This window comes from Ranitomeya imitator, chromosome 7, assembly GCF_032444005.1.
Source record: "Ranitomeya imitator isolate aRanImi1 chromosome 7, aRanImi1.pri, whole genome shotgun sequence".
Lineage (NCBI taxonomy): Eukaryota > Metazoa > Chordata > Amphibia > Anura > Dendrobatidae > Ranitomeya > Ranitomeya imitator.
In genome coordinates this window covers 182,434,804-182,578,982 of record NC_091288.1, presented here as the reverse complement: position 1 = coordinate 182,578,982, position 144,179 = coordinate 182,434,804, and the positions used below count along the sequence as shown (strand labels likewise).

The 144,179-nt window shown below is 43.6% G+C and overlaps 2 protein-coding genes across 5 annotated transcripts; both read right to left on the bottom strand.

The window, feature by feature from the left end:
- Nucleotides 1-26,920: 26,920 nt before the first annotated feature.
- SDR42E2 (short chain dehydrogenase/reductase family 42E, member 2) lies at nucleotides 26,921-51,737 on the bottom strand. 3 transcript variants are annotated; one of them, XM_069734170.1, is made up of 12 exons: nucleotides 51,555-51,737; nucleotides 43,071-43,429; nucleotides 42,890-42,985; nucleotides 38,531-38,588; nucleotides 38,019-38,137; nucleotides 36,574-36,649; nucleotides 33,817-33,899; nucleotides 32,973-33,110; nucleotides 32,821-32,889; nucleotides 31,881-31,944; nucleotides 29,650-29,723; nucleotides 26,921-27,212 (listed from the first exon to the last, which is right to left on the bottom strand). In XM_069734170.1, exons 2-12 carry the CDS (start codon nucleotides 43,392-43,394, stop codon nucleotides 27,003-27,005), a joined length of 1,311 nt encoding a protein of 436 aa, XP_069590271.1. In that variant the 5' UTR covers nucleotides 43,395-43,429; nucleotides 51,555-51,737; the 3' UTR covers nucleotides 26,921-27,002. The 3 variants fall into 3 exon arrangements, with proteins under 3 accessions (XP_069590271.1, XP_069590272.1, XP_069590273.1); XM_069734171.1 differs by having other exon boundaries at nucleotides 51,541-51,700; XM_069734172.1 differs by lacking the exon at nucleotides 51,555-51,737 and adding an exon at nucleotides 51,331-51,441.
- Nucleotides 51,738-60,733: 8,996 nt separating this feature from the next.
- VWA3A (von Willebrand factor A domain containing 3A) lies at nucleotides 60,734-140,497 on the bottom strand. Of its 2 annotated transcripts, XM_069734169.1 has the most exons (34): nucleotides 140,454-140,490; nucleotides 135,510-135,584; nucleotides 126,676-126,772; nucleotides 125,092-125,216; nucleotides 123,870-123,947; nucleotides 122,733-122,787; nucleotides 118,438-118,536; nucleotides 116,347-116,453; nucleotides 115,972-116,097; nucleotides 108,546-108,645; nucleotides 108,381-108,446; nucleotides 107,799-107,930; nucleotides 106,907-107,045; nucleotides 106,067-106,170; nucleotides 104,865-104,945; nucleotides 103,859-103,953; nucleotides 101,543-101,662; nucleotides 98,206-98,280; nucleotides 97,783-97,927; nucleotides 97,416-97,587; nucleotides 96,322-96,392; nucleotides 95,851-96,006; nucleotides 94,723-94,813; nucleotides 93,461-93,568; nucleotides 89,604-89,701; nucleotides 84,742-84,894; nucleotides 81,213-81,321; nucleotides 80,865-81,009; nucleotides 79,708-79,852; nucleotides 78,211-78,356; nucleotides 77,376-77,502; nucleotides 76,980-77,077; nucleotides 76,664-76,731; nucleotides 60,734-61,057 (listed from the first exon to the last, which is right to left on the bottom strand). In XM_069734169.1, exons 2-34 carry the CDS (start codon nucleotides 135,572-135,574, stop codon nucleotides 61,035-61,037), a joined length of 3,519 nt encoding a protein of 1,172 aa, XP_069590270.1. In that variant the 5' UTR covers nucleotides 135,575-135,584; nucleotides 140,454-140,490; the 3' UTR covers nucleotides 60,734-61,034. The 2 variants fall into 2 exon arrangements, 1 of the variants encoding a protein (XP_069590270.1); XR_011314708.1 differs by lacking the exons at nucleotides 60,734-61,057; nucleotides 76,664-76,731 and having other exon boundaries at nucleotides 77,376-77,507; nucleotides 140,454-140,497.
- Nucleotides 140,498-144,179: the final 3,682 nt, after the last annotated feature.

Here is a 144,179-nt window from a genome sequence, read left to right as displayed (position 1 = left end):
GTGCTTCACAGAAGTTTAGAATGCAGAGTCGTGAAAATAAAAAATATTTTTTTTTTTCACAAAAAAGATTTTGTAGCCCCCAAGTTTTTATTTTCACAAGGGTAACAAGAGAAATTGGACCCCAGAAGTTGTTGTCCAATTTATCCCGAGTACGCTGATGCCCCATATGTGGGGGTAACCCACTGTTTGGGCGCACGGCAGAGCTCAGAAGGGAGGGAGCACCATTTGACTTTTTGAGCGCAAAATTGGCTGTCGTGTTTGGAGACGCCCTGATGTACCTAAACAGTGGAAACCCCCCAATTCTAGCTCCAACCCTAACCCCAACACACCCCTAACCCTAATCCCAACCTCATCCATAATCCTAATCACTAACCCTAACCATAATCACAACCCTTACCCCAAAACAACCCTAATGTCAACCCTAACCATAACCCTAATCAAAACCCTAAATCCAACACACCCCTAATCCTAATCTCAACCCTAACCTCAAACCTAACCCTAATCCCAATACACCCCTAATCACAACCCTAACCTTAACCCTAATCCCAAACCTAACCCTAATCCCAAGCGTAACCCTAATGCCAACCCTAACCCTAATACCAACCCTAATCCAAACCCTAACCCTAATCCCAGCTCTAACCCTAACTTTAGCCCCAACCCTAGCCCTAACTTTAGCCCCAACCCTAACCCTAGCCCTAAGGCTACTTTCACACTTGCGTCGTTTGGCATTCCGTCGCAATCCGTCGTTTTGGACAAGAAACGGATCCTGCAAATGTGCCCGCAGGATGCGTTTTGCCCATAGACTTGTATTGCCGACAGATCGTGACGGATGGCCACACGTCGCGTCCGTCGTGCACTGGATCAGTTGTGTTTTGGCGGAGCGTCGGCACAAAAAAAGTTCAATGAAACGTTTTTTTGTACGTCGCATCCGCCAAAAACTACAGCTGCTGCCCACGTTGTGCACAATTTTCACAACGTGCGTCGGTATGTCGGGCCGACGCATTGCGACGGCCCCGTACCGACTTAAATGTGAAAGAAGCCTAACCCTAAGTTTAGCCCCAACCCTAACCCTAAATTTAGCCCCAACCCTAAATTTAGCCCCAACCCTAGCCCTAACCCTACCCCTACCCCTAACCCTACCCCTAACCCTACCCCTAACCCTACCCCTAACCCTACCCCTAACCCTACCCCTACCCCTAACCCTACCCCTAACCCTACCCCTAACCCTACCCCTAACCCTAACCCTACCTCTAACCCTACCCCTAATTTTAGCCCCAACTGCTGTTCTCCTGCCGGCCGGCAGATGGAGGCAGATGGCGGGCGCACTGGGCATGCGTCCGCCATGTTCTGCTGCCGGCGGCCAGGAGGAGCAGCAAGAGGATCCAGGGACCTAGGTGAGTATGCTAGGGTCCCCGAATCCCCCTATTTCTCTGTCCTCTGATGTGCGATCACATCAGAGGACAGAGAATTACACTTTACTTTTTTTTCTTTTTTTTTTTTTTTTTGCGGTCGCCGGTAAACAGTTAATTACCGGCGATCGCAAAACAGGGGTCGGTAATACCGACCCCGATCATGCTCTTTGGGGTCTCGGCTACCCCCGGCAGCCGAGACCCCAAAGATTCTCCCGGTGCCGGCCGGCGGGCGCACTGCGCATGCGCCCGCCATTTTGAAGATGGCGGCGCCCACCGGGAGACACGAGGAGCATCGGGGGAGCTAGGTGAGTATTGGGGGGCCACCTGGGACCCCTTTTCTCTGTCCTCCGATGTGCGATCACATCGGAGGACAGAGAAATTAAAAAGAGATCGCGTTTTTTTTTTTTTTTTTTTTTTTTTGCGATCGCCGGTAAATGGTTAATTACCGGCGATCGCAAATGCGGGGTGGGTTAAAACCCCCCCGAATCATGTTCTCTGGGGTCTCGGCTACCCTCGGCAGCCGAGACCCCGGAGAAAATCGGCCTCTGGGGGGCGCTATGGACTTTTTCCACAGCGCCGTTAATTAACGGCGCTATGGTTTAAGTACCCTTAGCGGCCGCCGTTAAAAGGCGTATCGGCGGTCGCTAAGGGGTTAAAAGACAGCCTTATTAACAGGTTTAAGACCGCTCCATTTACCCCCGTTCCTGACCAGGCACGCTTTCAGGGTTTTTCATATATGCGATTTAAAGAGCTGTACATTTTTTTTCTTGTTCGGATATTCAAATATTTTTTGCATTTTTTTTTGTGATACATGGGATGCAATTTTTATGTTATCTTCATACACTTATCTTTTAATTTTTTTTGCTGAAATTGTTGGGAAAATAAAGGAAATATGCATCTATTCTTCATATTTACTTTTTTTTTAATAACCACAAATAAGCACTGAATAATTTTATATATCTATAGATATACATATATATCAATATATAGATAGATAGATATATTAAAAAAAAAAAAAAAAAAAAATATATATATATATATACATATATATATATATATATATATATATGTGTATATATATATATATATATATATATATATATATATATATATACATACATATATAAATATTTTATTTCCTTTACACCCCCATAAAAGGTCATAGAAACTTTGGGGGGGCATTTCAACATTTAAATACTTAAACAAAAAAATCTGATTTTTCCTGTGACTGGGGCTGATATGTTACCCCAGTTACACTGGAATTGCAGCCTCCTGTCTGTGTAGCAGAGCTTATGGGGTCTCCAAGGACCGAGCAGCTACTGCTCCCTCCCTACACCTGGCGATCCCATGACCACTGGGTTCAGAGAAGGAAGTGCAGCGCCCCAGAGTCCTGGTCGTTGCAGTAATGTTATTCTTCCACCAGGGAGAGTGATGTTACGTCTGAAGGCAATGAAGGAGATCTTCTGTCCAAGTATCACAACCACAAAACACACTTCACACTCCAGTCCGCCAGGGGGAGCTAAGCTTCTATCCAGAGGCGTAGCTAGAGCTTTTGCCGCCCGGGGCTGTTCCCGAGTTTGGCGCCCCCCCCCCCCCGGCTCAATACACACAAAGGTTACCAAAAACGGTTTTCCTGTTTTGTAGAACTGAAACTGGGCCTAATGGTGTCACCCCCACATGCCACACCTGTGACTTAATACCACCACACCATGACCAGGCCACATAGTGACCGAATAATACTACATACAAGGGACAAATACCACAACACCATTTCCAGACCACATATTACCACCACATAGTGACTGAATACTACAATACTGATCAGTAATAAAAAAAAAACCACAATACTATCACCATAAGTGCCAGTATTCACAGGAGATCTGTACTTAGTATGCATTGTCTGTGTAGAGGTAATACAGAGATCACTGGTGACATTATACACAGGACCTCTATATAGTATACAGTGTATAGTGTCAGTGTATAGGTAACACTGACTCACCAGTGACGTCTCTAGGTGAAGTCCTTCATCTTTCATCCAGCACAGACCGCCATCATTCCTTCCAGCCAGGACTCGTTTCTGCAGGAAATAACAGTTATCTCGAGCTCCGCTTGCAGAACACATTACTTAATTTTTCACAACTTCTACATTACATCACATGAAGAAAAAAAGGTGATATAGTGTCACTCTGCACAGTAACAGGACCGCCCCCCATTTAAAACAGTATACTCAAAAAATAAAATAAATACATCACTGCAGTAATAATATCCCTTAATTAGCCCCTATGGTAATAATATTCCCCACCCTGGCCCCGTTTCTCATTCCTGGCTCCAGCCATATGTTCTCGCATCCTGCCCTCATGAGTATCCATTCTACCCCATATGATCTCCACATCCTGCCCCACCAGCCTCCATCGTATCCGTCCTGCCCCATGATCCAATCCTGCCCCGTGTCTCCAATCATGCCCCGTATCTACATTCTGCCCATGCCTCAAGTCCTGCCCCCAGTGTGTCCAGCATATTACCCCCATGTTGTCCAGCAATCTGCCCCAGTGTGTCCAGCATATTACCCCCATGTTGTCCAGCAATCTGCCCCAGTGTGTCCAGCATATTACCCCCAGTGTGTCCAGCAATCTGCCCCAGTATGTCCAGCACTGCCCCCAGTGTGTCCAGCAATCTGCCCCAGTGTCCAGCCTTTCCCCAGTGTGTCCAGCAGTCTGCCCCAGTGTGTCCAGCATATTACCCCCGGTGTCCAGCATTGCCCCAGTGTGTCCAGCATATTACCCCCAGTGTGTCCAGCAATCTGCCCCAGTGTCCAGCATTGCCCCAGTGTGTCCAGAAGTCTGCCCCAGGGTCTCCAGCATTGCCTCAATGTCTCCAGAAATCTGCCCCAGGGTCTCCAGTATTGCCCCAGTGTGTCCAGCAATCTGCCCCATGGTCTCCTGTATTGCCCCAGTGTGTCCAGCATTCTGCCCCATGGTCTCCAGTATTGCCCCGGTGTATCCAGCAATCTGCCCCATGGTCTCCTGTATTGCCCCAGTGTGTCCAGTATTCTGCCCCATGGTCTCCAGTATTGCCCCGGTGTGTCCAGCAATCTGCCCCATGGTCTCCAGTATTGCCCCAGTATGTCCAGAAGTCTGCCCAGGGTCTCCAGCATTGCCTCAATGTGTCCTGAAATCTGCCCCATGGTCTCCAGTATTCAGTGTGTCCAGCAATCTGCCCCATAGTCTCCTGTATTGCCCCAGTGTGTCCAGCATTCTGCCCCATGGTCTCCAGTATTTCCCCAGTGTGTCCAGCATTCTGCCCCATGGTCTCCAGTATTGCCCCAGTGTGTCCAGCAATCTGCCCCATGGTCTCCTGTATTGCCCCAGTGTGTCCAGCAATCTGCCCCATGGTCTCCTGTATTGCCCCAGTGTGTCCAGCATTCTGCCACATTGTCTCCTGTATTGCCCCAGTGTGTCCAGCAATCTGCCCCATGGTCTCCTGTATTGCCCCAGTGTGTCCAGCATTCTGCCACATGGTCTCCTGTATTGCCCCAGTGTGTCCAGCATTCTGCCCCATGGTCTCCAGTATTGCCCCAGTGTGTCCAGCAATCTGCCCCATGGTCTCCAGTATTGCCCCAGTGTGTCCAGCAATCTGCCCCATGGTCTCCTGTATTGCCCCAGTGTGTCCAGCAATCTGCCCCATGGTCTCCAGTATTGCCCCAGTGTGTCCAGCAATCTGCCCCATGGTCTCCTGTATTGCCCCAGTGTGTCCAGCAATCTGCCCCATGGTCTCCAGTATTGCCCCAATGTGTCCAGCAATCTGCCCCATAGTCTCCTGTATTGCCCCAGTGTGTCCAGCAATCTGCCCCATGGTCTCATGTATTGCCCCAGTGTGTCCAGCAATCTGCCCCATGGTCTCCTGTATTGCCCCAGTGTGTCCAGCAATCTGCCCCATAGTCTCCTGTACTGCCCCAGTGTGTCCAGCATTCTGCCCCATGGTCTCCAGTACTGCCCCAGTGTGTCCAGCAATCTGCCCCATGGTCTCCAGTATTGCCCCAGTGTGTCCAGCATTGCCCCAGCCCCAGACAGTCAGACATAAAGAAAAAAAAAAAAAGTAAAATCCTCACCTCTCCCGTTCCCAGCGCAGGTCCGGTGCAGTCAGCGTCTCTCCGGCTCTGCGACGCTCAGGACAGAGAGGCAGAGCGGCGCGCACAGTAGTGACGTCATCGCGCCCTCTGCCCTGAGACGTCGCAGAGTCAGAGGACGCTGTAGCTGCCGGCGCCGCAGGAACCAGGAGAGGTGAGTATAGAGCGGGGGGCGGGGTCCGGTGGTGGGGGGAGCTGGCCCTGGTCGTGGCGGCGGACGGCGCCGCCCGAAGATTTAAAGGGGCGTCTTTTTTTTTTTTTTTTTTTTTTTTTTCTTCTGCAGCGCCGGCCGCCCCCCGCATTGTGCCGCCCGGGGCGGACCGCCCCCCCCGCACCCCCCTTCCTACGCCACTGCTTCTATCTACTAGGGCACTCCTCACACTTGGGTAAAACTGGTGGGTTGGTTAGGAAGTTAGACAGTCGGTCCTGACCGAGTTTGGCAGAGGCTGGTTGGAGTGAGTTCCAGCCAGCTCCAGACTGCAGCCTGCGGAAGGCAAGGGTACACAGAGCTGCGCCTGCATCCCATGCGGCAGCATCCCAAGAAGGAGACATTGAAAGGAATTGTGTTGCAGTGAGTGAGAAACGAAGTCATAGCAAAAGGAGAGGAATATCAGCGGGAGACCAGCTAGAAGCAGGCTGCCTCCTTCTGAAGCGCAGTACCGGTAGCCAGAACACCGAGGGAGTAAGGATCTCTATGCATTACTTCAGAGACTGGCAGAACAGTTAATTCCACGTTAGCTGCCCAACCATCTACCCAGGAGGCAAGGTGGCAACTTGTGGAGGCCGGGACCTCTCTAGGGTCCCTATAAAAAGCCTCAGGCCACCATTCATACGGGTTTGTCCTATCCGTCAGGGGGACAGAGAGAAGAGACTTAACATCTACAATAGTTGTGAGGACCTCACCGAGTTGCTCAGCAGGGAGGAACTACAACGCCCAGGCGCTAGAGGAAGGCTATTGAATTCCACCTGGATAAGGGGACTCTGGATTTGCCTTCAGACCGGCCGGACTCTGCCTACCCTGTGGTCCCTACCCTGGACTGTGGATGCTGAAGCCTTCAGCATAGGTAAAGAGACTGCAACCTTGTGTCCTCGTTATTCACTGCGCCTCTCACCATCCACCATCCCCCATCTACACTCTGGGAAGCCCTGGGGAAACACTTCACCTGTGGGAAGGTATACCATCTGTTGTGAGTTCTGCTTTTGGGCTCCCTCCGGTGGTTGTAGGTGGTAATGCAGTTGTCTCTGGGCTGCAGTCCTGGACAGGTGTATCTGCTGATTGCAATTCTGACTGGGGTATTTAGGTTTGCAGGACTCATTAGTCCTTGCCAGTTGTCAATGTTTCTTGGGAAGTGTTGGATCTCTGTCTGGCTTCTCCTGCTTAGCTGCCAATTCAGCAAAGATAAGTGTCTGTTTCTTTTTCTTTGACACACAAGCTGTGTGCTTGTTTTTTGTTTGTATTCCTGCTCTGAGTGTAGGAGTCTCTGGAGTTGCAGATATACGTTCCACGTCTTTAGTTAGATGGAGGAATTTTTTGCATAATCTGCTGTGGATATTTTTGGAAGGGTTTTAATACTGACCGCACAGCACGCAGTCCTATCCTTTTCTATTTTAGCTAGAGTGGCCTCTTGTGCTAAATCCTGTTTTCTGCCTGTGTCTTTCCTCTCCTACTCACAGCCAATATTTGTGGGGGGCTGCCTATCCTTTGGGGTTCTGCTCTGAGGCAAGGTAGTATTCCTATTTCTATCTATAGGGGTATCTAGTCCTCCGGCTGTGACGAGGTGTCTAGGGTTTGTTAGGTACACCCCACGGCTACTTCTAGTTGCGGTGTTAAGATCAGGATTTGCGGTCAGTATAGTTACCACCTACTCCAGTGAAAGTTTTCATGCTGCTCCAAGGTCACCGGATCATAACAACCATCTAGCTGCCATAACATCGCCCCAGCGGACCCCTAAGCAGCGTCGGTCACCCTGACCGAATACCACAGGTGGCGTCACGAACATTATCCTATAAACTTTTGTCCTTTTATTGGACGCCCCTCAAAGGGCCATGGACCGGGTCAAGCCACCGTGACATCCCCACTCAGAACAGCAGAAGGGCCTGGCTCCGAGTACCCCAGTGTCGTAACGTGGGGGCGCTCCAGAAGCACTATCAGCACTTCCTATATCTTCTATACACAGTGATTGTTTAGCACGGTGTATACAGTGATCAGGAAGGCAGAGAGGATAATAATAATAATAATTCTTATTTATATAGCGCCAACATATTCCGCAGCACTTTACAATTAAGCGGGGACATGTACAGACAATAAATTCAATACAAGTTAAGACAATTTAAACAGTGACATTAGGGGTGAGGTCCCTGCTCGCAAGCTTACAATCTACAAGGAAATGGGGGACACAATAGGTGAAAAGTGCTTGTTATTTCAGGTCTGGCAATTATAATAAATAGGGATTTTCATACAAAGCTGCATGATCCGGTCATCAGCCCGTGTGTTTAAGTGCAATAGTCAAGTATCAAGTGCAGTTATCATGTGTATGGACGGTGTGGAGACAGATGAATAGTAGGGTGCAGATTCACATGCAGATAATATTTGGAAGGAGGGAACAGGACAAAGTTAGTTTACTGAGTAGTTGATGTGGTAGGCTTGTTTGAAGAGATAATAATAATAATCTTTATTTTTATATAGCGCTAACATATTCCGCAGCGCTTTACAGTTTTGCACACATTATCATCACTGTCCCCGATTGGGCTCACAATCTAGAATTCCTATCAGTATGTCTTTGGAATGTGGGAGGAAACCGGAGTGCCCGGAGGAAACCCACGCAAACACGGAGAGAACATACAAACTCTTTGCAGATGTTGTCCTGGGTGGGATTGGAACCCAGGACCCCAGCGCTGCAAGGCTGTAGTGCTAACCACTGCGCCACCGTGCTTCCCTTAATGGGTTTTTAAAGCGCGCTTGAATAGGTCGGGGCTAGGTATCAGTCTGATCGTCTGGGGTAGGGTTGAGCGAAACGGGTCGAAATTGTTCAAAAGTCGCCGACTTTTGGCAAGGTCGGGTTTCATGAAACCCGACCCGACCCCAGTGTGGGGTCGGCCATGAAGTCGGCGATCTTTTGAATCTGGAATCGGAATTCCGATCCCGATTCCCGATATGTTTAAGATATCGGGAATTGGTATCGGAATTCAGATTAAAGTGTAAAATATAGAATTAAAATAAAAAATATTGCAATACTTACCCTCTGACGCGCCCTGGTACTAACCGGCAGCCTTCCTCCTTCGAATCCGCGCTTCTAGGACCTTGCCGTGACGTCGCGGTGACGTCGCGGCTTGTGATTGGCCGCGCGGCCGCCCATGTGACCGCTCGCGCGGCCAATCACAAGCCGCGACGTCACCGAAGGTCCTGGAAGGGCTGATTCTTAGGAAGGAAGGCTGTCGGAAGGAAGCAGGGCGCTTCCGAGGGTGAGTATATACCTAATAGGAATATACTCACCCTCGGAAGCGCCCTGCTTCCTTCCGACAGCCTTCTTTCCTAAGAATCAGCCCTTCCAGGACCTTCGGTGATGTCGCGGGTGACGTCGCGGCTTGTGATTGGCCGCGCGAGCGGTCACATGGGCGGCCGCGCGGCCAATCACAAGCCGCGACGTCACCCGCGACGTCACCGAAGGTCCTGGAAGGCTGATTCTAAGGAAGGAAGGTTCCCGGTTAGTACCAGGGCGCGTCAGAGGGTAAGTATAAGGATATTTTTTATTTTAATTCTATATTTTACACTTAAATATGGATCCCGGGGCCTGAAGGAGAGTTTCCGCTCCTTCAGACCCTGGGAACCATGGAAACCCAATGCACTGCATTGGGTTTCGAGTTTCGGCCGACTCCGACCCCGACTTTTTTATAGGATCGGCCGATTTCACTCGACCCGACATTTCCAAAAGTCGGGTTTCGTGAAACCCGACCCGATCCTATAAAAGTGAAGGTCGCTCAACCCTAGTCTGGGGAAGTGCATTCCAGAGAGCTGGCGCAGCACGAGAGAAGTCTTGGAGACGGAGGTGCGAGGTTCAGATTACGGGGGATGTTAGTCTTAGGTCATTTGTAGAACAGAGGGCACGTGTAGGGCGATAGACAGAGATGAGAGAGGAGATATAAGGCGGAGCAGAACTGTGGGGAGCTTTGTGGGTGAGAGAGATGAGTTTATACTGGACCCTGTAGCGAATGGGTAGCCAGTGTAATGACTGGCACAAGATGGAGGCATCAGTGAAGTGGCTGGACAGAAATATGACCCTGGCTGCCGCATTCAAGATGGATTGGAGAGGAGAAAGTTTGGAAAGAGGGAGACCGATTAGAAGAGAGTTGCAGTAGTCCAAACGAGAATGAATAAGAGCGACAGTAAGAGTCTCAGCAGTTTCAAAGGTGAGAAAAGGTTGGATTCTGGAGATGTTTTTAAGTTGCAGGTGACAAGAGCGAGTGAGTGATCGGATATAGGGAGTAAAGGAAAGTTCGGTGTCGAATATCACCCCAAGACAGCGGGCATGCTGCTTGGGAGTTATGGTTGAACCCTCCAGGGTAATTTCGATGTTGGGTCGAGTGAGGTTCGTAGAAGGGAGAAACACAAGTAGTTCAGTTTTGGAGAGACTTAGTTTCAGATAGAGGGAGGACATGATGTTAGAGACAGCAGACAGACAATCCTTGGTATTTTGAATTAGGGTAGGGGTGATGTCGGGGGAAGAAGTGTATAATTGGGTGTCGTCAGCATAGAGATGGTACTGGAACCCAAATCTGCTGATTGTTTGTCCAATAGGGGCCGTGTATAGAAAGAAGAGGAGGGGGCCCAGGACTGAGCCTTGCAGAACCCCGATAGTAAGGGGATGAGGAGAGGAAGAGGAGCCGGCAAAAGATACAGTGAAGGAGCGGTCAGAGAGGTAGGAGAAGAACCAGCAGAGGGCTGTGTCCTTGAGGCATATGGAGCGAAGCATAGTGAGAAGGAGCTGGTGATCCACAGTGTCAAATGCGGCAGAGAGATCCAGGAGGATCAGCAGAGAGCAATGACCTTTGGATTAAGCTGTTAATAGATCAGAGACTTTAGTGAGGGCAGTTTCAGTGGAGTGTACAGAGCGGAAACCAGATTGTAAGGGGTCGAGAAGAGAGTTATCCGAGAGATAGCGGATTAGACGGGAGTGGACCAAGCGTTCCAGGAGTTTAGAGATGAGGGAAAGGTTAGAGACAGGTCTGTAGTTAGCAGTGCAGTTCTGGTCCAGGGATGGATTTTTAAGTAAAGGGGTTATGATGGCATGTTTAAATGAGGAGGGAAAGATACCCGAAGAAAGAGAGAGGTTAAATATTTTAGTCAGGTGAGTGGTGACCACTGGTGAGAGAGACTGCAGGAGAGGTGAAGGAATGGGGTCACTGTTGCAGGTTGTAGGCCAAGCAGAAGCGAGGAGCTTGGAAACTTATTCTTCTGAAATTCTCAAAGATGTCTAATGAGCTTGAGTAATCAGCCGTCTCTGCCTTCTCTATGGGAAGCCAGGCAGTGTCTGGCACCCAGCTCCTGATCGCATGCAGCTGCTCTATTATACGATGACATTGTAGAACATCCCTGCAGAGCAGAACACGGACCACCAGGATGTTTGTTTTATGTAAACGGTGTTAATAAATAGCTTTTTTAACCTCGTCAGGACTTGTCCATTTTGGGCCTTTATGACAAAGTAATTTTTTTTATTTTTCATTTTTTTCATTGTCACATTTCAGGAGCCATCAAAATTTTTATTTTTTTCAGGATTGTTTTTCCAGGATGGTTTGTACTTGTCAGTGGCAGAATTTTGTGGTACATATAATTTATCACCAAACACCCTTTATGGGGAGAAATAGTAGTTCTGCAGTTTTTTTTTATGTGTTTTATATGTTTCACCATTCACAATCAAATACGGTGTTATCTTTATTCTGTTGGTCGGCGATGCCAAATTATTCTGTTGATTATGGCGATGCCAAATTTATATACCATAGTTTTATTTCTTTTACTACTTTTGTACAATAATCATTTCGGTTATGGAACCAGTGGTGAGGCCATTTCTTCAAAGTGTCCCAGAAGCCGTTTTTGGAAAATGACACCGCCAGGCCACATTATGCTGTGAGCAGTCTGCGTAGCCGAAACTTGTTACCATGCTTTCTGGCATTTACAGGCTTGTCTCCCAATAAGATGAAAAGGGAGCTGCCAGCAGTGGATCTTGATTAATTGCCCAAGTGCATTCAGAGCAGAGGAACATTGCTCAGACAACCATTGATAACCTCATTGATAGCACCTGTAAACCCAGCGTCTCTACCTTTAGGAGTAATCCAGGGACAGGGATAGGCCCTTAGTTCTAGGGACCTGGTCACCGCCCACAGTCCCAAGGTACTGCGTGACAACTGCGCTGATAGAGTAGTGAGCAGCATCACGGTATGTTAACACCGCAGGAAGCTGGCTGTTGAGTTATTCCCACAATATTAAATTATCCTCTATCACTTCAGCAATTTCCAGCATAGACAATGAATGAAGCGTAGGTCGAGCATGTGCACCTCTAGTCCTTTCAGCTGCAGTGTCCAGTTCCTGGGTTCCAGAGCCAGGTTCATGGGAATACAGGGTTCGAATTGGTCAGATCCCTAGGTATTGGTCAGTTATCTCCTATTATCTGGTTAGGAGATAAATTAATACTTTAAGATATGGATTTTCCCTACACAGGCATCCCACCATTCTCCATGAGCCTCCAGTGCACCCCCACAAAAGCATCTTAAAGCTCCCTATTATTTATACCTCCTATACAAAGTCCCCACGTGCCTCCAGTGGAGGACACCCAACATTGTGATGCTGACTAGGAGCAGGACATTGTGGGCCTGGATGGATGGTGGGATCCCCTTCTTACATTGCTTACATATATGTGTACACAGACACACACACACACACACACACACACACACACACACACACACACACACACACACACACACACACACACACACACACACACACATATATACAGAGCACATACATATACTTGAATACAGAGCACATACATAGACATACAGTGTGAAAAATAAGTATTGCCAATTTTGCAAGTTTTCCAAGTTGTCATTTTTATCGCAGGTACACTTCACCTGTGAGAGACAGAATATAAAAAAAAAAAAAAAAAACAGAAAATCTGACTCTCACAGACCTGTTAGTTTTTCTTTAAGAAGTCCTCCTACTCTGCACTCATTAGCTGTATTAATTGCACCTGTTTGAGCTCATTACCTGTATAAAAGACACCTGTCCACACACTCAATCAATCACACACCAACCTCTCCACCATGGCCAAGACTAAAGAGCTGTCCAAGGACACCAGAGACAAAATTGTAGACCTACATAAGGCTGGGATGGGCTACAGGATAATAGGCAAGCAGCTTGGTAAGAAAGCAACAACTGTTGGCACAATAATTAGAAAATTGAAGGAACACAAGATGACTGTAAGGATTATTCTGAGAAAGGTCATGAATCAGCCTATAGCTAAACAGGAGGACCTGGTCAATGACCTGAAGAAAGCTGGAACCACAGTCCAGAGTCCAGATGATCCAGAGTGGGCATGTGAGGAGGTCATGTGGTCAGATTAGACCACAACTCCACTTGCCATGTTTGGAAGAAAATGAAGGATGAGTTCAACCCAAGAATACTGTCCCACCTGTGAAGCACGGTGGAAGAAACATCATACTTTGGGGGTGCTTTTATGCAAGGGAGACTGCACCGTATTGAAGGGAGGATGGATGGGGTTATTTATCGCAAGATTTTCGCCAACAACCTCCTTCCCTCACTAAGAGCATTAAACATGGGTTGTGGCTGGGTCTTCCAGCATGACAATGACCCAAAACACACAGCCAGGGCAACTAAGGAGTGGTTCTGTAAGAAGCATTTCAAGGTCCTGAAGTGGCCTAGCCAGTCTCCAGACCTGAACCCAATAGAAAATCTTTGGAGGAAGCGGAAACTCAATGCTGCCCAGCGACAGCCCCGAAACCTGAAAGATTTGGAGGAGATCTGTATGGAGGAGGGGGCCAAAATCCCTGCTGCAGTGTGTGTGCAGCGCCCCAGAGATCTGGTCGTTGCAGTATGACACTCTGCCGCTAAGGGGAGTGATGGTACTTCTGATGGCACTGAAGGAATTCTACTGACCAGGTATCACCAGCACACATTACACTTCACACTCCGGCCACTAGGGGAAGAAAAAGGCTTTATTTATTGGGCCACTCCTCACACTGGTAAAACTAGGGGTTGGATAGGAAGTTGGCCAGAAGCTGACTGGGTTGGATTCCGGCAACATCCCGTGGCAGGGGGTGTTGCAGGGAGAAGAAACAGGGGGGTCCCTGTCAGGCTTGGGAACCTGGCAAGTGCCTAGCGAACAGAGCAGAACGTTATGGAACTGCGCCTGCACACCCTGCGGCGGTATCCTAAGAAAGTGACACGAAGGGAAGGATATTGTGGAACAGTGAGAAACAAGATCAAGAAACAAAAAGAGTGGTAGTCACCTGCGCTGTCTACAAAAACGAACAATAAAATGAAAAATAGATGAATAAATGAATAAGAGAGCACTTACTTAATGAGTAATCATTGGTTATGCAGTGGATGTTGCAATGGGTCCTTAAAGTACTACCAGAATCTTAGGGTAATGAGGAGAGAAAAAAAAAAAAAAAAAAAGGGGGGTAAATGTTTGTATTGGTGAATATAGTGAGACTAAATAGATTTATAATATATACTCACTCAGATATTAAATGGAAATGTGCAATGAAGAGACGTGATCCCTGTGTATCTGCAATTGATGCGGGTATTGTGATGACCACAGTTGCTTAATCTTCAGAGGTTTATAGTAGATGCCCCTGCTTAGATAAATGTACAACCTTTATAGGTAATGGTGGTTTTAAATAAATGTGGTCTAGTTTTCCCAGTACACAATAAACTTACTGCTGGTGGGAGTAGTGCAGGATTCCGTTAGGTTAAGGTAGTAAGATGACCATCAGGTGCTGGCTGACAAGGATTACTGTGATTAGAATTGATTGCCCATATGTTGAGATGAGGAGAAATGCTCCCCTAGTATGTTGGAGCACTAATATGCCACAATTGCTATGTGCACATAAAATATGCTATACTCACTGTGGTGCTGAGTGCGGAGGGAAGCGGTTCCGGAAAGTCTGAGCCACCGCTAGGTGTACCACTATGACAGAGCGGTGGGTTAAGGAGAGAGTGGCGGCAGAAGCCGTGCGACCGCGAAACCTTGCGTGCCCCGGCCGGATGCAGCGCTGAGGTAGCGGTCGGAGAGGGTGGGCAGAGCTGCTGGTGACGTCACCACGCTATGGGGCTAAAGAGGACAGGTGTGCTAGTATAGCTAGTCAGCAAACCAATGCATTTCAAGGGCTCTGGCCCTCTTCATCAGGGTTAATGCTGACCGCATGTCTTCCTGCTTCTTTTATAGCAAAATGCCCTCCCCTCCTATGTGTAATTGCTGCCAGTGCTGATTTCAATTAGTGAATCGTATCTTTAATTGGATGATTGTTTGTGCACCAATGCAGAAAGTTGTTGATCTGTAATTAGGTATTGAGCTGTGGAACTCAATTGAATTGTCTGTTGGTTGGGAATTAAAGTGTATAAACAGGTGAATTAAGAACTGGAAAAGTATTTAACCCCTTCCCGACCCATGACGCCACGTAGGCGTCATGAAAGTCGGTGCCATTCCGACCCATGACGCCTATGTGGCGTCATGGAAAGATCGCGTCCCTGCAGATCGGGTGAAAGGGTTAACTCCCATTTCACCCGATCTGCAGGGACAGGGGGAGTGGTAGTTTAGCCCAGGGGGGGGTGGCTTCACCCCCCCGTGGCTACGATCGCTCTGATTGGCTGTTGAAAGTGAAACTGCCAATCAGAGCGATTTGTAATATTTCACCTATTATAACGGGTGAAATATCACAATCCAGCCATGGCCGATGCTGAAATATCATCGGCCATGGCTGGAAATACTAATGTGCCCCCACCCCACCCCACCGATCGCCCCCGCAGCCCCCCGATCTGGCCGGTACACTGCTCCGGCTCCCCTCCGTCCAGTGCTCCACTCCCCCCCGTGCTCTTGTCCGCTCCCCCCGTGCTCCAATCACCCCCCCGTGCTCCAATCACCCCCCCTGCACTCCGATCCACCCCCCCGGTGCTCCGTTCCACCCCCCCGTGCTCCGTTCCAGCCCCCCCGTGCTCCGTTCCACCCCTCCCGCGCTCCGATTCCCCCCCCCGTGCTCCGATCCCCCCTCCCCCGTGCTCCGATCCCCCCCCCGTGCTCCGATCTCCCCCCTGTGGTCCCCCCCACCCCATCATACTTACCGATCCAACCGGGGTCCCGTCCGTCTTCTCCCTGGGCGCCGCCATCTTCCAAAATGGCGGGCGCATGTGCAGTGCGCCCGCCGAATCTGCCGGCCGGCAGATTCGTTCCAAAGTGCATTTTGATCCCTGAGATATAATCTATCTCAGTGATCAAAATAAAAAAAATAATAAATGACCCCCCCCCCCCCCTTTGTCACCCCCATAGGTAGGGACAATAAAAAAATAAATAAATTGTTTTTTTCCACTAATGTTAGAATAGGGTTAGGGGTAGGGTTAGGGGTAGGGTTAGGGCTAGGGGTAGGGTTAGGGGTAGGGTTAGGGTTAGGGGTAGGGCTAGGGTTACGGGTAGGGTTAGGGCTAGGGTTAGGGCTAGGGGTAGGGTTAGGGGTAGGGTTAGGGTTAGGGCTAGGGCTAGGGTTAGGGCTAGGGGTAGGGTTAGGGTTAGGGTTAGGGTTTCGGTATGTGCACACGTATTCTGGTCCTCTGCGGATTTTTCCGCTGCGGATTGCTAAACCGCTGCGGATTTATGGCGGATTTACTGCGTTTTTTTCTGCGCATTTCACTGCGGTTTTACAACTGCGATTTTCTATTGGAGCAGTTGTAAAACCGCTGCGGAATCCGCACAAAAGAAGTGACATGCTGCGGAATGTAAACCGCTGCGTTTCCGTGCAGTTTTTCCGCAGCATGGGCACAGCGATTTTTGTTTCCCGTAGGTTTACATTGAACTGTAAACTCATGGGAAACTGCTGCGGATCCGCAGCGTTTTCCGCAGCGTGTGCACATACCTTTAGAATTAGGCTATGTGCACACGGTGCGGATTTGGCTGCGGATTCGCAGCAGTGTTCAATCAGGTTTACAGTACCATGTAAACATATGAAAAACCAAATCCGCTGTGCCCATGGTGCGGAAAATACCGCGCGGAAACGCTGCGTTGTATTTTCCGCAGCATGTCAATTCTTTGTGCGGATTCCGCAGCGTTTTACACCTGTTCCTCAATAGGAATCCGCAGGTGAAATCCGCACAAAAAAACACTGGAAATTCGCGGAAAATCCGCAGGTAAAACGCAGTGCCTTTTACCCGCGGATTTTTCAAAAATGGTGCGGAAATATCTCACACGAATCCGCAACGTTGGCACATAGCCTTAGGGTTAGGGTTGGAATTAGGGTTGTGGTTAGGGTTAGGGGTGTGTAGGGGTTAGGGTTGTGGTTAGGGGTGTGATTAGGGTTATGGCTACAGTTGGGATTAGAGTTAGTGGTGTGTTGGGGTTAGTGTTGGAGGTAGAATTGAGGGGTTACCACTGTTTAGGCACATCAGGGGTCTCCAAACGCAACATGGCGCCACCATTGATTCCAGCCAATCTCGTATTCAAAAAGTCAAATGGTGATCCCTCACTTCCGAGCCCCGACGTGTGCCCAAACAGTGGTTTACCCCCACATATGGGGTACCAGCATACTCAGGACAAACTGCGCAACAATTACTGGGGTCCAATTTCTCCTGTTACCCTTGTGAATCAAAAAAAATGCTTGCTAAAACATAATTTTTGAGGAAAGAAAAATGATTTTTTATTTTCACGGCTCTGCGTTGTAAACGTCTGTGAAGCACTTGGGGGTTCAAAGTGCTCACCACATATCTAGATAAGTTCCTTGGGGGGTCTAGTTTCTAAAATGGGGTCACTTGTGGGGGTTTCTACTGTTTAGGCACACCAGGGGCTCTGCAAACGCAACGTGACACCCGTAGACCATTCCATCAAAGTCTGCATTTCAAAAGTCACTACTTCCCTTCTGAGCCCCGACGTGTGCCCAAACAGTGGTTTACCCCCACTCATGGGGTATCAGCGTATTCAGGAGAAACTGGACAACAACTGTTGGGGTCCAATTTCTCCTGTAACCCTTGGGAAAATAAAAAATTCTGGGCTAAATAATTATTTTTGAGGAAAGAAAACGTATTTATTATTTTCACGGCTCTGCATTATAAACTTCTATGAAGCGCTTGGGGGTTCAAAGTGCTCACCACACATCTAGATAAGTTCCTTTCGGGGTCTAGTTTCCAAAATGGGGTCACTTGTGGGGGGTTTCTACTGTTAAGCCACATCAGGGGCTCTGCAAACGCAACGTGACGCCCACAGAGCATTCCATCAAAGTCTGCATTTCAAAACGTCACTACTTCACTTCCGAGCCTCGGCATGTGCCCAAACAGTGGTTTACTCCCACATATGGGGTATCAGTGTACTCAGGAGAAACTGGACAACAACTTTTGGGGTCCAATTTCTTCTGTAACCCTTGGGAAAATAAAAAATTCTGGGCTAAATAATTATTTTTGAGGAAAGAAAACGTATTTATTATTTTCACGGCTCTGCATTATAAACTTCTATGAAGCACTTGGGGGTTCAAAGTGCTCACCATACATCTAGATAAGTTCCTTTGGGGGTCTAGTTTCCAAAATGGGGTCACTTGTGGGGGGTTTCTACTGTTAAGCCACATCAGGGGCTCTGCAAACGCAACGTGACGCCCACAGAGCATTCCATCAAAGTCTGCATTTCAAAACGTCACTACTTCACTTCCGAGCCCCGGCATGTGCCCAAACAGTGATTTACCCCCACATATGGGGTATCAGCGTACTCAGGAGAAACTGGACAACAACTTTTGGGGTCAAATTTCTCCTGTTACCCTTGGGAAAATAAAAAATTGCAGGCTAAAAGATCATTTTTGAGAAAATAATTTTTTTTTTTTATTTTCATGGCTCTGCGTTATATACTTCTGTGAAGCACTTGGGGGTTCAAAGTCCTCACCACACATCTAGATTAGTTCCTTTGGGGGTCTAGTTTCCAAAATGGTGTCATTTCTGGGGGATCTCCAATGTTTAGGCACACAGGGGCTCTCCAAACGTGACATGGTGTCCGCTAATGATTGGAGCTAATTTTCCATTTAAAAAGCCAAATGGCGTGCCATCCCTTCCGAGCCCTGCCGTGCGCCCAAACAGTGGTTTACCCCCACATATGGGGTATCAGCATACTCAGGACAAACTGGACAACAATATTTGGGGTCCTATTTCTCCTATTATCCTTGGCAAAATAGGAAATTCCAGGCTAAAAAATCATTTTTGAGGAAAGAAAAATTATTTTTTATTTTCATGGCTCTGCGTTATAAACTTCTGTGCTCAATATGCATCTAGATAAGTTCCTTGGGGGGTCTAGTTTCCAAAATGGGGTCACTTGTGGGGGAGCTCCAATGTTTAGGCACACAGGGGCTCTCCAAACGCGACATGGTGTCCGCTAACAATTGGAGCTAATTTTCCATTCAAAAAGTCAAATGGCGCGCCTTCCCTTCCGAGCCCTGCCGAGTGCCCAAACAGTGGTTTACCCCCACATATGAGGTATCGGCGTACTCGGGAGAAATTGCCCAACAAATTTTATGATCCATTTTATCCTACTGCCCATGTGAAAATGAAAAAATTGAGGCGAAAATATTTTTTTTGTGAAAAAAAAGTACTTTTTCATTTTTACAGATCAATTTGTGATGCACCTGAGGGTTTAAAGTGCTCACTAGGCATCTAAATAAGTTCCTTGGGGGGTCTAGTTTCCAAAATGGGGTCACTTGTGGGGGAGCGCCAATGTTTAGGCACACAGGAGCTATCCAAACGCGACATGGTGTCCGCTAACGATGGAAATAATTTTTCATTCAAAAAGTCAAATGGCGCTCCTTCCCTTCCAAGCCTTTCCATGTGCCCAAACAGTGGTTTACCCCCACATGTGAGGTATTGGTGTACTCAGGAGAAATTGCCCAACACATTTTAGGATCCATTTTATCCTGTTGCCCATGTGAAAATGAAAAAATTGAGGCTAAAAGAATTTTTTTGTGAAAAAAAAGTACTTTTTCATTTTTACGGATCAATTTGTGAAGCACCTGGGGGTTCAAAGTGCTTACTATGCATCTAGATAAGTTCCTTGGGATGTCTAGTTTCCAAAATGGGGTCACTTGTGGGGGAGCTCCAATTTTTAGGCACACGGGGGCTTTCCAAACGTGACATGGTGTCCGCTAAAGAGTGGAGCCAATTTTTGATTCAAAAAGTCAAATGGCGCTCCTTCCCTTCCAAGCCCTGCCGTGCGCCCAAACAGTGGTTTACCCCAACATATGAGGTATCAGTGTACTCAGGACAAATTGGACAACAACTTTCGTGGTTCAGTTTCTCCTTTTACCATTGGGAAAATAAAAAAATTGTTGCTAAAAGATAATTTTTGTGACTAAAAAGTTAAATGTTCATTTTTTCCTTCCATGTTGCTTCTGCTGCTGTGAAGCACCTGAAGGGTTAATAAACTTCTTGAATGTGGTTTTGAGTACCTTGAGGGGTGCAGTTTTTAGAATGGTGTCACTTTTGGGTATTTTCAGCCATATAGACCCCTCAAACTGACTTCAAATGTGAGGTGGTCCCTAAAAAAAATGGTTTTGTAAATTTCGTTTTAAAAATGACAAATCGCTGGTGAAATTTTAACCCTTATAACTTCCTAACAAAAAAAAATTTTGTTTCCAAAATTGTGCTGATGTAAAGTAAACATGTGGGAAATGTTATTTATTAACTATTTTGTGTCACATATCTCTCTGGTTTAACAGAATAAAAATTCAAAATGTGAAAATTGCAAAATTTTCAAAATTTTCGCCAAATTTCCGTTTTTATCACAAATAAACGCAGAATTTATTGACCTAAATTTACCACTAACATGAAGCCCAATATGTCACGAAAAAACAATCTCAGAACCGCTAGGATCCGTTGAAGCGTTCCTGAGTTATTACCTCATAAAGGGACACTGGTCAGAATTGCAAAAAACGGCAAGGTCTTTAAGGTCAAAATAGGCTGGGTCATGAAGGGGTTAAAAGGGGAAAAAAAAAATCTTTATTGATTATAGTAAAAAGCTTAAAAAGTATATCTGTATATACTGCATTTAAAAATGAAAATACTAATAAAATCTTGTCTCTTAATTAGACTGACTGAACATATAACCACATCAGTATGTGTGGAGTTATAAATGTACACAAATATTAAGAATACGTAAAATGTGTTATTTTATGTATGAAATATAAAATATTAGAGCTCTATAACCCTTGTTAGACACTTGCCTCTATGTATAGTCACCCATTAATAATGTTAGCCTGGGGTATTCGTCGAGCTCCATCGTTTTAGCCTGTGTACAAAACGGATGATGTTATTATTGACCCAGCTACTGTTGCCAGCCTCATGAGGGTCAGAATTTGGCCAAATGACACGTCAAAAAAAGGCATAAAGTTCAATTTCCTGATTTAGCCCTTTGGGTGCCAGGCTGTCAAGGGAGAAGATCCATTTAGATTCAATTCTTGACATGGTTTTGATGTAGTGGCCACCCCTTGGGTTCTTAGGTACAGTTTGGATACCGTAAAAGGAGATCCCCTCACATGATTTATTGTGTTTCTCATAGAAGTGTCGGGATAAGGGATGACCTTTAAAACCCTTTTTGATATTGTTTAGATGTTCCTTTATGCGGACCTTTAGGGGTCTTTTCGTGCGCCCGACATAAATTTTCTCGCATGGGCAACTAAGGATATAGATGACCCCTACAGAATCACATGTGATTGAGGACTTAATGGGATATTCATGAGTGTTATTTGCGTCTGTAAAAGACATGTATATTTTTCTGCCACATTTTGTGTGCTTGCAGCAGAAACATTTGCCACATGATTTGAACCCCATAGTTTTAGTAGTTGATGCCCTGTTTGTATTTGTGAGATTGCTTAATACTGGTTTAGTGGTGGGAGCAAGCAGAAGGCCCAAGTTTTGGGCTTTTGTATATACGAATCTTGGATTTTGCGGTAAAAGATCCCCAATATGTTTATCGCCCTGTAATATAGGCCAATGTTTCCGGATTATATTATTGAACTTTTTACTTCCAAACAATCATCCAATTAAAGATACGATTCACTAATTGAAATCAGCACTGGCAGCAATTACACATAGGAGGGGAGGGCATTTTGCTATAAAAGAAGCAGGAAGACATGCGGTCAGCATTAACCCTGATGAAGAGGGCCTGAGCCCTTGAAATGCATTGGTTTGCTGACTAGCTATACTAGCACACCTGTCCTCTTTAGCCCCATAGCGTGGTGACGTCACCAGCAGCTCTGCCCACCCTCTCCGACCGCTACCTCAGCGCTGCATCCGGCCGGGGCACGCAAGGTTTCGCGGTCGCACGGCTTCTGCCGCCACTCTCTCCTTAACCCACCGCTCTGTCATAGTGGTACACCTAGCGGTGGCTCAGACTTTCCGGAACCGCTTCCCTCCGCACTCAGCACCACAGTGAGTATAGCATATTTTATGTGCACATAGCAATTGTGGCATATTAGTGCTCCAACATACTAGGGGAGCATTTCTCCTCATCTCAACATATGGGCAATCAATTCTAATCACAGTAATCCTTGTCAGCCAGCATCTGATGGTCATCTTACTACCTTAACCTAACGGAATCCTGCACTACTCCCACCAGCAGTAAGTTTATTGTGTACTGGGAAAACTAGACCACATTTATTTAAAACCACCATTACCTATAAAGGTTGTACATTTATCTAAGCAGGGGCATCTACTATAAACCTCTGAAGATTAAGCAACTGTGGTCATCACAATACCCGCATCAATTGCAGATACACAGGGATCACGTCTCTTCATTGCACATTTCCATTTAATATCTGAGTGAGTATATATTATAAATCTATTTAGTCTCACTATATTCACCAATACAAACATTTACCCCCCTTTTTTTTTTCTCTCCTCATTACCCTAAGATTCTGGTAGTACTTTAAGGACCCATTGCAACATCCACTGCATAACCAATGATTACTCATTAAGTAAGTGCTCTCTTATTCATTTATTCATCTATTTTTTCATTTTATTGTTCGTTTTTGTAGACAGCGCAGGTGAATACCACTCTTTTTCATTTTATATATTTTACAGGTCTACACAGAACCTGTCACAATCACCAGCAGCACGCTACATTCAGCAATTTTGTTTCCCCACTAGGGACTATCAGGAGCGCCAGTACTTTTTACTTTCTTTTTAAGATCAAGAAACAAGATCAAGCACAAAGGAGAGCCAGTAGGAGTCGTGCCGTGAGACCGAGGCAACATCCTACTGAGGCGCGTAGCCGGTGGCCGGAACACCGCGGGAGTAACTGACTCTAGGCCTTACTTCGAACTCCGCAGGACAGTTAATTATAGGTTGGCTGTCTACCTTAAATTTCCTACGAAGACATAGGGGGCAACGCGTGGAGAGGGGCGTCTCTAGGGTCCCGGAAGAGCTCAGAGCCTTCCCGTCATACGGGTGCGTCCTAGCCATAACATACCTGGGGGATGAGAAACTAGTAACATCTGGAACAAGCGAGAGAATCAGAAAGAACGAACGAATGAGAACAGCAGTTGTGAGGACTATTCCGAATGCTCAGCAGGGTAGCACTACAACACACAGGCGCTAGTGGTAGGCACTGATTTCCACCTGCAAAGGGAACTCTGGATGTGCCCATCGGACCGGCCAGTCTCAGAAAGCCCTGTTAAGCGTGCTCTGGATTGAGGATCCTGAAGTCTTCAGTAAAGAGGTAAAGAGACTGCAACCTTGTGTCCTCGTTATTGACTGCACCTGACACCATCACCATCCACCTTACTGGGAAGCCCTGGGGACATACTTCACCTGTGGGAAGGTATACCATCCAGCTGCCATTCCATCACCCCAGCGGACCCCACAGCAGCGTCAGTCACCCTGACCGAACACCACAGGTGGCGTCACGAATCCCTGATAGACTGTACCACCTTTATTGGACGCCCCTTAGCAGGGTCGCGGACCGGGTCCAGCCACCGTGACAGCCTCAGAACCGAACCAGAGAGGCCCGGTACCGAGAACTCGTGGCCCTGTGTCTCCATGTGCAAATCTGGTCAGGAACTACAGGAAACGTCTGACCTCTGTAACTGCAAACAAAGGTTTCTGTACCAAATACTATCTTCTGTTTTTCTATTGTATCAAATACTTATTTCATGCAATAAATGCAAATTAGTTATGTAAAAATGTGATTTTTCTGGATTTTTTTTAGATTTTGTCTCTCACGGTAGAAGTGTACCTTCGATCAAAATTACAGACCTCTCCATTCTTAGTTGATGGGAAAACGTGCAAAATCGGCAGTGTATCAAATACTGATTTTCCCCTCTGCATGTGTACACACAGAACAAATGCACACATGTATACACAGAGCACATACATACAGATATGCATGTGCAGAGCAGATACATACATTTATACATATTGTATACACAGAACACCTTCATACACACACATGCATACAAAGAGCACATACATATATATATATACACACATATATACATACCAGGAGTCCATACATTTTGATGTACTCACTAAGATATGCCACCAGGAACTCAAACATTCTGATGTCTCAACTAATATATACCTACCATGAGCCCAGACATTCTGATATATTCACTAATATATACTCATCAGGAGCCTAGACATTCTAGGCTTAACCACAAAACACACACACACATATGCAGACAACAGACTTACACCTCCTCTTCATTTCTTCCGCTTCATGCAAAGTACTGGACCTGTGGTGACAACAAGGTCACATGACTGGTCCCACGATCATGATGTCACCAAAGGTCCTAAAGCAACGTCCACATTCTATTATCAGTGTCGCTCTTGCTATAGACATTGGAGGCCTAAAAGGAAATAGGGAACCTGGGCAATTGCTAGTTTACCTCCCCCTAACGCTGGCCCTGTCCATACAAGTCTCTGAGCTGCACAGAGACATATTACAGCATACATACATAAGGTTTTTTGATACACAGTGCATTAGATGCCATTTTTCACAGTTGTCTTCAGGCCCATTCAGAGGAGTCAATAATCGGTCAACATTTTTTCCTAATTATTGGCTCATGTAAACATGATGGCGATCACTTGACAAATTAACAAAACATTGTCTCGTCGGGTGACCAGAAAGTTAATGTTGGCATACACTCATCATTCTTAGCAGCACAGTGCCCCATAGTAATGATGTAATATATGACAGACTACTGCAAATAAAGTGATAAAGGCATAGTTACCTAGAGGAGGAACCCAGGGACCCACCACACCCAACGCGCGTTTCGCACTGAAATGCTTCGTCCATTTTAGACTATTTGCAGTAGTCTGTATTTCCATCATCTGTCTGGGTTTACCTTAGATTTTCTGTCTATTTGTTATACATGCCTATTTCTTTTTATAGGGCTCGTATTTATTCAGGTGCATTTTACTTAGTTACATATGTCCATTAATTTATACCCAGCCTGTTATTGTTATTGTACTACTGTTTTTTTTTAGGTTGGTTCCTGCATGGGTCCCACTGTTTTTGTCCTGCATCAGTGGTTACTGTCGCATTATTTATTCATTGTACGTTTTTAATGATTGTTTCAATAAAGATTATATATGTTTTTTACTTTTCGGTTTTTGTGTGAAGGTCCTTTGTCGGTAGTATTATGTGATTTCCTTCATGACCCTGTTAGGAATATTATTTGGTGTTTCTTCACTCATTATAAGGCCAGAATTGGCTTTTCCAAATGAAGTTTAGAAAACCCTTTATTATATGTTTTACTAGGGTACTAATAGATGGGGTCCCCCTCAACATGCCAAACTTTTGCCCTGTGGTGAATAGTTACAAAAGCATCTCTTGCTCCAGAGGACCTGTCCTGTCCTGCGTCATACAGGCAACCCCCTGATTTGAATGGGCGCTGTGTAATGCTTAATATCGCCCCGTGGTGGCGCTGCAGGAGAATGGAACACTTATTGACACTTGTCCTTTCAGATTAACCCTGCTGTTGTCTTCGGTTAAAAACGACCGACCTTGAACTTCAATATTCTTTAAAATATTCAAGATGCGGCTCTGAAACCCGTGGCCGACCGACCCATCCTCATTTAAGTCAATCAACCACAAGTTTCAGAACCGCATCTTGAACACCCCCAAAAATACCAAAGTTCAAAATCGGTCTCCCCAGACTGAAGACAACAGCAGGGTTAAAGCCATCATGGGAGAAACTTTGCGATCAGTTTTAATAAGCAGGTACCATCGAAAGTAGAGAGCCCCTTTAATTTAGCACCACATGCAAGCAGCTTATAAGACAATTGTCAGGCCACATTCACACGTTCCTTTTTATCCTGCGGGTTCTCCCGCAGCGGATTTGATAAATCTGCAGGGCAAACCCGCTGCGGTTATCCCTGCAGATTTATCGCGGTTTGTCCTGCGGGTTCCGCTGCGGGATTTTACCCCTACTATTGATGCTGCATATGCAGCAATATGCAGCATCAATAGTAATGTTAAAAATAATAAAATAATGATATACTCACCCTCTGACGTCCCGATCTCCTCGGCGCTGCAGGCGGCGGTCCGGTTCCAAAGATGCTGTGCGACCAGGACCTTTGTGACGTCACGGTCATGTGACCGCGATGTCACCGCAGGTCCTGGTCGCATAGCAAACCTGAGACCGGATGGCCGCATGCAGCGCTGAGACTTCAGAGGTGAGTATATCATTATTTTTTATTTTAATTCTTTTTTTTTTACTCAAATATGGTTCCCGGGGCCTGGAGGAGAGTCTCCTCTCCTCCACCCCGGGTATAACCCGCACATTATCCGCTTACTTCCCGCAACGTGGGCACAGCCCCATGCGGGAAGTAAGCGGATCAATGCATTTCTATGGGTGCAGAATCGCTGCGATTCTGCACAAAGAAGTGACATGCTCCTTCTTTTTTTCCGCAGCAATTCCGCGTGTTTTTTTCCGTGATTTTCCGCAATGTGGGCACAGCGGTTTTTGTTTTCCATAGGGTAACATTGTACTGTACCCTGCATGGAAAACTGCTGCGGACCCGCAGCGGCAAAATCGCGGCGGTTCCGCGGTAAAAACCGCATAGTGTGAACATAGCCTTAATGGGATGTAAAGCAAATTGAAAAAATAATGTCCAAAAAATAAAAAAATAAAATTGAGGTGAAGCCATTTTATATTGTATTGGTTAATGGTAACCCCATTATTTGGATAATAATACAATTGGAGATGCAGGCTATCTATAGAAACAACGGTGCATACAGACAAATAAAGAAAACCAATACAAAAATAACAATTTTAGTAAAATTAAATTTCTCTTGGGATGGGATGGGCCTGGTTTTGATGTAGAAATCCACAGAGTCAGCGAAGGAGAATTTCTTTGGGTTGTAACCGAGCTCTTTGCGAGCTTTATCTATTCGGAAGGTGTGCACCACTGCAATTTTCATCACCTTGAAAACAAAGACTTAGATTAGTTGTTAGTTCATATAACGTTGATAAGTTGTTAATTTCTTGTTTCTGAAGACCCTTAGAACGCTGTATTGTTCTGCCCCTGTTATTTCTCCTGAAAAGGTTTCCATTCCCTTTTCAGAGAAGTTCCCTGGTCCGTTTGACTTTCTGGTGACCGTGTCGGGCTTTGCTAGTAGCCTGGCGTGATCCATGTGTTGTATTTCCAAAGACCTTATGAGGGCTCTCTACAGACACAGCTGGTGTTGGTATTGCGCTAAGACTTGTAGTAACTCTCTTAGTTTGCTGTGCACATTTTCAGTTCACATTCATCAGCACATCTCCTGCTTGTCTGTGGTTTCCATTCCCCTAGTTACTTGTCTGCAGTTTTCAGTAATCTTGCTACTCAACGTCTCCAGCACTCCACCTGCCTTACTACAATTTCCTGACATCTTCTGACTGCCTGCACTTCGCTTGCCTGCCTGTGGTTTCCTGACATCCTCCGCCTGCCTGTGGTTTCCTGACATCCTCTCCCTGCCTGAAGTTTCCTGACGTCCTCCGCCTGCCTGAAGTTTCCTGACGTCCTCCGCCTGCCTGAAGTTTCCTGATGTCCTCCGCCTGTCTGAGGTTTCCTGACGTCCTCCTCCTGCCTGAGGCTTCCTGATTTCCTCCGCCTGCCTGAGGTTTCCTGACGTCTTCCGCCTGCCTGTGGTTTCCTGACTTCCTCAGCCTGCATGCGGTTATCTGACATCCTCAGCCTGTCTGAGGTCTTCCGCACTACCTCTACCTGTCCGCGGTCTCCTGTTCCTTGGCTGTACATATCCTGTGTGCGCCTTCTATCTGCTGCGCTGATGCCCATAGTCCATGTGTCCACCCAGACCTTTGGCTTGGAGGATTCACCTCACTTGATGAGTCTAACAGTAGTGTTCCCTGAAAGTCTGCAAGTGGTCGGATAATATCAGACACCCCCCCAACAGGTAACACCCAGTTGTCAATTGATTTATACATTTCTAGGAAGAATAACAGCAATGGCAATATAAAGAGTCCCAAGAAAAGATGCTCCACAATTACTATTTTATTATGAATACAGACATCTCAGGAGAGATAAAGGGTCATCTTTTAGAAATCAGCAACTTTTTTTTTTCATTATTTAAACCCTGGAGCCATTCATATATTTTTAAATGTCCCCTTCCATATGTCACTGCATGAGGAATTGTTTAAGTTTGTTTTTTTTACATTTTTTTTTTAATGGCACCATTTTGGGGTACATGTAATTTATTCTTTTTCTTTTAATACATCTTCTGTAGCCATAAAAAAATTGTGCTTTTTTGGTATGACAGTTACTTTTAAAGGGGTCGTCCAGTTTTTTTGGCGGGGTAAGGGCTTATTTTTTTTGCGTACCGAGCTACCATTTTAATTGATTATATTTCGGTGTACATATGATATTTTGAACTCCTTTTATTCCATTTTATCGCAATGTTGCAGTGACAAAAAAACAAAACAAAACACGTACGGTAATTCTGGCGTTTTGATTTTTTTTCTCGTTACACTGTTTACAAATCTGATGAATTTATTTTATATATTGAATTGATAGATCGAGCATTTCTGAACCCAGTGATACCAAATATGTATATTTGTTATTGTTTTATTTTTAATGCGGCAAAAGGGAGGATTTGAACTTTTGTGTTTTTTTTAGTTTTGTAATATTTGTTAAAACTTTTTTTTTTTACTCTATTTAATAGTCCCCTTAGGAGAATTGAAGCTGCGACCATGTGAGCACCTGTGCTATACATAACGGGTCCAGCACTGCTATGTAGAGCAAAACTCATGATCTCCTATGAATGCCGGCCACAAGCTGGCGTTCACAGGAGGATCGTATTGATAGGCCTGGCTGTCATGATAACCCATCGGCGCCCTGCGATCATGTGACAGGGTTCCCAATGGACGGGTTCAATGACTTGTCAGCACATGTTAAATGTCGTCAGTGATTAACAGAAGCATTTACAGCAGTGGGTGGATCGTGGATCCATTCTCGGCTGTTAGAGGCACTTGATAGCTGATTAAATCAGCCATCAAGTGTAATGAAAGATGCGGGCTCAGCATGTGAGCCCGCATCAAAGGCAAGTACAGTGTCGATGACGTAAATATACGTCATCGGTTGTGAAGGGGTTAAAAAAATTTTTTTTAAAAGGTTTAACGTAAAAAATATGCAAATTTGGAACCAACACACTTTGCTTTTCAATTTTAAATATTTCAAAAAAAGAAAAAGCACAATTTTACATTTTTGTCTCCTTTTCCACGACCATTTTTAGAATGCGGTGGAATACATGGAAGTATTGAGATACTGAGGACAGTGAGATGTCGGAATCACCTGGAGTCCAATCTGACGGCTATGATTTTGAGCATGTAAGACAAAAGAGGACTATAAAACTAATATGTTACCTCGTGCCGGGTCAGCAGCGGGTTTAAGGATACGAATGGTCTTAATATGAGATGCAAATATTCCAAAATGAAAGCTGCAGGAAAAAATAAGACGCTTTATTATGTCGGCCATATTAGCCTTTACCTATGATATGGATGAGTAATAGTTTACACACAAGGGGTTAATATAATTGTGCCGTATTATAGTAGATGAAACGTGTCTCAGCAGGAAAAACGCTGCATAAAAAAAACACGTTTTTGACGTGATTTTACCCATTTATTAGTTATACGTCTCAAAATACGATAACCGAATAAAAATGATTTTTATATTTTTTATTCTGCTAAAATAGCAAAACATTAAAATCAAAACTATAAAAACTTAGTATCATGGGAAAAATCGCTGCAGAATAAAACGGAATTGTCTATTTACTGAATGGTGAACATTGTTTAGAAAAAAAAACCCAGAATAAAACAGTGTTAAAGTTTTCAAATCTAAAAAGTGAAAAGAAAAAGTATTTGGATTTTTAAAATCATCCTATCAGCGACACGAAGACTGAATAAATTAGAAATTGTACACAAATGACTTAAGTTTAGAGATGGGCGGACACCTGGATGTTCGGGTCCCGCGGGTTCGGCCGAACAGTTCCAAAAAGTTCGGGTTCAGGTACCAGAACAGTACCCGAAACCCATTCACTTGAATAGAGGGCCTGAACATCCAGTCTTTGCTGCGCTGTCATGTGCATGACAGTGCGGCAAACACCGCTTCTGATCGGCAGTGAAATCATTCCCGCCGGTCAGAGAGCTGCGGTTCTCACACTGTCAAAAGACAGCGTGAGCACTGTGCTGTGATCGGAGGTATAAAGCTTACCTCAGGTCACTGGTGGCAGCTGATGAGACACCAATTAGATGCGCCAATTCTGGCACTTGGCCCGGCTCGTCCCACTTGCCCTGTAGCGGTGGCAAGTGGAGTTCATATTTGTGGGGTTGATGTCACCTTTGTATTGTCTGGTGACATCAAGCCCACAGCTTAGTAATGGAGAGGCGTCTATAAGGCACCTATCCATTACTAATCCTTTAGTGATATGGTAAATAAACACACAGCCAGAATAAAGTCTTTTATTAGAAATAAAACAAAACACAGTTTTACTTTTTCATTTCAAAATAACAAAACACAGTTATACTCACCTAACGCCTGATTCCACCGAAGCCCTCGTCTTCTGTAATAAAACAAAAAAAAAAAAAAACAATATCCCTCACCTCTCCATCGTTCTGTCCCACGCCGTAATCCATGTCTGGGGGATAAACAGTTTTCAACCTGGACGGTGCCAAGATGCGACCGTCCAGGCTGAGAGCCACTGATGAATGAGCTGCTGCGAGCGCAGCCTCAGTGACCGGCGGTAATGTCATCAAGGTTACCTCTGGTCACTGAGGCTGCATTCTCAGCCTGGCTGAACTGTGGTAAGTTTGGTGAGATCTCCGCTAGCAGCGTGAGAAAAACTCTGTTCTTGATAAGTAGCCTTGTTGAAGCTGACAGCTGAGGGTTGCAGCCCCCAGCTGTGAAATTTGCCTGGCTGGCTATACAGAGAAACCCACGCCGTTCTAGGGAAGGGGAGAAAGTAGAAAAAGAAGGAAAGAAAAAAATAAGGATGGGGCACCACAGTAGTGTGCTTCAAATGTTTTCTTAAGAAAAGAATGTAGAGAAATTCTAAGAATATTTTTACATTCCGCCCACAGAGGCCATATCAGCCCAATTTTTTTTATATAAATTTTTTCTATTAAAGAATCTAAATGAAGAATAGTTCCAATGCTTTGGAGATATCTTTACTAATACAATTTCAGAGATCTTGGTCCTTTGATTTAGTGCTAATTTTTATGGTCTTTACTAAGAAGGCGGAGCTCTCAGGATCCTCTGGGGCGTGTCTGTAAGCTGCTCTGCATTATTGCCCTGTGAGCCACACCCCCCTTGATAAAAATTACCATTAAATATAAAGGCCTATATCTCTGGATGTCTATGGCCAATTTAGAAAAAAAAAAAGCACAAAATAATCAGGGGAGCAGCGAGAATCAAATAGGAGCGAACACTGGACACTTTTGACCTGGGGACAAATCATCTTTAAAGGACTCACTATAACAACCTGCACTGATGAAAACCAATTCTATTATTGCCTCACCAGTCATATTAATCCTCCATGTATAAATTAATTAGACCTCAAGCAGAGTCTTCAAAAAAATGCTCAATAAACTATGCGTACCTGCAGCATACACCAGAGAGGTGGGTATAATTATCCAAGGATCTGGAAAACCAAGTTTTTCAAACTGAAAAAGAAATTAAAAAAACATCATTGTTTGTAAAATTTATTTTAATGTCTGGGTAAAGAACAGAAATTAGTTTTGGAGCTCCATATCAAACAGAACTTTAAAATCTATCAAGATATTTTATTAAAATTGATATAGATCCTGTAGAAAAAAACGATCTCAGAATCTCTTCATCATTCACAATTTAAAACTGCATTTTGCGTACATACCAGTCTAATATGTCCAGGAACTATCCTCATTCTCACCATGTGTAACTTTTTAAGTGGGTGGTTCCTCTCTTCTGCATTCTGTCAGCACTATAAGTTCTTGAACTTGCCTACCTCAAACTGAAACCCCATCTTTATTTTGTGCCTGTAAGCAGACTGACAGACAGGAGAGCAGGAGCAGAGAGAGACCAAGACCCAATGATACTTCTTGTAATTGACAATGACGACTCTTGTTAGAGATGGATTATTTTTTAAATCAGGTAGTGAGCAGCCAATTGGACGGAAGTGAGATACCTGGGGGCCGGCACTTTAGAGAATTTTTTTTTTTTTTAGGGGGGAGGGTGGAGGGTTAAATAAAGTGATTTGCATATTGCCAATATAGCTCATTATCTACCAAATTAGATCAACTTGTCTGAACTTACAGGGATCAATTAAATCGCAATTCAGGGTGATTCCAAACATTGATTAATGTTCGAGTCCCCACGGCTGCATGTTTCGCGGCTGTTCGACAGCCGTAACACATATAGGGATTCCCTGTCGAACAGCCGCACAAACATATTATTTGAGCACGCCGAAGTCACTCGGTCAGCACCCGAGCATGCTCAGATAACACCTTATCCATGCACGTTCGCTCATCACTACTAATGATCCATCTCCAGCCGTTACTTACCATTGGATGGAGATACCACTCATGAAAGCTGACATGCTCCCCATCGTGGATGAAATAGGCTTTTCCACTCTGAAATACATAAATTAAAGAAACGGTAAGTTTGGCTTTGCCCCAATTTTTCACTATTATGCCTAAATGTGACCTTAGCTTACAGCTATATATCCTTTACTGGCAGTCAAAGCCTCAGCAGCAAGTATATGAGCCTCAATCAGATTGTATAAATGGATCCAGTTCATCCTGGTTCGGTCATTCCAGAATTTAAAACATAGTAATCTCTTCTCTGCATTTGCCTGGATTAAGATGAAAAAAAAAAAAATAGTAATTATCTGTTCTAACATGATATTTTCCATCAGTCTAAAGCTGGTCATAAACAATAGACAAAAGGTTTTGGGCTCATTGACGACCAGTTGAGGTAAAGGATACGTCTAAGTTCATAAAAAATCAGACCTTAGGTACTAATACTTCTAAAATAAGATATACTTACCTAGTTCATCCCCGTCGCTCCAGCGCTTCATACCCGATTCTTCCCGCTGTATATAGCGCAAGTAAAATGGGGCCTGTGATTGGCTGCAGCAGTCACATGGGGTATACAGACAGTGATGTCTTCAGGGAATAGTAACAGAAGACCAGCAGGGAGAATAAGTAACAAAGCGCTGGATCGGAGGGGATGAAATTGGCGAGTATATGGTCATAAGGGGATGAAATGGGCGAGTATATGGTCATAAGGGGATGAAATGGGCGAGTATATGGTCATGACGGGATGAAATGGGCGAGTATATGGTCATTTATTATTTTAGCCTCTGGGCTTTTCTTTAAATACTCTGGACAACCCCTTTAAGGAATCCTAGAATATATCAAACTATGTCACCTATTGATACCAGCCTACCGTGCCATACACTGGGCTCATAATCATGTACAGTCTAAACTCCATCCTTTGCTAGACCTCGTAGTACATGTCCAATTACCATATATGATACTTAATCCCAGATGACTTACGACCAGTCTTGGCAAATGTGTCTTCTCATCTGGCCCATAAATTCCTGGAGGCCGCAACACGCATGTCAGAAGTTTACCACCTCCTTAAAGAACACAGAAAAATTGAGAAAAATCAGGAAAGTTTCAAGGTCAGGTGAGGCCGACAGTGACGGTGAGGGTGAGGCAATATAAGTATTAGTCAAAAAAGTTTGGCAATGTCGCAGATCTGATCCAGAAATGGTGAGGAGGAAAGATGTCTGCCGAAAGAGATTCTAAGTGACTAACTGTTATGTTTTACTGGAGCCGAAGTTTCTTCTTTTGTCATATGAAGTTGTGCCACTTCTGGGCATAATTCTTCCTCCAGTAGGAGGCACTAAAAAGACACTTTTCTCCCTCTTGGAGGTGGGACAATTTGCATACTTTAATCCCAGGAAACATTGCCCTACCTATAAGTGTGTCTGCTCCCCATGGTGCTCTCCACAAGGAGAAACGATACCCCCTAGACTTTTCGGCCTACAACACAGTAGGCTTTTTCAATCCGCCAGTTGTGCCAGTAGCAGAATACTTGCATCAGTGCCGCGGCTTCTGCCTGGATATCAGGTGAACCGAGATCTTACGGTAACATGTCCCCGGCTAAATTTATCCCAGTCTCACCTGGGCACCTCGTATCATGTTGCACTTTACATTAATTTGTTGTACAGTGGCATTTCTAACCTTATCGCTGCTCCGAGCTGCTTAAGTGCTGAACTGACTCCCTGGCTATGGAAATGTCTGGGGTCTGTCATGAATTATTCCAGCTCGGTGTATCGGGTGACCGTTAGAAGGTCTTGGGCTGACAAAACACTTAGAGGCAATCGTGCCGACAGCAAATAACTCAATTTATAACGTCACTTTCTACTCAATTGAGGAAGGCAGTCAGAAATCTATGATTACTGATCGGCTGAGTGATATCGAAGGATTTATTAGCATATTGTATAAGCAACCAAAGAAAAGTGAAAAGCTAAATTGTCTGGATCATCAGGTATCTGACCTAAGGTAGAGTTGATCTCCTGCCTTTAAAAAATTCTACCTCCTTGGTGGTCAAAAGATTCCTAGGAGAGCTGATCAAAAAGGTTTGAGGACCCCGTGATCCAACGACCATATGGCTAGTCCACGGTTGCCCAACCAGAACAATGCAAACCTGGTACCTGTGACCTCCCCGATGCATCTTCTGACTAATAAGCAGCCACTACATTGTGTGTTGCTCCTAGCCAAAACATAAAGACTTTACAGCAGCCTACTGATCAGAAGTGGTGCTGGAAGTCTGTGACCACTGGACCAGGGTCCTGCAAAACGTTTTGCTCAACTCTATTGCCGAGACCTCATTTTCTGCCTATTTTGTTTGATTGATGACCTGTATGAGGTCCTGTATGGTGTTTTCAGTCCTTTATAGAAATAATTGTTCATTGTCACATCGAGCCCGGGAGTATTAATTCCTACAGATGATATTGACAATGCATGTTGCTCTCTGATGGCTACATGATCCTTTCAGTGGACTAAACCCTACAAAATACGTTGAAAAGCATTCACTATCGCAACACAGAATAAAGTAAGGCTAGCGATACACATTGGATGGCTGTTGGATGAAAGATTGTTTGGCTGACTGCCATCTCAGCCGACTCTTCCGTACTGGGGAGTGTTCGTTCGGCTGAGTGTTCCTGTGTTCTCTATGAGAGGGTCGCCAACTGACACGTTGACTAGTGGCTTATCTCAAGGAGGACAAAGCATCGACAGTCTCAAATCAGACATGTCTAATCGACATTCTCCCGAGCATCATTTGGCCAGCGCTGTGATGATCCGGTGACCTTGGAGCAGCATGAAAACTTACACTGGAGTAGGTGGTAACTATACTGATCGCAAATCCTGATCTTAACACCGCAACTAGAAGTAGCCGTGGGGTGTACCTAACAAACCCTAGACACCTCGTCACAGCCGGAGGACTAAATACTCCTATAGATGGAAATAGGAATACTACCTTGCCTCAGAGCAGAACCCCAAAGGATAGGCAGCCCCCCACAAATATTGGCTGTGAGTAGGAGAGGAAAGACACAAACAGAAAGAAATACAGGATTTAGCACAAGAGGCGACTCTAGCTAAAATAGGAAAGGATAGGACAGAGTTCTGTGCGGTCAGTATTAAAACCCTTCCAAAAATATCCACAGCAGATTATACAAAAAATTCCTCCATCTAACTAAAGACGTGGAACGTATATCTGCAACTCCAGAGACTCCTACACTCAGAGCAGGAATACAATAAAAAAACAAGCAAACAGCTTGTGTGCCATAGAAAAAGAAACAGACACTTATCTTTGCTGAATTGGCAGCTAAGCAGGAGAAGCCAGACAGAGATCCAACACTTCCCAAGAAACATTGACAACTGGCAAGGACTAATGAGTCCTGCAAACCTAAATACCCCAGTCAGAATTGCAATCAGCAGATACACCTGTCCAGGACTGCAGCCCAGTGACAACTGCATTATCACCTACAACCACCGGAGGGAGCTCAAAAGCAGAATTCACAACACAGCGCCCCATATACATTAGACCATCGGCCAAACCTGTCAAAATCGACAGGTTCGGACGAAAGAAGTCAAATGTGCATGGCCATCTTAAGTTATAGTAATTTATAAACCCTTTACTTAAATAAAGAGTCTGAACTAATATCTAGGACCCTGTTCAAGATGCACCTATCTAGTAAAAGGTATTTAGTTCTGTTTCGGCTTACAAGGTAGAAAGTTTACCTTTAAGTGGTGACTCATTAGCTGCCAGGATCATTTGATCAGCAATGGTTTTCGTCTTGGAATAATAGTCCAGTTGCTGAAAAATTAAGAACAAGCAATATAGTTATCAGAGGAAAGTTATAGATATTATTTTACCTTATATTTTTTGAAAATATTTCCATGTAACACAAGGAGTTTGGTCTGGTAAAATTGGTACATAAAATAGATATCATTGTGACTTTTTATGACTAACAGTATTCCAATAAGATAAAGAGTTCCCTGATACCTGCGCGGTCCTGTGATAGGAGGTACGGTTGTAATAAATCAGTTCATTACATTTTTTGCCTCCTAAAAATTCCCCCATCACCTGTCATTGGTATTAATGAAAAAATGGAAGTAACTGAAGCAACTCAACCACCCCAAAAGTACAGCTGAGGAGCAGAGTGCATAAAAGCCACCGACGTTCTGCTGACTCCATAAAGGCAGAGTCCAAACTTCCTTTGGCGTAAACATCAGCACAAAAACTGTACTGGATGCTTCCTAACATGGGTTTCCATGTCCGATCAGTTGCATACAAGTCTTACATCACCGACCAAGCGACAGATGAAGTGGTGTAAAGGCGCCACCAGTGGATTCGGAACTGTGGTAACATGTTATGCCTGTTGTGTGATAATGTTTCTCTATCTGGCATCTGATGGACGAGTCTGGGTTTGGTGAATTCCTAGGAGAACGTTCCTCAACCAACTGCATGGTGCCAGATGAAAAGTTGGGATAATGCTATGAGCTTGTTTTACAGGTGTTGGCCTAGTTCCCTTATGTTCCCGTGAATGGAAGACATTTTGGACAATTCCAACTTTGTGAAAACAGCCTGGGGAAAACTCTTTACGTTTCCAGCATGACTGTGCCCCAGTGCACAAAGTAAGGTAAGGGGGAGTTTGTTGTTTGCTACACAGCCTTGACCCATCCAACATCCTTGGGATGAACGAGAACAGAGATTGTGAGCCCAACATCGATAGTAGCTTGAAATCTTGAAGAAAATGTTCCTAAAATGGTGGAAGCTGTTACAGCTGCAAAGAATGGACCAATGTCATATTAAGCTGGACAAGGGTTGTATAAATCCAGTCCCTTTTCATCCTAGGATAGCCTTACATTTCTTTCCCGAAAAATGTGAACTGTTTTGGCAAATTGGTGACTATTGACATCCATGCGCCTGTGCATAGCCAAATTTCCTAGTGGCAACATAATCTTATCTCACTAGTGCTGCTTACAAAAGGAATAGAGCAACAACCACAAATTGGGGTATGCCGGAAAAGCAAGTAGTTTACTGGTGATACAAGAAAAAAAGTTACAAACACCCCAAAAAAAACATCTTCCATAAATTACTCATAGACTTTGTCCACTTTTTTTCTGCTCTAATTTTAAATAAAAAAAAGGTTAAACTCAAACTCCTATCATGCAGATATTACCTTTTCCGGAGGATAATAGGTTGTTGTTTCTTCATCACCTTCTTCGATGTAGTTTCCACCAAAGACCACATTTACAGTACTAGTGTATATGAGCCTGGGGATGTTTCTGTCTATGCAAACTGGAAGGAAAGATTGGAATATTATAAGTACATTGATATGTGAAATACCTGCTTAATATTTTTGTAATTTACTTGGGGCTAGGATAAGGAGTAAGTAGAGTAGGTGGCCAGTTTAGGCACCATTGTGGTGAGAGGTAGAGTAGGAGGACGTTGTAGGAACAAGCTGACCCTACTTCAGATACAGAGCCCGGTAGCGTTGTTGGATAATATGGAATTAGAGGGTATGTATTGAAAAGAAAATAGGGATTGAGGGGAATGGGTGCATCAGGGGGAACATTTTGATGAACTTCAGAAACCAAAGATTATGGATTGGTTCTTTAAATACCTTTTTTGAGCATCAAAAAACATGTCCCTCACCTGCCGCCATGATAATGACTTATAACAGTAACTTACCATCAATTACAACTTGTGTTCCTCCAATGTTTATGGATTCGATTTGTTTCTTATGCAGCTAAAATGCAGAAAAAATATAAAAAATTTGAAAAGTTTTCAAATATTTGTGAAACTTATATTTTTTTAAAAATGTTTCCCTTGTAGGGTTTCAGCTGTCTGGTAGCCTCTTGGATACGCACATGAACAGGGGTTTTATATAAAAACAGGATAAGGTTTATTGTCCATCAAAAAACTTTATGCCTTCAAAATGTAAACAGCCTTCGTCAGCACAAATGAAGAACATAAACAGTCCTTTCTTCAGGTACAATGAACAAAGTAAATATGGCAGCTTCACTAATCTCCGTTGTCCAGGCACAATAAGCCCGAGTAGTATTAAACACGTTCACCAAACAAACACCTCTGTTCAGCTCCAACTCTGCTGAGCAAACCCAGCTGCTGTTATTAGGCCTGGATCTGGATTGTGGGAAGGACCTTTCCCATCCAGACTCTTTTGGTTGCTCCTAAATCCTGGACCCAAAATCCAGTCAAATTAAAAGTCTTTAGTTTGTGTTACTGGAAGAGACTTTACATCACCAAGGCCAACCACCTCAGTGACACACGTCCGTCATGCAGGACCTTACTTCTTGCTTTCTTACACCCTATATATCATAGGAACGCTTGTTCATGGTATGCAGCCAGTGAAAATGCACCCAATGACTCTAGGGGTTTATAGGTGCAATCATTTAAAAAAAATGCAATTTCTTCACCTTTAAAAACTAATAAAATTCTAAAGCTAAAGAAAATTAGACACCTGACCATAAAGTGCAGCACTAAGCCAAGTGATCAAGTTTTCCATGAATCAGTTTCAAGCAAGGTTCATACGACCATAGTATTGGTCCACGTGCTATCCCTGAAAAAAAAAACGGACCATGTTAAGTGGGGCAGTGCAGATGATCAAATTGTTTTCATGGACCGAAACTGAGTGTGAAAAAAATGGTGGCATGGACTAGTAGTTTCTTGCGTGTGTCAGATGAAACGTGTCCATTCGAGTCTATGGGTGCAGAAAAAAAAACAAAAATCAGATTCCATAGAAGCCAACATATAGCATTCGATTTTTAGGGATAAGTTGCAATTCTTTAACGTAGGAAACTGTATTTAGTCTTGTAAATTTTTAATAACTCTATAAAAATGGATTGTATATAGATTCTATACAGGTGACAAGTGAGGCAAAAAATTGTTCACGCTCTCTGGATTTATTTATTTTTTTACGCTCGTGTGCACTTAGCCTCAGTGTGAATCCACAACGGACCGGGAAAATTAAAAGAGCTGAGGACTGAGAACAAGGCATAATCATCAAATCTAGACTAACTGGGCCAATGCTTCAGAATTTTACTGAAATTCTATGTGACTGCAGACTTGTGAATCCTTACAGCGTACAGTGTGCGCAGTCAGGATTGTCCGGTGCTGACGCTGGGAGCTGGCAGGTGTGTGGCTGCAATTACTCATTCTGCATGCACGCGGTCATCTGCCGACTAGACATGCGCGGCAAAGTGAACTGAGCAAAGCAGGATACGTCTAGTTGGAATCTGTTCAGAAGTATGCAAATCACATACTTGTGTTCACATGACCGCCTGCTCACAGCGCTGGAGGATCCTGACAGTGTGCACGATGCGCGCTGTGAGGATTCACAAGTCTGCAATCATACACACTACTCCAAGCCTGGACAACCTCTTCAGTTGAGCTATACAAGGTGCTATAACAAAGAAGTCATGTAGCTAATATCATAATAAGCAAATGCAAAGAAATCAACTTTAATGGCTGAATCTGCTCTTTTAACTATCCAGACTTCAATTAATTTTTACACCTTATATACAGCCATGAATTTAAATAGTTTCTTAAGAAGATGATATTCCTGGGGGATATAAAAATAAAAGCTCTATATACTAAATAAAAGTTAACATAATTAGCTAAAAACACACAAAATAGAGTATAAGGAAATGCAAAATGATGATCACTTTAACAGTAGGAAAGAGAAAAGTGTTTAAGGGAATGTGCCAAATACACGATCCTACAGGCGCACAGAGGAGTGCGGTATTTACATTTTCCACCTTTCACCTTTTCTGTAATATTTTTTGGAGGAAAAAAAAGAAACGGTCAACTATGCTTGTCTGTATGTAAAAATAACAAATCCACAATACAAGAAACGTATGAAAATAATTTTTTGGTATTATGTCTTGCCCATTTTATGCTACGCCTCCATATAAGTCTGAATACAGTTTTTTGCAATTCAGATGTTCACGTCCAGCAGAACGCACCCTATAAATGTGAGCCTCTCTGAAAGTACAGCGTCGAGAAAACTGGAAAAAAAACTATTTTTTTAAAGTAGTTATTCATATTCCATCAATGATGCTACACAGAGACCTAAAAATAAAAAAACTAAGTTTATAACAATTCAACTCTAATTCATGATTTCTCCAGTGGCCAGGATACGTGAAAAATATTACCCATTGGTTGTCCAGAATTGTCTGTCTAATGTTAAAAACATTTTTTTTTATAATTTAGCAGCAGTAAAAAAATTGAATGGATTTCTTCACTTTTTGGACCTGCAGCGCCCCAGGGTCCTGGTCGTTGCAGTAATGTCATTCTTCCACCAGGGGAGTGATGTTACGTAGTAGGCAATAAAGGAGATCACCTTACCAGGTATCAAAAGCCACACAACACACTTCACACTCCAGGCAGCCAGGGGGAGCCATGCTTCTATCTATTAGGGCACTCCTCACAATTAGGTAAAACTGGTAGTCTGGACAGAACGTTAGAGACAGAAGCTGGCTGGAGTGAGAGGGAGCCAGACGCAGACTGAGGTCTGCAGAGGACGAGGGTAGACGGAGCTGCGCCTGCCCCACGTGCGGCCGCATCCTAAGAAAGAGACATCAGAAGGGAATTGTTTTGTAGTGAGTGAGAAACGAAGTCATAGCACAAGGAGAGGAAACCAGAAGGAGTTCTGCCCTGCAACAGGCTGCCTCCTTCTGAGTCGCAGAATCCGGTAGCCAGAATATCGAGGGAGTAAGGATCTCTATGCTTTACTTCAGAGACTGGCAGGACAGTTAATTCTACGTTGGCTGCCTGACCCTACACCCAGGAGGCATGGTGGCAACTTGTGGGGGCTGGGGCATGATAGAGTCCCTGTAAAAAGCCTCAGGCCACCAGTCATAAGGGTTTGTCCTATCCTATCCATCAGGGGGACAGAGAGAACGACATAACATCCACAACAGTTGTGAGGACCTCATCGAGAAGCTCAGCAGGGAGGGACTACAACACTCAGGCGCTAGAGGAAGGCTACTGATTTCCACCTGGATAAGGGGACTCTGGATTTGCCTTCAGACCGGCCGGACTCTGCCTGCCCTGTGATCCAGTGCTCTGGAGTGTGAACACTGAAGCCTCCAGTAAAGGTAAAGAGACTGCAACCTTGGGTCCTTGTTCTTCACTGCGCCTTACACCATTCGTCATCCATCATCTATACACTGGGAAGCCCTAGGGACATACTTCGCCTGTGGGAAGGTATACCATCTAGCTGCCATAACATCACCCCAGCGGACCCCTAAGCAGCGTCGGTCACCCTGACCGAATACCACAGGTGGCGTCACGAACATTATCCCTTTAAAGACCTTTCCCCCCTTTTAAAATGGACGTCCCGAGGGCCACGGACCGGGTCAGCCACCGTGACATCCCCCTTGAGAACCAAAGGGCCCGGTACCGAGTTTCCCTAGCCCTTGGGGGCGATCCAGACCCTTATAACAGGAGCAAAAAGTTTGGTAGATTATTTAATCTCCAAAAGTGACGAAACAGCTATCCATCTTTTCTGTGTGATGTTGGCACAAAGGGGCTTGACTATGATCAACTCTCCAACTCTTGGCGAAGCAACAGGGTTAACCTTAACCCCAGCCTGCCTAGTTTTCGTTATCACATTATTCTGGTGCAATCTACCAAGGGGCATAAATTGACCTCGGCATTCTGAACCCACAGAAGACACTCAGTCCTCTACATGGTTTCCTGCAAGTGTCCTATTACAGCGGAACACAACGGGCACAGGTACAGGTAGAAAAAATGAAGCAGAGAGAGATTGGCACAGCATTATGTTGGGGAACTAATGAAACTAATGTTTTTTATGGGTTTAGAAAGATATGGTACTGTGATTACGAGAGGTTCCACCATAATTTTGGAAAGACTGCGTCCAAAAATTTCAAAAATATTTGTTTTACCAAATCGGTGGCATTTTACTTTGAGCGAAGAACTCCTCTAATATCTACATGGTGCCAAGCAAAGTCCCATCTAACTTTTTAGGTGTAAAAACATCGAATTAGAAAAGTATCTTTTACCCACTTGTTGATATCCCGACATTCCGAAGGAAGCTGCATGGAAAACACAGTCGACTCCTTCACAAGCGTCGTAAAGTGCGTCATAATCTCGGATGTCACCCTGCAATGCAAACAATGTTTAATGGCTACGGGACGAAGGAGGCTTCTTCCATCCTTAAGGTTCCGAATTAGACTTTTGGATTCACCTGTATGAACGTTGCACGAATTGGAATGTCCTGGTCCGGCTTGTGTATATCAAATAAAATAACAGTATAGCCCAATTTTATAAGAGCTAGTCCAAGGTTATGACCCAAATATCCTGCTCCACCAGTGACCAGAACTTTAGTTATCTCCCATGGGCCTGGGTGTACCTTTGGCATACAGGAAACCCTGCTTTGATGGGGCACCACACCATTGGTTCGGACTGTCCTTAGGGGCAGAGTATTTTTTAGACATTCCGAGCACATTTCTTCATTTTCAATACGGTTCCTTAGGTCTTCAAGTTCACAGACATACTTGGTTTCTCTCATGATGGAATGTTTTATCCGGATATAAGCAGTTTAACCTGAGGATAAAATAATACAAAAAGAATAACTTAGATTTTTTAAACAATTTTCAAGTTTGGTTCATTAATATAATTGAAGGCAAATTGCAGTTTACCAAATCGGAATGAGCAATATGGATCTAGACCGAGAAAGCTGGTGACCCCAACCTTAACCTTTAAACAGTTCCTTTTAGATATTGATATAATTTTCACGTGAATAAATATACATAAAATATCTAATGGTATCACTAAAGTGGCCACAACTCTGGGAAACTAGATTTTCAATGTTGTTTTGACATTTACCTACTTGCACTGAACAGTACCTCTGACCATGGTAGCCGAATTAGCCAACGGAGGAGTTCATGGGGACAAGATACCTGTGGGAAAGATAGAGCCCAGCTCACCCGCATGCACTGCTTGAAGATCCAGAGCAAAGGAAGCGTCCGCGCCTTGGACGTGAAGGATTGGAAAGAACGAGGAACCCAGCTTCGCGACAATCCAAAAACTCTTCTTTATTGGTGAAGAAATCATGATTAAGGGTTTCACTACCTAAAACTAGTTGTTGTATCTACTACCATGGCATTTTACTTCACCAACTCTAGTGTTTTCTATTCACACCAATAAAGAAGATTTTCGTGGAGCTGGATTTTTCTTTCGTTACAAGATACCTGTATCTATCTTCTTCACATTCGTACCTAATCTGAGAGCAGCATAATGTATAGACAGAGACCATGATTCCAACAATGTGTCACTTACTGGGCTGCTCATTGTTTTATCAACAGGAGATTATCACTAGAGGACTAATAAACCTGCTGCCATGTAGTCCACCAGATGCATGAGCTCTGTATAACCCCGCCTCCACCAGTGATTGGTTGATTTCTGTGTACACGGTGTATACGCAGAATGCTACCAATCAGTGATGTGGGCGGGGTTATACAGAGCTCAGCATTCAGAGGACTGCTATATCATCAGCAGAGAAAACAGTGATTTACCAGCCCCAGTTACAGAGGAAATCCAATTTTGTACTTCCTGCAAAGTTGTTTTCTCTGATGAAGGCCCCTTCAGATTGTTTGGGACATCTGGAAAAATAATTTCCTGGAGAAGAAAATGTGAGCGCTACCACGAGTCCTGTGTTACGCCAACAGTAGAGCACCCTGAGACCATTCTTGTGTGAGGGCCTTTCATCCAAGAGACCGGGCTCATAAGAATGCCGCCATGAATAAAGAATGGGAGCTAAACCTCCTCCATGAGGAACTTCTCCCTTCGATCCAGGAGTAATTTATACTCTTTCCAGCACGATGAAGACCATGTCACAAGGCTAAAGTGATAACTAAGTGTCTCAGTGAAAAAAACATTGACATTCTGAGTCCACGACCAGGAAACCCACCCAGCATTTCAATCCTATTGAGAACTTGTAGTCAATCTTTAAAAACTGGGGGGGGGGGACAAATAAAAACATAAAAAGTGTGATAAACTCCAAGCACTGATTAGTCAAGAATGTGTCATCATCAGTCGGGATTTGGTCCAGAAACTGAGCTAAGTGGTTAGCACTTCTGCTTCGCCACAACGGGGGTCCTGGGCTCAAATCAAAGGGACATTTTCGAGGAGTTTACATGTCCTTCCCGTGATTGTGTCGGTTCGCCCTGGTTTCTTCCCTCACTCCAAAGACATACTGATACGGAACTAAGATTGTGAGCCCCAATGGGGATGATAATATCCGTAACTCGCTGTTGAAATTAGTGTCACTGTATAAATGAGTAAAATAGAATAATATATAAAGAGATTATCCTGCATACTAATTGCCATAGTATTGAAAAATAAAACCCAACACGGGAATTATTAACCCCTTCACGCCACAGCCATTTTTCGTTTTTGCATTTCGTTTTTCACTCCCCTTCTTCCCAGAGCCTTAACTTTTATAGTTTCCCAACCGTATGGCCATGTGTGGGATTGTTTTTTTTTGCGGGACGAGTTGTACTTTTGAATGACTCCATTATTTTTACCATTTCAGGTACTTGGAAACGGGAAAAAAATTCCAAGTGCGGTGAAATTGCAAAAAAAAGTGCAATTCCTCAACTTTTTTTAAATTTTTTTTGTTTGTTTTTTTACAATGTTCACCAATTGCTAAAACTGACTGGCCATTATGATTCTCCGGGTCATTACGAGTCCATAGACACCAGACATGTCTGGATTCTTCTTTATTTAATGGTAAAAAAAAATCTAAACTTTGTTAAAAAAAAAAAAAAGTGTAATTTTCCGATACCCGTAGAGTCTCCATTTTTCGTGATTTCGGGTTGGGTGTGGGCTTATTTTTTGCGTGCCGAGCTGACGTTTTTAATGATACTATTTTGGTGTGGATACAATCCTTTGATCACCGTTATTGCATTTTAATACAATGCTGCGGCGACCAGAAAAACATAATTCTAGCATTTTTACTTTTTTTTTCCGCTATAACATTTATCAATCAGATTAATTATTTTCATAGCTTGATAGATCATGCATTCTGAACGTGGAGATACCGAATATGTCTATTTTTTTAAAAATGTTATTTTCAATGGGGCGAAAGGGGGGTGATTTGAACTTTTATATTTTTAAAATATTTTTTAAAACATTTTTTGTTTACATTTTGCATGCTTCAATAGTCTACTTGAGAGACTAGAAGCTGCAGTTGTCCGATCGCCTCTGCTGGAGACCTCTGGTTGTTATGCCGACTCATCGGTGATCCGCGATCATGTGATGGGGTCATCAATGGGTGGGATTAGTGATGCGCTTCCGGCGCGATCACATTAAATGCCGCTGGCATTTAACGGGTTAACAGCCACGGGTGGATCACGATTCCACCTGTGGCTGTTCCGGGCACATGTCAGTTATTCAAAACAACTGACAGGTGCCGGGAAAGATGTGGACTCAGCGGCGGAGGGACACAACATTCACAGTACATGTACAGCGCATGTCGTGAAGGGATTAAAGAGGTGGTCCACTACTTTTTCATTGATGACCTATCCTTAGAATAGGTGGCCGGCCGGAAATACTCACTTGCAGGGCTGGCCGTCTTCTGATAATGGGCGAGGCTTGGTACTACACATCCGCCTCCTATTCAAATCAACAGGAGGCGGATGTGTATTACCTGGCCATGGCCTCTATGAGAAGATGGCCACCTCCTGTGGTAAGTGAGTATTTCCGGCTGCCGGCCTCTGCCAGCACCAATAACTGTTTATCAGCGGAGGTGCCGGGTGTTGGACCCCAACCGATCAGACATTGATGAGCTATCCTAAGGATAGGTTATCAATGAAAAAGTAGTGGACAACTTCTTGAAGTCTTTACATAAACTTCATGTATTTGTCATTAATAGTATAAAAACTTAAGTTGAACTTCATTAGCCATAGAAACATCCAACTAAGATCTAAAAACACTGAAGCAGCAAACTTTGTGAAAACCAAAATTTATGCAAATCAAAAAACTTTAGGCCACAATAGTAGAAGTAGAAGTAATTCTCCAAGCATGGGGGGTTTTATGGAAGGGAAAACCTCAGGAAATGTGGAGGACATAGCTTTGCCATATTGGCAAGTGAAGAGAGAAATATGAAATAGTTCCATCCCCTAACGCGTGTCCTAGAGTCCTCATCATGGACGCGACCAGTCAACAGATACATCCTGGTTAGCGATGGTGCTGCCGAATACATTAGTGGAAGCACGCCGATGACCTGGACACGTGAGATCATGGCTGCATTCTGATCTTCATTGTTCGCATCCCCTCTAATATTCCGTTACTATGCACCGTGTGATGACCGTACATAATAATAGATATAAATACAGATTCAGCAAATGGTGTGATGAAGTAGCGTCACCGGTCACCTAAAGTCTGGACTTGTGGTACCTATCAGATTATTCCGCTATCAGTGATGAGAAGGAGCCTCACAGTCTGTACTCCGCACATCAAACCCATCTTGTAAGAACGACTCAACGCCAAACATGGCACTCGCTCAAGGAAATTAAATCCCATTGATCTCGTGAGCTTTGGATGGTGCAGTACCTAAAAATGCACTAGTATATCCAACAGAAGACAAAACAGATACACCATAGAGCATAACAAAAGCCTAGAGAGAAAACACCCTCGGTGACAAATTCTGAAATTGCAGTAATAGAGTCTGAGATCTTAGTTGAATTTTTACAGTATTTGCATCTTACATAATTTTTAAGTTTAGGACCTTTTAAACATTTTTTTCCTGCCTATTATTTTTCACAAATTTTGCCAAACACAAATTAAAGTTTAATTAGAAAATAAAAAAAAATAATATTTTACACCTGTACCCATATATTTTCTAAACGTAGACTTGCAAATTTCTGGCAGAATGTGAAAATGCAAACTAGCATATTAAACTTATTGCCGCCATTATACAATTTTGCTTGAAGGCATAAAATAAAAATCAAGATTGTGGATAAATATCAGATCCAAGCGGTGCCGGAGAGTTCACAGCAGCTCCTAACAAATAAAAGTTTTAGATGCAGAGTTTATTAATTTCTTTAATGTCAATGTCTGCATGCATATATTACATAATCAGCAGGAATTTCAGCAGTTCTGGTGCTAGTAAACTTCTGAGACACAAATGCCGGCCGACAGGAGAGATGTCGATCGCGCATGTCCGATTTTGCGCTGGTGATCACTTTGTTCTCCGAGATAAGATGTCGGTCGACGGCTTTCTCATAGAGAGCACTGGATCACTCAGTTGAGCGAGTGCTCCTATGTGTCACGACTCAGATGTCGGGTGACCCGGGACCAAGGGACTCCTTACCTGTCCCTACCACTAGGGGGCACCCTAGCTCACCCTATTCCCAGAGATACTTCTGAAAGTGAAGATGCCGGGGCCACCAACCTTGCCTTATCTGCTGAATCCGCCCTCCGTCTGTTCCCTTCCCCCACCCAGGGAAGAGGGGAGCTGCAGTGCACAGCAGTACACCAAGCAGAAGAACAAGGCAACACGAACAAGGAGTAACTGAAAATACCATGCATACAAATATACACTCACATATAACAGAGGAATGCACCGGGGAGTGGAGGACGGGGAAAAACCAAAGTAAGAGGAGGGAAGGGAATTGTCACAGTGACAAACCACACAACAGTCACAGATAATGAATAAAGGAAATAAAGAATTAGAAATGTTAAAGGGAACCTGTCAAGTGATTCATGCTGCCAGACCACAAGCAGCATATATGGCAGCCAGCTGCTGGATTGGAACCAGGTATATTATTCTCAAACTTTTCGGCTTTTCAGATAGAATACACCATGAAACTGCCCAGCGCTGTTCGAGGTGATTTAGGGAGAGACCTGTCAGTCACAGAAGTGATGCTGGGAACAGCCGGTCCGGAGGTAGTGCTGGACTAGTCTCGTCTCCGGCTATGGTCCCTGCCCAGATCTTCAAAGTATATTTTCTCTGAAATGTCAGCCCGATTAAGAGAGTATTCCTGGCGGCAATCGTGCAGAGAGGCTGCGGTTCTTGCTACTCGTAGTTTGGTCAACATTGAGGAGCCGGCAGGTTCACTTTAAACTGTAACATGCCCAATAGTTGAAAAGATATTACTAGTGATGAGCAAATGTGCTGGGATAAGGTGTTATCTGAACATGCTCCGGTGCTAACCGACTGTCTTCGGTACATGTCTCACAGCTGTTCGACAGCCACAACACATGCAGGGATTGCTTGTGAAACAGCCATAAGACATGCAGCCGCGGGGACTCAAACATATTATTTGAGCACGCCGAAGACACTCCGTTAGCCCCCGAGCATGCTCAGATAACAACTTATCAGTTTCGACAAATCCCATATATTAGCAACATCTAAATGCTGAACACATGGTCCTGAGGCCCTGTTCACACTGCATTTTCGCAGTGTGCTCTACCCTTATAACCGGTACTCGGACGAACCAGCGGCACAGCCTTATTCCACATGCAGGGTTCGAATATATTCAGTTTGTTCCTGTGAAAAACTTACAAGCAGGGTTAATTTGCAGAGTGTTGGTGCCATTGCACTCTATAGCTCCGTCGGGGGTTTGTCCGAAACGCCCTGCAGAAATGGGATGTGAACAGGGCCATAATTATAGCCAAGTAGGTGCTATGGGCAAAGACTAATTGTTTAGTGAGAAACTTGTCCGATATCTCCTGATGTACCGGCTGCATAATTCACGCTGTTTTTCAATTATTATGGAATAAAGGATTTACAGTTTAGGCGGACGACTTATCTTCGAAAATCGTTAGAATTGCAAAGTGTTGGTAAAACCAAGCAACTTTGCAATTTATTTATTAAAAATCCTCTCCGTTCTCAAGAACTGCTTATTGCCTAGGTTACCGGCCACCTCTGGCCCCGTCTCGTAGGCAAGGAGCTTGGATGCTTTATGCTTCATTTTTGTTATTGAAGCCCGAGATTGTGCTTGATGAGCTAAAAAAAAAAAATGACTAAACGTGCCACAAAAAAAGGGCACTGGGATGTGGTCAGACGTAACCCTCCCCAACAGGTGAAAGGCCCCCGCAGACCGATCTCCGTCCCTCCGAGCCACAACGAGGGTCAGGGACTAGACGAAGCCAAGTGAGACCCAATCTTGATCCAACATTTGCCTGGGCTTCCACCCAGACGAAAACTAGGAGCCATCGATGGTCGTTTCCCCTCCCGAGAAAGGAGAGTCGGGGTAAGAGGAGAGCGGAGTCTGATGGCCACTCACTTCTCCCCCTAGACCCTACAGACGGGCACTCACAGGGAAACCACATCCTGACAAATCCAAGTGCCAGACACTGAAAGGATGACAGTTTTCTTTGATAGGATTACTCGGGGAATAACCAGAAAAATATCAGTCGATTCGACCTTTAATCTGGCCTACTCCTTGCAGAGGCTGCCCTATAAAAAAGCCACCTATCCACCAGATACCCATCTACTGCTCCCATTCACTGCCTGGGGGGTCTCAGCAGGTGGCCCCCAGTGATCATACATTTATCATCTATCCTGAACATAGATGTTGTTGTTAATGGGTTAATCATCTTAAAATCAGGATCAACCATAATGAATGAATGATTTAACCATTAACTTACCAGACTGAAATCAGTGATCAATAATATTGTAAAAAAAAAATCTAGTAAAAAAAAAAATGTGGCAAACAATTAATGTCACATAATTGGCCATATTTCCCTAGTTTCAGACATTAACAACGTCAGAAAGCTCCAAGTTGGTATGAAAATGTTTCTTTCATCTTTAGTTTATGACCCTAAAACATTTCCATATATTTGTGTTCCCAATGTTAGCAGCGAAATACAACACCTGTAGTTTTAGGTGCAGATGTGAGATTCCCTTTAGGACAGGTGCAGATGAGCATGCTTTCGGTCTCAGTGCAATCTGACAAAACATCGGATCCTTTAACCGCGCCGGTAGGAGGAAAAAAAAAAATCACTGCATCCCCGAGTTTGATCCCATATTCGGATCACAATCGGCCACGGAAGTCAATGGGTCTGTGGAAAACATTGGACTGCACTTCGGTGACATCTGAGTGCAGTCCGGTTTCCACAGACTGACGATGAGGAGTACACAAATTTCTGTATGTTCCCCATTCTGAGGAAATCGGATCACATAAATCATCACATTCTGTAACATAATGGACCCGGATGAGAAAACAAATTATGCTGGTGTGACCCCGGCCTAATCAGACCTATATTAGGGTTATGTCTGATCACAGTGGAAACCACCTGCTCTATATATTATTATTAATGTGTAAGCGGTTTAGGAAACTTGTCTTAGTTCACACTGAACAATAATGCAGCTTCGGCTCATTTTACTAAACCTTAACTAGGAAAACATACAAACGTTGGGCGTTACTATCGGCGTCAGCACCACAAAATGCAGTGAATGTCTTGAAATATAGAAAAACAAAGGAAAGGAACCTTACAATGGTCCAATGACCTGTATCCATCCTGCCAGAAATGTGACCAGCACAGGCGGACGTGCATCTGATCTGGCAACCGAGGCTGGAAAATAATCGCTAAGTCACCCCAAGAGCGGACCCCCCAAGCCTAATCTTAGGTAAATATTTATAAGAGATGTGATAAATATGACACAAATACAATAAACGTTCTAGATCTTATTATTAGATGATTACTGGAGGACACCTACCCGACCGACGCTCCTTCACCATCCACCTGACAGATAGCTCAAACTTTTCTCCGGTCCAACCAGCGGAGTTTAACTCCGTGCGTGGCATACGTTCCCGGGTGTAGAAGGACCTGATCCAGTCACATCTCTGCCTTCTTTATTTGTCATCTTCAGCTGAACTAACAGCATTACCGGGCAGCTGACAGCGAGCGCAGCCTGGCATCCTGCATGATACCATAGCCGCAGGCCCCCCCTAGAGGCTTCACACGGCAAGCAGCGGCCCCAGGTGTCTGCCAGGGTGTTCTGGGGCTTGTAGTTCTTCTAAAACTGTACGTGCAAATCATATAGTGAGGAGCTTAGACTTTCTGCAGGTGAAATGTTTACATTTATTTTTGGAAATTAGAGTACATGTGCGCTAATTGGAAATTCTCGGATTTAATTTTTTGGTCCTTGTGCCCGTTTTTACCATCAATGTTTTGCCATATGCAAAAAAGTCCAAGGTTTGCTCTCGGGAGCGCTCGGACGACTCACGAATGGCAACTGAGCGCTAAACGTTTCTTTTTTTTTTTCTTTTAGTAAAATGGGCGAGATCCACAAATCAGATAGAAAATGGACGTCTCTTAATTTTTTAAATTTTGTGAATAATTGGTCCACAAAAATACAGACATGGACTACAATGGGTGTGCTTTCCGTGAAAAATACATGAAAACATGGACGTCTGAATGAGTCCTTAGAGGGGGTTTTCTGGTTTTGGAATACCCATGTCTCTTAACTGCAGTTTAAAAAAACAAAAAAGCGCCTTTCTCACCCTTCTAGGGTCCGGCTCTAAGTCTCCGCCGCTGCTCCTGGTGTCACGTTGACAGTGATGCACCCAGTAGGTGAGATCAGCGGTCGGCCAAAGTTGACATCGCGAATTGCTCAGAGCTGCAGACAATAACATAGATCAAGAGCAGCAAAAGACTCAGTGTTGGACCAGGGGAGGGTGAGTAAAGTTTTTTTTTTACAAACTACAGTCAGGGAACAAACGGGATTTAATAATGTATTCTAGTGCGTCTTTGGGGCATGTTGGGAGACAATTACCTACTCGGGTCCCTAAACCCAGGCCCTCCTACTTGCTCAAAGCATTCGCTGCACCTATGGGGTAAATTCAGACTGGCGAACCTGATACTGTTGAGCAGCTGAAGATTGACTACATAGAAAGCCATCATTTTTGGGCAAAACATGTCTAGTTTACACAGGACGATGTGCTGCCGAGAAGGATGTTTTTTCAGCCAATTTAAAATAATTTCTCTCGAAAAATGAGCATTATGTTGGTTTGTTGGTAATCAATGACGCTCATTTCCAATAATCAGCCAGTGCAAATGCAGCCTAAGGCCAGTCTCACACGTCCAGATAATTCTGGTACCGGAAAAATTGGTACCGGAATTATCTGTGTCCGTGTCTCCGTGAGCTCCCGTGGTACATCAGTGTGGCACACGTGCGGCACACGCGTGCCGCCCGTGTGCCGACTGGGTACCACACGGAGCGTGCAGGAGACAGCGCTAGAGATAAGCGCTGTCCCCTGCATCTAGTGCTGAAGCGGCCATTCATATCTTCTCTCCAGCAGCGTTCGCTGGAAAGAAGATATGAAAAATCCTTTTTTTTTTTTTTTGTCCTCGTGTTTAAAATAAAGATCCCTTAGCGGTCACGTGGGGCCGCCGATTACAGTCATGAATATGCGGCTCCACCTCCCATAGGGGTGGAGCCGCATATTCATTACTGTAATAAGCGACCCCACGTGACCGCTCATACAGTAGAAGGTGCGGCGAGGACAGGACGCTGCGAGGGAGCCGGGTGAGTATTTTAGTAACAGCGGGGGGGGGGGGGGGGGGAACGGCGCACAGGGGGTGGGAGGGGGGTGGCGACAGGGATCTTTATTTTAAACATGAGGACAAAAAAAAAAAAAAAGATTTTTCATATCTTCTTTCCAGCGAACGCTGCTGGAAAGAAGATATGAATGGCGGCTTCAGCACCACGTGGGGGGGACAGCGCTTACAGTAGCGCTGTCTCCTGCACGGCACACGGACTGCACACGGACAGCGTCCGTGTGCAGTACGTGTTTTACATGGACCCATTGACTTTAATGGGTCCTTGTAATCCGTGCGCTCCCACGAACACTGACATGTCTCCGTGTTTTGCACACGGACACACGGTCCGTGAAAACACGCTGACATGTGCAGAGACACATTGATTTCAATGTGTCTACGTGTGTCAGTGGCTCCGATACGTGAGGAAACTGTCACCTCACGTACCGGAGCCACTGACGTGTGAAACCGGCCTCTTAGGCTTCTCACTGATTTGAAACAACCCAATTTAGATGAATGGAAGTGATTTTCAGTTGCGGAAACTTCTGCGAAAGAAAATCTGTGGCGTGGGCTTCATCCTAAAGATTTCCATACTGTGGACTCTTGTTGCATCTATTTTAGACAGTCAGTGGCACTTTCAGAGTGTCGGGAGCATAACTAAGCTCAGAGTCCTTTTTTTTTTTGCTACTCTTGTCTCCTTCTTTCACCTTTTTTGTTTTGGCCACATTAGTTATAATATAAGATCAAAATCTCAATTTACAGACACTGTGTTTTGGGGTTGTTGCCCCTTATCAGTACAAAGTATGAAATCTGATTTGGCTAAGTGAGAGGCTCTGGACTGGGGACTAAGGGGTAACATTTCTCCTTGTGAGGAGATACAAAACAAGCCTGTCATGTCAGAGTGAGGAGACTTATAAGACAAATCAGATGTCATACTTTGCACTGATGAGGGGGCAACACCTCAAAACACTGTGTCTGCAAATTAAGATTCTGGTTTGGCTTTTATCCTATGTCATATTGCAAAGCTTGTTAGAATCAATATTGACTGTTAGGATTGCTGCTTCCAATAGATGGTGCTAGAGTTCTAGTCCTCTTCCTCTCTGAATTTGCATGACCCAAGGGGGCATGCATGGCTTATAAGTCTTCTTACTCTGACTTGTCAGGCTTGGTTTGTCACTTTCCACAATGAGAAATGTTACCCTGTATACCTAAAAACATTTACTGCCATTTTTTCCTGACCACCTGTCTCATCAGTTATCATCATCTTCTTCATTAATAAGAAACCCTCTCTAAGCAAATTAAATATTTTATTAAAGGGGTTGTCCAGTTAAACGGAGTAGTTCTATCCTCAGGATAGGTAATAACCCCCTAATTTGGTGCGTGATCCACTGGGAGCTTTACAAATCGGTAGATATGGGAATTTTCACCAATGAAGTGGAACTTTTCTACCCTTAACATAATGTTGCGGCAGGTAAGACAAATGTCCGACCACAGCTCCATTCATTCTATGGGGCAGCTGGAAAAAGCTGAACGCGGCAGCCCAATAGGGAATAAGTGGAGAATTGGTGCCGCATGCGCACTGGGGTTCCTTTAAAACAGGGATTAAGGTATCCCATTCTGCTGATTGGTGCGGGACACAGCATTCGGTAACTGTAGAGCCATCTATGATATTAGTCCTATCAAACTGCAGGCCAAACAGAGGCATGTCATTGATTTGGGGGCAGAAAAGGCATTGTACAATGGCAGAAGCAATGCATGTTGGCAAGTGTGGAATCAGAAGCTCCAGCGCCTATAGTGCTGACAGAATGCTATTGAAGAGCATCATCCCGAGTGGATGGGAAGTTACAGAGTATGAGAATCGGGACAGGTATTGGACATATTTGATTGGTATGTGCTGTTTTTAACTTGTGGGTTAACAGTGCTTTTCAACAGTTTTTGTGTGACCGGATAGAGATGCTTTAAGCACCGCTGTTACCGCCACTGATTGCTATGACTATCGTTAAGTAAAAGCAATTTTTTGCAATTCAAGAAGGGGTCTGAAGGGTTTCTTCATATTAGTTACAGTAGGGAATTATAAAGATTCTACAGCGCATTGTTCGTCCTGATTATGGATTCCCACAGTTATTATTCACAATTTAGAAATATATTGAATATGAGGCTTGTGCAAGGATAACACAATGCACAAACAAGACCATATATTTATTAGTATACAAATATATAAAATATTCATGAGACCGAGAATACGGATCATTTTACTCACTGTCTCTGCAGTATTCAGGTAAATTGAGCATTTTTCTAAAATTTTACTAATAAGTAAAAGTAAATTTATGATACATTATATTCAATAATATTTTACAAACATAAAAGCCATTGAATGCATAATGCACATATTTTTGAGGAATGGATTTTATTCAGAAAATACACATGCACTTTATTGTGTGTGCGCGTGTGACGTGTGTGTGTGTGCGTGTGACGTGCGTATATGTGGTGTGTGTGTGTGGTGTCTGTGCGTGTGGTGTGTGTGCGTGGTATGTGTGTGTTTGGTGTGTGTGCAGTGTGTGTGTGTGGTGTGTGTGCGGTGTGTGTGTCTACAAACACCGTCCTCAACATTGAAGCTGAAACACCAAAAAGGACAAGTTGTAAGGTTTCGCAAATCGAGTAAGTAGCAGGTGTTGCCAAGATCTTAAAATTATCACATTTTTAAGCCCCGAGCTCCAATCTGTAGCATGTGGTTGGGGCATAAAACAAAGACTGAAACAGATTTTTTCTTTAGCCAATTTAAACCTCAAAATATCTCCTGGTACTATTGTGAGATGCCTCCTGTTCATAGACGTTTTGGTTATCGCCACCTGTTGCAAACTGAGAGGAACACAATCCTTGAGCTTAGAGATCTTAGATTATCGTTTCGGCAGATCGCAACTCACGTTGGCCAAGATGACAGCACGGTTCAAGAGGTTGGGAAAACAACGATGGACAGGAATGACAATAAAAGGTGACAACAGAGGAAAACCTCTGCACGGACAGATCATCAGATTAGAAGAATGGCGTGTAGTGATCCATTCTGTACAGCAGGTGAAATTAGACTTTACAAAAAAAGAGCCCAAGGTGTCAAAACCGCGTCTATCCAAACCATCAGAAGGCTTTTGCACCAAATGGGCTACGAGCCTGACGTCCAGCTACAGGCTTGTCATTGACCTCATGCCACCGCTCTCAAAGGCTATTGTAATGCGGAGCAAGATGGCAATGGAGGCTGGAATGGAGGTCTATCCTCTTCAGCAATGAGTAGCACTTTTGTCTTGGATGCAATGTCAGTAGGAGATTGGTCTGGAGACCATGTCTGCAATACCATGAAGTGGTCTTCACGAAGGAACATCTCACCGGTACTGCTTCCTGGATTATGGAGAGGGTGGCATAATTTACAGAGCCAGATTCCTCTAGTCTTCATTCCATGTACAGTAACAGCTTGGCATAACATTGATTTGATTGGAAAACAATTGGTACGGCCATTGTCTATAGCGACCAGGAGCCTTTTTCAACACGACAACACCAGGCCGTATGTTGCTCGTGCTACAGTAAGTAGACTGAGTGGCCTAAACGTGCTACCATGGCCTATCACGTCTCCAAACTTTTCTCACGTCGAGCACATCTGGGATGTAATTGGTCGGCAATCGCAAATAAAACTGCCAGCACCAGATCTAGAAAATTTGCTCAGCGTGGCAGAACATTCTTCGGACAACCATTAATAACCTCATTGATAATGGCCAAGACCAGAAATGTGGGGATTTCGGTGTGTGGAGCTCATCCTAAATACTGAATAAATCAAGATGTTTTGAAAATTTTGTTTCCAGTGTATCATTTCCAGATCATTAACATGTTTAGCAATCCTGTTGATATTTTGGAATGTATATACGGTTTAGGTAGGTCCAGAAAACAGGCTGAAAAATTAGAATGTTTTCAAAAATAGAAGTGTTAATAATTGCCTTTTTCTCCTCAGATGTTGGCCAGCCAAACATGAGCAGTTCGGAGGAATACGTCCAGTTGGTTGAAGGGAAAATTATTACCGGGGATAATAAATGTAAACTTGCACACAGATTTTGAAAGAACTCAGTAGGGAGGTTGTTCCAAAGATCTTAGAGAACTGACCACCGATCTTTTGTGGATGTAGGCTTGCGCAAATCCTTCTGCCTCTCCATATGATCTCAGACACACTCCTTGCTCTTTTTTACACTGAGGATGGTTCTTAATCATATTGGTTGCATGTTTGAGGTCATTGTTCTGTTGTAGAACAAGTTGGGAGCCAAACAGATGCCTCCCTGATGACATTGCATGATGGATAAGAATCTACCTCTATTTTCTATGCATTGAGGACACCAAGAAAAGGGCAACGTGGTGGACGATGGTCGTAGTCGACGTTCAACGAAACTTCAATGGTGGACAAAGACAACGTCAACCAAACATAAAGCTGACGTAATTAAGAACTATATTCAGGGTAAAGAAGAAGTCTTGGAAATAATGATTTTGCCCTCAACATCATCGCGTCTGTCTGGGATTACATAGAGACACAGAATGATTTGCCCAAGTCCACATCCACAGAAGATCTGTGGTCAGTTCTCCAAGATTATTGATCAACCTCCCTGCCGAGTTCCTTGCAAGTATGTAGAATAATTGATCCCCACTATCATCATGGGCGACTTCAACATACCCATTGACACTTCCCTCTCAGCTGCCACTAAACTTCTATCTCTCACTTCCTCCTTCAGCCTCACTCAATGGTCTTCTGCAGCCACTCACAAAGACGGTCACACACTGGACCTCATCTTCACCCGCCTCTGCTCTCTATCTAACCTCTCTAACTCACCTCTTCCACTCTCTGACCACAACTTTCTCACATTCTCATCTCTCTCCACTCCATGTCTACAATCCCCACCCCACAAACTTTCACACCCTCGCAGAAATATTAAACATCTTGACCTACATTCATTCTCTGAATCCCTCCTCCCCCTCACAGGCATAAGTTCCATACACAATGCGGATGACGCTGCTGCTCTATATAATACCACAATAGCTGTAGCTTTGGAATTTGCTGCCCCACTTACACATACCAAAGCTCGCAAAATCAACAGAAAGCCCTGGCACACCAGCCTGACCAAAGAACTTAGGCGAGCTTCCAGAGCTGCTGAGCGCAGATGGAAAAGATCCCACTCTAACGAGCACTTCATCGCATTCAAACAGTCCCTCACTACTTTCAAGACCACACTTGCCACAGCTAAACAAACCTACTTCTCATCTCTCATATCCTCCCTCTCTCACAACCCTAAACAGTTATTCAACACCTTCAATTCTCTCCTCCGTCCCCCAGCACCTCCTCCCTCCCCACTTATCTCTGCTGAAGACTTTGCCTCATTTTTCAAGCAGAAGATTGATAGCATTAGAGACAGTTTTGGTCAACAACCCCCAGAGCTCTTCCTCCCGATTTCACAGCCCTCCACCTCCAAAACCAACTTCTCCACCATTACAGAAGATCAACTCTCCACTCTACTCTCAAGATCACATCTCACCACCTGTGCACTTGACCCACTCCCATCCCACCTCATCCCAAACCTCACCACAATCTTCATCCCAACCCTAACCCATCTCTTCAACTTATCTCTAACAACTGGTGTTTTCCCCTCAAGCTTTAAACATGCCTCCATCACACCTATCCTCAAAAAGCCCTCTCTTGACCCATCCTCTGTATCTAGCTATCGCCCTATATCACTTCTCCCCTATGCCTCCAAACTACTGGAACAACACGTTTACCTTGAACTGTCCTCCCATCTCTCTTCCTGCTCCCTCTTTGACCGCCTACAATCTGGCTTCCGGTCACACCATTCCACCGAAACTGCCCTAACTAAAGTCACCAATGACCTCTTAACCGCCAAGAGCAAGCGACACTACTCTGTCCTCCTCCTCCTCGACCTGTCGGCTGCCTTTGACACAGTGGACCATTCCCTATTATTACAAACCCTCTCATCCCTTGGCATCGCAGACTTGGCCCTATCCTGGATCTCATCATACCTAACAGACCGGACATTCAGCGTCTCCCACTCACACACCACCTCCTCACCTCGCCCTCTATCTGTCGGAGTCCCACAAGGTTCAGTCCTTGGGCCCTTGCTCTTCTCCATTTACACCTTTGGCCTGGGACAGCTCATAGAATCTCATGGCTTTCAGTATCACCTCTATGCTGACGACACACAGATCTACATCTCTGGACCAGATATCACCTCCCTTCTAACCAGAATCCCTCAATGTCTGTCCACTATTTCATCCTTCTTCTCCGCTAGATTTTTGAAACTTAACATGGACAAAACAGAATTCATCATCTTTCCCCCATCTCACGCGACCCCCCCAACGAACCTATCAATTACAGTAAATGGCTGCCCACTCTCCCCAGTCCCACAAGCTCGCTGCCTCGGGGTAATCCTTGACGCTGATCTCTCCTTCAAACCACATATCCAAGCCCTTTCCACTTCCTGCCGACTGCAACTCAAAAATATTTCACGAATCCGTTCATTCCTCAACCATGAATCTGCAAAAACCCTAGTCCATGCCCTCATCATCTCTCGCCTTGACTACTGCAACCTCCTGCTCTGTGGCCTCCCCGCTAACACTCTCGCACCCCTCCAATCTATTCTAAACTCTGCTGCCCGACTAATCCACCTGTCCCCCCGCTATTCCCCGGCCTCTCCCCTCTGTCAATCCCTTCACTGGCTCCCCATTGCCCAGAGACTCCACTACAAAACCCTAACCATGACGTACAAAGCCATCCACAACCTGTCTCCTCCATACATCTGTGACCTCGTCTCCCGGTACTTACCTACCCGCAACCTCCGATCCTCACAAGATCTCCTACTCTACTCCCCTCTTATCTCCTCTTCCCACAATCGTATACAAGATTTCTCTCGCGTATCACCCCTACTCTGGAACCCTCTACCACAACACATCAGACTCTCGCCTACCATCGAAACCTTCAAAAAGAACCTGAAGACCCACCTCTTCAGACAAGCCTACAACCTGCAGCTACCACCGATCGACCAAACCGCTGCATGACCATCTCCACCCTCACCTACTGTATTCTCACCCATCCCTTGTAGATTGTGAGCCCTCGCGGGCAGGGTCCTCATTCCTCCTGTACCAGTTATGACTTGTATTGTTTAAGATTATTGTACTTGTTTTCATTATGTATACCCCTCCTCACATGTAAAGCGCCATGGAATAAATGGCGCTATAACAATAAATAATAATAATAATAATAATAATAATTGATGCTTACAATCTGTTTTGAAGGCAAAGGATCGTCACACCAAATATTGATTTGATTTCTCTTTGGTTCATTCACTTTATTTTTTATCAGTTAACAAAATACAAACTACTAACACTTCTATTGTTGAAAGCAGTCTTACTTTGCAGCATTTTCTCTACACCTGCCTAAAATTTTTACAGTACTGTATATATATAAAACAAACAGTATATTGTTTTATTAAGTTAATTTATACGTTTAATATTCAGATTTCTTATTTTCTATGTTGTCTGATTGCTTTTTTTCTTGCTGCGATCCTGGTCCTTTCACATAAAATAAATGAAAACGGTTCTTGAACATCCTCATACGACACGATCAATGGACACATGTATTCTCCCCTGTAACAGAAAATGTACATGCGATGACTTTACTACATCTACATAAACCTATGGTTAATTCTTAAGTGAGCTCTACCTTGTTGACCTTAAGAAAAAAATACAGAATGGAAGAAGAAATATAATAATAATAATAATAAGAAGAAGAAGTTAACTACGATCGGATTACAATATAGTGCTTTGTGCCAAAGCACTATAAATACTGGTAGTTTAACTCTAATAGTAACTAAGGGGTGAGTAGAGAGACCAGATCTGCACAAAGGAGGACCCGCAAGGGTATTCTAGCACCAAACTGACCCTAGACTATAAAGAAGGTAGGTGGCGCGACCACAAATTGCTGTATGCCACTTCTACACTGTGCAAGCGAATATGGTCATACTCTGACCATGACAAGGAAATCGCGAAAAGTTGGGATCAGTTGGATGTTTTGGGACTTGCTTCTCTTGTTACCTTGAGGGTCACAATGTGATCCCATTCACTATGCTGTGATCTTTAAGGGATTTTTGGCCATACTACAAAAAAAGCCACATTGGCTCATGCCGGCAATGTGAATCAGAGAACTTTTTTTGATTGCTGCTGCTTGTTTCTTTGGCTAGCATCTCTAGAAATATGTATATGGGTAGTTTCGTACTTTTTTTTTATTTTAAGTAAAAATGCCATAATGCTTTTTTTTTATAATCTTCCCTTCTGGCACTTTTGTAGTTTAAATGAATGGTACAAAAAAAATCAGTAAAAAAAATAATACACACCTGAAAATCATGCTGATTTTTACAAGCCAGAAAATGGTCCAAAAAAGACGGTACATCTATAATATAACGCTGGGAGCGTCACTCTGTCCGAAGCCTCTATAGACTGCGCAAGCGCAAGCGCCGGCGCAGTCTGGGCCTCACAGAGCGACGCTCCCGGGAGATCGCGGTGTGCGTTCACACTGAACACACACCGCGATCTCCACCGCAGAAGCAGGGACCGCCAGGAGGGTGAGTATCGGCCTATATTCACCTGTCCCCGTTCCATCGCTGAGCGGCGCCATCTTCCCGGTCTTCGGTCTGTGGCCTTCAGTTCAGAGGGCGCGATGACGCGCTTAATGCGCGCAGGCGCTGCCCTTTGACTGAACAGTCACGGCCAGGAGACCGGGAAGATGGCGGCGCTTAGCGATGGAACGCCGTACAGGTGAGTATAGTAAGTGCTGGGGGGCCTGAGCTGGCGGCGATACCGGCACCTGACCCCCACAGCGCGCCGGTGTCCCCGCCTGCTCAGGCCCCCCAGCACTCGGCGCCGAGCGGGTCAGAGGCAGTATGGGGACGCAGGATGGAGCAGCACATAAGGATGGGGACGCAGGATGGAGCAGCACATAAGGATGGGGACGCAGGATGGAGCAGGACATAAGGATGGGGACGCAGGATGGAGCAGCACATAAGGATGGGGACGCAGGATGGAGCAGCACATAAGGATGGGGACGCAGGATGGAGCAGCACATAACAGTATGGGGACGCAGGATGGAGCAGGACATAAGGATGGGGACGCAGGATGGAGCAGGACATAAGGATGGGGACGCAGGATGGAGCAGGACATAAGGATGGGGACGCAGGATGGAGCAGGACATAAGGATGGGGACGCAGGATGGAGCAGCACATAAGGATGGGGACGCAGGATGGAGCAGCACATAAGGATGGGGACGCAGGATGGAGCAGCACATAACAGTATGGGGACGCAGGATGGAGCAGGACATAAGGATGGGGACGCAGGATGGAGCAGGACATAAGGATGGGGACGCAGGATGGAGCAGCACATAAGGATGGGGACGCGGGATGGAGCAGCACATAAGGATGGGGACGCAGGATGGAGCAGCACATAAGGATGGGGACGCAGGATGGAGCAGCACATAACAGTATGGGGACGCAGGATGGAGCAGGACATAAGGATGGGGACGCAGGATGGAGCAGGACATAAGGATGGGGACGCAGGATGGAGCAGGACATAAGGATGGGGACGCAGGATGGAGCAGCACATAAGGATGGGGACGCAGGATGGAGCAGCACATAAGGATGGGGACGCAGGATGGAGCAGCACATAAGGATGGGGACGCAGGATGGAGCAGGACATAAGGATGGGGACGCAGGATGGAGCAGCACATAAGGATGGGGACGCAGGATGGAGCAGCACATAAGGATGGGGACGCAGGATGGAGCAGCACATAACAGTATGGGGACGCAGGATGGAGCAGGACATAAGGATGGGGACGCAGGATGGAGCAGGACATAAGGATGGGGACGCAGGATGGAGCAGGACATAAGGATGGGGACGCAGGATGGAGCAGGACATAAGGATGGGGACGCAGGATGGAGCAGGACATAAGGATGGGGACGCAGGATGGAGCAGCACATAAGGATGGGGACGCAGGATGGAGCAGCACATAAGGATGGGGACGCAGGATGGAGCAGCACATAACAGTATGGGGACGCAGGATAGAGCAGGACATAAGGATGGGGACGCAGGATGGAGCAGGACATAAGGATGGGGACGCAGGATGGAGCAGCACATAAGGATGGGGACGCAGGATGGAGCAGCACATAAGGATGGGGACGCAGGATGGAGCAGCACATAAGGATGGGGACGCAGGATGGAGCAGCACATAACAGTATGGGGATGCAGGATGGAGCAGGACATAAGGATGGGGACGCAGGATGGAGCAGCACATAAGGATGGGGACGCAGGATGGAGCAGGACATAAGGATGGGGACGCAGGATGGAGCAGGACATAAGCATGGGGACGCAGGATGGAGCAGGACATAAGGATGGGGACGCAGGATGGAGCAGCACATAAGGATGGGGACGCAGGATGGAGCAGCACATAAGGATGGGGACGCAGGATGGAGCAGCACATAAGGATGGGGACGCAGGATGGAGCAGGACATAAGGATGGGGACGCAGGATGGAGCAGGACATAAGGATGGGGACGCAGGATGGAGCAGCACATAAGGATGGGGACGCAGGATGGAGCAGCACATAAGGATGGGGACGCAGGATGGAGCAGCACATAACAGTATGGGGACGCAGGATGGAGCAGCACATAAGGATGGGGACGCAGGATGGAGCAGCACATAAGAATGGGGACGCAGGATGGAGCAGCACATAACAGTATGGGGACGCAGGATGCAGCAGCACATAAGGATGGGGACGCAGGATGCAGCAGCACATAAGGATGGGGACGCAGGATGCAGCAGCACATAAGGATGGGGACGCAGGATGCAGCAGCGCATGACAGGATGGGGACGCAGGATGCAGCAGCACATAAGGATGGGGACGCAGGATGCAGCAGCGCATGACAGGATGGGGACGCATGATGGAGCAGCGCATGACAGGATGGGGACGCAGGATGGAGTAGCGCATGAGAGGATGGGGACGCAGGATGGGAGCAGCGCATCACAGGATGGGAGCAGCGCATCACAGGATGGGGACGCAGGATGGGAGCAGCGCATGACAGGATGGGGACGCAGGATGGGAGCAGCGCATGACAGGATATGGAACGCAGGATGGAGCAGTGCATGACAGGATGGGGACGCAGGATGGAGCAGCACATGACAGGATGGGGACGCAGGATGGAGCAGCGCATGACAGGATGGGGACGCAGGATGGAGCAGCACATGACAGGATGGGGACGCAGGATGGAGCATAACATACCATGATGGAGACAATATACCAATATAAATGCTCGCCACCCGGGCGTAGAACGGGTTCAATAGCTAGTATTATATATTCAGAAATGAGTGCTGATACAATTTCTACATGTCGACGATAAAAATCGTACTTTTTTAAAGACATGGTTTAGCCAGCAGACAATAACATTTGATGGATTTACTGCTAAGTAGTTACACGGGGTCATAATACTACAGTTACCTTTCACTCGTGCTCACTTTATTGACAAGCTAGTCATTCCTTTACTATTAGCATGTGATTTTACATAGGCGATTGCCCTACTAAATGGAAAACTGTATTTACTTTCCATTATTTTCCCACTCCTGGGAAATACAGCACTATCTCTGGTTTACTAACCACTTCTGAAGCCACGGCTAAAAGGAGCCGCCACTTAATTCAATATGGGGCAATGGGATGACATGCTGCTTTCTTTACGACTGCTTTAAAAGTTATGAACAATAATAATATCTATGAGGTTTTCAAGAGTGAAAAAATGGTGCAAATATTTTTAATGCCCAAAATAGACAATCAATGTGTGATACCTTTATAGGTAAATTAGAACAATTATATGTTCAAGGCTCCTGTCACGAGTGTGTCACTACATATTGTGAATCGCAGAGCTTCCATTTAGCCTGTGTGTTTGTGTCCCATTTTAAATGGATTTGGTTTCTTTTGGTGCTGAAGAGGCTAACGACCCTTTCTATGCTGGTCAGAAACTTGCAGCTCCATTTTCAGCTGCTTCTGATCTGGTCATTACCTCTCCCTACAAAACCTGGCCAGACCATCTCTGCCTTACCAGTAAAAGCTCTGCCTCCTTGCTCCTTGGAGACACTGTGCTGAATAGGAGTTCGCTGTTGCTACAGGAGATTAATCTTCCTGTGCGGCGTGCTAAACCTAAGTGGTTGGAGTGGAGTTGTTGTAGTAGTGTTCTGTTATACATGTGTGTATATCTCCTGGTCCCTGTTCCTTTTTAGTTTATTCCTCCCTATCCCTATCCTCCTCCCTATTGTTGTTTAGTGCTTTTGTATGATAGAGCTTTTCTGTTATCCCTGTTTTGTGGTTGTGTCTTGCTTACATTATACACTGCTCAAAAAAATAAAGGCCCACCTCAGAAGTGGCATGATGCTATTAGTCTTGTACAAAAATCCTCTAGATGTGTTAATCACCTAGAGCAGATTAAAAAACTGCACCTCAGATGGTATCTCTATGCGGTGAGAATAGCTCACTTTACCCCAAATTATTCCCCCCTTTGCTGGAGAGGTTGCAAGCAAAAAGGTTCCTTGAGCCATATGTGGTGGGACTGTCCAGTAATTTTCCCATTTTGGCTTAGGGCTTTTGATCTGTGCTCACACATTCTAGGCCAGAGAATACCCCCAGGACCCAGTCTGGCGGTTTTACATCTTGGTCTGGGCAATTATCCGGTCGAGATTGGGACGGTTCTTTCATATGTTCTGATATCCGCAACACTTTGTGTTGCTACAAATTTGAAGTCCCCGAACCCTCCCTGTATTCAAGAGCTTATTAACAAAGTAAATTCTCACTTTCAAAACGAATACTTACTAGCTTCTTCCCTTAAACAGAAGGAAAAAGGAGTTTGTTCTTGGGCCCTCTGGCTGGATTCTTCCTTAGCAGCGCCTCTATTGGCCATAACAGATAATGCCCTTCCTTACGGAGTCTAGAATTGCTTGATACTAGACTTTTACTTCCTACTTCCTCAGTATCATTATTTGTTTTAGGTCTGTTGCTTGTGTCACTCCACACCTTCCCCCCCACCCTCTACCCTTGGTTTTGTTTGTATTTCCCATTATAACAAAATGAGAGTTTGGACTCAAGTTGTTGCAGGTCAAACTGTTTAGCTCACATTTCTGTGGTTTTAATTTGATATGTGTTGTTGTACTCTGTTATGTTATTTGTGTGTGGCCTCCACGTGCCTGTGTGACCTCCCTACAATGCATGGGCATGATCCTCATGAGGTGGCGGATGGTCTCCTGAGGGATCTCCTCCCAGACCTGGACTAAAACATCCGCCAGCTCCTGGACAGTCTGTGGTGCAACGTGATGTTGTTGGATGGAGCAAGACATGATGTCCCAGATGTGTTCAATCGGATTCAGGTTTGGGGAATGGGTGGGCCAGTCCATAGCTTCAATGCCTTCATCTTGCAGGAACTGCTGACACACTCCAGCCACATGAGGTCTGGCATTGTCCTGCATTAGGAGGAACCCAGGGCCAACCACACCAGCATATGGTCTCACAAGTGGTCTGAGGATCTTATCGCGGTACCTAATGGCAGCCAGGCTACCTCTGGCGAGCACATGGAGTGATGTTCAGCCCTCCAAAGAAATGCCACCCCACACCATTACTGACTCACTGCCAAACCGGTCATGCTGAAGTATGCTGCAGGCATCAGATCGCTCTCCCCGGCGTCTCCAGACTCTGTCACGTCTGTCACATGTGCTCAGTGTGAACCTGCTTTTATCTGTGAAGAGCACAGGGCACCAGTGGCGAATTTGCCAATCCTGGTGTTCTGGGGCAAATGCCAAGCATCCTGCACGGTGTTGGGCTGTGAGCACAACCCCCATCTGTGGATGTCGGGCACTCAGACCATCCTCATGGAGTCGGTTTCTAACTGTTTGTGAAGACACATGCACATCTGTGGCCTGCTGGAGGTCATTTTGCAGGGCTCTGGCAGTACTCCTCCTGTTCCTCCTTGCACAAAGGCTCAGGTAGCGGTCCTGTTGTACTCTGCTATGTTTTGCTCTCAATAAAAGAGTTTGGATAAAAAACAAACAAAGGGAACACTAAAATCCCACATCCTAGATATCACTGAATTAAATATTCCAGTTGCACATCTTTATTTATTACATAGTGGAATGTGTTGAGAACAATAAAACATAAAAATGATCAACGTAAATCACAACTAATATCCCACGGAAGTCTGGAGTTGAAATGATGCTCAAAATCAAAGTGGAAAATGAAGTTACAGGCTGGTCCAACTTCAGTGGAAATGCCTCAAGATAAGGAAATGATGCTCAGTAGTGTGTGTGGCCTCCACGTGCCTGTATGATCTCCCTACAACAGCCTCAGTGACTACCGCTGACGTCACTGAGGCTGCGCTGACTCCCCGCCTGATGCCGTGAACTTGACAGCATGGGAAAATGTTCAGAAACTTTCCCACGCTAATGAGTTCATGTCCGGTCAGGCGGGGAGGCTGCGCAGGCAGCTTTTCATTCATGTATCCGTGGTTTACAGCCCGGTCGGTAGCATTAGCACCGCTCCGTGTTGTAAACTATTTAACTCCTTGAGATGGACTGCAGCGTGGGACTTGACTGTACGGCGGACAGGTATGGGATATTGTTGCTTTTTTATTTTGGAATTTTTTTTTTTTTACAGAAGAACGAGGATTTCGCTTGGATTGAGAGTGTAAGAAAAAAGTTGTTAAACCCGTGTGTTTCATCATTTCATTAAAAGACTTTATTCTTAATGTGTGTGTGTATTTTTAACCCCTTACCGGCATCGGACGTACTATACCGTCCGATGCCGGCTCCCCTGCTTTGATGCAGGGCTCCGCGGTGAGCCCGCACCAAAGCCGGGACATGTCAGCTGTTTTGAACAGCTGACATGTGCCCGTAATAGGCGCGGGCAGAATCGCGATCTGCCCGCACCTATTAACTAGTTAAATGCCGCTGTCAAACGCAGACAGCGGCATTTAACTACCGCTTCCGGCCGGGCGGCCGGAAATGACGTCATCGCCGACCCCCGTCACATGATCGGGGGTCGGCGATGCTTGTGAATGGTAACCATAGAGGTCCTTGAGACCTCTATGGTTACTGATTGCCCGTCGCTGTGAGCGCCACCCTGTGGTCGGCGCTCACAGCACACGTGCAATTCTGCTACATAGCAGCGATCAGCAGATCGCTGCTATGTAGCAGAGCCGATCGTGCTATGCCTGCTTCTAGCCTCTCATGGAGGCTATTGAAGCATGGCAAAAGTTAAAAAAAAAAGTTTAAAAAAATGTGAAAAAAATAAAAAAAAACATAAAAGTTTAAACCACCCCCCTTTCGCCCCAATCAAAATAAATCAATAAAAAATATATAAAATCTCGCCGCGCTCAGAATCGCCCGATCTATCAATTAAAAAAAGTATTAACCTGATCGCTAAACAGCGTAGCGGGAAAAAAATTCGAAACGCCAGAATTACGTTTTTTTGGTCGCCGCGACATTGCATTAAAATGCAATAACGGGCGATCAAAAGAACGTATCTGCACCGAAATGCTATCATTAAAAACGTCATCTCGGCACGCAAAAAATAAGCCCCCAACCGACCCTAGATAATGAAAAATGGAGACGCTACGAGTATCGGAAAATGGCGCAATTTTTTTTTTAGCAAAGTTTGGAATTTTTTTTCACCACTTAGATAAAAAATAACATAGTCATGCTTGGTGTCTATGAACTCGTAATGACCTGGAGAATCATAATGGCAGGTCAGTTTTAGCATTTAGTGAACCTAGCAAAAAAGCCAAACAAAAAACCAATGTGGGATTGCACTTTTTTTGCAATTTCACCGCACTTGGAATTTTTTTCCCGTTTTCTAGTACACGACATACTAAAACCAATGATGTTGTTCAAAAGTACAACTCGTCCCGCAAAAAATAAGCCCTCACATGGCCAAATTGACAGAAAAATAAAAAAGTTATGGCTCTGGGAAGGAGGGGAGCGAAAAACGAACACGGAAAAACGAAAAATCCCCCGGTCATGAAGGGGTTAACCATTTCATACTATAGGATTAGTAATGGATATGTGTCTTATTGACACCTCTCCATTATTAACCAGGCTTAATGTCACCTTACAATAGCAAGGTGACATTAACCCCTTATTACCCCATATGTCACTGCTACAGGGGAATGGGAAGAGAGAGGCTAAGTGTGCCTTTTCTGGGGTGGCTGGGAGCAGACGTTTTTAGCCGTGAGTGGGCAATAACCATGGTCCCTCTCTAAGCTATTAATATCTGCCCTCAGACGCTAGCTTTCCCTCTCTGCGAGGGAGTCCATACCAGTTATTTCCGTGAATTAATCCTTTACTTTAACCCCTACATCTCCAAAATTTTACATACACACACTACTAACATTATTAGTGAGTGACATAAAAAAATCTAACGGATATACTGTATGTAAACCATGTCTCATATCCTGTCGGGTTCTGCCGGGATTTTATAGATGCCGACAATTGAATTACCGGCTATTCTGCTATCTAGCTCTGTAGGAAATATAATGATATACAGTTACGTCCATATATATTTGAACAGAGACATTTTTCTAATTTTGGTTATAGATATTACCACAATGAATTTTAAACAAAACAATTCAGATGCAGTTGAAGTTCAGACTTTCAGCTTTCATTTGAGGGTATCCACATTAAAATTGGATGAAGGGTTTAGGAGTTTCAGCTCCTTAACATGTGTCACCAAAAGTAATTGGACAGATTGAATAATTTTAAATAAAATGTTCATTTTTAGTACTTGGTTGAAAACCCTTTGTTGGCAATGACTGCCTGAAGTCTTGAACTCCTGTACATCACCAGACGCTGTTTTTGTGAAGTTTAGTCTTTAACAAGTGAAATGCTGCTCAATTGGGTTGAGATCAGGTGACTGACTTGGCCATTCAAGAATATTCCACTTCTTTGCTTTAATAAACTCCTGGGTTGCTTTGGATTTATGTTTTGGGTCATTGTCCATCTGTAGTATGAAACGACGACCAATCAGTTTGGCTGCATTTGGCTGGATCTGAGCACACAGTATGGCGGCTCTGAAGACCTCAGAATTCATTCGGCTGCTTCTGTCCTGTGTCACATCATCAATAAACACTAGTGACCCAGTGCCACTGGCAGCCATGCATGCCCAAGACATCACACTGCCTCCGCCGTGTTTTACAGATGATGTGGTATGCTTTGGATCATGAGCTGTACCACGCCTTCACCATACTTTTCTCTTTCCATCATTCTGGTAGAAGTTGATCTTGGGTCATCTGTCCAGAGAATGTTCTTCCAGAACTGTGCTGGCTTTTTTAGATGTTTTTTAGCCTTTTTATTCTTGATGCTTATGAGTGGCTTGCACCGTGCAGTGAACCCTCTGTATTTACTTTCATGCAGTCTTCTCTTTATGGTATTATTATTATTATTTATTATTATAGCGCCATTTATTCCATGGCGCTTTACATGTGAGGAGGGGTATACATAATAAAACAAGTACAAGTAATCTTGAACAATACAAGTCACAACTGGTACAGGAGGAGAGAGGACCCTGCCCGCGAGGGCTCACAATCTACAAGGGATGGGTGAGGATACAGTAGGTGAGGGTAGAGCTGGTCGTGCAGCGGTTTGGTCAATCAGTGGTTACTGCAGGTTGTAGGCTTGTCAGAAGAGGTGGGTCTTCAGGTTCTTTTTGAAGGTTTCGATGGTAGACGAGAGTCTGATATGTTGTGGTAGAGAGTTCCAGAGTAGGGGGGATGCACGAGAGAAATCTTATATGCGATTGTGGGAAGAGGAGATAAGAGGGGAGTAGAGAAGGAGATCTTGTGAGGATCGGAGGTTGCGTGCAGCAAAGTACCGGGAGACGAGGTCACAGATGTATGGAGGAGACAGGTTGTGGATAGCTTTGTACGTCATGGTTAGGGTTTTGTACTGGAGTCTCTGGGTAATGGGGAGCCAGTGCAGGGATTGACAGAGGGGAGAGGCCGGGGAATAGCGGGTGGACAGGTAGATTAGTCGGGCACCAGAGTTTAGAATAGATTGGAGGGGTGCAAGAGTGTTAGAGGGGAGGCCACAGAGCAGGAGGTTACAGTAGTCGAGGCGGGAGATGATGAGGGAATGGACTAGGGTTTTTGCAGATTCTTGGTTTAGGAATGTACGGATTCGTGAAATATTTTTGAGTTGGAGGCGGCAGGAAGTGGAAAGGGTTTGGATATGTGGTTTGAAGGAGAGATCAGTGTCAAGGATTACCCCAAGACAGCGGGCTTGCGGGACTGGGGAGAGTGGGCAGCCGTTTACTGTAATGGATAGGTTCGTTGGGGAGGTCGTGTGAGATGGGGGAAAGATGATGAATTCTGTTTTGTCCATGTTAAATTTCATAAATCTAGTGGAGAAGAAGGATGAAATAGCAGACAGACATTGAGGGATTCTGGTTAGTAGGAAGGTGATATCTGGTCCAGAGATGTAGATCTGTGTGTCATCAGCATAGAGGTGATACTGAAAGCCGTGAGATTCCATGAGCTGTCCCAGGCCAAAGGTGTAAATGGAGAAGACCAGGGGCCCTAGAACTGAACCTTGTGGGACTCCGACAGATAGGGGGCGAGGTGAGGAGGTGGTGTGTGAGTGGGAGACACTGAATGTCCGGTCAGTTAGGTATGACGAGATCCAGGATAGGGCCAAGTCTGTGATGCCAAGGGATGAGAGGGTCTGCAGCAGCAGGGAATGGTCCACTGTGTGAAAGGCAGAGGACAGGTCCAGGAGGAGGAGGACAGAGTAGTGTCGCTTGCTCTTGCCGGTTAATAGGTCATTGGTGACCTTAGTTAGGGCAGTTTCAGTGGAGTGGTGTGACCGGAAGCCTGATTGAAAGCGGTCGAAGAAGGAGCAGGAAGATAGATGGGAGGACTGTTGTGAATTCTGCTCTTGGGCTCCCTCCGGTGGTTGTAAGTGGCACTTTTGTGAGTTCTGCTCTTGGGCTCCCTCTTGTGGTTTCTAGTGGTATGGCTGCTCCTTGGAGTTAGCTGTCATCAGCTGCATCCACTTATTGTCCGCTATTTAAGTCTGGCTCTTTCTTCAGCCTGTGCCACTTGTCAATGTTCCTGGCTGGATTCAAATCTCTGCTTGGATTCTCCTGGTTTCCTGACCAGTTCTGCAAAGATAAGTTCTGGCTTTGCTCATTTCAGTCCACATGTTGTGGACTTATTGTTCTGTGCATTCTATATTTGTCCAGCTTGTCATTATGGATTTTTTCTGTTAGCTGGAAGCTCTGGGAAGCAGATTTACCCTCCACACCTTTAGTCAGGTGTGGAGATTTTGTAAACTCTGTGTGGATTGTTTTGTAGTTTTTATACTGACCGCACAGTATTCCATCCTGTCCTATCTATCAAGCTAGACTGGCCTCCTATGCTAAAATCTGATTTCATTTCTACGTATGTTATTTTCCCCTCCTCTCACCGTCAATATTTGTGGGGGGCTATCTTTCCTTTGGGGATTTTCTCTGAGGCAAGATAGGTTTCCTGTTTCCATCTTTAGGGGAAGTTAGATCTTAGGCTGTGCCGAGGGGTCTAGGGAGCGTCAGGTACCCCCCACGGCTATTTTTAGTTGCGCTGCTAGGTTCAGGGTTTGCAGTCAGTACAGATACCACCTCCTTCAGAGCTTGTCTCATGTTGTTCCTAAACCACCAGATCATAACAGTACAAGTGGCCAAAAATGAATTAAATGTATCTCAAAAGAAGGAAAAGAAAGTTCTGAACCATTTTTTTTTCTGTGCTTTGGTTTGTCTTTTTTTTTTTCCTCTTGATATCTGGGTGGTTCAGGATATATGTTTTGGCATGGATGTTCAGGGTTTGTTTTCTCGTGTGGATCAACTTGCTGCAAGAGTACAGAATATCCAGGACTATGTTGTCCAGACTCCGGCTTTAGAGCCCAGAATTCCTACTCCTGATTTGTTTTTTGGGGACAGATCCAAGTTTTTGAACTTTAAAAATAACTGCAAATTGTTTTTTGCTTTGAAACCCCGTTCTTCTGGTGATCCCATTCAGCAGGTGAAAATCATCATATCCTTGCTGCGTGGTGATCCTCAAGACTGGGCTTTTTCTCTTGAAACAGGAGATCCGGCATTATTGAATGTAGATGCATTTTTTCAAGCGCTCGGATTATTGTATGACGAACCTAATTCTGTGGATCATGCAGAAAAGACCCTGTTGGCCTTGTGTCAAGGTCAGGAAGCGGCAGAGTTATACTGCCAGAAATTTAGAAAATGGTCTGTGCTCACTAAATGGAATGAAGAGGCTCTGGCTGCTATTTTCAGAAAAGGTCTTTCTGAAACCCTTAAAGATGTTATGGTGGGCTTTCCTACGCCTGCCGGTTTGAGCGAATCTATGTCTCTAGCCATTCAGATTGATCGGCGTCTGCGCGAGCGCAAAGCTGTGCACCATATGGCAGTATCCCCTGAGCATAGTCCTGAACCTATGCAATGTGATAGGATTTTGACTAGAATAGAACGGCAGGAATTCAGACGTCAGAATAGGCTGTGTTTTTACTGTGGTGATTCGGCTCATGTTATCTCTGATTGCCCTAAGCGTACTAAGAGAGTCGCTAGGTCTGTTACCATTAGTACTATACAGCCTAAATTTCTCTTATCTGTGACCCTGATTTGCTCATTGTCGTCCTTTTCTGTCATGGCATTTGTGGATTCAGGCGCTGCCCTGAACTTAATGGACTTAGAATTCGCCAGGCGCTGTGGTTTTTCCTTGCAGCCTTTGCAGAGCCCTATTCCTTTGAGGGGCATTGATGCTACACCCTTGGCCAAGGATAAACCTCAGTACTGGACTCAGATGACTATGTACATGGCTCCTGCACATCAGGAAGATTGCCGTTTTCTGGTGTTGCATAACCTGCATGATGTTGTTGTGCTGGGATTTTCATGGTTACAGGAACATAATCCGATGCTGGATTGGAAAACTATGTCTGTGACTAGTTGGGGTTGTCGAGGAGTACATAGTGATGTTCCTTTGATGTCAATTTCCTCTTCCCCCTCTTCTGAGGTCCCTGAGTTTTTGTCGGATTTCCAGGATGTATTTGATGAGCCCAAGTCCAGTTCCCTTCCTCCACATAGGGACTGTGATTGTGCTATTAAAGGGACACTGTCACCTGAATTTGGAGGGAACAATCTTCAGCCATGGAGGCGGGGTTTTTGGGTTTTTGATTCACCCTTTCCTTACCCGCTGGCTGCATGCTGGCTGCAATATTGGATTGAAGTTCATTCTCTGTCCTCCATAGTACACGCCTCCTGCCCCGGTGTTGGTTGAGGGAGAGTTGGAATATGAGGTTGAGAAGATTTTGGATTCTCATTTTTCGAGGCGGAGGCTTCAGTATCTTGTCAAGTGGAAGGGTTATGGCCAGGAGGATAATTCTTGGGTTGTTGCCTCCGATGTCCATGCTACCGATTTGGTTTGTGCTTTTCACTTGGCTCGTCCTGATCGGCCTGGGGGCTCTGGTGAGGGTTCGGTGACCCCTCCTCAAGGGGGGGGGTACTGTTGTGAATTCCGCTCTTGGGCTCCCTCCGGTGGTTGTAAGTGGCACTTTTGTGAGTTCTGCTCTTGGGCTCCCTCTTGTGGTTTCTAGTGTTATGGCTGCTCCTTGGAGTTAGCTGTCATCAGCTGCATCCACTTATTGTCCGCTATTTAAGTCTGGCTCTTTCTTTCGCCTGTGCCACTTGTCAATGTTCCTGGCTGGATTCACATCTCTGCTTGGATTCTCCTGGTTTCCTGACCAGTTCTGCAAAGATAAGTTCTGGCTTTGCTCATTTCAGTCCACATGTTGTGGACTTATTGTTCTGTGCATTCTATATTTGTCCAGCTTGTCATTATGGATTTTTTCCATATCTCATGTTGTTCCTAAACCACCAGCTCATAACAGAGGACAGTTCAAGATGGACATGTTGTTCCAGTAGTTTTGAGGCAAAGGGGAGAAGCTAGCGATAGCTAGATACAGAGGATGGGTCAAGAGAGGGCTTTTTGAGGATAGGTGTGATTGAGGCATGTTTAAAGCTTGAGGGGAAAACGCCAGTTGTAAGTGATAGGTTGAAGAGATGGGTTAGGGTTGGGATGAAGACTGGTAGATTTGGATATTGATACGCCTTCCTCCTGGAGAGTGTTGGTCACTTGGTTGGCTGTTGTGAAGGGGTTTCTCTTCACCATGGAGATTATTCTGCGATCATCCACCACTGTTGTCTTCCGTGGGCGCCCAGGGCTTTTTGCATTGATGAGTTCACCAGTGCTTTCTTTCTTTCTCAGGATGTACCAAACTGTAGATTTTGCCACTCCTAATATTGTAGCAATTTCTCGGATGGGTTTTTTCTGTTTTCGCAGCTTAAGGATGGCTTGTTCCACCTGCATGGAGAGCTCCTTTGACCGCATGTTTACCTCACAGCAAAACCTTCCACGCAACTGCACAGCTTTGGGCCACATTTCAGGGCATCTCGGCTTCCAGGCGTCCGTTCCTACCTTAGGAGTGACATGTACTATTTCAGTATTGAATAAAGTGGGTTGTAGAACATACAACAAACGGGGACTATAGGTCGCCTGCGGTCAACACACCGGAGTCACCTCTCTCTCATATTTCTTATTGACAGATCATTCATGTCACCTTCATTCAGCTGAGGCTTATTTGATTTCCCATAGGCAGTCAGCAAACTGCATAGAAATTAGATGTTTATACAAATGTTATTCTCTTGTCCTGGGAAAAATGGATGAAAGAAATGCCGATGGTGTACAAGGAAAACAACAAGCAGGATTTTGATGCGTGTGATGAGCTACCGACAGTCCAGTAGTGGCTTGTTATGTCTAAGGAAACATGCCCAGTCCTCTAGTCGCGTCTTCATCTCTTTATATGTGTCAAACTTATTAATCTCCACGCTTCAAATCAGAGACAAAGGATTGCGAGTCACCCACAGATTAATGTATAAAGGAATCTCATCCAAAACCCTTACAGATTAAATCTACTAATCCGCAACTCAGTGAGTAGGAAGCACTTTATACGTGGATATAACAAGGCAGGGATCACTCAGAATTTAAAGGTCCACTACCCAAAAACTAAAAGACCCCAATATACTGAAAGGGACCAAGAACTTTACAATGTCGCTGGGTATATTAGAAATTCTGTTGATTCTTACCTGAAACATCACTTCCGTCCAATGACGCGTCTCCGGAGGCCGACATCTGTTTTTCCATTATCAGAGTCCTGTTATAGACAACACGCAATCAGTTCTTGTTTTTTTTTTTTTATGTGATATTAATGCGTACAGTATGTATATTCATGTGTTATGTGAACGTCCGTAACTGATCCATGTTTGTCCATGTTTGTACTATGATATCTATGTAGTATAGCCTTAAAATAAAGGCATAAAAGACAGGCTTTGTAAAAAAAATAAGTTATAAATACAGATGCCATTAGTATAATGGATACATTAAGGTGGATATATTACATACCGAAAAGATCTTGCCTGGGTGACGAAGCGGCGAGCTCTGTCTATTTCTTTTGCAAGTCTCTTTAAATCATCCCCTTCAAAAACTGGGAGAACTGGATCCTATTGTAAAAAAAAGAAAGAAAAAAAGAAAACAAATTAATTTGATTATTAAATGTTAATGGAATATTTTACATCTCAAAAGCCATCAACCAATAAATGAGAGTGAAAAATCTAAAATGTCTTATTTTTTTTCGTTTCTCTTTTTCAGGTTATTTAATCATTTTTGCAGGTTCTACTATAAAATCTGATTCATTTTGGATTTTGGAACCAAGTTCTTCTTATTTTTTTTTTTTTGTAGTCTTTGTTTGGCCATCTTCTGTACGGCCACCTTTACTGATCATCCTCCGCTGATACCTACGTCTTCATCTGAGAATCCCTCGGTCAACATCCTGTGCGCAACGAAATGTCCGTCCGTGTCGCCCTGTCGAGAATGGTATCGCCCTCCTGACAGAGCCGCCAAGGTTTTCAGAAATTCATTTCCTGATCTAAACTTAATAAAAAGTCAAGTAAATGAATAAAGTAAATACAAAAATAAAGAAATAAAGCAAAAAATAAATAAATAAAAATATTTTATGAAATAAATATTTAAACGCTTGAAAGTTTGCACCTTTGTAAATGATAATTAATTAATAGGCTATTGTTTAATTTATTCCAGTGCAACTTATTAGCTAGAGACTGGTGTAGTCCAGCAAAAATGTCTGCCGTATTAAAAGGTTACTACCATCTTGGACATTTACAATATGGCACATGAACAAGATATGCTCTAGATGTCTTACAGGTGCATGTCCGGCCTATGAGACGAGCGTCTATCTTGAGACTGGGGCCCCGTTTTTTCGCTCCAGAGCCATGGTCACACGTGTTTGCCACTGTATATTTACTTCTATAAGAGTTTGGGAAATAGCCGTGCACACTTGCTAATGGTTATGCCATAAATGTCCGACATGGGAATAGACCGTGATGAGTGAGCGTGCTGGCATAAGGTGTTATCTAAGCATGCTCGAGTGCTAATCAAGTATTTCAGTGTATTCGAATAATATGTTCGAGTCTTCGCGGTTGTTTGACAGGCGCAACACATGCAGGGATTGATGCTGATGGGATGGCTTTTATGTTTTTTTGTATCAAAACCAGTGTTTACTAAGTACCCTATGTTATTAATATGCACTATTGCTTTTACGTATTTACTTGGCTCGTACCTTTCCGAACTGTTAAAAGACACAGTGTGCACTTTGATATTCCGGGACTTCAGGAGATGTTCTGCCTGCAGCAGGTTGTAGCTAATGTCCGGCTTCCCGTCTGTCAGCAGATAAACACCTTTGACATCTGGATAAGTAAAACCTTTCTGAAACAAGATGAGATGTAGTAGGTAAGATTTTTCATTTTCTGTAAATATAATATTTTTATCATGCTTTAGCCGGTTATTTCTATGGTTCTTTTATTACTGGTGTCATGTAGAATGAAATGATCCAATTCCACAGGATTTACATGTGTGCTGCTATAAGACAGATGACAATTCACTCTATCCTATCAGAGTGTGGCCCAATTCTCTCGGAAGAGGAGAAGAACATTCTCCATCTTCTCTATTCTGTCAATCCATGGAAATCGGGACTGCACTCAGCTTGCTGCACTCACTTAACAGGTTTCTTGTTGCATGGGCATGGTTTAGAATTCCTCGTTGTCTATTGGCCGTACTGCTTATTGGAACCGCACCCTTGCATTATATAAATCTGTTTCTGTTTTCCCTCCCTGCCAGCTATAGAATCTCCATTCTGCTCCTGGCATTGTTGCATGCGATTTGTTGTGAATACCTATTTCTTCCCCTTGTTGGCATTCCTTAGTGTTGCTTTTCTGCCCCGTTACTGTTCACACATCTTCCCTTTGTATTTTATCCTGTGCTGTCATATTATTGTGCCTTGGTTTGCCCCTGTCTGTACATCCAGTGTTACCCCTTATATTCCCTCACTGGGGAAATGGTGGAAGCTGCATAGGATTTCATAGCAGCACAGAGAGGTACTAGAACCAGGCATCTCCACCTTCAGGAGTACCCCAGGGTTACACTAGGAATTCTCTAGATTAGGGGAAATATAGGGACACTCTTCCCCGGACACGGCGTGACAATGTATGAGCTCAGAAGCCACCCTAAATGCCGCTGTTCTCCTGAATCCGGCCTTTCTGATTTTTTGTTCCTGTGCCTCTATGATCCTGAGACAAGGTCCCCTCTTTCCTCTATTTAAATCCAGTCTTTTTAGCCAAGTGGGAGAGGTCCTCAATCCTTCCTCAGGACCATGCCCAGTGACTAAAAAGACTAAATTTACACACAGGAAACAGAGGACCAGATCTCAGGAATGGTGAGGTGCGGGAACACAAAATAACAATGCCAGATTTGGGAGAATATCGACATCCACAAAAGGTATAAACATTACATATTTCGGATATTTGACAAGTTCTCTAAGTCTCTCCCTCCTTGCAAGTTTCATAAGCATTTGTCACAGTACTAAGTGATGTGGACCATGTACCATCCCCTTCCTGGCACCTGCACCCCCCAAAAGTTAGACTTCGAGACAAGCTCCTGACTGCAGATAAGGAATTGTGAAAAGTATTATTATATCTGTGCTACAGAATGTCTTACAATGGCATCTAGAAGAAAAACGTCTATAAAGGTGAAAAGCGAGGTCCCGAGACATGGCACCAACCTCCAGAGCATGAAGGATGCAGGTGTTTCCCCGAGGCTTCAGCCTGGAAAGCCATCGCACCGCATCCTGGCAAGCTTCATCAGAGGCCTCTACCAAGCACTCCTGCCAGGGATCCATGCTTTCCGCAATGCTTATCATATTAAACCTGTTCAATGTACGGATGAAAAATAAACACATAAATCATTTCTAACCTCCTAGAAAATGCAGCAAAATAATGTGAAAAAAAAGGTGAGCAGCGAAAAAACCCTGAAAGAATGTGCAAGGGTCAGGTTTATTTGCTACAGAAAATTTGCTGCCTCGGTCCCAGTTTTGCAGGACAACGCAATTAGGATGAAAATCCCCATTTGTATGAATCAATAATGAACATTTACCAATATTTTGTTCTTTAAGACTTCAGATCATATAAGATGAAAGTTAAAGGTATTGGTCACTACTGGATCACGTATTTTTATTGTCCTAAAAAACACTTAACAGTATGTTCGGTCCCACGCCGCATCTCCTCTTCGAGCGCTATTTCCCCTGATGACCTTGTGACATTGTGTATGTGATGTGAACACTGCAGCCGATCTGATGGGCTGCAGCCAATTCTTTACTCCGCTTCTTAAACTGGTCAGCTCCCTACTTTTGTGCTTGATATTACATCTCAGTCCTAGTCGCTTAAATTAGATGAAGCTCTAGAAAAATTATTGAAGGGGTTGTCCACTACATAATAACACCTATACTCACCTCCGATGTTGGCGTTTTCCAGCTGGCTCTCCCAGGGATTGTATGACATTGGCCGTAGGGATTGCGTGACACAATTAGTACAACGATGTCCCCGGGACAGTCAGTGCAGACACTGCTGGAACAGAGCCAGCACCCGAGGTGTATAACACAGCCAGCACCTGCCCTAGGTAGAGCAGGCTCAAGTTCTGAGCCTGCTCCACAAACCCCGACCCGCTCCATGACGCATATATCCATCATGGTGAATGAAGGAGTTAATTCATGTACTTAACACATAATAAGCACGAACTAAAGTTATACAACATAGAAAAAAAAAAACCGCCAGAGTGATGCTATAAGTCAATGAGTGAAAGAAGAAGCATTTCTGCCATGAATTAAAGATGGACGGGACTGTACATTTTATTTAAAAAAAAAATCAATCAATCTTCACTTACCAAACATTTCTTGGCAGTAGTTGATCCCAGAGCAGCGATATTAACCCCTTCTGCAGTTCGGCCAGAAATGGAGCCATAGAGCTGGAGGCATCAATAAGTATACAGACCTTGTCCTCGGATATAGTGCCGAACAGTCGGCGACTCCCTGCAATGTCGAGCACACGTATTTAGAAGGCATTTTATGAGCCTGCTTTGGTTTTTACACATACGCAGCACGCTCGGATATTCATATTCATTTTTTCTTCTACATGTTTAGATTTTGAAAACCTCATCCACTTATACGTCATGTCTGAAAAAAAATATGCAGAGTTTTTTTTGTTGTTGCAGGAAGAGAAATACGGTGGTTACCCGAAAGAAGCCACTGAAGCCGCTGGATGTAGCGCTTTAACGTTTTTTCCAGCTGTTCAATGTATTCTTCCAACTCCTTGGGTTGAAACTGAAGATGCTTCACAACTCCCTGTAAAAAAAGAATCCTAATGTTATGCAATCACATACTTTGTTAGGACTTATGAAGACTGTATACTGTATACACAAGGCTCATACCATTCAGACTTCCCCTACAGCAACCCGACACACAGCCATGACCATCCACGCAGATCAGGCGGTGGGGGCCGCACGATTATTCACATGGCGCCACTACATTGTGCCAGCAATGCTACATCAGCCTCACTGGAGGTCTGTTACTTCAGTAATTCTATACTGTTACACAAGTCAGCTGCAATAACTCTGCTCCATCAGCATCCCAGCTCTGCTACCTCAGCCAGAAGTAACAACTCTGCCCCATCAGCATCCCAGCTCTGCTACATCAGCCAGAAGTAACAACTCTGCTCCATCAGCATTCCAGCTCTGCTACCTCAGCCAGAAGCAACAACTCTGCTCCATCAGCATCCCAGTTCTGCTACCTCAGCCAGAAGCAACAACTCTGCTCCATCAGCATCCCAGTTCTGCTACATCAGCCAGAAGTAACAACTCTGCCCCATCAGCATCCCAGCTCTGCTACCTCAGCCAGAAGCAACAACTCTGCTCCATCAGCATCCCAGTTCTGCTACCTCAGCCAGAAGTAACAACTCTGCCCCATCAGCATCCCAGCTCTGCTACATCAGCCAGAAGTAACAACTCTGCTCCATCAGCATTCCAGTTCTGCTACATCAGCCAGAAGCAACAACTCTGCTCCATCAGCGATCCAGTTCTGCTACATCAGCCAGAAGTAAAACTCTGCTCCATCAGCATTCCAGTTCTGCTACATCAGCCAGAAGTAACAACTCTGCTCCATCAGCATTCCAGCTCTGCTACATCAGCCAGAAGTAACAACTCTACTCCATCAGCATTCCAGCTCTGCTCCATTAGCCAGAAGCATCAACTCTGCTCCATCAACGAACCAGCTCTGCTACATCAACTCTGCTACATGACATGTCCATGTTGATTTTATATCTGCAAAATCTGGATCAGTTATTTTATGGATCCACCTTATCAGGTAAGGCATTACAGTTGGTTTAGTATTCTTCAATCTTTCTCCCATTCATATAATGGAAATCAGTAGCCATTGAATCCTGGTCGCCGCTGTGAAAAACATGGGCTTAAACACAGCAACCAATCAGAAGAGGCAGAGCTGCAGTGGGAGGGAGAGAGCAGCAACCTGACCCAATGAGGAGACAGGGGGCGTGTCTCAGACTACCTTTGGGTCCCTGTAGACACTGTCACTCATCAAGGGTCTAATCTAACAGAAATGAGCTAAGAAGCAGCCAAAGAGCAAAATCTAAGATAATAAGTAACATATAATTATCTACTATAGGAACCGGCATAAATATACTTTTGATCTTATGAGTAGACACAGTAGTTTTAAATGAACATTTGCATTTATTCTATTCTAAAATATCAATTACACTCTTTTTCCATAAAGGGCAGATAAACAACATAAACAAGTGACAGATTCCTTTAGTCTTATCAGTAATGCAGGAAGCATCATCCATAAGAAGAGTGGCTTCTGAAAGAAGTCATGGAAATTTAGACCAGACGTATATGATTAAAAAAATGTAGACTGAAAATTCTTGGAAAAAAAACCTTAGTGAGAACATATCCTAATGGTTTGATAACATAGAAAATCTTCTGACATTACAAAAACCCTTAAATTATTCCAAATCTATATATAATCATCTAAGGGGCACTTCCGTCTGTTTGTTTGTCTGTCTGTCACAGAAATCCTGCGTCGCTGAATGGTCGCAGCTTGCAGGCCGCGACTAATCAGCGACGGGCACGGCCGCGAATTCGCCCCTCCCTACTCTGTCAGTGCCCCCTCCAGTCAGCGCTCACACAGGGCTAATGGCTGCTTTACACCACGTTATGCCGCGGTGTAACGCACTCCGTTAACGCTGCTATTAACCCTGTGTGACCAACTTTTTACTATTGATGCTGCCTATGCAGTAAAAAGATCTAATGTTAAAAATAATAAAAAAAATAAAAAATCATTATATACTCACCTTCCGGCGCCTTTCCCGCTCCTCTTGACACTCCGGGCCATGCATTGCAGTCTCGCGAGCGGAGCGTCGCGAGGAGCATAGCTAAACGCCTCGCCTGGATCCGGGGGCCGCCGGAAGGTGAGTATATAACTATTTTTTATTTTAATTCTTTTTTTTAACAGGGATATGGTGCCCACATTGCCATATACTACGTGGGCTGTGTTATATACTACGTGGGCTGTTATATACTGCGTGGGCTGTGTTATATACTACGTCTCTGTGCTATATACTATGTGGGCTGTGCTATATACTACATCACTGTGCTATAAACTACGTGGGCTGTGTTATATACAGCGTGAGCTGGGTTATATACTGCGTCTCTGTGCTATATACTACGTGGGCTGTGCAATATATTTCGTGGCTGGGCAATATACTATGTAGCTGTGTTATATATTGCGTGAGCTGTGCTATATACTACATAGCTGTGCAATATATTACATGGCTGGGCAATATACTACGTGGCTGTGTTATATACTGCGTGAGCTGTGCTATATACTATGTGATCTGTGCTATATACTACGTGGCTGTGTTATTTACTGCGTGAGCTGTGCTATATACTACGTGGGATGTGCTATATACTACGTAGCTGTCCAATATACATGGCTGGGCAATATACTACGTGGCTGTGCTATATACTACATGGCTGTGTTATATACTACGTGGGCTGTGTTATATACTACGTGACATTTGTTATATACTACGTGGGCTGTGTTATATACTGCGTGGGCTGTGTTATACACTGCGTGGGCTGTGCTATATACTACGTGTGCTGTTATACACTGCGTGGGCTGTGCTATATACTACGTGGGCTGTGTTCTACACTGCGTGGGCTGTGCTATATACTGCGTGGGCTGTGCTATATGCTACGTGGGCTGTGCTATATGCTACGTGGGCTGTGCTATATGCTACGTGGGCTGTGCTATATGCTACGTGGGCTGTGTTATATGCTACCTGGGCTGTGTTATATGCTACTTGGTTGGGGTATATTTCTGTGCTGTATCTGTGCATCATGATTTGTGGTATGTGTTAAAGAGGGGGGCCCACTGAGACTCTTCGCCCAGGGCCCTCAAAAACCTGAAGCCGGCCCTGGCTTCACTGATTGTTCGCGGACGGCCGGGCGTGACCAATCAGCGACAGGCACAGTCCGGCCGCAAATTGGCACGGAATTTGAACCACGCTTCGCTAATCGGTTGCGCCCGGCCGGCCGAATCCTGTGTATAAATTGCATTATTCTGAAAACTTCATAAATAAACTACATACATATTCTAGAATACCCGATGCATTAGAATCAGGTCACCATCTAGTATTAAATAATATTCTATAAGTATCAGTTATTATCTGGAAGAAGAGAGCTGCCTTACATTGATCTCCACACTGGGGAAAATAGTGCAGTATTTTGCAGAAACTTTCTTATGTAATGCGGGCACCAGCTTTTTCTGATGAGTGCAGTCCGGGCCAAACACCAGCCGGGTTAGCTCCAACTTCAGCTTCTTTAAACCAAACCTTTTCAGCCACTTGTCGAGAAAATAAGATATAAAAATAAAACAAATAATAACAACACAATATTCTTAATTATAAAATGTATAAAAAAAACCAAGACTGGATAAAGTTGATTAATGAAACCTATTAAACCGTTGTGTCTTCTCATAATTTATTTTGTATTCTTCTTTTTTATAGGGCCAGTGCTCCATCCTAAAAGCTCCAAACACTTTCTGTATTGATTTACAGACAGTAAGCTGCCCCCCTATTCGTGGCAGCTCTGGTTCCACTATAATTTAAATGTAGCTTTTTTCCTTTCGGGCCAGCAAGGGTTGATGTCAGTTTTCTTGCTGGCAGCTGCTTTGTTGCTAGTCAGCTGATGTAGGTGGTGACCACTCCCACCAACCTTTAAATAGTCACATGACGCATCAGCTGTCTGTCGGTTATAGAGTAATCTGTGAAGACCAGCCTGGAGTAAAAAGCTCTCTGGTTTCAGGGGTGAATCTACTGTTTTAGTTGAGTTTGTGGTCTGGGTACCTTACATCAGGGACAGTGTTAAGTACTATTTTCCCTTTTTCTGTCTGTGTTGTCCCTCTCCCTGTGTTTTTCACCATCTGCAATGGTGAGGCTAGCGTCCTTGCCGGCCAGTGCACTAGCCAGAGAATAGTGAGGTGACAATCAGGAACTAGCCACGGGTCAGGGGCGGGGGGAAGGACCCACTTAGGGCATTAGGGGAGTTTAGGTACAGGCTCAGGTTGGAGTTCAGGGGGTGCCCCATCCCTCATTCCCAACAGCTAGGGCCTTCCTCACCCCATTCCATCCAGTTGTTTGTATATGTTGTGTCGTACGCTGGACTTAACCATCACGTTTGCAACATCAGCACAGAGAATTTGACCTATTTAGGTTTTTGGTTGCAGAAAAATCCAACATGAAAAATTATCAAAAAGCATGATCCTGTTTCCCTGTTAAGCAGTTCTGTTTAGTTCTTCACAAAATTATATTATGCTGGTACAGTACAGTTAGGGCCAGAAATATTTGGACAGTGACACAAGTTTTGTTATTTTAGCTGTTTACAAAAACATGTTCAGAAATACAATTATATATATAATATGGGCTGAAAGTGCACACTCCCAGCTGCAATATGATAGTTTCCACATCCAAATCGGAGAAAGGGTTTAGGAATCATAGCTCTGTAATGCATAGCGTCCTCTTTTTCAAGGGACCAAAAGTAATTGGACAATGGACTCTAAGGGCTGCAATTAACTCTGAAGGCATCTCCCTCGTTAACCTGTAATCAATGAAGTAGTTAAAAGGTCAGGGGTAGATTCCAGGTGTGTGGTTTTGCATTTGGAAGCTGTTGCTGTGAGCAGACAACATGCGGTCAAAGGAACTCTCAATTGAGGTGAAGCAGAACATCCTGAGGCTGAAAAAAAAGAAAAAATCCATCAGAGAGATAGCAGACATGCTTGGAGTAGCAAAATCAACAGTTGGGTACATTCTGAGAAAAAAGGAATTGACTGGTGAGCTTGGGAACTCAAAAAGGCCTGGGCGTCCACGGATGACAACAGTGGTGGATGATCGCCGCATACTTAATTTGGTGAAGAAGAACCCGTTCACAACATCAACTGAAGTCCAGAACACTCTCAGTGAAGTAGGTGTATCTGTCTCTAAGTCAACAGTAAAGAGAAGACTCCATGACAGTAAATACAAAGGGTTCACATCTAGATGCAAACCATTCATCAATACCAAAAATAGACAGGCCAGAGTTACATTTGCAGAAAAACACCTCAAGAAGCCAGATCAGTTCTGGAAAAGTATTCTATGGACAGATGAGACAAAGATCAACCTGTACCAGAATGATGGGAAGAAAAAAGTTTGGAGAAGAAAGGGAACGGCACATGATCCAAGGCACACCACATCCTCTGTAAAACATGGTGGAGGCAACGTGATGGCATGGGCATGCATGGCTTTCAATGGCACTGGGTCACTTGTGTTTATTGATGACATAAGAGCAGACAAGAGTAGCCGGATGAATTCTGAAGTGTACCGGGATATACTTTCAGCCCAGATTCAGCCAAATGCTGCAAAGTTGATTGGACGGCGCTTCATAGTACAGATGGACAATGACCCCAAGCATACAGCCAAAGCTACCCAGGAGTTCATGAGTGCCAAAAAGTGGAACATTCTGCAATGGCCAAGTCAATCTCCAGATCTAAACCCAATTGAGCATGCATTTCACTTGCTCAAATCCAGACATAAGATGGAAAGACCCACAAACAAGCAAGACAGAAGGCTGCGGCTGTAAAGGCCTGGCAAAGCATTAAGAAGGAGGAAACCCAGCGTTTGGTGATGTCCATGGGTTCCAGACTTAAGGCAGTGATTGCCTCCAAAGGATTTGCAACAAAATATTGAAAATAAAAATATTTTGTTTGGGTTATGTTTATTTGTCCAATTACTTTTGACCTCCTAAAATGTGGAGTGTTTGTAAAGAAATGTGTACAATTCCTACATTTTCTATCAGATATTTTTGTTCAACCCTTCAAATTAAACGTTACAATCTGCACTTGAATTCTGTTGTAGAGGTTTCATTTCAAATCCAATGTGGTGGCATGCAGAGCCCAACTCGCGAAAATTGTGTCACTGTCCAAATATTTCTGGCCCTAACTGTACACTAATCTAAGGCCCCCTTCACATGTCCGTGTCTCCACTATGTGTGGTGACAGTTTTCACACGTACCGGAGACACTTACACACACGTAGACCCATTATAATCTATGAAGTCTACGTACCTACACATACACAGGTCCATTTTTTCTGGCAGCAGGGATGTCAATACGCCCCGCAAACGTGCACACGGATGACATAAGGTGTGACCTCCGCATGCTATCCGTGAGAAACGTACCGGAATACAATGCAGAATGGAAATTACAGATGTTTAGGTGTTAGATCTGAAAAGATCTAGACAGATAATATATATGGGGTGCAGTGTTGGCATCCCTGCACGTTTTCTCCCTCCCCCGGCAGGGACGTTGACTCACTTAGGGCCGCGACGCATGTCCTGCACCTCCTCCTCCTTCGCCTGCTGCCCGGCATCTGCACACTGCTTGTGCTATGCTTAGGGTCTATCCTACATTAGTAGTCTTATTATATGTAAAATACACATCTATGCCCTGTTATTCTAATGCACTAGCACTTTATTTTATATATCTTTGTTTGGATATTTACATGTCACTTTATCTATGATATATATTTCTTAGTTGCTCTATTATATTGAACTGCACTTTCATGATTTCTACCCATGATTCAGTTTTACAAACCAACTTCATGTTTAACTACTATAATTCTGATTGACCACTAGGGGTCACTAACATCCATTTGCAATTTTTTAAAACCTATTTTTGGGACTATTATTTTGTCCATCTATTTGTCACAATTACTTGTTGATGCCTAATATGTTTACGTGGTGATTGTCACTGCACAGGCTCCTCTGCACATTTTTTTTTACCCTTTTTTATCATCATGTTTTATATATTCCTCCAATATAGATTGTTTAATTTTTATTTCTCGGGCTTCACTGCTTCCCTTTTTTTTTATTCTCTTGTATTGTTGCTCAGTAAGATGTACTTACAAAAAGGAAGTGAAGCCCAAGTAATACAAATTAAACAATCTTTATTGGAGGAATATATAAAACATGATGATTAAAAAAAAGGGTAAAAAATGCGCAGAGGAGCCTGACCAATTGACCAATTCCTGTATGCCCATAGATAGACTATGGATAGATAAATAGATATTGGGTAGAAAGATATGGGGTAGACATATATCTGTGAGATATATAATAAGTGCTTTGAGTGTGTAGAGTAACGTACTTGTATTAAGCTGATCAATTTTAAAAAAATGACATGGAGTCTCCCCTATTTTTGATAACCAGCAAAGGCAAAGAAGACAGCTAAGGGCTTATATTATCTGATATACACCTCTCCATTACTAACCCCAGGGCTTGGTGGCAGCTGTGATTTTTAACAATCACAGCTAACATGTACTCAAACTACCATTACCCCAATTGCCACCGAAATAGGGATTTTTGTGTACTCACCGTAAAATCCTTTTCTCTGAGCCACTCATTGGGGGACACAGGACCATGGTCATGTGTCCCCCATTGTGGCGAAGGAGAAAGAGGGCAATTGGGAAGAGAGAGGCAAAGCGCCAAAAATCGGCACTTCTAATGTGATGTGCCAATTCTGTGGTGGCTGCGGGCTTGTAATTTTAAGCTGTGAACCTCCCAATATCAATAAACCTTCCCAGCCTGATAATAATCAGTTCACAGCTGCCTGCTTTACCTTTGCTGGTTATAAAAAAAAAACTAAGTCATTTTTTTAAATTAATTTATTAGCTTAATACACGTACAGTAGATTACAAAAGCAAAGCACTAATTATATATCTCACGGATATCTATCTACCTTAGATATATGTATTTAATTTTCTATCTATGTACCTCATATTTATTTCTATCTTTGCACATCGAGCACCTAAAAATCTGTCAATTCTATTCCATTACGTATCACACGGATGGTGCACACGGATGACCCATGAATGATGTACATGTGCACACGGACAACACCAGTACTGGATTTTCCAGAACCGGAAATCTAGATGTGTGAAGGAGGACTAACATGGTAATCACGGTGTTATTACTGCCGCCATATACAGCTATGGAGCTGAGCAATCCCCAGCCATTAGCATCTTACTGATTTTGTAGAACAGACGTCTTCTTCTTTAGGCAACACAATAAACGGGACAGACTTCCTCACAGTCTTGGTCTTCGGATAATCTTTATACACTACCCCTGTCGTGACAAAATAAATATCATAATATTCTGTCAAATGAATTTATGTCAAACAGATTTAGAAATTTCCACTATGCAAAAATCAGGTGAAATAAAAAGAATCAATATGTGAAGAATAAGTGGAAACCACTCCAGGAAAGGCTCCTTTTTTTCTGATGGAGTTTTTGAAGAGTTTTTAAAAAGTTTTTCGGATTTTTTTTTTTCCTTTAGTGTTTTTTTTTGCAGGCGTTTGATTCGACAATGGCTAGTTTTGAACAGATTCCAAAATGCTTTTTGTGTGTGCTGCATTTCACAATGGACTTTAAACAGAACGTATTCCTATTGTTTAAATCAGACTTCTGTGTTAAATATATTTTGTACAATTTTCTGATTTTTTTTTTCATATCACAATCTGAATTTAAAAAAAAAAAAAAAAGAAAGTAGAAATCTTGCAGTTTTTAAACTGGCCACTGGGGCTACATCAGACTCCTACTTCCTGTTCTGCACAGAAGACTTTTTAGAAGTCTCATTATCATCATAGGCAGGATTACAGTGACAGGTAACAGCTCAACACACAGCTAATAAAACAATATCAACCATTCACAATAGGTGATGCCACAGCTCCTCCTCAATCTCAATGAGTTTTTCACATGCACATTAAATGCTTCAATAAAAAAGATAGGATCCGGGTCAGTCTATTGCTGCTAATGTGCATCTGAATTTCCTGAAAGAACAGGAAGCATGACTCTAGAATAGAATAGAATTTTTTTAACATATTTTTTTCACACGCTGATTACTTGAATCAGCGTGTGAAAAAAATATGTTAAAAAAAAAAAATATATATATATATATATATATATATATTGTAGCATGGCTAAAGGGTGTGTAGTCGATGGGAGGTATGTGCCACATAAGTGCCTTGTTGCTGTAATGTAGCCCGGAATATTGCGTTGTTTTATATAACCATATGTTTGTGTTTCAGGACCTGTGGTGATGTCAGACCACATGGCTAATCATGTGATAGATTACTGGGTGTGGTTAGTCCTATATAAGACTGGCTAATCCTTTACACAGCAGATATGTGTGGAGGTGAAACCCTCCTGAGTGTGTTCGGCTTCAGGACTGAGCCGGATGAACTGGACACTTGTTTTCCTTTGCCTGAACCAAAGGCTATTTTGCTTTCTGTTGTTTTGCCACATGGTTTATGAAGCAATAAACCCAGTGAACTTTAAAGGAACACGTCTCCTGAGTGTCAGCCGTCGCAGCTGAGTGAGTGAAATCGCTACAATATATATATTATATACACATACAAACATAAACATATAAACAGTTATGACTGAAAGTGTTGGTACCCTTGAAGTTGTTCCAGAAAATGAAATATTTCTCCCAGAAAGTAGAGGAAAAAGGGGCAAATTGGACATAATTTCACACAAAACCCCCAAAATGGGTCGGACAAAATTGTTGGCATCTTTCCAAAACTGTTGGCAAACAACTGTGTTTCAAGCATGTGATGCTCACTCAAACTTACCTGTGGCAAGTAACAGGTGTGGGCAATATGAAAATCACACCTGAAATCAGATAAAAGGGGAGACGTTGACTCAAGCTTTGCATTGTGTGTCTGTGTGTGCCGCACTAAGCTCAGAGAACAGAAAGAGGAGAAGAGAACTGTCTGAGGACTTGAGAACCAAAATTGCTGAACAACATCAACAATCTGAAGGTTACAAGTCCATCTCCAGAGATCCTGATGTTCCTTTATCTATGGTGCGCAACATAATCAAAATGTTTACAACCCATGGCACTGTAGCTAATCTCCCTGAACGTGGACAGCAGAGAAAATTTGAAGAAAAGTTGCAATGCAGGGAAGTTTTGAGGGCAACAAGCAGCCCCAATCAAGTTCCAAAGAAATTCCAGCTGTCTTGCAGGCTCGGGTGCATCAGTGTCAGTGAGAGCTACCTGTCAACATTTGAATGAAATGAAACGCTATGTGTTATGATCTAGTGGTTTAGGAACAACATGAGACAAGCTCTGAAGGAGATGGTATCTGTACTGACCGCAAACCCTGAACCTAGCAGCGCAACTAAAAATAGCCGTGGGGGGTACCTGACGCTCCCTAGACCCCTCGGCACAGCCTAAGATCTAACTTCCCCTAAAGATGGAAACAGGAAACCTATCTTGCCTCAGAGAAAATCCCCAAAGGAAAGATAGCCCCCCACAAATATTGACGGTGAGAGGAGGGGAAAATAACATACGCAGAAATGAAATCAGATTTAGCATAGGAGGCCAGTCTAGCTTGATAGATAGGACAGGAAAGGATACTGTGCGGTCAGTATAAAAACTACAAAACAATCCACACAGAGTTTACAAAATCTCCACACCTGACTAAAGGTGTGGAGGGTAAATCTGCTTCCCAGAGCTTCCAGCTAACAGAAAAAATCCATACTGACAAGCTGGACAAATATAGAATGCACAGAACAATAAGTCCACAACATGTGGACTGAAATGAGCAAAGCCAGAACTTATCTTTGCAGAACTGGTCAGGAAACCAGGAGAATCCAAGCAGAGATGTGAATCCAGCCTGGAACATTGACAAGTGGCAAAGGCTGAAGAAAGAGCCAGACTTAAATAGCGGACAATAAGTGGAGGCAGCTGATGACAGCTAACTCCAAGGAGCAGCCATACCACTAGAAACCACAAGAGGGAGCCCAAGAGCAGAACTCACAAAAGTGCCACTTACAACCACCGGAGGGAGCCCAAGAGCGGAATTCACAACAGCTATGGCAGGAGACCCCAGGAGGACCCCACTACTGACTCAGTACGTGAATAAGCCAAAATCCTTCTGGGAAAGTGTCTTATGGACACATGAGACCAAGATAGAGCTTTTTGGTAAAGCACATCATTCTACTATTTACCAAAAATGGAACGAGACCTACAAAGAAAAGAACACAGTACCTACAGTCAAATATGGTGGAGGTTCAAAGATGTTTCAGAGTTGTTTTGCTGCCTCTGGCACTGGGTGCCTTGACTGTGTGCAAAGCATCATGAAATCTGAAGATTACCAAATGATTTTTGGTGGCAATGTAGTGCCCAGTGTCGGAAACATGAGTTTGCATCCTAGGTCATGGGCCTTCGAGCAGCATAATGACCACAAACATACTTCAAGACGCACCCAGAAATGGATGGACACAAAGCGCTGGAGAGTTCTGAAGAGGCCAGGAATGAGTCTGGATCTAAATCTCATTGAACACCTGGGGAGAGATGTTAAAATCGCTGTTGGGAGAAGGCGCCTTCAAATATCAGGGACCTGGAACAGTTTGTAAAAGCAGAATGGTCCATAATTCCAGCTGAGAGGTGTAAGAAGCTTGTTGATGGCTATAGGAAGCGATTGATTGCAGTTATTTATTCTAAAGGGTGTGCAACCAAATATTAAGGTGAGGGTGCCAACAATTTTGTCCGGCCCATTTTGGGGGTTTGGTATGAAATTATGTCCAGTTTGACCTTTTTTCTCTGTTTTTCTGAGGTGCTCCAAATACACACAAAGGAAATAAACATGTGTATAACAAAATGTGTAATTGCAATAAGTTTCTTGGAGAAATCCTTCATTTTCTGGAGCAATTTCAAGGGTGCCAACACTTTCGGCCATGACTGTACATGGGGTCCAATGAAGAAAAGCATTTTATCATTATTATCATTTTATTATTATTATGTAATAAAGTCATACATTCTGTGTGCTCACAACCTTGTGAGGAGGACTATTAGCTCACAATCGGGATGGTCGCTTACCAATATCCTTCCCATTTTCGGTATAAAAGGAACTGATGGACGTTTTCGCTGATTTCTTTTTTTTCGCCTTCTTGTCATTAGTAAATCCCCAATCTTTAAATGGCTGAGCTGTAAAACATTTTTTATACTGTAACTACGGTATATCAATCCTTGAGACATGTCTGCATCATAGCATCACTCATTACTCAGACGGTTCCAGAAAATAAAAACCTTAAAGGGAATCTATCAAGCGTCTTAGGACAATCAAATGAATGGAATTAAAGAAAAGTGCACAGTCCGCAAATGGATATTCCATGATTGAAAGAATGAACAATAAATCTTTATGTAAATGAGGCTGCAAGCGCAACATGGGCGGGGCTATGCTCGACTCTTGACCTTCCTGCCTAGAACCACTTCTCTGCGCGCAAGACTGCTCAGCCCAGTGATCGGCTGTAGCGGTGACGTCACCACTGCGAAGATCAGGGGAAGTTCACACTAGATATTTTTACAATTTTTACTATGCTTTTTTTAGGCAAATTTTCAGCTACATTTTACAGTACAAGCAAAGCCTATGAGATTTCAGAAATCTCATGCACACGCATTGGTTTTTTTTTTTTTGGTCATCAGTATTTTGTGCTTTGCATGTTTTTTTTGACAATGGAGCATGCCACTTCTTTCAGCGTTTTTCACCCATTGACATGAATGGGTGGTGAAAAAACACTTAAAACCCACAGAAAAAAAAATGCCGGCATCAGGTTTTGCTGCGGTTTATGTGCCAACGCCTAATTTTATAGTATAGGAATTTTATTTCAGCATTAAACTTTATCAGGATGCACAAAAAAACCCCAAATCTATCATGTTAAAACCGCAGCAAAAAAACGCTTTAAAAAACAAACGCTTTTTTTCTGCAGCTTCTTTCCTGCCAGGAGATCAGGTTTTGTTGCAGAAAAAAAACTCTTATAAAACGCCCGGTGTGAACTTACCCTTAATCAATTAACCCCTTAAAAGTGACCTTGCAATGAATGGAAATGAGTCTAGTGAAAAAATCAGGGCTGATTACCGACACTGCCTTCCCGTCCAGAATCTAACAGTTTATATGTATGTTTAGTACATTTGCTTTTTTTCCAATAGGAGTGAATGGAATCTGAAAATGTGAATCTGTACAACAGATCTGTACGGTACATAGAAGAAATCTACGTGCTTGTATCAGCAATATACGATAAAATACGGAGGGAAAACACATTTCAAATTCTGTCACATAATAATGTGGAGGAATAAAATACCTGGAGGAATGTCCGCCTTGGCACTATTTGGTCTCCACAGCAATGCTTTCAGGTTAGGGTCCTTCTTTCCTTCTTCGTCTTCTCTGAGACCCTGGAAATCAGATAAGTGATGACTTCGGTCGGACGGACGGACGGACGGACGGACGCCTCTCTCTCAGTCAAACCAGATCTCCGCTTTGCACTGATGAGGGGCAGTACCCTGAAACACAGCGTCTGCAAATTGAGATTCTGGTTTGGCTATTATCCTAAGTCATGTGACAAGGCTCGTTAAAGGGTCGACATTGACTGTCTGGACTGCTACTTCCAATAGGTGGCGCTAGAGTTCTAGTCCTCTTCCTCTTTGAAGAGACAATTTGCATAATTAGCATATTTCCCAGAGGAGCATTGCGGCTTTAAGTCTCCTCATCTCGGCATGCTTAGCATGTCACTCTCCGCAAGGAGAAACGATACTTCTTGGACTTATAGATGGCAATGAATGTATGAACCAGGAACCAAAGACACTTTAATGCATTATAACATGGGAAGCCCCAACTTGCTGAACGTGTAGAACAGAATTATAGAGAATCGCTACATATACTGCACTTTTGGGACATAATGGCAGGTAGGCGGCACAATGTGACGGAACCATGTGTCCAGGCCATCAGGGAATCAGTACAGACAGGCCAAAAGCAGTGATCTCCTTAGCCCAGTTTCACACCTCCGACATTCAAGGTCCTAGTGTGGACCGTGATGTCTGGATGGTCTCCTGACCAAACTCAACAGCTTCATTCATTCACAGGAGGTCAGGAGACCCGTGGCCAGCTAGGACATCATGGTCCGCACTTGGATTGTGAATGTCAGGCTGACCTTGGACTGCAGACCATAACTATATCAAGAATTATGTCCTGGATGTAGTAGCAGAATTAAGGTGTAGCGTGGCGCATTCTACAAAACTGGATTTGGGAAGTGTATAGTGGCACACTCAACCATCTGAGAACATCTTTGAAATGTCCGTGTTTAAAGATCTACTTTAGAAAGGAGTCACCGGTGTCAGGAGAGAGAGACACTGGTACCTTAAGCACACCCATACCAATGTCTCGGACAGGCAGGTACCATAGTCTCATTATACCAGATCTGGAGGCTACAAACCATTCGAGCAAGTGTCAGAGCCGTCGGCTTTGGAAGCGGAAGCTTTTTTGGCTTCTGCTTTTCCTTTTGAGAAGAGACCTCTGAGGCGTTTGCTGGACTCAGGCTTTCGTCTTTAGCCCTTGCACGATATTTTAATGCTTCCACCAAGTAGGCACACTGCATATGAGAAAAACACAAACTACTGTCTTATTACGTGGAGGTATCGATGAGCCCTGTAAATGACCTACATGATAAACATTCAGACCGTACTAGTTACTTCCAAGAAGCACGAAAAGCCAGTGAGGGCAATGGGTGTCTAATAGTGATGAGCGAATGTGCTGGGATAAGGTGTTATCTGAGCATGCTCGGGTGCTATCCGCATGCCCTAATACCATGTTCTAGTCCCTGCGGTTGCATGTCTCGCCGCTGTTCGACATCTACCACACTTGCAGGGATTGCCACCACTATAAGTGGATATAAGACGGCACATACCTTATTGGAGTAGTTCACAGCTTTCTCCATCTCGGAAACAAGAGACCTGATGTCATCACTTTCAATCACATCTGCAAAAGGGGCAAGGAAATAATACCAAAGTTCAACAAGCCGTGAAGGCCGTCACATCCTATGTCTGACCTGGATTAATAGGCGGTGATATATACCAGGTTCACTTTAGTGCTGTGGGGGGGGACATTTTAGTTAGTATTTGCAGTGATTACAATAATTGGGAACTCGGCACCTAACCTAGCCTTGGTGGTTATATATCACCTCTTATACACTAAATGGCCAAAAGCATGAAGATGTCTCTACATTGCTGGTCTACTGACCTGGATTCACAACTTCCAAGCAATCAACAGTTTAATTAAGCTGATGCAAAAGGCTTAAAATCCTCTGGACAAACTTTTCACTTAAGTTCTCCAAAACCTCTGTAGGAATTCTTATTTTTAAGTTTCAGGGGTCATGCACATGGCCGTATTGTTCAGTCCGAGTGGGATCTGACATCACAACACATCTCACTTGGACCTAATGTTATTCTATGGGGCTGAGCACCTGCCAGATAAAAAAATTGCAGCATGCCTGAGTTTGATCCGATAACTGGATTGCACTCAGCCATGCATGAATTTGCAGAAACCAACGGGCTGCACTCGGATTACATCTGAGCACAGCCCTATTTCCACAGACTAGCCTTCATTTAGATCTTTTTTTGTGCCCCTAATGAAGCGACCAAGAAAACAGTAACTATATGACTTGTATCCTGAGGTTCTTCACCAATTTTTCCCCGATGCAGGCTCTATCTACAATTTTCAGTTGTCTCTCAGCTAGTGGATGGAGAAGAGCAGCTGTGATCTCTCCTATACACAGTGGTCAGAGAAATGGACTCCTGCTTTTTTTCTGTAGCACACAGACAGAAGCAGCAGCAGTGTCTCTGCCCCTATATCATGATCCTCTCCGATGGGGTAGCAAAAACCTGGTGTCCAATTACCTTTAAGAGTTTAATATATAGCTTTCAGCACAGAGAATTTTTTTTTGTTTTTTAACCTGAACTATTTCTGTTAGGTACGGCTGGCTACTAAGTGCAATTCTCTTACCGGTGTCATTAAACCAGTGAAATCTTCCATTAGTGACATGGGCTAAGTCCTGTAAAACTCGAGCTGCATCACTTCTGTCATTGCCACCGTCCTCCCTGACGGTAAACAGACCAGCATGGAGCTGTAGATCGCATCCGCTGACTGCCTCCGACAAGTAGGCATGAACTGCATTCTGTGGTGTTAAAGACAAAAATGTTATCAGCAGCTAAATATATAAGTTCTATAGAAGTTGTCCATTTGTCTGCTGTATGGAGATGCGGACTGCCTGTTGACTAACATGCTTATTGTTGTAATGTTAAAAAAAAAAGAAAAACTAGAGCAGAAAAAGTACCGTACCCTACAAATATCCATAAGAATTGCCACTCACCACATCCTGATCTGGAATCCCACTAGTAAATAAATACATTCCCTGAGATTCCTGGTTTTCTTTATCCATGAAGTTGCCCTCTATTGCTGTTTTAATGGCACTCAGAGTATTCCTGGAGCCCTCACACTCCAAAGTCAGCACCCACCTGGAAGGGAGAACAATCAATCACTAATATTCACTGCCCCCCTTCGAGTTGAATAGGGGCGGATATGCAGAGCCCAACCACGGCCACTACACAGTTTACAAAGTTGTGCTATGCAGCTCCGCAACTGAGAACGTCCTGGTCAACCCCTTAATTAGTTCTATTCATATCACATTTTTAAGGTCTCTGACTGGTTTGTTATAATAGTGGCATTAACAAAAGCAAAATATTGACCCTAGTGAACATTAAAAATGACATCTAGAGAGAGTAAGACTGCCTACTTCCATGCGTTCTGCAAATTTTCAGATGTCGTGGGAACCATTCCTTCCTTCCAAACGTGTATACCACTCCCAAATCTGCAAGGCATAAAGTAGTAATCAGTAACTGTGATAGAAGATTGTAGAGCAAAAATATTCCAACTACCCTGATCTGTCTTCCAGTTTGACGCTCAGGGACAGTTTACGCTTGCAATCTTCTACCAGGCATTGCGGGCACATCTTTAGATCACAAAGTCACGCCCCATTATTAGGCCTCACACAACGTCATGACATAATGCTGCAAGCCTAATAGCAGCAGAAGAGCCAAGGATGCTGGGTAGAAGACTGCCAACACAGAAGTGAAGACTGTCCTGATGTTTGGATGCGTGGCAGCTCTGGTTTCAATCTGTTTTAGATATAGCTTTTTCCTTTCTGGACCAATATCAGTTTTCCCCCGCTGGCAATGGGCTGTAACTGCAGTGTGGCTAGGTCAGCTGATGTGGGTGGTGACCACTCCCACCATCCTTTAAATGGTCACCTGATGCATCAGCTGACTGTCGGTGATAGACCAATCTGCAGTGATCAAGCCTGGAGGAAGGAGCTTGCTGGCTGCTGTGGTGTATCAGCTGTTTTCGTGAGCTCATGATCCTGGTGCCTTTATTCTGCTGTACGTTGCGCTGCACAGCAGAGGAAGTTGAAGCTAAGTTGTGTTTTTACCTCCTGTTGTGTTTGTCACTTTCCTCTGTGTGCTATTATCTGTAGTGGTGAGGCTAGCGCCCCTTGCCGGTCAGTGCACTAGACAGGGCAGTATTAGGTGACAGCGAGGGATGAGGTTCCTAACGGCAGTGGGGGGAAGTACCCACTTAGGGCGTTAGGGGCGTGCAGGGACAGGCTCAGGTTTGAGCTCAGGTGGTGACAATCCCCCATTTCTTTATCAGTAGGGCCTTCCTCTCCCCATTTCCATCCCGTTGTTAGTGTGTTGCGCCGTCCGCTGACCGAACCCCCATTAGGTCGTGTCACATTGTGACACCTGGTCCAGCTGCCACGAGGAACCAAACTGGATGCTGGACCGGGACATACAGTGGGGCAAAAAAGTATTTAGTCAGTCAGCAATAGTGCAAGTTCCACCACTTAAAAAGATGAGAGGCGTCTGTAATTTACATCATAGGTAGACCTCATCTATGGGAGACAAACTGAGAAAAAAAATCCAGAAAATCACATTGTCTGTTTTTTTAAACATTTTATTTGCATATTATGGTGGAAAATAAGTATTTGGTCAGAAACAAAATTTCATCTCAATACTTTGTAATATATCCTTTGTTGGCAATGACAGAGGTCAAACGTTTTCTGTAAGTCTTCACAAGGTTGCCACACACTGTTGTTGGTATGTTGGCCCATTCCTCCATGCAGATCTCCTCTAGAGCAGTGATGTTTTTGGCTTTTCGCTTGGCAACACGGACTTTCAACTCCCTCCAAAGGTTTTCAATAGGGTTGAGATCTGGAGACTGGCTAGGCCACTCCAGGACCTTGAAATGCTTCTTACGAAGCCACTCCTTCATTGCCCTGGCGGTGTGCTTTGGATCATTGTCATGTTGAAAGACCCAGCCACATTTCATCTTCAATGCCCTTGCTGATGGAAGGAGGTTTGCACTCAAAATCTCATGATACCTGGCCCCATTCATTCTTTCATGTACCCGGATCAGTCGTCCTGGCCCCTTTGCAGAGAAACAGCCCCAAAGCATGATGTTTCCACCACCATGCTTTACAGTAGGTATGGTGTTTGATGGATGCAACTCAGTATTCTTTTTCCTCCAAACACGACAATTTGTGTTTCTACCAAACAGTTCCAGTTTGGTTTCATCAGACCATAGGACATTCTCCCAAAACTCCTCTGGATCATCCAAATGCTCTCTAGCAAACTTCAGACGGGCCCGGACATGTACTGACTTAAGCAGTGGGACACGTCTGGCACTGCAGGATCTGAGTCCATGGTGGCGTAGTGTGTTACTTATGGTAGGCCTTGTTACATTGGTCCCAGCTCTCTGCAGTTCATTCACTAGGTCCCCCCGCGTGGTTCTGGGATGTTTGCTCACCGTTCTTGTGATCATTCTGACCCCACGGGGTGGGATTTTGCGTGGAGCCCCAGATTGAGGGAGATTATCAGTGGTCTTGTATGTCTTCCATTTTCTAATTATTGCTCCCACTGTTGATTTCTTCACTCCAAGCTGGTTGGCTATTGCAGATTCAGTCTTCCCAGCCTGGTGCAGGGCTACAATTTTGTTTCTGGTGTCCTTTGACAGCTCTTTGGTCTTCACCATAGTGGAGTTTGGAGTCAGACTGTTTGAGGGTGTGCACAGGTGTCTTTTTATACTGATAACAAGTTTAAACAGGTGCCATTACTACAGGTAATGAGTGGAGGAAAGAGGAGACTCTTAAAGAAGAAGTTACAGGTCTGTGAGAGCCAGAAATCTTGATTGTTTGTTTCTGACCAAATACTTATTTTCCACCATAATATGCAAAAAAAATGATAAAAAACAGACAATGTGATTTTCTGGATTTTTTTTTTCTCAGTTTGTCTCCCATAGTTGAGGTCTACCTATGATGTAAATTACAGACGCCTCTCATCTTTTTAAGTGGTGGAACTTGCACTATTGCTGACTGACTAAATACTTTTTTGCCCCACTGTAGGTCATTTGAGGTTTTTTTCTTATCTCTATAAGAAAGGTAAGTGTATATTAAAAATATCTATCATGACTTTGGGAAGATTTATCAAGCTATTTGCACCAATTTTATGTTGGGAAAAAAATTCACAAATGTTGGTGCACGCCCGTTTTGTGCAAGAAAAGAACATTTTCCGATTTTATGTGACGCTTGCACTTTTCTAAAATGTAGATGGGATTTAGCAGGATGGACGAGGCCAACCAAATACGCTGTGAATCAAAGTGCCGTGGAATCATTACAGTGTGTTCACTGAGTAGTGAGCGGTTAGGTGACAGTTAAAGCCCCCTGCACCAAGACTGGAGGCTGCAAGTAAAACACAACTTCATTTTCTCCCTGCAGCCACTGCTCCAGTGAGCCTGTGATGTAGGATTTAAACTGTATTTATCTGCAGATTACTACTATATCTGTAGGTAAATGGCATTTTTGGATGTGACAGATTCCTCTGAAAGTTTAGATTTATATTATTTACTATGGAAAAAAATCATATATCGTATATTGCAAATATTCCAACCGTATGGATATCACAAGCAGAAAGTTAAATGCAACTTTTTTTTTCCCAAAATGAGTAATAGATATTGCAGTGAGACGACTTACAAGTAGAGTTCGGCTATAACTGTAGCTGGAAGACAGAACAACTTACACTATAATGTTAAATAAATCCTTGTTTGCCATTTGTTCTTCCAGTAAAAGTCGCAGAGAATGCTGAATGTGTATGATGTGCAAGGCATTCTCGAGGGACAAGTCCACAAGTAGCACAACCCTTCAAGAAAAAGAAAGTACAAACCTGAGCATATACATGAACCATCACAACACACAGCACATACATACTCGGGACAACACTGAGATGGGCTATGTACGTGATCATAAAATGACCGATGGCATATGTTACTAGTACAAAATGGTAATTGAATATAATAAATGGTATACAGTGCATAGAAAGTATACCAGTATACAAATATAGATGAAGATAATGCTCAATTTATTGCTCCTATCTTATCAGTTTGTCTGAAGTAGATTTTTGCTGCACAAAATTGCCAACGTTTCTGAGGTTTGGGTTACCCTTCTTCAGGGTAAAGAAGATGAGAAAGGTGTTGTGGTGTGCACAAAGGAGCCAGATGTAGCCATAGAGCCACACAGCAGACACGGTTAACATTTCATCCCTTCTAGGTAATTTACCAAGTCACACAGTCTCAATACCAAAACAATAATCTGAATTCTTCTGCAGAGCTGTCCTTCCTTATTTCAAAGAATTATAGAACGTTAGAGTTGGAAAGGACCTCACGGGTCATCATGTCAGACCCCCTGCTCATCTCAGACAGATGTTTGTCCAGCCTCTGTTTGAAGACTTCCATTGAAGGAGAACTCACCACCTCTCGTGGCAGCCTGTTCCACTCATTGATCACACTGACTGTCAAAAGGTTTTGTAGTATTTGTAGTATGATGAATCGCAATGATGCCTGATGGACCCAATAAACTACCATGATGTTTGTCACTTCAATGGCGAAAATGGTGCTGCATGCTACGCTACTCTTACAATCGAGGGGTGCGCAACCTTTTCTGGTCCGAGGGCCAAGTTAAACTACTTCTAAGAGCTGCAATGAATCAAAGGCGCATTACCTTTTGAGTTTTTTAGGGCATATCCAAAAAAGTACAGGCTATGCCATAAATGTCTAAGGGTCTGTGCACACATTGCATTATGCCGCATTTTTTGTCTCGTTTTTTTAAAGGGAACCTGTCACCCCGAAAATCGCGCCCACCGGCATCAGGGGCTTATCTACAGCATTCTGTAATGCTGTAGATAAGCCCCCGATGTTACCTGAAAGAGGAGAAAAAGACGTTAGATTATACTCACCCAGGGGCGGTCCCGCTGCTGGTCCGGTCGGATGGGCGTCTCTGGTCCGCTGCGGCGCCTCCCATCTTCATTACAAGACGTCCTCTTCTGATCTTCAGCCACGGCTCCGGCACAGGCGTACTTTGCTCTGCCCTGTTGAGGGCAGAGGATAGTACTGCAGTGCGCAGGCGCCGGAAAGGTCAGAGGCCCGGCGCCTGCGCACTGCAGTACTTTGTCTGCCCTCAACAGGGCAGAGCAAAGTACGCCTGCGCCGGAGCCGTGGCTGAAGATCAGAAGAGGACGTCTTGTAATGAAGATGGGAGGCGCCGCAGCGGACCAGAGACACCCATCCGACCTGACCAGCAGCGGGACCGCCCCTGGGTGAGTATAATATAACGTCTTTTTCTCCTCTTTCAGGTAACATCAGGGGCTTATCTACAGCATTACAGAATGCTGTAGATAAGCCCCTGATGCCGGTGGGTTTACCTCACCCGCGAATTTCGGGGTGACAGGTTCCCTTTAAGCTCAGTTTGACTTTGCCTGACAAAGAACCATGATGTAGGTCTGAAACATGTTGCCAGGGAGCGCACGGGAGATTTTTTTTCTGCCCTTTTAATTTTTGCGTGGTCGTGTTCAACCATTTATTGCATCTTTTATACTTCTGGATTAATGAAGCCATTCTTTTAACCCATTATCTACCAATGTCCTTTTTTTGGGACGCCTAATCTTTAGCTTCTAGCAGCTAAGATTTTTATAATTTTTATAATTAGGTCCAATTTTTTGTGTTGTGTTTGTAAAATGAATGTTTACAAAATAGGAAATCATGTCATTGTCATTTTTAATTGAATGTTGGGACGCCCTTTTCTGAAAAATCCTTACTTGAAAAATTTTTTGCAAATTATGTTTCTGATTCATTAGGACCCAAATCATTAAAAATCTGTCATTAAAATAAAAATAAAAATAAATGAAAATTGCTAATTTGGCAAGTAATGGGTTAAGAAGATGTGAGTGCGGAGTGCCGGCTATCGTTTGGACTGTTTATAATCATGTGATGATTGACATTAAGATGGCAGATATGCATTAAACATTTGTAGGATCATGTTTTAAGGAAAACATAACACACACCTTTTTTCACAAACTGTTCCCCACTGTCTTCTGCTTCCTTTTGTAAGCCAGTCTATTCTCTTCTCATAGGTCCGTGCCATTTTGGCTAACTGTTTCTGAAAACCAAATGTTATACAGATTCATAACTAGCTTATATATGCTCTTCACGAACTGATGATCTGCTTTTTTTTTTAGGTCTGTAATGGATTAAATGAGCCTGCCATCTGTGGCTATATACAATAGTTTTGTGGGAAAGGCTCAGTACAATTTGTAAATGTCACGCTGCAGCTATGCAGGTAACTGCAACTTCCACTAGATGGCAATAGAGTGGACGGATAGTAACAAGTCTGCAAGAGCAGACCTGCAGTGATGCAGCAAAGCTACCACCAGGTGGCAGCAGAATAGTCAAACAAGCTGAGTCAAAACCTAGACTGTCACAAAGTAAAAAGGGCACAAGCACAGAGTCAGTGGAGAGCCAAAGGGTCAACACCAGATAAAAGGCAGAAGTACCAGGGACCAGAGGCAAAGTCAAGTCAAAGTCAAAGCCGAGCCAAACTCCGGGAAATCCAACAGGAACCAGGAAAACACTAAGAGAGGACGAGCAGGGAAGGAGGAATAGACATGGGCAAGGTCAGAAAATGCAGCAGGACAAATCAGGGTACTGCCAGAGCCAGATACACTCGCCGTAGGCAGAAAATATAACTGACATGGAGGCAGAGGAGCTAAATAGCAAACCTGAACCCAGAATGAGGCAGAGCAAAGTTAACCCTTGAAATGATCAGTCCAGGAAAAGCGCAGACAAGACTCAAAACTCGGACTGGATCATGACAGTAATCTTTTCCATTTTAATTTCTGCTCATTTTGACCTTAGGAGTCCAGTGGGCGGTCTTATTAGTGATTGACAGCCTTCCCCCACAAAAATATCTACCCAGAGAGCCTCATTAAAACATTTGTATTTTGTAGCGCTAATATTAAAAATATGCAAATCATTCATCAGTATGCTTAAAATAATGATCAGAAAAGTTACCTGATAATCGTAAAGCACTGGAGGATCCACATGTATATTTTTAACAGTTCCGTCATGCCACTCAAATTGCATCATTGCTCGCTAAAAAAAAATATAATAAATAAAAATAATCATACAAGCAGTGAAACGATATAAGGTACACTCTACACACTGGTAAATATTTAAACAGATAATTAAAAAAAAAAAGCTAATTACTACTTTTTTTAATGTAAATTAATGAACCATATTTTTTCGTACTATAAGACGTATCTATATCACACAACCGAGCTAAGACAACAGAAAATAGGAAAATAAATATGTCATACAAAAAAACTTAAAAAGGTCACCCACTCCCAAATAATGGTCATTCCATTGATTGAAAACACCAGACTCGAATTTCACCTTCAAATGATCTAACCCTAAAAGTTCACATACTTTTGCAGCTCACAGATGTAATATTGGATAAATTATTATTTAATATTATTATAATTAATTAATATTTTTTCATTTAAAAAAATGATTAAAAGTCTAATATTTTTGACTCTTAGGTTTTACTTGGTTATCTTTATCTAGTGTTAGAACTTGTGCAAAAAATATGATGTTGTTTTAGGTCAAATTTAGGTTGAAATATTGAAAATTCGGAAGGGTTCACCAAACTTTAAAGCACCACTTTTGAAGCCGCTGTCAATCGTGACAACAGTATTTCCGAGGTTAAAAATGAGGAAGCCGGATGTTTTACTTATTTTCATAAAAAAATGGTAAATATACAATAGTCTGCAATATGACACTGTAATACAATAGTCTGCAATATTAAAATATCACAGTGTAACATATTAAGTGATCACAGATTCTAGTCCCCCTAAAGGGGACTACTAAAAAAATAAATAAAAAATATGTATAAAAAAAAAAAATAGAAAAAAAAAATTATTCCCCAAAATGTAATGTGAAGTTTAAAAAAAATTAAGACATTTTCTATTACTGTCCATATTAATAAAATATCAAAATATTAAGTTCATAGTGTGAATCCCCCGCAAAGGTAAAAAAAAAAAAAAAAATGTTAAAATATTTGTTTTGGGGTTGAAAAAAATAAAAATAAAAAAAGAGATCAAAAAGTTGTATGGACCTCAAAATGGTACCAATTACAAAAAAAAAAGCCCTCGTATATAGCAACCAAAAAAAAAATACAAATGATGGCTCTCGGTTGGCAATATCTGATGACTTACCTCCAGAAGGGTAGAGGAGACAGTTTTTTGCAGTATGGGCACAAACTCCTCCACCGTGGAATAAGCGTTCGGAGCCAGTACTTGATACAGGGACATCTTTTTGGCTACAAGCAATATAATAAAATCTATAATTGTGTATGTTATAGAAGGTGACGTGGCACAAGCTGTTGGTGAAGGTAACATTGACGCAAACATTGACGCAACCGGTGATATGAAATATGCCGTCTGATCTATGGGCAGTGTCAATCAATGGGTGACGGGGGAGCTGCGGGGAATGGCGTCAGCAGGGGGTACACTACTCTGGAGCGCATGGTGTGTCCTCACTGGATGATAACCTAAGGTGGGAGACATCCATACCACCTTGGAAAGAACATAAAAAAGGAGAAAAATAAATAAAACTGTGCAGAAGACTTGATACAGTTAGTAGTGTCTGCCTCCTACAGACACTAGTCCACCAAGTATCAGAGGAGAGGGAATAGACCAACATGTTTTTTTGTGTTGAGCCTTCTAATACAAGAAAAGTTTGTATTACTCAATCTGCAAACGTATAAAAGGAAGCCTGTCAATCACTGATTAGGCCCGCCCCCTTGACTAGTAAACCTAGAATCGGCATAGATTTTATTGACTAAATCTACGTTGCACTGAATCTTTTCCCACATACCTATAATCCAATCTGTTCCGCTTTTCCTGCCCACTTCCAAGCTGATGGGTTAATGCTACCAATATCAGATCGAGACTATTTGGGATATCGACCCTTTCAACAATGTGGTGTGCCTGTCTTACACGACAGCCATTTTGGGGAGAAAAAAAAAATCAAGCCGACAATTGGATATCATTTACCTCTCAGTCCATTTTTCAGCAGCCATTCAGATGATGTTCTGGGTAAAAAATGTGGAATTTTTATATTCAGCGGTGCACTGTGATTAGGAGGTTTGGGGAGAAACGCGGAGGGAGGGATTTTGGCGACCTCTGTTGATATCTGCGAAAATATATTTTGCATCAGTAATTTGACAGCTGATTGGCGGGGGGTACTGGATGTAACCCCCCCACCGATCAGATATCGGTGAGGTCTTCATTGTTAAAGTATTGGACAACCCCTTTAATATTCATATGGCCTGGGTTTGTTTTCATGCAACAACCTCTTTACATTTTAGATCTTACATGACATAGCTGATAGAGATTATGACACTTTATTTAAATGGAATCTGTCAGCAGGTTTTTGCTCCTTAGTCTGAGAGCAATATGATGTAGGGGCAGAGATCATGATTCCAGCAATGTGTTCCTTACTGGCCTGCTTGTTGTTGTTTCCATAAAATCAGCGTTTTATCAGCAGGAGATTATCACTACAGGACAAGGTGTCTCAAGCCTCATAGTCATCTGCTCTGTCTAGCGCCGCCCCCAGTACTGATTGGCAACTTTCTGCCTATGCTCAGTGTACGCAAATCTTCAAATCAGTCATGTGTGTGGGGCACAGCATTCAGAGAACTGCTAGATCTACAGCAGAGAAAACAGAGATTTTATCAAAACAGCACCAAGTAGCCCAGTAAGTGACACATTGCTGGAATCAGGTTCTCTGCCCCTACATTATGCGGCTCTTAGTTTACATAGAAAAATCTGGTGACAGATTCCTTTTAAAAGCATTAAAAAGAGAGCCTAATTCTCTTCATTTTATCTAGGACGTAATGTTAATGTGTGAGCCAAAGACACGCGCAATAAGCTAAATATGGCTCACCTTTTGTATTATACTGATACATGTGTCATCCAGTTTTCCTTGCCGCAGCTCCTTGATCTTGTTCAGGACGTCTATTGCTTTCTGTACCTCTTTGTATAGCACCTTAATATCTGTACTTGCATAAATCTCATCCTGTTTTACGCAACACAAATCAGACATTATCGTTGTATCTTTGTTAAAGGGGTTGTCCGGACTTAGGGGCGCAAGTCTGCAGTGACTCTATGTGAATGTAGACTTGTGAATTCTCTCATCACGCGCATTGCACGCTTTAGGGATGACCGCAAGTATGTGATTGCATACATGTGATCACATGCAGACTAGACGTGCCCAATGCAAGTGTATGGGGTGGGGCTGGACAAGTCTAGTCGGAATGTGGCCAGAAGTATGCACATCGTATCTTTGCAGTCATATGACCGCCCACTTCGAACGCGTAGTTGTGCAATGTGAGGACTCAGAACTCTGCAGTCACATAGAGTGTCTGCAGACATGTGAACTAAGGCCGGACAACCCCTTTAAGTATGAAGCATCACTAGCGATATAGGATTGGGATAGAAACTTATTATAACCTGACGTACAAATTACCTCATTCCATGAAGAGAAGCAATGAAACCGTGCGCCAACTGCTTCAGCGAGCGCCTGTAAATCAGCCTATACAGTCATAAACTCCTCATTAGTTATTTTTGTAACAGAACAATTACTTATTTGCACTGTATTTTATATTATATGATTAAGTAAAAATTAGATTACCTGACCGTTGCTATCAAATGCAACTATGTGAATTTTAATATTTTTCCCCAAGATGCATTGCAGAAGGTAGTCCGAAAGGACATCCGACGTCTGGTCGGGGCTAGACACAAATGAACAACAATTATTGGTAAATGTAAAATATAAAAAAAATATGTAACAAGGTATGCATATCAATGGAAGACATATTAATCCCTGCCTGTTTCAGGAACATTATTAGAAATTATTTTACTGAGCGAAGGTCATAATAAAAAAAAACAACACACAAAACAGAAAAAATTATTTAAAAAAAATAAATAGTGAAAGAAAGGTTTGCAAGAATGAATCAAATCGAATAAACGACTGATAGAAAAGTATATTAATCAATATTATGATCTGGAGTTTACAGCACTCCCTGAAGAAGCTTATGCGAAACGCATGTAGAAGGAATACCTAATAACTGCATTATGCTTCCACTTGGTTTCGCCTGTCTTTCATATACCGTATTTTTTTTTTTTTTCACATTACTCCGTGTTTGCAATTTTATATTATGTTCATCGCGTACTACAAGGGTTTTGTGCAATATTTTGATCTAAACAATTAATATTACTGCTTTATACTCTAGATAAAAATATTGATTAACTATTTTTCTATCAATCATTTATTTGATTTATACACCTTCATCAATTCTTGCAAACTTTACTCATAATATTTAGTGCACTATGTATATTATTTCAATGATTATTCCTCCTACACCTTGACTTTTTAAACTGTACCTTGTGTTTTGTGTGTTTTTTTTATTATGAGCTTTGCTCAATTAATTAATTTCTAATCATCAATTAGTATTTTTATTACATTTTCGCCTTTTTTTTAAATACTTTTTCAAATGTGAAGTTTGTGGTACTCCTCGGCTTTTATGCCTTCTAAATTAGGTTTAATTGTTTGAGGAACATACAGACTGGCAAGACTAAGCCACACAGGAGACTAGTCGGAAAGCCCGATCCCTGGCGGCTTCTCCCCGCCTGCTGCTAATGGCTGACAGGTCAGTCCCTATACATGCACACAGGGAGCGACCCATCACTCAAGAAAAGTGGGCGGAGAGAAGATGCCAAGGACCAGCCTTTCTTACTAGTCTTCCATGTGGCTAAATCCCCGGTTGGCTTTTAAAGTTGATTTTTTAACCCCTTCACCCCAAAGCCTGTTTTCACCTAAGTGACAGGGCCAATTTTTACAATTCTGACCACTGTCACTTTATGAGGTTATAACTCTGAAACGCTTCAACGGATCCTGGTGATTCTGACATTGTTTTCTCGTGACATATTGTACTTCATGATAGTGGTAAAACTTCTTCGATATGACTTGCATTTATTTGTGAAAAAAACAAAAATTTGTCGGAAATTATGAAAATTTAGCAATTTTCAAACTCTTAGTTTTTATGCCCTTAAATTAGAGAGTTATATCACATAATATAGTTAATAAACAACATTTCCCACATGTCTGCTTTACATCAGCACAATTTTGGAAACATAATTTTTTTTTGTTAGGACGTTATAAGGGTTAAAAGTTGACCAGCGATTTCTCATTTTTGCAACAAAATTTGCAAAACCATTTTTTTACGGACCACCTCACACTTGAAGTGACTTTGAGGGGTCTATATGACAGAAAATGCCCAAAAGTGACACCATTCTAAAAACTGCACCCCTCAAGGTACTCAAAACCACATTCAAAAAGTTTATTAACCCTTCAGGTGCTTCACAGGAATTTTTTGAATGTTTAAAAAAATTGAACATTTAACTTTTTTTTCACAAAATTTTTACTTCAGGTCCAATTTGTTTCATTTTACCAAGGGTAACAGGAGAAATTGGACCACAAAAGTCGTTGTACAATTTGTCCTGAGTACGCCGATACCCCATATGTGGGGGTAAACCACTGTTTGGGCACATGGCAGAGCTCGGAAGGGAAGGAGCGCTATTTGACTTTTCAATGCAAGATTTGCTGGAATTGAGATCGGAGCCCATGTCACGATTGGAGAGCCCCTGATGTGCCTAAACAGTGGAAACCCCCACAGGTGACACCATTTTGGAAAGTAGACCCCCTAAGGAACTAATCTAGATGTGTGGTGAGCACTTTGAACCTCCAAGTGCTTCACAGAAGTTTATAATGTAGAGCCGTAAAACAAAATTTTTTATTAATTTTCACAAAAAATGATCTTTTTGCCCCAAATTTTTTATTTTCCCAAGGGTAAAAGGATAAATTGTACCCCAAAAGTTGTTGTGCAATTTGTCCTGAGTACGTCGATACTTCATATATGGGGATAAACCACTGTTTGAGCGCATGGCAGAGCTCAGAAGGGAAGGAGTGCCATTTGACTTTTCAATGCAAAATTGGCTGGAATTGAGATCGGACGCCATGTCGCATTTGGAGAGCCCCTGACGTGCCTTAACAGTGGAAACCCCCCACAAGTGACCCCATTTTGGAAAGAAGACCCCCTAATGAACTTATCTAGATGTGTGGTGAGCACTTTTAACCCCCAATTGTTTCACTAAAGTTTAGAATGTAGCATTGTGAAAATTAAAAAATCATTTTTTCTTTCCACAAAATGATGTTTTAGCCCGCAATTTTTTTTTTCCCAAGGGTAACAGGAGAAATTGGACCACAAATGTTATTGTCCAATTTGTCCTGAGTACGATGATACCCCACATGTGGGGGGGAACCACCGTTTGAGTGCATGGCAGAGCTCGGAAGGGAAGGAGCACCGTTTGAAATGCAGACTTAGATGGAATGGACTGCAGGTGTCATGTTGCATTTGCAGAGCCCCTGATGTACCTAAACAGTAGAAACCCACCACAAGTAACCCCATATTGGAAATTAGACCCCCCAAGGAACTTATCTAGATGTGTTGTGAGAGCTTTGAACCAACAAGTGCTTCACTACAGTTTATAACGCAGAGCCGTGAAAATAAAAAATATTTTTTTTCCACGAAAATGATATTTTATCCCCTATGTTTTTATTTTCCCAAGGGTAACAGGACAAATTGGACCCCAAAAGTTGTTGTCCAACTTGTCCTGAGAACGCTGATACCCCATATGTTGGGGGGAACCACTGTTTGGGTGCACGGCAGAGCTCGAAAGGGAAGGAGCGCCATTTGAAATGCAGACTTAGATGGAATGGTCTGCAGGCGTCATGTTGCATTTGCAGAGCCCCTGATGTACCTAAACAGTAGAAACCCCCCACAAATGACCCCATATTGGAAACTAGACCCCCAAAGGAACTTATCTAGATGTGTTGTGAGAGCTTCGAACCAACAAGTGTTTCACTACAGTTTATAACGCAGAGCCGTGAAAATAAAAAATATTTTTTTTTTCCACGAAAATGATATTTTATCCCCTATGTTTTTATTTTCCCAAGGGTAACAGGACAAATTGGACCCCAAAAGTTGTTGTCCAACTTGTCCTGAGAACGCTGATACCCCATATGTTGGGGGGAACCACTGTTTGGGCACACAGGAGAACTCGGAAGGGAAGGAGCCCTGTTTTACTTTTTCAAAGCAGAATTGGCTGGAATTGAGATCGGACGCCATGTCGCGTTTGGAGAGCCCCTGATGTGCCTAAACAGTGGAAACCCCCAATTATAACTGAAACCCTAACCCCAACCCTAACCCTAGCCCTAGCCCTAACCCTAGCCCTAACCCTAGCCCTAACCCTAGCCCTAGCACTAACCCTAGCACTAACCCTAGCACTAATGGGAAAATGGAAATAAATACATTTTTTTACATTTTATTATTTTTCCCTAACTAAGGGGGTGATGAAGGGGGGTTTGATTTACTTTTATAGCGTTTTTTTGGCGGATTTTTATGATTGGCAGCCGTCACACACTAAAAGACGCTTTTTATTGCAAAAAATAGTTTTTGCATCACCACATTTTGAGAGCTATAATTTATCCATATTTTGGCCCACAGAGTCATTTGAGGTCTTGTTTTTTGCGGGACGAGTTGGCGTTTTTATTGGTAACATTTTCGGGCAGATGACATTTTTTGATCGCTTTTTATTCCGATTTTTGGGAGGCGGAATGAACAAAAACCAGCAATTCCTGAATTTCTTTTAGGGGGGGCGTTTATACCGTTCCACGTGTGGTAAAATGGATAAAGCAGTTTTATTCTTCGGGTCAGTACGATTACAGCGATACCTCATTTATGTAATTTTTTTTATGTTTTGGCGCTTTTACACAATAAAAACTATTTTATATAAAAAAATAATTGTTTTTTGCATCGCATTATTCTGAGAGCTATAACTTTTTTATTTTTCTGCTGATGATGCTGTATGGCGGCTTTTTTTTTGCGGGACAAGATGACGTTTTCAGCGGTACCATGGTTATTTATATCCGTCGTTTTGATCGCGTGTTATTCCACTTTTTGTTCGCCTGTAAGATAATAAAGCGTTGTTTTTTGCCTTGTTTTTTTTTTTTTTTTTTTGCGGTGTTCACTGAAGGGGTTAACTAGTGGGATAGTTTTATAGAGCGGGTCGTTACGGACGCGGCGATACCAAATATGTGTACATTTATTGTTTTTTTTTTTTTTTACATAAATAAATGGATTTATTGGGAAATGTTTTTTTTTTTTTTATTTGGGGATTTTTTTTTATTTCTTTTTACACATTCTATTTTTTTTTTTTTTTACTTTCTAACATTGTCCCAGGGTGGGACATCTCTGTATTAGATCAGATCGTTGATCTGACACTGTGCATAGCACACTGTCAGATCAACGATCTGACAGGCAGCTTAGCTGGCTCTCCAGCGCCTGCTCTCAGCAGGCGCCGGCTAGCCAGGTCACTTCATGACCCGGAAGGAGTCCGGCGGCCATCTTGGATCCGGGGACTCCTTCCGGGTCACCGGAGCAACGCGATCTCATTGCGTTGCTCCGGTGGGAGAGCGCAGGGAGCCCCCGTCCCTGCGCGATCCCCCTCTATGCCGTTGTCACTACTGACAGCGGCATCAGAGGGGTTAAATGCCCGCGATCGGCGATAGCGCCGATCGTGGGCATTGCTGCGGGGTGTCAGCTGTCATATACAGCTGACACCCGCACCCGATCACCGCGGCGCTCAGCGCGAGACCGCGGTGATCGGTGCGCCGTACTAGTACTGCTGCTGGCACTAATGCAGTGCCGGCAGCGCAGTACTAGTACGGCGCATGGCGCGAAGGGGTTAAACATACATATCTGAAATCATGCTGTCCATGTATTGGGCGGCATGTATCAGCTGTCAGATTACCTTCAATAAGTATAGGATATTAATGGGGCTCTCCGGACATATCTTATTGGTGATCTATCCTTGATATAGGTCATCAATATGGAATCGATGGTAATCTGACATCCAATACCCTCTACTGATCATCTCCAACAGACCTGATCTCCAGCACCCAGCAGTGGCAGCTACATATTGTATGGAGCTGTGCAAGGCATCTCCATTTAATGTTTAAATCAGAATAAATCCAGAGCTAATAATATCTGATAATCAGTCATGTCCAATATCATACAGTTATATGAAAAAGTTTGGGCACCCCTATTAATCTTAAGCTTAATGTTTTCTAAAAATTGTTTTTTTTGCAACAGCTATTTCAGTTTCATATATCTAATAACTGTTGGACACAGTAATGTTTCTGCCTTGAAATGAGGTTTATTGTACTAACAGAAAATGTGCAATCTGCATTCAAACAAAATTTGACAGGTGCATAAGTATGGGCACCCCACCAGAAAAGTGACATTAATATTTAGTAGATCCTCCTTTTGCAAAAATAACAGCCTCTAGTCGCTTCCTGTAGCTTTTAATGAGTTCCTGGATCCTGGATGAAGGTATTTTTGACCATTCCTCTTTACAAAACAATTCCAGTTCAGTTAAGTTTGATGGTCGCCGAGCATGGACAGCCCTCTTCAAATGATCCCACAGATGTTCAATGATATTCAGGTCTGGGGACTGGGATGGCCATTCCAGAACAGTGTAATTGTTCCTCTGCATGAATGCCTGAGTAGATTTGGAGCGGTGTTTTGGATCATTGTCTTGCTGAAAGATCCATCCCCTGCGTAACTTCAACTTTGTCACTGATTCATGAACATTATTGTCAAGAATCTGCTGATACTGAGAGGAATCCATGCGTCCCTCAACTTTAACAAGATTCCCTGTGCCAGCATCGGCCACACAGCCCCAAAGCATGATGGAACCTCCAGCAAATTTTACTGTGGGTAGCAAGTGTTTTTCTTGGAATGCTGTGTTTTTTGGCCGCCATGCATAACGCCTTTTTGTATGACCAAACAACTCAATCTTGGTTTCATCAGTCCACAGGACCTTCTTCCAAAAAGAAATTGGCTTCTCCAAATGTGCTTTTGCATACCTCAGCCGACTCTGTTTGTGGCGTGCTTGCAGAAACGGCTTCTTTCGCATCACTCTCCCATACAGCTTCTCCTTGTGCAAAGTGCGTTGTATAGTTGACCGATGCACAGTGACACCATCTGCAGCAAGTTGATGCTGCAGCTCTCTGGAGGTGGTCTGAGGATTGTCCTTGACTGATCTCACCATTCTTCTTCTCTGCCTTTCTGATGATTTTCTTGGCCTGCCACTTCTGGCCTTAACAAGAACTGTACCTGTGTTCTTCCATTTCCTTAATATGTTCCTCACAGTGGAAATTGACAGGTTAAATCTCTGAGACAGCTTTTTGTATCCTTCCCCTGAACAACTATGTTGAATAATCTTTGCTTTCAGATCATTAGACAGTTGTTTTGAGGAGCCCATGATGCCACTCTTCAGAGGAGATTCAAACAGGAGAACAACTTGCAAGTGGCCACTTTAAGTAGCTTTTCTCATGATTGCATACACCTGGCTATGAAGTTCAAAGCTCAATGAGGATAGAAAACCAAAAAAAGTGCTTTAGTAAGTCAGTAAAAAGTAGGTAGGAGTATTTAAAACAAGAAAATGATAATGGTGCCCATACTTATGCACCTGTCAAATTTTGTTTGAATGCAGATTGCACATTTTCTGTTAGTACAATAAACCTCATTTCAAGGCAGAAACATTACTGTGTCCAACAGTTATTGGATATATGAAACTGAAATAGCTGTTGCAAAAAAAACAATTTTTAGAAAACATTAAACTTAAGATTAATAGGGGTGCCCAAACTTTTTCATATAACTGTATGTCTGGAGAATTTCTTTAAGCCAAGTCAGAGGAAAAGACCTCCATCTTCAAACACTTGTTGCGGGCTTTTTGCCTCTCATCAGTGCAAAGTAGGACACTGGTTTGCCAACCAGAGTTCTATCTAGATCTAGTCAAAGGCCTAGCACCCATTCCAACAATACCTTACTCTACTTTAAAAAAGGAGACCTGCTATATTATTATTATTATTTTTTTTTTCAAAACTATCAATATGTAGCAGAAAAGTTAACAAGTACTTTATAATCTCATACCAGTTGCTAACGATCACCACTAGGGTATCCAGTTCCTGGATCTGGAGAGTTTTCCGTAATGCTAGAAGTAAGTTACAGCCCCCTCGAGGCTGCATCTCTTGAATCCACTGTCTTGCTTCATGTAATCTATAGAGAGAAGGGAACACAATCTGGAATTCCATAACTATCGTCACAATTTTCAAAATGAAACGGGAGAGTTCCAGCCAGGATTGACCGGAGCCGTACAAGAGAGTCAGATAGGGAAGCAAAGCAGTAGGAGACCCGAAGACTGTATTATGTCCAAAAATTATCCCATCAGCCAGGCAAAAAAAAAGAGAAGAGAAATATAAAATTATGAATATCTTAAAAGAGACTTGAAAATTAAAATATACTTACACCCGAATATTAATATCTTGTGGATATTCCCATGGACAAGACACATCTGTTCCAAATGACATGAGAAACATCCGCTCTTTGTAGCAGAGCTGCTCATCGACCAGGCACTAAAAATAATATCCAAAGTACAGCACATCGAAGTGACACAAATGAGAAAATAAAACAAATGTTGTAATTAACATAAACCTGTTTCCAGATTGAGGAATATTGAAAACAAAATCAGAATTCAGACATTTTGAAAGGGTAGTGGGGGTAAGAAATGCAATAGTTTAAATCTATATTTATTTTTAAGTGTATTTTATGTTTCTGGAATTAATCTAATTGCACGTATTTACTGTTTTCCCATTCCCTGATGAAGAACACTTTAATTCCATTTGGAGCCCATACCCTGCTCCATTCATTCCTTAAGGGACCACCAGAAAAAGCCAAGCGTGGCAGTCGACTGCCCCATAGGGAATGAATGGAGTGGTCTTTAGGTATGCACACCTCTCTGCTCAGGGCTGTGGGGTTGGAGCCCATTTTGGTGGAGTCGGTGTCATGGAAATTGAGGAGTCGGAGGTCTGGCTTATCGACTCCACAGCCCTGACAGGACTGTGGGGTCGGAGTCGTAGAGTCGGAGCCCATTTTGGTGGAGTCGGAGTCATGGAAATTGAGGAGTCAGAGGTTTGGCTTACCGACTTTACACCCCTGGCAGGATTGTGGGGTTGGAGTCGTGGAGTCGGAGCCCATTTTAGTGGAGTCAGAGTCGGTGTCATGGAAATTGAGGAGTCGGAGGTCTGGCTTATCGACTCCACAGCCCTGGCAGGATTGTGAGGTCGGAGTCGTGGAGTCGGAGCCCATTTTGGTGTAGTCAGAGTTGGTGTCATGGAAAGTGAGAAGTCGGAGTCGGGGGTCTAGCTTACCGACTCCACAGCCCTGGCAGGACTGTGGAGTCGGAGTCGTGGAGTCGGAGCCCATTTTGGTGTAGTCAGAGTTGGTGTCATGGAAAGTGAGAAGTCGGAGTCGGGGGTCTAGCTTACCGACTCCACAGCCCTGGCAGGACTGTGGAGTCGGAGTCGTGGAGTCGGAGCCCATTTTGGTGGAGTCAGAGTTGGTGTCAGGGAAATTGAGGAGTAGGAGTCAGAGGTCTGGCTTACCGACTCCACAGTCCTGACAGGACTGTGGGGTTGGAGTCGTAGAGTCGGAGCCCATTTTGGTGGAGTCGGAGTCATGGAAATTGAGGAGTCAGAGGTTTGGCTTACCGACTCCACAGCCCTGGCAAGACTGTGGAGTCGAAGTCGTGGAGACGGAGTTGGAGCCCGTTTTGGTGGAGTCGTAGTCGGTGTCACGGAAACTGAGGAGTCGTAGTCGGAGGTTTGGCTTACCGACTCCACAGCCCTGCCTCTGCTAAATTATAAAGGCGATAAAAGTGCTCCGTTAGGGGATCAAAAAAGCCCTGCTCTGCTATTTGATTATTGTTCCCAGCGGAGGGTCCCCCGCCGACGCATAATTTATCACCTATCCTGTGGCACTAAATCTAGGGTACGGTGGCCTGTTGGACCCAGCTATAAGCAGGTTATAACAAGCTAAATCAGTATAAAATAATGACAGATCTTGGGCATTGCAGTACACAAGTACAGACCAGCAATCAAAGTAAAAAATATTTATGTCCCACAGTGAGACTAAGTATTATTACACCGACTGCATATTGCGATGGGATCTTGGAGATGGGAATACCCCTATTAACGTGAGATTTTTTTTAAAAAAAGATCAAAATTGTGAGTCCTGAGTTGTTGACACCTATTAATGACTTTCTGGAAAGATGATGATCACTGTTCTGGTTGGTTTGCAGGTACGGTTTACTGTAGCATCACATATTTAAACAGAAAAGGACATTAGCAAAAAAAAAAGAAGTAATGAAAAGTACCGCCATCTATGTGACCTGGAGAATAACTAGTTGTAGCAGTAAACAGCGCGGTGCGTAGATAAGGATGTGACTATGTTATGTGCCGTCATCTCTTCAGATATCCGCCGAGGACGCTCATTGTTACTCTTCTTTATTAACTGCCTAACATGATACAAAAAAAGATGAATTCCGGCAACATTTATTACCAAGAGGCCCCTTAAGAAATCCATTCTCCTTGGACCGCAGTTTAGCTGAGATGAATCGATCAGCAGACCGACATTTTTCCCTTGAACAAGTCCAAACATCTAGAAAATTAAAAGCAAAGAATAACATAAAAATATAAAAAAGAAAGAGTAATATATAATGCTGGTTTTACATCCAAATATTTAATCCCTTCCCAAACAGGCAGTTTTCCGTTTTCATTTTTTCAGAAACTTGTAAAATAAAAAATAAAAAAAAGTTTTTTTCTTGTGTCTTCATGTTTCAAGACCATTAATTTTTTTCATTTTTTGCTTGATGGACCTCTGTGGGGAATTGTATTATGTGTGGCATGAGTTGATGCATTTATTGATACCATTTTGGGGGCAGATAAGACAGACATGGACAGCGGATGGACAATGCGCTATTGAGGTACTGTGCTGGTGACAGTACAGACCACAGATGGACAATGCTGCTATTCAGGTAACGAGCTAGTGACAGTACAGACTACAGATGGACGATGCTGCTATTCAGGTAACGGGCTAGTGACAGTACAGACCACAGATGGACAATGCTGCTATTCAGGTAACGAGCTAGTGACAGTACAGAATACAGATGGACAATGCTGCTATTCAGGTAACAAGCTAGTGACAGTACAGACCACAGATGGACAATGCTGCTATTCAGGTAATGAGCTAGTGACAGTACAGACCACAGATGGACAATGCTGCTATTCAGGTAACGAGCTAGTGACAGTACAGACCACAGATGGACAATGCTGCTATTCAGGTAACGAGCTAGTGACAGTACAGACTACAGATGGACAATGCTGCTATTCAGGTAACGAGCTAGTGACAGTACAGACCACAGATGGACAATGCTGCTATTCAGGTAACGAGCTAGTGACAGTACAGACTACAGATGGACAATGCTGCTATTCAGGTAACGAGCTAGTGACAGTACAGACCACAGATGGACAATGCTGCTATTCAGGTAACAAGCTAGTGACAGTACAGACTACAGATGGACAATGCTGCTATTCAGGTAACGAGCTAGTGACAGTACAGACTACAGATGGACAATGCTGCTATTCAGGTAACGAGCTAGTGACAGTACAGAATACAGATGGACAATGCTGCTATTCAGGTAACAAGCTAGTGACAGTACAGACTACAGATGGACAATGCTGCTATTCAGGTAATGAGCTAGTGACAGTACAGACCACAGATGGACAATGCTGCTATTCAGGTAACGAGCTAGTGACAGTACAGACCACAGATGGACAATGCTGCTATTCAGGTAACGAGCTAGTGACAGTACAGACTACAGATGGACAATGCTGCTATTCAGGTAACGAGCTAGTGACAGTACAGACCACAGATGGACAATGCTGCTATTCAGTTAACGAGCTAGTGACAGTACAGACCACAGATGGACAATGCTGCTATTCAGGTAACAAGCTAGTGACAGTACAGACCACAGATGGACAATACTGCTATTCAGGTATAGAGCTGGTGACAGTACAGACTACAGATTTTGCAATGCTGCTATTCAGGTAACGAGCTGGTGACAGCACAGACTACAGATGGACAATGCTGCTCTTCAGGTAATGTGCTAGTGACAGTACAGACCACAGATGGACAATGCTGCTATTCAGGTAACGAGCTAGTGACAGTACAGACCACAGATGGACAATGCTGCTCTTCAGGTAATGTGCTAGTGACAGTACAGACCATAGATGGACAATGCTGCTATTCAGGAACCGTGCTGTTGACAGTACAGACCACAGATGGACAATGCTGTTATTCAGGTACCATGCTGGTGACAGTACAGACCACAGATGGACAATGCTGCTATTCAGGTAACGAGCTAGTGACAGTACAGACCACAGATGGACAATGCTGCTATCCAGGTAATGAGCTAGTGACAGTACAGACCACAGATGGACAATGCTGCTATTCAGTTACCATGCTGGTGACAGTACAGACCACAGATGGACAATGCTGCTATTCAGGTAACGAGCTGGTTTCAGTACAGACTACAGATGGACAATACTGCTCTTCAGGTAATGTGCTAGTGACATTACAGACCACAGATGGACAATGCTGCTATTCAGGTAATGTGCTAGTGACAGTACAGACCACAGATGGACAATGCTGCTATTCAGGTAACGAGCTAGTGACAGCACAGACCACAAATGGATAATGCTGCTATTCAGGTATAGAGTTGGTGACAGTACAGACTACAGATTTTGCAATGCTGCTATTCAGGTAACGAGCTGGTGACAGTACAGACTACAGATGGACAATCCTGCTATTCAGGTACCATGCTGGTGACAGTACAGACCACAGATGGACAATGCTGCTATTCAGGTAACAAGCTAGTGACAGTACAGACCACAGATGGACAATGCTGCTATCCAGGTAACGAGCTAGTGACAGTACAGACCGCAGATGGACAATGCTGCTATTCAGGTAACGAGCTAGTGACAGTACAGACCAAGATGGACAATGCTGCTATTCAGGTACCATGCTGGTGACAGTACAGACCACAGATGAACAATGCTGCTATTCAGATAACGAGCTGGTGACAGTACAGACCACAGATGGACACTGCTGCTATTCAGGTAACGAGCTAGTGACAGTACAGACCACAGATGGACAATGCTGCTATTCAGGTACCGTGCTGGTGACAGTACAGACCACAGATGGACAATGCTGTTATTTAGGTAACGAGCTAGTGACAGTACAGACCACAGATGGACACTGCTGCTATTCAGGTAATGAGCTAGTGACAGTACAGACCACAGATGGACACTGCTGCTATTCAGGTAATGAGCTAGTGACAGTACAGACCACAGGTGGACAATGCTGCTATTCAGGTAACGAGCTAGTGACAGTACAGACCACAGGTGGACACTGCTGCTATTCAGGTAACGAGCTAGTGACAGTACAGACCACAGATGGACACTGCTGCTATTCAGGTAATGAGCTAGTGACAGTACAGACCACAGATGGACAATGCTGCTATTCAGGTAACGAGTTGGTGACAGTACAGACCACAGGTGGACAATGCTGCTATTCAGGTAATGAGCTAGTGACAGTACAGACCACAGATGGACAATGCTGCTATTCAGGTAACGAGCTAGTGACAGTACAGACCACAGATGGACAATGCTGCTATTCAGGTAACGAGCTAGTGACAGTACAGACCACAGATGGACAATGCTGCCATTGAGGGAAAAATCATTCATGAAATTTATTTAGAAAAGGAAGAGGAGGGTCCCAAATTATTTCTTCTGCATAGCCGAAAGTATATTCTAATTTAACACAGCGTACGACAACATGACACTAAGACTGGGTTTCCCGCTACAGACTAAACGTTCCCAGTTGGGTTGGGCAGATATACTCGCAGCACCTTGGTCCAGCGGCTACACTGGTCCTCAATGGCTGCCGGACCAGAGCACTGGAAGCCTACTATTCGCGGCATCCCTGATGTCTCTGCTGATTAGCAGGCCTCTGCAACACAGTGATGACTTGGGGCCTACTAATCAGAAGGAGCGCCAGGCATGCCGCATGTATTACACAGATTGTAGTGCTCTGATTCACTGGCCGTGGACTACCAAAGTGGCCTTTGGACCACGGTGTTGCCAATCTTTTTGCTCAACTCTAATTCCTATAAAAACACCTTTATTTCTAGTAAAGGAGCCAGAAATGTGACAAAAAGTAGGAAATGGTCTAAACCAGGGGTGTCAAACTGCATTCCTCGAGGGCTGCAAACAGGTCATGTTTTCAGGATTTCCTTGTACTGCACAGGTGATAATTTAATCACCAACTCATTATTTGTGTAGGTGATTAAATTATCACCTGTGCAGTACAAGGAAATCCTGAAAACATGACCTGTTTGCAGCCCTCGAGGAATGCAGTTTGACACCCGTGGTCTAAACAACATAAGAAACAACCATTGCTTATTACTTGCTCCAGTAGATCCCGCAGTAAATGCAATCTAGACCGCTGCAGCCAATCACTATCCTCATTTGGCACATCTCTCAAAAAGTTAACGTCACTGTGAATGACAGAAGTTTCCATCAGCGGTCACATGAATGATGGGTTGGACTTCATCACTGCAGGATCGGCAGGGACCACCAGGGCGGCAGCGCAGGACAGTTGGAAATTCGACTGGTAACTAATGGCCATTTCCTGATTTTAGAACATTCTCTTCTCTTGTGTAATATTTTAGGATATCCCTGTGGCTAAACTGACCTCCCATCAGTCATAAAACATGTGGATCACTTCTGCATTACCTTCCTGCTCCCTTCCATCAACCAGTGGATTCTTTTATGGAAGTGATCAATTGCCCTAAAACAAAAAGATGAAACAAGATTACCGGAATGGTCAGAATCAGTGTGATAATGCAGGATGTTATAGGGACTCGGTCAGTAGGATCAACATGATTTAGTCGTCTATATGGGCATACAGGTCATAGGAAGCCGAATACAATGACGCCTTGATATCTGCGATCTGATGTCTTATTGCAGAGAAATCCACATTTTTCTTATATGCAAATGAGCTGTTAAGATCTATGGGCCGGACGTAGATCTTCCGGAGAATCTTCTTGTGAATGAAAGAGGGCATTACCAGTGTGAGACATGTAGATAAGGAGAGCAGACTGTCAGTCATTACATGTCTCACGCTGGTAACGCCTTCTTTCATTTATAGTAAGTTCTGGAGGCAGATTCTCAGGGAGATCTATGCCCCGCCCATAGATCTTAACAGCTCATTTACATATTAAGAAAAACGTGGATTTCTCTGGAATAAGACATCAGATCGCAGATATCAAGGTGTCATTTTATTCAGCTTCCTATGACCTACATGCCCATATAGACGGCTTAGGAGGGTTGATCCTACTGACAGATACCCTTTAATATCCCCACATCCTTTATTATCAAGTTGTGTCTGGCCCACTCAGACGTCAGTTTTTGATCAGAATATGATCTGAGTGTCTTCAGTTTTTGTCGTATGGTGAGAAAAAGAAAATCTCCACCTGCTCCATCTGACAGTCAGAGAAAAATTAGTCAGTACTCGGATTTCATCTGAGTGCAGCCTGATTTTTTGGCTGACCCATAGACTTGCACTGCTGATTTTGATCCACCATTAATAATGGAAAAGGTGTCGTAACATAACAGCAGGTTGTGCAACATGAGAAGTTGTATTTTTAGGCAGAATGGATCTCTAATAAATAAGAGTAATCAGATGAGATGTGGATTAGACTGATATTTTTTACCATTTAAAAAAAAAAAATGTATTGGACAATTTCTAACATAACAGACCTTTGCTTACAATTAGACATTTGCATAATTGCAATTTTTTTCGTAGGTTTTTCATCATCATCATCATTATTATTATTATTATTATTATATTATTATTATTATTATACGTACTCCTGAATTTTCAGTTCAAATTCATTTACAGTCTCGGTCGTCAGTTCAATTTGCTTGGAAGAGTTTCTTGATGGTTTCCTTATGGATAAAACCAGATTAGCGATATTTAAGCATGCCTTCTTTGAAATCTAAATACTCGCTCAATATTATCCCTCCAGTTAATAAATGGTTAAACAACAACACAAAGGAAAGCTAATAAAGACTTAGGCTACTTTCACACTAGCATTAACTGCAATCCGTCACAATGCGTCGTTTTGTAGAAAAAACGCATCCTGCAAAAGTGCTTGCAGGATGCGTTTTTTCCCCATAGACTTGTATTGACGACGCATTGCGACGGATTGCCACACGTCGCATCCGTCGTGCGACGGATGCGTCGTGCTTTGGCGGACCGTCGGGAGCAAAAAACGCTACATGTAACATTTTTTGCTCCTGACGGACCGCTTTTTCCGACCGCGCATGCGCGGCCGGAACTCCGCCCCCACCTCCCCGCACCTCACAATGGGGCAGCAGATGCGCCGGAGAAATGCATCCACTGCACCCGTTGTGCAGTGCGTTAAACGCTAGCGTCGGAATCTCTCCCCGACGCATTGCGACGGTGAGATTCCGACGCTAGTGTGAAAGTAGCCTAATGCAAAAAATGTGGTGCTGCGTCTTGTTACAGTACAGACCGAAAATTGTTTTTTTTTTGTGGGATGCATCCATATTTTTTGTGCTTATTTTTATGAAAATAACAAAAGCATCAAGCAAGAAATTTTGGAAACTTGGAAATTTTGGATCCAGGATGAAGAAAAGCCCCAGATCTCAATCCATGGAGTCAAGAATATTTAGTAATCATCAATCCTTAAAAAAGTGGGTGGACAAACAAAACCACAGAAATTGTGATAAAATCAAAACATGGATTAGGCAACAACATCATGTCACCGGTCAGGATTTGGCTCAGAAGAGGATATCCAGCTGCCAGGGCGAAGGGCAGAAGTCTTAAAAAGTGAGGGTCAACATTGGAAATATTAAGTCTTTAAATAAACTTCATGTATTTTTCGATGAGAGTATAAAAACATATCAAATGCTGATACTTGTACTATAAGAACCTTAGAAACATCTAAGATCTGAAAACACTGAAGCAGCAAAAACCTAAATTTACATCAGTCTCAAAACTTTTATTATAACTAGAACGGTCCGTAGCTGATGATATCCATGTCCATAAGGAAATGACGTGACTCACATGACAATGTTCCCCAGCTTTAGCAGATCTTGGATGGTGAGATGCTGGGAGTCTATACCGTGGTGGAGAACCCATTCTTCAGAGCACTGTGTATCCTTACGACTATTTTCTATTGCTGTTGATTTCTGCAGACAAAAGTTAGGCTGTGTTCAGAAATTATGTAATAAGTGCTGGCACCCTTGAAACTGTTCCAGAAAATGAAGAAAATTATTACGATTATAATTCAAACAATTCAAGATTACTTGAATAGTAAATTGTCGCACAGTATTTATATACATATATGTATATCTATGTATAATAAATAATAATAATAATGTATATGTAGTTCGCCTCTATTAGTTATAGTATAGCAATATTACAGTTCCATCGCTAGGTGGCGCTATACCCCCTATTCGTGGAAGTGTTCGCGGTTTGTCACTCGCAGCAGGTTGGCGGAGCATGCACTGTAGCATCTCCGTGATAACGGCGAGTAAAGAAAGTGAGTTTACGTTTACCCCCTGATTTGCGAGCGTATATAGAGGTAAAGCTCAGTATCGCGGTGTTTGAAGAGATCACATTCGCCTATATAAATTAACTTATGGCATAAGGACGTATAACGTCGTACACAGAACAGGACCACGTGCTGCAAATAATAATAGTGGAAGTGTACTGTGACCCCCCAGCCACCATGACAGTCGGCAGACCACCCCTGCTTGATCTTAGTGCGACCACGTTCTGTATTAGTTGTGATTTTGCCCACAATGTGATTTTAATGTGGCGTGGCCAAAGTCACTGTGTAGCCTGAGAAGGAGCTGTCCAATAAACTACTAAAATCTCTCTCTAAAAAAAAATAAAAAAATCCCTTTACCCCCTCCTCTGTGACTCTCCTCGCCCACCGTATGGTTCCCTTACTCTGTTCTACATTACTTCCTTCTTTTCAACCTGTCTTTGAATGAGTATTCCCATCTCCAAGATCCCATTGCAATAATATTAGCAAATGTCTCTAATTAAAAAAGTAGTACAGTTCTTCTGATTTGCTATGTCTCTTGTGCAGGGCATTGCAGTAGCTTAGATATCCATGGTTATGACCAATAACAGCTAACTAACTGTCACTATATGAGTGGTCTTAACCATGGATACCTAAGCTACTGCAACGCCCTGCACATGGGGTAAGCGACATAGCAAATCAGAAGAACTATACTACATTTCTAATTGGAGGTATTTGCTAATATTATTACTATTGTACATTACTCTGTGCCTGTTCCCGCAGGAGCAGAGCTCTTCTGCATCCTGAACAGCACACACGCGACAGGCGTTTCCAGCGATCAGTGGGGGGCTCAGAACCCGGACCGCCGCCGATCAGTAGGGAATTACAGGGAATTTGGGGAAAAAAGTGTAAGTTCTCTTAATTGTCCCTCTGTGGAGATACTGCAGGTACAGATATAATTCCTGCTGGTTTTTTTGGCTCTGGGGGCTTCAAGGGACCATATATATAAAGTTGGGGTTTCTCCTTCACATTCAAAGAGCAATATGGAATATATAATTACTATCTTTATAATCTACATATTGTTTATCGAAGAAGCTGCCAAAAAAAATCATTCTGACCGGCAGATCCGGTGTCTGTGACTTGTTGACTTCCACATCTCTCCGGGAGGGCTTCGCTCTAACAGGAACAGGTATCAAAACATCTTCTGGTTCTTGGCTTTAATTAAAAAAAAAATCATAAAAATCAAACAATTAGTTTATTCATACACTCACATAACTACACTTGTTTTCACTGGCAAAATATTGTTACTAAACGTATCTGCTTAAAGGGGTATTCCCATTTCCAAGATCCTATCCCAATATGTAGTAGGTGTAATAATAAGAATATTAGCAAATGCCTCCAATTAGGAATGTAGTATAGTTCTCCTGATAACCTATGTCGCTTACCCCATGTGCAGGGCAATGCAGTAGCTTAGGCATCCATGGTTACGACCACTAGCAACTAACTGTCACTATATGAGTGGTTGTAACCATGACTACCTAAGCTACTGAAATGCCCTGCACATGGGGTAGGTAATCAGGAGAACTATACTACATTCCTAATCGGAGGTATTTGCTCATATTATTATTATTATTACACCTACTACATATTGGGATAGGATAGCTCATCACTAATAAGGACCCAACGGGTAACTTATATACTACTATGTCCATGCTGCACCGCGGCATACATCCTGTATATCAGGATATATTGAAAGGCTCTGACGTAATGTGCACAGAGGCCAAGCCGTACGGAGAAAACGAATCGCCTTTCACCAGTATCTATTCCAGCTTCTTGTTCGCTGGAACATTAGTGCTAACGAGCTTTATAGTCATTAGTGAAGCGCGGATCAGTCCTGGATAATTGATAACAGTTCTCAGCACGACACGTACCGAGAGCGCACACGCGGGAAACACTCGGAGATGACCGAGATGCTGAACCCACAAGCGTGAACGCACCGCGGTCAAATTGAGCGCCGATCAATGCATCTACTGCACTTTACTCCGAGGATATAAAAATATCCATGGCTCAGGATGTCCTTGTCTCAGGCGAGCCTACGTCACACGTGAAGATCTCAGAAGTTATCTGCTCCGCATCGTGTTCAGTGATATCCGCCCGGATGGATCGGAGCTTTAATTAGACATCTATTCTGCACTGTCTATCGGCTGTCTGACATAATCCGAGATCTGTCTCATCAGAAGCTCATGGGTGAGATACAGGTGGATTCTGTCTGGACCGGCACCGCAAAACCAACGCAAAAAGTGAACATAATGTACAGCAATGTCAAAACAACATTGCTGTGCACCTCTTTAATGTGTATTCTATTTCTTTTAGCTACTTCAGGTTTCTGAAAAGAAAGCAAATGTCACGACTCTGTTGCAGGATGTCCCAGGACCGGGGGCTCCTTCTCTGTCCCTATCGATAGGGTGCGCCCCAGCTCGCCCTGTTACCCCGGATTACTTCTGTTGGTGAAGAGGCCAGGGCTACGTACCTTGCTTTAGCTTCTGAATCCACTCTCAGTCCGTACCTTTCCCTGCCCAGGGAAGAGGGGAGTAGTAGTGTACCGTAATACACCAACCAGAATAACAAGGTAATATAAACAGGGATAAAGGAAAATACTAAACATACAAATATACTCACACATTCACCAGAGGATTGCACTGGGGAGTGGAGGATGGGGTTTAACCAAAGTAGAAGAGGAAAGGGAATTATCACTCCAAACCTAGCAACAGTCAGAGATAAATCCACCAAACCACCAAAAACCACTCCTCTAATTCTAGGTAAAACGATCCTCTCCACAACTCAGCAACTACAACCAATAGAGATGGTGAAGTAAACACGATCAATAGTAAATAGAAATGACAAATCTTTATTAATATATAAAAAGATACATACAACAATGACAGTGCACATGTATATATTTAAATACAAAGACTAATGTTATAAATAGTAACAGCAGAGATGGGAATCCTAAAACTCTGCTGTCAATTGTCAATGGACTATGTACTACGACAACAGAGACATACAAAACTGGAAACACCCATAAACACCTATGTATATAGAGCATAATATCCAAAGAGATACTAAAATGGTTATAGTGCTGCGGTAGACTGTGACCTAATATAAACTCCTAAAGATAGGCCATAAATATATAAATGAATGATAATCAATATGGTACCACAACCACTAGGCCAGTACCTGTAAATCGTATGTAAAAGTGGCAGTACCAAAACGAACCCATGACCCATCTACCATCTATAATATCCATTACCTGCAGCCATAGCAAAGGTGAATACGCGGTGCCCAGATGACCCCGACGCGCGTTTCGCTGTCCTGCAGCTTCGTCAGGAGGTAACTAGCTGTATGCATGGCTTCTATTATATACAAACTAAGATGACCCAATTGTGTGCAGCTGCTGCGGCGCGTACCCGGCATGTTGCCGCCCGATGACGAGCGCGGCGCTCAAGGATCGCGTCACCCGGCAACAAAGCCCGGTCACATGACCGCGCCTGTTACCAAGGCAGCGCGACGCCCATACAGAGCACCGCTACCCTCACCGAACAGCAGTGCATGCGCAGGTCGCGCTCTAGTCTGCATGTAAACACAAAGACGTCTGCCTGGTATTAACCGATAATATGCCTCAACCTAACTGACTACCATAGCTAATATGTACAGTGGCATGGTCTATATGCACCCATAGATAAAAGGTATATATATATATATAGAACTTAGTATCGCCCTTCCTCTCGCCCATTTAAGTATAAGTCTCCGTGACTACCCATGTATACCGGCACAGCACACTACCTCATCATACGCCTCCACTAGGATGACTACATAGCATGATACCCATCACAGTAAAGGAACATATATATCATACATAACACTGGTGGCATACATCTATCATAATGGAAACTAACTTAAATAGGCATGTGCATATAGGACCACAGTACATAATAACGACCATGTTAAAAAATGTTACGGCCTGTGATAACTACATACATGCCTAATATATTATCACACTACATAATCAATACTACTATCAAAGACGGTGCAACAGTTTACACACATATATAATACATAAACGTTATTACCTAACATAGTTATACACTGTATTCGCCATAACATGACCCGTAACTATATCCATAAACGCCTAACACTATATGATTTATAACAGTTGTTCTCCTTTAACAGGATTCTTCCAAATAACACGGTAGATGACTCCACTTTTATAGCACCAAGTAGCTTGACCATCATTCATGGATTCGTCATTAATATTTCCATATACATCAAAACGAAAGGTTGAGGTAAGTATACGACCGACATGCCTAGACAGATGAACATGAAATAAAAATACTGTTAAAAACAACATACACAAAACTAAAATTTGCGCCATACATTAGATGAAGGATTTGAAGCTCACCACCTCATTCAACCCATGAAGTGCTAGGGTATTAAGCAATATGATCCACTTGGTCTCCCTTTTCAGCAATTCTTTCTGATAGTTTCCTCCCCTTATTCCCAACTGTACCCTATCTATTCCTCTTATTCTGAATCCCCTTGGGTCACTATTATGATGGGCTAGAAAATGTCTGGGGATAGTCTTCAATGTTGTGATGTCCTGAGTGGGATCCACATTTCTGATGTCCCTCACGTGCTCTAATACCCTTACTCTCAGCTGTCGCGTAGTCATGCCGATGTAAATCTGATTACATGGGCAAGATGCAAAATATATTACCATATCGGTTCTGCAAGTGATATGGTGAGTGATGTTATATATATGAGATTGGTCACTATTGAAAAATGTGGACGTACGCTCAATAAATTTGCACGCTGAACAATCACCGCATTTAAAACAACCCCATTTAGGACCCAGTCTCTCCGAGAAAAAGGAGTTTTTAGGAGGCACATAATGACTACGAGTCAAGATATCTTTCAGGTTTTTCGATCTCCTCCACTTAATGGATGGCACCTCAGGGAGATGTTTCGCTAGGTCGTTGTCGGCTGTCAGGACTGACCAATGTTTTTTACAAATATCCAATATATCCGTCCATCTGGAATTGAAATCAGTGATCAATCTCACTGGTTGTTCCGCTTGTATCTCTGATTTTTGTTTTTTTACAAGTAACTGATTCCTGGGTGTAAATTTGGCACGCCGATAGCCCACCCTGATATTTCTATGATTATAACCCCTTTGTTTTAAATTTTGTGTCAGAATTTTTGCCTGATTTTCAAATTTCAAATTATCCGAGCAAATACGTTTCATACGTAATTTATTGAGCGTACGTCCACATTTTTCAATAGTGACCAATCTCATATATATAACATCACTCACCATATCACTTGCAGAACCGATATGGTAATATATTTTGCATCTTGCCCATGTAATCAGATTTACATCGGCATGACTACGCGACAGCTGAGAGTAAGGGTATTAGAGCACGTGAGGGACATCAGAAATGTGGATCCCACTCAGGACATCACAACATTGAAGACTATCCCCAGACATTTTCTAGCCCATCATAATAGTGACCCAAGGGGATTCAGAATAAGAGGAATAGATAGGGTACAGTTGGGAATAAGGGGAGGAAACTATCAGAAAGAATTGCTGAAAAGGGAGACCAAGTGGATCATATTGCTTAATACCCTAGCACTTCATGGGTTGAATGAGGTGGTGAGCTTCAAATCCTTCATCTAATGTATGGCGCGAATTTTAGTTTTGTGTATGTTGTTTTTAACAGTATTTTTATTTCATGTTCATCTGTCTAGGCATGTCGGTCGTATACTTACCTCAACCTTTCGTTTTGATGTATATGGAAATATTAATGACGAATCCATGAATGATGGTCAAGCTACTTGGTGCTATAAAAGTGGAGTCATCTACCGTGTTATTTGGAAGAATCCTGTTAAAGGAGAACAACTGTTATAAATCATATAGTGTTAGGCGTTTATGGATATAGTTACGGGTCATGTTATGGCGAATACAGTGTATAACTATGTTAGGTAATAACGTTTATGTATTATATATGTGTGTAAACTGTTGCACCATCTTTGATAGTAGTATTGATTATGTAGTGTGATAATATATTAGGCATGTATGTAGTTATGACAGGCCGTAACATTTTTTAACATGGTCGTTATTATGTACTGTGGTCCTATATGCACATGCCTATTTAAGTTAGTTTCCATTATGATAGATGTATGCCACCAGTGTTATGTATGATATATATGTTCCTTTACTGTGATGGGTATCATGCTATGTAGTCATCCTAGTGGAGGCGTATGATGAGGTAGTGTGCTGTGCCGGTATACATGGGTAGTCACGGAGACTTATGCTTAAATGGGCGAGAGGAAGGGCGATACTAAGTTCTATATATATATATATATATATATATATATATACCTTTTATCTATGGGTGCATATAGACCATGCCACTGTACATATTAGCTATGGTAGTCAGTTAGGTTGAGGCATATTATCGGTTAATACCAGGCAGACGTCTTTGTGTTTACATGCAGACTAGAGCGCGACCCGCGCATGCGCTGCTGTTCGGTGAGGGTAGCGGTGCTCTGTATGGGCGTCGCGCTGCCTTGGTAACAGGCGCGGTCAGGTGACCGGGCTTTGTTGCCGGGTGACGCGATCCTTGAGCGCCGCGCTCGTCATCAGGCGGCAACATGCCGGGTACGCGCCGCAGCAGCTGCACACAATTGGGTCATCTTAGTTTGTATATAATAGACGCCATGCATACAGCTAGTTACCTCCTGACGAAGCTGCAGGACAGCGAAACGCGCGTCGGGGTCATCTGGGCACCGCGTATTCACCTTTGCTATGGCTGCAGGTAATGGATATTATAGATGGTAGATGGGTCATGGGTTCGTTTTGGTACTGCCACTTTTACATACGATTTACAGGTACTGGCCTAGTGGTTGTGGTACCATATTGATTATCATTCATTTATATATTTATGGCCTATCTTTAGGAGTTTATATTAGGTCACAGTCTACCGCAGCACTATAACCATTTTAGTATCTCTTTGGATATTATGCTCTATATACATAGGTGTTTATGGGTGTTTCCAGTTTTGTATGTCTCTTGTCGTAGTACATAGTCCATTGACAATTGACAGCAGAGTTTTAGGATTCCCATCTCTGCTGTTACTATTTATAACATTAGTCTTTGTATTTAAATATATACATGTGCACTGTCATTGTTGTATGTATCTTTTTATATATTAATAAAGATTTGTTATTTCTATAAATCCACCAAACGCCTTCTCCAGGAATAACCAGTAACAACCTTCAGCAATGCAGCATAAGCTAGCTCTGACAATGAGTGCTAGCCAGGAACCAGATTATATAGGAGATGGGAGTGACTAACAGTGAACAGCTGAGAGCCTTAATGCAGGAAAGCATCCAGGAGCTCTCAACTGAGCAGATTAACCCCTCCACTGCTAAATTAAATTTATACCGTTTAATATGAAGGTCAAGTGCTTCTAACCAGTGCAGGAGTAGGAGAAATCATACGTTGTGGTCTTCTGGCTCCCCTCTGTCACGGCAAGTTCCACAACTGTCCCATTCATCGGAAGAAACCCCATTCACCAGGTGAATTCACCCTTTGAATACGACATTGCGTGTTGGGTGCTGATTTTTGCACTACATATTTGCAGAAGAATCTACAGCAAAATCTATGCATGTTACACTTGGATTTTGCTGCGGACTTGCCAGAATTTAAAATATAAACTCGCAGGTCAATTTCTGCTTAAAAAGTGGCAGCAAGATGAATATGTGATTTGGTGAAATCCCATCTACTTATCTCATGCTATATTCTGCAAGCTAAAAATCCACACCAAATACACAATGCGCGAATGTATCCTTATGTTGTAGTATTTCACAGGGAATTTCACTTTCTGTAATGCACAGGGTGAAATATGTGGCAATTCTGCAGCAAAATCTGCAATAATTCACTCATGTGGATTTTGCAGCGGATTCTGCAAAACAAATCTGCATGTGACCTGCAGCAAAATCTGCAACACTAGATTACTGAGGGAAAATCAGCTACAAATCTGATACAGGGCCGACATACAGCAGCTTTTAAAATCCACAGGTCAATTTTCACATCTGCGGTAAAACCGTGAGCATTAATGCTGCAAATGTAAAATCTGTAGCGTGGGTCGATTAACGCCGTGACTGTGTAAATGTGGAGGTATAATTCAGAGCAATATGGGGAGATAGAAGGGATCTGCTCAAAGATATACTATGGCAACTCCATGGGGTTGAGGTCTGGGCTCTATGCGGCCGGTCATGTTCTTCCACATCAAACTCGTCAAACCATGTTCTCCTGGCATTTGCCAATCCCAGACTCCCCCACCAGATACAGAAGGGTGATCCGTCACTGCACAGAACACGTTTCCACGGCTCCAGAGTTCAATGGTGACCTTACACCACTCAATCCGACGCTTAAAATTGTGCTTTATGATGTAAGGCTGCATGGGGGGCCGGATGTTATACACTGGGGGTGAGAGGCCGGATGTTATACACTGGGGGTGAGGGGCCGGATGCTATACACTGGGGGTGAGGGGCCGGATGTTATACAGAGGGCCGGATCTTATATACTGGGGTTGAGGGGCCGGATGTTATACACTGGGGTTGAGGGCCGGATCTTATATACTGGGGGTGAGAGGCCGGATGTTATACACTGGGGGTGAGGGGCCGGATGTTATACACTGGGGGTGAGGGGCCGGATGTTATACACTGGGGGTGAGAGGCCGGATGTTATACACTGGGGGTGAGGGGCCGGATGCTATACACTGGGGGTGAGGGCCGGATCTTATATACTGGGGGTGAGAGGCCGGATGTTATACACTGGGGGTGAGGGGCCGGATGTTATACACTGGGGGTGAGAGGCCGGATGTTATACACTGGGGGTGAGGGGCCGGATGCTATACACTGGGGGTGAGAGGCCGGATGTTATACAGAGGGCCGGATCTTATATACTGGGGTTGAGGGGCCGGATGTTATACACTGGGGTTGAGGGCCGGATCTTATATACTGGGGGTGAGAGGCCGGATGTTATACACTGGGGGTGAGGGGCCGGATGTTATACACTGGGGGCGAAGGGCTGGATGCTATACACTGGGGGCGAGGGGCTGGATGTTATACACTGGGGGCTAGGGGCCGGATGTTATACACTGGGGTTGAGGGCCGGATCTTATATACTGGGGTTGAGGGTCCGGATGTTATACACTGGGGGTGAGGGGCCGGATGTTATACACTGGGGGTGAGGGGCCGGATGTTATACACTGGGGTTGAGGGCCGGATCTTATATACTGGGGTTGAGGGTCCGGATGTTATACACTGGGGGTGAAGGGCCGGATGTTATACACTGGGGGTGAGGGGCCGGATGTTATACACTGGGGGCGAGGGGCCGGATGTTATACACTGGGGGTGAGGGGCCGGATGTTATACACTGGAGGGGAGGGGCCGGATGTTATACACTGGGGGCAAGGGGCTGGATGTTATACACTGGGGGCGAGGGGCCAGATGTTATACACTGGGGTGAAGGGCCAGATGTTATACACTGGGGGTGAAGGGCCAGATGTTATACACTGGGGGCAAGGGGCTGCATGTTATACACTGGGGGTGAGGGGCCGGATGTTATACACGGGGGGCGAGGGGCCAGATGTTATATACTGAGGCGAGGGGCCAGATGTTATATACTGAGGCGAGGGGCCAGATGTTATATACTGGGGGCGAGGGGCCAGATGTTATATACTGGGGGCGAGGGGCCTGAATGAACAACCTGAATGATTAAGCGGGATGGCGTAAAAACTTTTTTCCACCCAGTGTATTCCAAAGAGAAGATTATTTAACTTCCTTTCAAAAGTTATACAAAACGAAGAAGAGATTAAATACTTACTAAGAAGTTTTGAAGAACTGATCGTTCCCCAGTACAAGAGCCATGCTGTCTGTATGCAAGTCCATTGGGTGACACCTGCAGAGAACAGATACACAGATATACAGTGTGGGAAATAAGTATTTGATCCCTTGCTGATATTGTAAGTTTGCCCACTGACAAAGACATGAACAGTCTATAATTTAAAGGGTAGGTTAATGTTAACATTGTAAAAGGTTTTTAAATATTTGCGCTAAAAATTCAGTTAAAAACATAAATAAATAAAACACCGTATTAACCTCTCACTGATAGTCTCATGGGTGTTAGTAGATGGTTACCTCGGTCCTATAGACTGTATTCAAATGATGCCTCCTGCGTCCAGAAAGGTCCTTTAAGTAGCGTTCGCCCGGTTTCTTGTATAAATTCTCTGTCCAGATGATGCCAAATGCCGGAAGGTGGTGAGTAATAAACAGTTGACCAGAGGACGCCGTCCCGGCCGGTGACTGGCTTGCCCCCCTGGAATGTACGAGTCTGCCATGCACTGGCAGTAGTGGCTCAATCTAGAAGATAGAGCCGGCAAGGCGCAGTGTGACTGCAGGACCTTGCGTGACGTCACTGACACGTGATAGCTTCACGTGACCGGCTACAGGGCGCACACAGAACCACACTAACCTACGCGTTTCGGAATCTCTGATTCCTTCCACAGGAATGGTTCGGTGTGCATAGTGGGTGCCTTTTATATCATGCCAGATCTATTGCTACTCAATCATTAATTGAAAGCAAACAGGCGGCGGGATAGTTGTTTTGAACACTATTGATTACAACAAAGAATCCATACGCCTGTTAGGTGACACCTGTACTTATAGAAAACTTGAGGTAGATCCAACAGCTCAGTATCTGGAGGAAATGCAACATTTGATTAAAATGGGTTTTCATAAGGGGTTTCAAAACAAAAACGAACTTGACTTTATTAATATCACTCATCCCAGAGTCCCATATTTCTACTATTTACCAAAAGAGCATAAAGACCACATACAACCACCCGGCAGACCAATAACTTCTGCCATAGGTGGTCTTACATCCAACCTTTCCAGACTCGTGGATTGTCATCTACAGAAACTATGTCCCAAACTCCCGTCCTACTTGATGGATAGTTCACATATTTTAAATATTTTACAAAACACACCATGGGAAGAACATTATATAATAGGAACTTTGGATATTACTTCCCTATACACCGTAATTGAACACAAAAAAGGGTGTGAAGCAGTAAGGCACTTCATGTCTAAGAATAGTCAGACACCAGAAGATCAAACCTCCTTCATTATAGACTGCATAGATTTTATATTAATGCATAGTTATTTTAAATGTGGGACGCACTACTACTCCCAGGAGCGGGGTACTGCCATGGGTACCAGGTTCGCCCCCAGTTATGCAAACCTATATGTCGGGAAGTGGGAAGAAGAAACCATTTTCCGTGGGGGAAAACTGCGGGCGAGCCTGGTCCTATGGCAGAGGTTTATTGATGATATAGTATTCATATGGTCGGGTGGTCCCCTTTTATTAAGTAATTTTATTCATGATTTAAATAAAAATGATTATTTTTTTAAAGTTCACTGCTACGACCAGTAATAAAGAAATGCATTTTTTAGATTTAAAAATTGTGGTAGAGAATGGTAGAACCCAGACCCAGATATATCATGAGCCCACCGACTCTAATAAATATATTGCCCTAGACAGCTGCCATCTTCCAAGTTGGCTCCTTAATGTTCCGAAGAGCCAATTTATAAGAGCTCATAGGAATTGCTCTAGGCCAGAGGACTATAATACAGAAGCCGACCTCTTAGTGGAGAGATTTGAATTCAAGGGATATGATAAGCAATTTCTGATGGAAACCAAAAGGCAGGTTGGAAGATATCCACGAGAAAAATTGCTGATGCAGAAGGATGAAAAAGAGAATATTAGTAAAAAAAAATGGGAAAACGGTGAAATCCCAATTATGACACAATATAATTCTAACACTAAATTCCTAAACAAGATCGTTAGTAAACATTGGAATATTCTGAAGGAGGACAAGGTAATTGGAGAATTATTACCAATGCGTCCGAGATTTGTTTACAAAAAGGGAAAATAACTTGGGAAATATAATAGCTGCTACGATCTGTAGACCTCTGAAGATGAGAAATTCCCTTTTACCACAACGCCCCAATGGTTTCTTTCCTTGCAAAAAATGCTTACCATGTAAAAAACTGGGTACTAAAAACAGACTTCAATCTCTAATGAATCATCGGCAATTAATATTAAAGATTTTATTACTTGTTCCACTAAAGGTATAATATAGGGCTTAACTTGTCCTTGCGGAAAATTATATATAGGCCGGACTATACGCCCAATCAATGCATGTGAGGATCGGAGAACACTTACGCAACATTAGCAACAAGTTTATGGGACATCCTCTATCTCAGCATTTTGTGTTATGACCTGGTGGTCAGGACAATAATGGACCTGGTGGTTAAGAGCACACGGAATGACCTGATAGTTACTGATAATAAAGGACGAGCTCTGGGACGTGGGAACTCTGCTGACCGCAATCCCTAAACCTATCAACCACACTAGAAATAGCCATGGATTGCGCTTAACGCTCCCTATGCAACTCGGCACAGCCTAAGGAACTAGCTAGCCCTGAAGATAGAAAAATAAAGCCTACCTTGCCTCAGAGAAATTCCCCAAAGGAAAAGGCAGCCCCCCACATATAAAGACTGTGAGTAAAGATGAAAATACAAACACAGAGATGAAATAGATTTAGCAAAGTGAGGCCCGACTTACTGAACAGACCGAGGATAGGAAAGGTAGCTTTGCGGTCAGCACAAAAACCTACAAAAAGACCACGCAGAGGGCGCAAAAAGACCCTCCGCACCGACTCACTGTGCGGAGGCGCTCCCTCTGCGTCCCAGAGCTTCCAGCAAGCAAGACAACAACAAAATAGCAAGCTGGACAGAAAAATAGCAAACCAGAGAAAAACAGGCAGGCACTTAGCTTCTACTGGGAAGACAGGTCATAAGAACGATCCAGGAGAGAACAAGACCAATACTGGAACATTGACAGGTGGCATGGAGCAAAGATCTAAGTGGCGTTAAATAGAGCAGCCAGCTAACGAATTAACCTCGCCACCTGTGGAAGGAAACTCAGAAACACCCACAGCCACCAGAGGAATTCCATGGATAGAACCAGCCGAAGTACCATTCATGACCACAGGAGGGAGCCCGACAACAGAATTCACAACAGTTTTGCAAAACACCATGGGGGTTCATTGAAAGATATTATAGTCACCGGACTTAAAATAGTTAAAAAAAAGACTGGCGTGTCGCCTTGCCGGCTCTATCTTCTAGATTGAGCCACTACTGATAGTTCACGGCAGACTCGCACTTTCCAGGGGGGCACGCCAGTCACCGGCCGGGACGGCGTCCTCTGGTCAACTGTTTATTACTCACCACCTTCCGGCATTTGGCATCATCGGGACAGAGAATTTATACAAGAAACCAGGCGAACGCTACTTTCCGGACGCAGGAGGCATCATTTGAATACAGTCTAAAGGACCGAGGTAACCATCTACTAACACCCATGAGACTATCAGTGAGAGGTTAATACGGTGTTTTATTTATTTATGTTTTTAACTGAATTTTTAGCACAAATATTTAAAAAAAAACTTTGATATTGTTTATTTCTTGGACGAACAGAGTGGTTTCGTCCTTATATTTGCTGCAATTTATTTTCAGGTGTCCATCACTGATCATTCTGGGCCAATTTGATCTGCCCGTTTAACCCCTTCGCGCTCCACGACAGATGCATACGCCGTGGGGCGTTATCAGAGGCCTCGGAGCAGGCTCAGAAACAGAGCCCGCTCCACATATGGCAGGTGCCGACTCCATTACACAGCCGGCGCCTGGCTAGCTATATACTGCTCAATAAGTGCATGGAAAGTGTACACATCTGATGCTTCCTGTAGGAAAACACGCTCGACCGCTCTCGGCTGGCTCCTACCAGACCCCGATGAGTCCAGACAGTGACAGCTGTGTCCCTGTAACAGGCCATCTTCCCCTGTAACTGAGGCTCCTATGGATGGCCTGGTTACAGTGGAGAAAATCATTAAAAATATTTAAAAATACATAAATACAATTCCCCAGAGAGCTGTCATAATATCTTACAAATTATGTATATTAAAACAAAAAATAAGTAAAAGTCCACACTGCAAAAAAAAAAAAAAAAAAAAAAAAAACAACAACTTTTGTTTCATATAAAATACATTTTATTACATACATGTAATAACCTGGAGAATCTAGAATCTGAGCTTCAATGGGGACAGTGATGATGATGATGATGATGATGTCTGTAAAGCGCTGGGGAATTATTGCGAGCCGAATAAATAAAATCGAAAGGTAATTTTGGTGTGAAACCCAAGCAATAAAAAAAAATAAAAATAATTATAATATTAAACAATAGAACTTTTTTTTGCTATATTTGTGTCGCAAGTAAATATATAAATATTATTTATTTATAAGGTTTATGAACTGTAAAACAGTGTTAAAAACAATAAAACAATGCAGCCATGGAAGAAAAAAAAACTGAAATAAAAAAACTAAAATAATAATAAAAAAAAAAGTATATATATATATATATTCATACATATAAATGAAAAAAATTGTCTGGTCGTTAACCGGTTAATATATTTGCTCACTACAACCAACCACTGTCCACTGTAGCCAATCAGCGATCCGCTTACATGGTCTCACAGCACTGGGAGAAGTGAAACGTGCATTCTGATTGGTTTGAGTCCGTTTTCTCACGGCAGTATATAGTGCACCCCTTGCTGCTCATATATAACAGACCCTTCTTATTAATGACATTTACCTGCGTGGTTCTCGCCAGCGCAGTCCACGCGGAATAATAAATAAACCCACCAGTAATTACCTTGTAAATTCCCCGTTCCGGCCAACTTCCTGCAGCAGAGATGTTAGCGCGTCTCCATAGCGACGGTACGGTCCATCTACCCGGTCAGGGCGGGGGAGGATGGGGAGTAAGTTTCATTGAGCAGATTTGTTTCAGAGTGAAATAACAGGTTGATATATATTTTTTATAATAGTCTTGTATGTGATTTACCCTTGGGAGCGCTTTTGAGGCGCTGGGAGTGAGGTTTGCTGGTAACGTGAGTTGGTACAGTCCGTTTCTAGGCAGAGAATAGTTGAGGCGCATGGCGCCGATAGTTAGTTACCGCTCAGACGGTGCGGCCGCAGGACGTGCTGCTGTGGGTGCGGCTTTTACTGATCATTACACATTCACTGTGAAGGGAGACGCCAGAAACAAGTGATAAATCAAATGAGTGACGAGCTGCCCCCACATGAGTTCTGTCCACATCCCTGACCTCCCCACCATAAATAATGCTCACATTCTCCCATAAACAATGGCTGCAGGTGTGGGGAGAAAAACCCGATATAAATAAATAATAATAAAAAGATTTTATTTTTTTGTTACTGTTTTATGAGACTTTTTTTTCGGGCATTTTCTGTACTTTAAAAAAAAACCTCAATAATGAAGAGATCACTGGTGGTTTTCCAAGCAGCAATGCTAACAAATTGGTCCAAAATAGGCTGACTTAGGGTGGTTTCACACTTGCGTTTTTGTCTGCAGCGTTTTTTGCACGAAAAAACGCATGCGTTTTTTTCCCTATATTTAACATTGAAAACGCATGCGTTTTTTTGTGTACGCGTTTGGTCGCGTTTTCAATCGCATGCGTTTTTTTACTGCATGCGTTCATTTTCAAAAATGCAACTTGTAGTATTTTTGAGAGGCGTTTTTTGGACACAAAAAAACGCATGCGTTTTCATGCGTTTTTTTGGGGTCAAAAAACACATTGGAGTCAATGGGAACGCATGCGTTATTTTGTGCATGCGTTTGCATGCGTTAAAAACGCATGCGTTTAAAAAAAAACAACAACATAAAAACACACTGATAAACCACCCCACACCATAAAATTGATAAAGGGATCCTAACCCTAACCCTACCCCTACCCCTAACCCTAATAATAATAATAATAATAATAATAATAATAATAATAATAATTTTTATTTATATAGCGCCAACATATTCCGCAGCGCTTTACAAATTATAGAGGGGAATTGTACAGACAATAGACATTACAGCATAACAGAAATACCTCTTGGAGCGCCTGATATACTCCCGCCTTACCCGTTACCTCTCCACTCACTCCCTCCTAGACCCTTCACAGTCCGGTTTCCGCCCCCTACATTCGACAGAAACTGCACTCATCAAAGTGACCAATGACCTTCTGACAGCAAAACGTAATGGTGACCACTCTCTGCTCATTCTTCTCGACCTTTCTGCAGCTTTCGACACTGTTGACCACCCTCTCCTTCTCTCTAGGCTCCAGTCACTAGGCATTAAGGACACTGCTCTCTCCTGGTTCTCCTCCTTTCTTTCTAACCTCTCCTTCAGTGTTCTGTTCTCTGGCTCCACTTCATCTCCTCTTCCTCTCACTGTTGGGGTACCTCAGGGCTCAGTCCTTGGCCCCCTTCTGTTCTCTCTCTACACAGCCCCAATTGGACAGACCATCAGCAGATTTGGCTTTCAGTACCATCTTTATGCCGACGACACACAACTATATACGTCATCCCCTGACCTTACCCCCGCTGTACTACAGAATGCCACTGACTGTCTGTCCGCAGTCTCCAACATCATGTCCGCTCTCTATCTGAAACTCAACCTCTCCAAAACTGAACTTCTTCTGCTCCCACCATCTACTAACCTCCCTAAATCTGACATTTCCCTCTCCGTGGGTGGCACCATAATAACACCCCGGCAGCAGGCGCGCTGTCTGGGTGTTATGTTTGACTCCGATCTCTCCTTCACCTCCCATATACAATCTCTTGCCCGCTCGTGCCGCTTACACCTAAAGAACATCTCTAGAATCCGCCCTTTTCTCACCATGGAGACAGCTAAAACCCTCACTGTTGCCCTGATCCACTCCCGCCTGGACTACTGTAACGCTCTATTAATTGGCCTCCCCCTCACTCGACTTTCCCCTCTCCAGTCTATCCTTAATGCAGCAGCCAGGGTCGTCCATCTGGCTAATCGTTACTCGGACGCGTCCGCTCTTCGCCAGTCGTTACACTGGCTGCCCATTCATTACAGGATACAATTCAAAGTACTTGTTCTCACCCACAAAGCTCTCCACAGTGCGGCACCCCCTTACATCTCCTCCCTCATTTCTGTCTATCAGCCTAACAGACCACTGCGCTCTGCAAATGACTTTCGATTAACCTCTGCACTAATCCGTACCTCCCACTCCCGACTCCAAGACTTCTCCCGCGCTGCACCAATCCTCTGGAATGCTCTACCCCAAGATATTAGGACCATCCATAATTTGCATAGTTTTAGGCGCTCGCTCAAAACACATTTGTTCAGAGCGGCCTATCACGTTCACTAATCAAAGTTATGTTTGTGTGTGTGTAGCCCATTCACTATCCCCATCTATTCCCCACCCCCTGAAGATGGCTGGACCATCATTGTAAATACATCATTGTAAATACACACCTGTACTTTGCATCTCCCCCACCTCATTGTAGATTGTAAGCTCTCACGAGCAGGGTCGTCTTATTTTGCTTTAATTATTGTATTGTTAACGTTGTTACTTATGACTTTTGTGTTTGAAACTGTTAAACTGTAAAGCGCTGCGGAATATGTTGGCGCTATATAAATAAAGATTATTATTATTATTATTATTACAGTTCAAAACAGATACCAGGAGGAGTGAGGGCCCTGCTCGCAAGCTTACAAACTATGAGGAAAAGGGGAGACACGAGAGGTGGATGATAACAATTGCTTTAGTTATTCGGACCAGCCATAGTGTAAGGCTCGGGTGTTCATGTAAAGCTGCATGAACCAGTTACCTGCCTAAGTATGTAGCAGTACAGACACAGAGGGCTATTAACTGCATACAGTGACTGAGAACATGATGCGAGGAACCTGGTTTTTTTTTTTTTTTATATATATATATATAAATAGGCCACACAGGGATCGTTAGGTTAATGCATTGAGGCGGTAGGCCAGTCTGAACAAGTGAGTTTTTAGGGTACGCTTAAAACTGTGGGGATTGGGGATTAATCGTATTAACCTAGGTAGTGCATTCCAAAGAATCCCTTTAAGGGTAGGGTTAGGGGTAGGGTTAGGGATAGGGGTAGGGGTAGGGGTAGGGGTAGGGTTAGGATCCCTTTAGGGTTAGGGGTAGGGTTAGGGTTAGGATCCCTTTAGGGTTAGGGTTAGGATCCCTACCCCTAACCCTAACCCTAGCTCTTTCTGTTTATAGTGGGTTTTTTACTCTATTTTGATGATTGACAGCTGTCACACATTTATCTGCATGCGTTTCAAAAACGCAAACGCATGAAAAAACGCATGTAAACGCGTCAAAACGACGCATTTTTTTCACCACATGCAAAAACGCAGCGTTTGCACGCGTTTACATGCGTTTTTTCACCATGCGTTTTTTTTTTTAAAACGCATGCGTTTTGAAACGCAAGTGTGAAACCAACCTAAGATCCAAAAACCACCCGAAGATGCCAGGAGTAGTTTTGAGCATTTTGTCAGCGTTTTTCGCTTGAAAATCCTTCTCCATTGTTGAAT

Excerpts from the sequence above, each read along its gene's own strand:
- SDR42E2 (XM_069734170.1), bottom strand. The coding sequence starts at position 43,394 with ATGAGAGAAACCAAGTATGTCTGTGAACTTGAAGACCTAAGGAACCGT. Across the intron at positions 33,900-36,573 it reads TAATGAGTCACCACTTAAAG|GAGGTGGTAAACTTCTGACA; the intron begins GTAAACTTTCTA and ends GTGTTCTTTAAG. Across the intron at positions 33,111-33,816 it reads CACATTTGCCAAGACTGGTC|GCAAATGCAGAGAAGAGATT; the intron begins GTAAGTCATCTG and ends ATCTTAATCCAG.
- VWA3A (XM_069734169.1), bottom strand. The coding sequence starts at position 135,574 with ATGGACTTGCATACAGACAGCATGGCTCTTGTACTGGGGAACGATCAG. Across the intron at positions 97,588-97,782 it reads GGATTCCAGATCAGGATGTG|AATGCAGTTCATGCCTACTT; the intron begins GTGAGTGGCAAT and ends TTAACACCACAG. Across the intron at positions 96,007-96,321 it reads CTGTGAACTACTCCAATAAG|TGTGCCTACTTGGTGGAAGC; the intron begins GTATGTGCCGTC and ends TCTCATATGCAG.